Source organism: Pteropus medius, unplaced genomic scaffold, assembly GCF_902729225.1.
Source record: "Pteropus medius unplaced genomic scaffold, Ma_sr-lr_union100, whole genome shotgun sequence".
NCBI classification, from domain to species: Eukaryota; Metazoa; Chordata; class Mammalia; order Chiroptera; family Pteropodidae; genus Pteropus; species Pteropus medius.
The window spans coordinates 1115308-1257406 of record NW_024344561.1 but is presented as its reverse complement, the minus strand read 5'-3'; the positions used below and the strand labels follow the sequence as shown (position 1 = coordinate 1257406).

Here is a 142099-nt window from a genome sequence, read left to right as displayed (position 1 = left end):
TCCTGGACTTATATGTCTGTTTCCTTCACTAAGTTAAGGAAGTTTTCAGTCATTATTTCTTGAAGTAGGTTTTCAATTCCTTGCTCTCTCTCTTCTCCTTCTGGTACCCCTGTGATACTATCCTAGAGAGATCCCTTAAACTTTTCTTTTTTGGGAAGGGGGGGGATTCTTTTTTCTTTATGCTGTTCTGATAGGGTGCTTTCCACTACTTTGTCTTCCAAATAGCTGATTCAGTCCTCTGCTTCATCTAATCTGCTATTGATTCCATCTAATGTATTCTTCATTTCAGTTATCACTTTCCTCATTTATGACTGGCCCTTTTTTTTTCTATCTCCATTTTTATGTTTCCTATTTCTTTGTTGAAGTTCTGAGTTCATCCATTGTTCCCTTAAGTTCATTGAACATCCATATAACCAGTGATTTGAACTCTGCATCTGGTAAATTGTTGGCCCCATTTTGTTTAATTATTTTTTTCTGAAGTTTTGTCCTGCTCTTTCATTTGGAATGTGTTTGTCTCATTTTGGCTGTCCCCGTGTGTCTTTTTTCTATATATTAAGTAGATCTGCTATGTCTCCCATTCTTGACAGAGTGGCCTTCTGTAGTAGGTGTCCTGTGGGTCCCAGTGGCACAGTTTCCCCTTTCACCTGTGTGGTTGTGTGTGCTCTCCTATTGTAGTTGAGCCTTGATTTATGTTGACTCATCAGTGGGTGAGATTGTCTCTCAGGCTGACTGGCTATGAGGACTGGCCATGACTCCAGTGGACAAGCTGTTGTGAGGGGCTGACCCCACAGAGCAGGATTCACTTTAGCACAGCTCTAGTGCCTGCCAAATTCACATTTTAGGTGTGTTGTTGGTAATGCTACTTGGCTGGTGCTCTAGTGTAGTCTGAGGCCAGCCATCAAGAGTCTTGATTCTGGGGCCTCTTGGGAAGGGCTCTGATGCAGGCCAAGGTCAGCCGCTGCCTGTGTCTAGCCTGGAGCCACCTGGGAGAAGCTACAAAGTGATCTGTGGTTTGTAGCTGCCTGCACTGGGCTTGGAGACACCTGGGAGTGGTCATGCTGTGAACCGAGGCCAGCTGACACCAGTGCTGGGCCTGGGACCACTTAGAAAGAGGTAGAAAGCACATTGAGGCCAGACGCTACTTGTTTGAGGTTGTGGACCTTTGAGAGATTTTAGGAAAGTCCATAGTGTGGGCCTGCCACTTGTGTGGATTAGCCTCTGAAAGAGATTCAAGCCAGGCACACGAATTGGGTAAGGTGGGTCTCAGAGAATCCCCAGGGTGGAGCAAGAGAAGTGTTATCCAGGTTGATTGAGACTCAGGTTTGGTGCCCAACTGTGCCAGCAGGCTGTGTGTGGGGAGAGCTCAACAAAGGAACAGTGGTGCCTGCCAGCACTTTACTCTTGGAGAAAGCTGACTCTCCAGCCCTCGCCCTGAAGCCAGACAATTCGGTCCCTTCCCATATGTTCTTGGTGCTTTTTGAGCTGGTGTCCCTTTCCTGGAGCTTAGGGCAAATGTTTGTGAGCGAGTGAGTCTGGGAATGGGCCCTTTAAGAGGATGCCTGGGTCTACAGCAGCCCTCTGTCTCACCTGAACTGAGTCCTTGCTGAATTTCACAGCCAGCTATTGTGAGGACTCCTCTCCCTGGCACTGGTGCCCTGGGCTGAGGGGCTGGATGTGGGGCTGGGACCCCTCACTCCTTAGGGACCTCTGCAGACAAGACATCCCTCCCCATTCTTAACCGTCACAGTTATTTCATGTCCCTGTCACTCCCACCAACTTCGATGTAGCTTCTTCTTTATATCCTTAGTTATAGGAATTCTGTTTAGCTAGTCTTCAGGTGGTTCTCAAGGGTGATTGTTCTATAATTTATTTATAATTTTGATGTGGTTATGGGAGGAGGTGAGCACAGTTTACCTACTCCACCATCTTGACCTAAAGTTTCAGATGTCTACGTTTTAAATGCTGAGCCCACAGGATTTGAGGGACCAGATGTGGGTAGAAGGGAGAGAGTTGAAGATGACTTCAACTTTTGGGGCCTGAGTGATGGAGTGAGTGGATAAGTGGTGGTGCCATTAACTGAGATGGAGAGGCTGGAGAAGGAGCCAGGGAAAGTGGGGGAGGAGCAGCTTTGGCAGGGGCGGAAGTGATGGAAATCAAGAGTCCAGCCTGAAGGCATGTTCAATTCATGATGTTTGTGACCACACCCAAGGGGAAATGTCAAGTCGGCAGCTGGGGAGAGGAGAGAGGGATATGCATTTGGGTGCTGTCAGCAGACAGATGGGATTAAAAGTCATGGGAATGGATGAAAGAGGACCAGCAACCAAGCCAGCAACCACCACCGAGGTTTTATATTTTATTTGACACTTGTAGAACTCACTCTTTGCTACTGACTGAATGTTTCTGTCCTCCCAAAAGTCACATATTGAAACCTAACTCCCAATGTGAGGTATTTGGATGTGGGATTCGTGCCATTCTAAGAGACCCCAGAGATCTCCCTTGCCACGTGAGGACACAGTTAAGCCCCCCCTTAAATGATCCTCTGGCATTTAAGTACCCTCCCCCACATACACAGAGTCCTGCGACAGTCAGATATGACAGTTCTATGCAAAGGAAGGTCCTTCAGCATCATAAAAATGGTGGCAATCATCATCATCATCATCACCATCATCATCATCAATAACAGCTCACATTTATGGAGCACATTCTATGAACCAGGCCCAATTCTGGTGCTTTGCAGTTCATTTCTCACCAATCTTCAGAAGAACCTACAAGGCTAAACCATAATCAGTGTCAAAAGCCCGGATATGCCACTTCCTCTTTGTGAGTTCTGAAGCAGATCTCTTTGCCTCCATTATTTATAAAATGGAGATCAAAACTCTCCCCTAACCTTCCCCCTGGGTCTCCATGCACACACACGCTTGAGAGTAAGCTGCCTCACAGCTGAATTTTCATTCCCTTTCCCTCCCCTGCCTTACTCCACAGGCTTGGGAACTAAATTTCCCACACTCTTTGCCCTCTGGCTTCCAATGGGAGGCATTCACGGGAGATCGGGGAGCAGGTGTGTCCCTCCCTTTCTCTGCTAGGATGCTCTGCAGTGGCTGCATCTCTTCTGTGGCTTCAACTCCCACCGGTGGTCACACTCCAGTTTATACCACCCAAAGCCTCCGGAAGCGTGAGAAATCAATGTTTGCCTCCGTTTATACCACCTCTTCTATCTGACCCCCAGTTCTAGGGGGATAGAGGCTCTCCGCTATTGCTAATCTCAGAATTTCACCTCTATCCTCTGTTCAGTTTCTTGTCTCTTCCATTACCTTTGTGACCAATTCTTTGAATTAAAATCTCTGAAAGGCCTAGAAGAGATCTTTCTTTTTCTCTAGTCAGCTCCTGAAGGGGTATAGTAGCTGCTCAATAAATACCTGTGCATGAACATGCAGTTGTAGAGTTTAACAGCTGAGGCTGCTTGAGTTCAAATTCCGATCTTCTCCTTCCTGTGTGACCTTGGGCAAGTAGCTTAACTCCTCTGTGCCTTTCTTAACCTCTCCTCTGCCTCATCTGGAAATTGGGATCATAATGGCTGGGTTTTACATGATTGTCAGGATGATGACTAGTATGCCAGTCACAGTGCCTGGCACTTAGCGTCCAGGGGCTAGCGACTTTATATCAACTCACAGAACCAGTGCCATTCTAGAATTATTCCATGTCCCCCACTGACTTTCTTTACAGAAACTTTTTATTTTGGAATAATTTTACATTTACAGAAAAGTTATGTAGAGAGGACAGAGGCCTCCCATGTGCCCCTCACCCCCTTTTCCCTATTGTTAACATCTTACACATCCATGGTACGTTTATCACAACTAAGAACCCAACTTGTTGCAGCACTATCACTGGATTTCCCCAGCTTTTCCACTCATGGCTTATTTTTTCTGAATCACATGCAGCATTCCACATGGCATTGAGTCATCACATCTCCTTAACCTCATCTGGTCTGTGACCGTTTCTCAGTCTTTCCTTGTTTTTCATGACCTTGGCTGTTTTGAGGACTAGCTGTCGGGTATTTTGTAGAATGCCCCGCTGGCTTGTAAGGGCAGGAACTGGGTTCTAATCTGTCCCTGTGGTTTCCGCAGCTCACGGCCCCATGCCTGGCACGCAGTAGCTGCTTCACAGACACTTCCTGAATGAATACATGAATGGCAGTCGCTTATTTCTTTATCCTCCCACACTCCGTGTCCTGTAGACATCCCTGCCAGAGGCTAGATCTAGAAAAGTTCACAGCGAAATAAAAGTTCTTCTCCTCTCAGAAAGGTTCGGTTTTGATCTTTTTTTTTTTTTTTTGTAGACATCAAGGATTCATTTCTTTAATATGTACCAAAGAGAAATGGCTACATTTGCATCAGACGTTTCCTTTTTCAAGGCAAGCGAGAGATCTTTCCAGCAAGACGTTTCATTTTTCAAGGCAAGCGAGAGATCTTTCCTTCACAGAGCTGTCACTTGATTTCTCCGCTTCTCCTTCCACCACCTTTGGGCCACTGGCAGGGGGTGGAGTCGGGCTGAAGGGCTCTGGAAATATCCACACTTTGATGTTCTCTCTGCTACAACCCAAGGAAGCTTAATTAGAACCTTGCAAAGTTGCCGAGACGGAGTCGGGCCTCAGGAGCCCGTGCAGGAGCCTGGGAATGAATTAGAAGCTTTACTTCCAATCCCTCCGATGGCTCAATATTTGCCACAGGGACCAAGAGGCCTGCCTTTGGGTACACAGAGTGTGCCCTTTTTCTAACATTAGCTGGTCAGAAATGGGAATTCTCTTTAACCACGAGGCCCGCGGGTCTGGCTGCCGTTGATTTCTCAGCCCTGGGTGGCCAAACTGCATGTGGAGAATATAAGGAAAATACCCTCAGTGAAGTCATCTCTCCACCACCACAGTCCCTGCTGCTAGAAGACACTGGCTCAGGTTTAATCTCTCGACTAAAGTTTGTCAGAAGTAAAAATGAGCCTGGGTGAGCTTTTCAGACACTTCCCTCGACTTACAGGAATTCAATTTCTGGCATGGGCATAAATCTGCAGCCATCAGCGCCAGTGGTGGGGGCTGGGGCTGGGCAGACCGGCTGGGGATGGATTTCTGAAATCAATCCGTCAGCGCGTGGAAAAGGTCGTCGTGGGGTAAATTCATCTTCCGTGGCTGGCAGAGGCATTTCATGCCAAGAGTGGGGGCCGCTGCTGCACAAAATGGAGGTGTCTGCCGCAGGGCTCCCAGGTAGGGGCTAGACTGAGGACCAACCAGCCTGCTAATAACTCACAGGAAAAGCCATGTGCCAGCACCGCCTGAAAACCCACTTCCGTGGGCTCTGTATATGCCCCCCGGGGTGGCAAGTTAATTTGGATCCAAACCTTTATCATGTGGCTGCACCTTGACGCACATTCTAGGGTTTCAAAAAAATGATTTTCAAAGGCATTCAGTTCCCCCAGCCAAGGCAAGACAAGGGAGCATGCCATTTAGGGAGCCAGGTTGCCAGAGTTCAAATCCCAGCTCTACTGTGTGACCTTGGGCTACTGACTTAACCACTCTGGGCCTCCAGTTCCCCAGTTGTAATATGGGGCTAAGAATAATACTGATGTCATTGAGGTGGTTGTTAGTATATTCAAATGGCTAAACATAGGCGAAGCAACATAAGAGTGAGTGCGATAAAATTGATTACAGACTAAAGATCAGCAAATGGGCGCTGACGGGGAGCACAGAAAGGCAGCCTAGTGGCTGGGGGCCAGACGGTCTGCATCTGAATCCTGGCTCTGTGCTACCTTGGGCAGCTCACCTGCCTCTCTGCACGTTTCCTCATCTCTCAAAGGGGAGAAGGGTGATGACATGTTGGTGTTTCGAGGGTTAAGTGAGCCAATATATTTGAAAGACAAGAGGTGGTTGTAAAGTGGTGTGACATGGTGCTATGAAGCAGGCAGCGTGTGGCGTTCGGAGGACGGAACCGGGTGGTGAGGCTGCAGGGACAGCCTCCCGGGAGAGGCGGCAGCTAAACAGACTGGATGGACGAGCAGGAGCCAGCAGGCGGAGGAGAGGGTTCCAGGCAGAGAGAACTGCATGGGCAAAGGCCTGGAGGGGAGAGAGCATCGGTGCAGCTCACGAATATTTACTGAGCACCTACTATGTGCCAGGCACTGCTCTAGGTGCTGGAGACGCAGTAGCCAAAGAGACAAAGATCCCTGCCCTCGTGAAGTTTCCACTCTCGTAGGAGGAGGCACGATGCACCTGGAAAGCATCCAGTGAGGAGCTGAAGTTCAAATTGGGGCCCTTCCAGACCCTCTGCCCCCACTTCTCCATCTGCTTGGTGCTCTGGGCAACTGACCCCTGCAGCCTACACATCCCAGGGTCTCCTGCCCTCCAGCTTCCTTCGAACTTTGGCCAATGAGAGCAGCCACAGGAGACGGGGGCAGAGGAGAGAGTCTGGGGTATTTACTCCTCTCGTTCCCTTCCCGCCAAGCAGCAGTCCCATGGTGGACGTGTTCTCCTCCTGAAGCTGGCAGCTCCTCCCAGCTTCCTCCCTGTTAAGGGCTGAGTTGTGTCCCCCACAAGTTCACATGTTGAAGTGCTCTCCCCTAGGACCTCAGAATGTGACTGTATTTGGAGAGAGGGCTTTTAAAGAGGTAACTAAACAGGGCCATTAGGATGGGCTTTGATCCAATATGGCTGCTATTCTTATAAAGAGATCAGGACCCAGACATGCGGAGGGCAGACACGAGGAGAAGGTGGGCACCTCTCAGACAAGGAGAGAGGTCTCAGAAGGTGCTGACACCTTGTTCTTAGACTTCTGGACTCCAGAATGATGAGAAGTTAAATTTCTGTTGTTTAAGCGCCCAGCCTGTGGTATTTTGTTACGCAGCGCAAGCAGACTAATTAATACACTCTCCTCCAGCCACGGCTCTCTCTGAGGCCTGAGGGTGGCAACAGCTCCCCTCAGCTGCTGACCCCAGGGGTCTTCAACACCCCCTTGCTGGTTCTTCTAACACTGCCCACCCCTCTGAAAAGCAGCCATTTTGTCGAAGTCTCTTCACTCATCCCTTTCGAGGGAGCCATGCTTCCCACCAGGACCCTGACAGACACAGTCAGGTTGAGCCTGGTCACACAGGGTCTTGAATGATGAACCCAGAGTTCACCCCGAGGGGGTGGGAAGCCATGAAGGGCATGTGTATTGGTTTGCTGGAGCCACCATAACAAAATCCCCTAGACAGGGAGGGGGGTGGGTGGTGGGAGGAGCTTAAACAACAGAAATGTAATTTCTCACCATTCTGGAGGCCAGAAGTCCAAGATGAAGGTGTCACCAGGGTTGGTGTCTCCTGAGGCCTCTCTCCTTGGCTTGTGGATGGCTGTCTCCTCCCTGTCTTCACTGGGTCTTCTCTCTGTGCGTGTCTGTGTCCTAATCCTCTCTTCTTATAAAGACATCAGTCATATTGGATCAGGGCCCAGCCCCAATGACCTCATTTTAACCTCATTACCTCTTCCAAGGTCCTCTCTCCACATACAGTCACATCCTGAGGTCCTGGGGGTGAGGACTTCAACATATGAATTTGGGGCGGGGGGACACAACTCAGCCACAATGGTGTGTGAGCAGGGGAAGGATTTAGTCGGATAATCATGGAGGGTGGACTGGCCCAGGCAGCACAGAAGCAGAGACACCCACCAGCAAGCTCCAGGTGAGTGCATGAGGGTGGGGGTGGGCAGGCTGACTCGGCCCATCCTAGGAGTTTTCCAGAGCTGTCAAAGAAATGAATCTTGTAGACAGAAAACAGCTCCAGTTGGCTTCAAGGCACGTTCTCTGCTCAGAGGGGAGGGGGCAGTGATGGCCACCTGGGTCACTGGAGCCCTTTGTTAGTGAAAATGGGCCAGTTGAAAGGAAATCGATTCTGGCTAAGCGTTGAGCAGCTGCTCCCAGCCAAAGCTGCTAGTGAGGGGCCCTTTGCCCCTCTCCTCCAGGGCTGGGACAGGAGCCAGCAGGAGTCTGTGGATTGTTCTTCCAGGTGGCAGATCCCTGAAGGGCCTTCAATCAGTGTGCATTGTGGCCGCCAGTGCCTGCATCCATGTGAGGTGGAGTTTCACCTCCATCCTGGGCACTCACCAGGGACCAGCTCCACATGTAATGATTATCATTATCCCCAGCCTTGCCAAGTGGCGCCCATATGCCAGGCGCCTTACATGCTCAATGTGTTCACGAGGAACCTCCTAGTGCCACCTCCTAGCCATGTGACTTTGAGCAAGTGACTCAAACTGCACTGTGACTCAGTTTCCCCGTAAAACAGACCTCGCCTCTTGATGTTGGTCTGGAGGATAAATGGTTGCCTGCGCAGTCTCAAACCATACAAATAAAAACCGTGTAAGATCAGCTACTGATAGTATTGTCCCCATGCAAGTCACGACAGCTCCAAGACGTCCGGGTGTTACAAACTGAAGGTCAGGGAGGAAAAGTCAAGTGGCACGTGTCATCAGTCTGTCAAGGGAACAGAGGCCATACTTAACGTTCCATGGAGGGAATTTAATACGGGGAAAATGATGCTAAGGAGCCAGAAGGGCTGAAAGAGGGCAGTGGAGAAGGTAACATTATCCAACGAATAGCAACTGCAAGGAGCTGTAGGGCCGGCAGGGCAATGCAAGGAGGGTGTGACCAGAGCCCAAAAACGGGGTCACCAAGCAGGGGTCATGGCTTCCTGAGTGGATGCCAGGTGGCAGCTGGACCCAGGGAGGAGACAGGCCACTGCCTGCAGCAAAGAAACGGGGAGAAATCCCCTGCCTTGTCTTTCTCCCACCTCCAAACTCTCACTGCGGCCTCCCATTGGCTGAACCTGACAGAAAGCCAGTGAATAAGGGAACCTGGGAAATGTAGTTTTTAGGGGTCAACTCCCCTGAGATACAGAGAACAAGGAAAAGGCGAGGAATGGATCTGAGGGACTCCAGGTAGATGACCAGCTAACATGACTCTCTCTGAAGTTGTCTTAACTACCAAACTACACACTCAAGGAGCATTTGCTTATGTCAACTGCCCTGTTTCGTCCCCAACAATAAGCCTTTGAAGGAACACTGATAATGCCAGATCTTTCTTGTCCATAGTTAAGAACAAAGTTGAAAAGTAACCCCCTCAGGGAAGCCTTCTGTGACTGCCTCCTTAAAGAAGCCCTTCTCAGTCCTCATCTTCCTGCCTGGCATTTGTCATGGCAGAAACCATACTGTATATATTTGTTGGCTGGTGTGATATGTGATCCACGAGGAGAGACATGCACAAGGACCTCATGTCTTAGAAACTACCATGTTCCCAATGCCTAGAAAATCACTTGGCACATAATAGGTACTCAATAAATATTTGTACAGTTTTCTTAAAACCTTGAGGTGATGCTGCTTGCTCTATATATTAAGTGGTAAAGCTAGAACTACAAACCCAGGTCTGTGGGGTTGTACGGATGCTGGTGTTTCTTCTCTGCTGCCTCCTGCCAGCTACCTCAGGACTCTCCAAACTCCATGCATCCTTCAGGGCTCAGAATAAACATCGCCACCTCCAAGAAGCCTTCCCCACCCCTACAGACAGGTCCCCCACCTCTGGTGTGTGTCTCCACAGTTCCCTACCCCTTCCTTCTCACAAGTTTTCTTAGATTGTATTCTCTTTGTTGCTTGGGTGAGAATGTGTGTGTCTTATAAAACTGCGAGATCTAAAAGGGCAGGGCTGAGGTCTTCCTTCTTTCCCACTGTGGCCCCAATACCAGCACATGCTGGACAGAGTAGGCGGGCATCTTTAGGACATGAATGAATGAATACCTCTTGTACACTCCAACTCCTCCATTTCACCTCTTGCCCCCCAGTTTCCACACACCTGTTCCACTCTCTCAGGTCCACTTCTTTTCCTTCTCTCCCTCCCAGGGTGGATGCAGGGGCTCTGGGTTTTGAAGGAGTCATGGGTCTAAGGCAGTTGAGTGTAGCTCTTAAGCTCTGCACACACCAGAGCCTAGTGACTTGAGTTCAAATTCTGGCTCCTCCACATTTCAGCTGTGTGACCTTGGGCAAGTGATTTAACTTCTCTGTGCATCCGTTTGCGCATCTGCAAAGTGGGGATAATAGCAGTGCCTTCCTACAGGGCCATGGAGAATTAAATGAGCCATTCTGACCTGTTTCAGGACAGCATCTCTTCCTCTCAGCTCCCTCTGTAATTTCCAGGCAAGTTTGGAAAGCAGAGGGCTGAGGTTCCGGCAGTTAATGAATCCGGAAAGGATCTCAGCTGTGTCAGGGGAGCCCCGGTGCCAAGCTGGCCCGATTTTCATCCCGAGAGAGCTGAGAACAGGCTCTGGTGTCAGACATCCACATTGTGATTGGCACAAATGCCTGGTGCTCCTGTGACCCTCTTCGGTGGAGCCTGGGGCTCTCTGCCCAGATCTCCTTAGTGACTGGGCACACTCGCCCCACAGCTGCTGGGAGTGGAGGCTCACAGCCAGCACCTGTGACCTTCTCCAGAGTCCTGCCCTTGGCTTATGGGAATCAGCATACCTAGGAGACTTGTGAGAGGGGTCCCCCACCCCCAGGAGCAGAATGACTGATCGGTGCAAGGGCGCAAAAGCCCACCCCCTCTGCGATACCATTTACCTTCCGAATTGGCCCATGCCCTGTGGATCAGGCCAAGCCTGGATCTTACCTGAGACTTCACCCTCAATCAACCCCTTACCCCGCTGAGGCCTGCTTCCCTTAGCCTCCACTCCCAGCTAATCCTGCACTCCAAGTCCCCATCTCAGGTTCTGCTTCTCAGGAACCTAACCTAAGATTGGGGGGGCACAATGAACGTTCAATGTAAAGGAGTATTCATGTGGGTGTCCCTTCCAAGCTCAAATTCACACCCAGGCACCACGTTCTGTGCTTTCCACCTACATGTCCAATTTGTCAGCCAAACCTGAGAGAAGCTCCCACTTCAGAACACATCCTGAATTCTCCCCTGTCCACCCAGTCTACACATGTAGCCCATGACTCTCCAAGGCTCTCAGCTGCATTTTTCTGCAAAAAAAAACTCCCTACCCCTTGACCCTAGGTTAAAATTTATCTTGATTCTTGCCTGTCTCCCCAAGGGCAGGATGATTATCACTCTGTTCCCAAATCAGAACAGCTCCTGGCACATAGTCAGTCCTCAATAAACACGTCTAGAACTAAAGAATGAATCCCTGAAACGCACTCATTTGGAGGTGGCTTTAATTGTCTCTGTCTCATATAGCTTTACAATCAGAATCTACTCATGTCTTTCCCTCTCAGCGGCTATCTCCCCAGTTCAGTCCCTTCTGCCCTGGTCTCCACCCTCTAACCCCACAGTCTGTTCCCACCAGGGCAGCCAGAGGGCGCCTGTGAGCACCTACGGCGGTCACATTCTTCCTCTTCTCAGAACTCTCCATGGCTCCCACCTTTCTGGGGGTCAAAAACCAAAGTCTTCCCACGAGGCCAGCAAGATCGGTCCGAGCACCTCCCTGCCATCGCCTCCTCCATGCTTCCCTTCGCTCACTGCGCTCCAGCCACACGGGCCTCCCCGCCGTTTCTGCAACAGCCGGAGCATGCTTCTTTTACGTCGAGTCTTTGCATGCGCTATTCCCTCTGCCCGCATGTCCTTCCACCTCCTTCGAGTCTTTACTTAAATGTCATTGTTTCAGGAGGATTTCCCTGACCTCCCCCTCTCCCAGTCAGAACTACAAGTGTCTCAGCACTAATCATTCCCCCCACACACACATTATCAGCTTCCAACACACTACATCGTTTGAGCATTAATTTTGCATATTATCTTTCTTCCCCTCCAGAATGTCAGGCCGGGATTTTTTTTTTTTTTACCTGTTTTTGTTCACTGCTGTGCACAACAGGAACTTGGTATCCATTTGTTATTCTTAAAAATCTGCATGGCTGCCCTATGAGGTAGGGGACCTCGGCACCCCCCTTACACAGACGAGGAACACAAGGCCCGGAGTGCGGAAGTGCTGCCCTCGGGCTGTGGGTCGGGGAGTGGGCCCCTTGAGCTGGCGCTGCGGGCCTCTCCATGGCGTGCGCGCGCGCACCTGTGTGCGTGCATGAATGTGTGTGCGTGGGGATGTGTGCGTCTTGATGCGCAAGGCCAATGCGTGTGCACATGCATGTGTGTGATAGCGTCGTCGTGTGTGTGTGTGTGTGTGTGTGTGTGTGTGTGTGTGTGTGTAGGGGTAGCTCCGCACGGCTTGGATGGGGCTTGAGCTACAGCTGAAGGAATGTGGTGGGTGAGGGAAGAACCCCATCAGCCACAGGCCTGTTATTTATAGACGTATCCTGGTTCATAAATTCCAATTTTTTTATCTCCCTCACTGCCAGGGCACTATAAATATTCATGAGTTTCCTGCCTTGGAATATTTAAGTAGCTGGAGTGAGGAGTGGGACAGGCCTTGGGAGGAGGATAAGGTCCCAGGTGGTGTCGGGGACGTGCCGTGTGAAAGGCAGGGGTCTCTCGGGATTTGCCTTCTTCCCTCTGGGCTCCCCTTCCAAGCTACAGCTGGCAAGATGGGGCAGGTTCTCAGCCAATACAGAGATATCCCAATGCCTATTATGATTCTTCCCCAGTGTCTGTGGAAAAATACCACCCCCTCCAGGGGTAGAGAAGGTGTCTGCGCCGTTTTCTCAGCTCTGGCTCTGGCTCTGGCTTGGAAACTCATTATCCTGGGACCCCCAGCTCAGGAGGGAGGGGAAGACCCCTCAGATGTGCCACAAGGCAAAGGCGCTCTGCAGGCAAACCAGGCAGAGGGCGTGTGTGGCCTCCTGCCTTGACCCACAGAGGGGAACAGGTCATAAAGACTAGTCCATATGGGACGGAATAAAGTGTCCATGTGTGGACTGCATATATGAGTATGTAATTCTCTGAATGTGTAAGAGACTGTGGCAGTCAATAGAACTGTTCACAAATTTTCCAGTTCTCTCTTGGGCAGAATAGGGCCTCATAACTTCTTTTGGCCAATGCCATGTGAGCTGAAGTGACTTCTAGGTGACAGCTTTAAGAGAGCCATATTCTTGCCTCAGCAGTTGTGGAGGTGTGTGCTGATGAGAAGCCTCCTTTGACTGGGGTCTCCGAGTCACTACACTGGGCAGAGACCCCTGCCAACCTGCATGTAGCATGAGCAATAGCTCATTTGGTTGCACTAATCCACTGAGACTTGGGGGAATATGTGTTATGCAGCACACCCTCGCCTACACTGGCTAGCACAGAGCTTGTGAGTGTATGAGATGGCTGTGTGGCAGGTCTGTTTGTGCAGCCAAGAACACACATGAGTGTGTAGCCATTTATAAACCTACGTGTGTGAGCATCAGCAAGTGTATAAAACTACACATGTGAGTGTATAATACCAGAAATGAGTAAGAGTGTGCAAGACTATGTATGTGGGTGAGAAGAAGTGAATGTGAAAGGTAGGGTGCTACATCGCACAACCCCAGGGGGCACTATTCTCAGAGAACACCGTGGCCCCTAGAGTCAGGCCACTATTATAGACGTGGAAGTGTCGTGGTGTGGGAGGCTATGTCTGAATGTGCTGGCTGGCCGAGCTCGCGTGAGATGGTAATGTGCTCTGTGCATGTGTGTGCAAGGATTTGTCTGGCTGCTGGGTCAATGTGCATGTTGTGTGCAAAGCATGTTGCTGTGTGTTTGAGGTATGCACATGGATTATGGTGCTGTGTCAGTGTATCAGCCATGGTGTGAATATGTGAGCCCCTGTGTGTGGTGAGCTTGTGTGGAGTATGGGCATCACTCTAGTCTGTATCAGAGTGGGCACAGCCAACATGGATGAAGGCATGGCCATGCTGGGCATTCCCAAGCTGTCAGCTCTGCTGAGCATGTTTCCAGGTTCAGGGGCCTGAGCTAGCTCAAACTTGGGTTCTAGGATGACCTGGCACTGGAAAGTAAAATTCACTTCCCCCTGTTAGTCCTGGGATAGTCCACATCATTTGTAAGGGAAATTAATCCTAGAGGTACTCAATAGTTTGAGCAAACTTGCTCAACAAGCAGGGAGACCCCCACAAGGCAAACCAATTCTGCCCCACTTTCCTCAAGATCAGTCAATTTTCTGATTCTATCCTCATGAGCTTCACTCTGGTCCATCTCAAGACTCAGGTTCAACTCTGGTCTATCCTAGGACCTGAGTCTGGCCTAGACTATCTCAAGCTTGTATTATGATCCTGCTTTACCCAGGACTTGTATTTGGTCCTGGTCTCCTAGGTCTCCTGGGACCATGTTTATCTTTGGTCTATCCCTAGGTCCAAATACAGCCTTTGTCTATCCAGGATTTGGGCTTGACCTTAGTCTGTCAGAGTCAACCATGGAGTATCTCAAGACCTCAGGGGTATATCCCGGTTCTGTCCCAGGACTTGAATTAATCCCCAGTCTCGGGACCTGAGCTGATCCCAGTCTATCTCAGAACCCAGTTTCCCCAGGTCTGTCTCAGTATGAGTCCACCTTGCCTAATCTCAACTTTCACAATCAGGGGAGAAACCCATAGCTAGAGTTTCTTTTTCCTAAGCATCTCCCCCTCATGGAGCCCTTCCCCGCAAGTGCTCAGGACTCTTGGATGAATGTCCACTGCAAATGATTGGTGTGACTTGGGATTAATGAGGGTAAGGGGATTTTATTTTTCCAATGTCATTATTTAAAATTCATTAAAGCAGATTTTATGGGTCTTTTTCAAGGATGATTACAAGGCTTTCTTGATGGGCTATTACAAATGGCATTAATATTAAGAGCTGGGAACCTTTACAAGAACTCATCGTGAATACTGGAGCTGAACATCTCCCATTTGAGCCCTCTCTAGGCCCAGAAACCAAACCTTAGGCCAGGAATTCAGGAGGGGGCTTTGAAGAGGGCTTTCTTCATGGGTGTGTGCCATGGGGAAGGCCAGCACACTGCCGTGGGGCAATTTGAGCTGAACAGGAAGACTCAAAACATTCTCCATTCTCCTCCATGCTTCCCCGACCTCCCAGAGAAAATAAAAGCCATAAGATGAAATCCTTCTTCTCCCCGTCATAATTTACAAACTTTCGCCCTGTCCTGGCCCCGCCCTCCCGTTACAGTGGAGGCGGGGCCCTTCATCTTGGGGTGCCCGCCCTCCCGTTACAGTGGAGGCGGGGCCCTTCATCTTGGGGTGCCCGCCCTCCCGTTACAGTGGAGGCGGGGCCCTTCATCTTGGGGCGCCTGCAGCTGTTCTTGCTTTCATCCTCTTCTACCTTCTTGGGAATCTCAAACAAGCAATATCCTGTCCTTTTCTTGTGTGTTCAACCTCTCGCTCGCAAGCGGAACTTTCTCACTGGTTTTCAAATGAACTCGAGTCTCTCCTACTAAAAAACAAGACACCATACCTGACTCCCCCTTCCAGCTGTTTCCCATTTCTCTTCTCCTCTTCTTAGTTGCCTACGCCAACTGCCTCCATTTCCTCGCTTCCTGAGCTTGCTCCTCCATCATTCCTATCTGGTATCTGACCCCATTGTTCCACCAACACAGCCCTTGCAAAGTCCACCGATGGCCTCCGTGTGTCAGAATCCAACGGATGCCTTTCGGCCTGCCATCTTTCTTGACCTCTCGGCAGGATCTGACTCTGCTGGCTGCTCTTTCTTGATACATTTCCTTCCCTTGGCCACCACCACGCATACTTGCATGATTCCCTCCCACTTCAATGCATCTCCTTTGCAGATTCATCTTCCTCCACCTAGTTATTAAATGTTACTCTAGACCCAGGTTTCTCAACCTGAGCAATATTTTGGCTGGATATTCACCTGCATTCCTGGCTTTTTCCTCCTGGACACCCATTGTGCCCTCTCTCGGTTGCAACAAAATATCTCCAGACATTGCCAAATGTCCCCTGGGTGCAAAATCACCTCCTGGCTGAGAACCACTGCTCTGGACTCAGCCTTAGGCTCTCTCTTTACCTCGATCTTTCTCTAAAGGTTCTCAAACTTGTCAAGTCTCCCATCACCATTTGCATCCATACATGTCCTCAGAACTCCAAATCCATACATACAGCTGACCCTTGACCCCCACCCTTGGATGTCTCAAAAGCATCTCAATCATAACATGCTCAGAATAAAATGCAACTGTTGAACCTAGTTCTCATTCAGTACTCCACAGGTCCCCATCCCTATTCCCCAGGTCTGTGGTTCAGAGGCCCAGGCATTATCCTCACCCTCATTTCCACTCCTTCACCTAGTCTGACCTTAACTCCTAGATAGTTTTACAATTCATGCATGGTTCTCCATCTTTATCACCACTCAATAGTCCAAACCGCCCTCACAAAGTCTTTCTGGTCTGCCTTGATCTACTCTTTATCTTGCCAGTCCACTCTACACATGGGAGCCTCAGGGAACTTTTATGATGCACATCTGATCATATCCTCCTTCCAACCAAAGCCTCACTGGTAAATTCCTTTATTCTTAGGATACAGATAAAACTCCTTAATGCAGCCCCAAGGCCCTGTGGGTCTGCCCTTTACTTACCTCTCTATTTTCATTCCCCTCCAAGGCCTTCTTTAGTCTGTCACACTGACCACACTTTCTCTCACCCCAGGGCTTTTGCCTAAGCAGTTCTCTCTGCCTGGAAGACCTGTGCTCTCTGCTTCAGCTCTTACTTCCTCTGAGATCAAATCCCCTTATTAGAAGCTCCTATAACCCCAAGGATCTTTTCCTCAAGCTGTTATCACAGCTGCCATTTATACCTATTTGTGAACATTTGATCATATCTGTCTCTCATTTTGAAGGCGGCTTCATGCACTCCTGTGTTCTGGGCTCACCATCTTATCTCTTGTGATGGGCACGTAATAGGTCCTCAAAAGTACTTGTTGACTAAATACATGGATAGGTAAGTGGCCCCCACTGCTTTCAGGATCAAGTTCAAGTGACTTGCCCTGGCATCCGAGGCTCTCTATCACCTCCTCTGTAGGATGTGCACTGTAGAGTGTAGGTCTAAGCTCTCAGTGCAGATAAAGATCACAGCAGAGACAGAAGGGCAACAGATGCCAAACGGGGAGTAATAATCAGCAGAAGCAGAAAGTTGGAGGCAGACATGACCAAGAGAATATGGCCCCCCAGGGAGGGGGGAAATCTTGGGGAAACACTGGCCTTCCATGGAGCATGGAAGGGGTTCAGGCCATTATTTCTTCTTGGCTATTAAGAGGCAGGGTGACCCAGCTGACACTTGGTCTGCTCTAGTCATCCCTCCAGGGGTATTTTAGAAAACCTCCCTTGGCCTTCGTGCTTCTTTCTAGCTACCACTCCATTTCTCTGTTCTTTTCCTTCTCTCGCTCCTCACATCTAATCCATCAGCAAGTCCTGATGGCTCTACTACAAAGACATGAGCCAGATCTGCCCATTGCTCACCATTCCAGGTGCTGCTATCCAGGCTCAACCACCACTGGCTTTTGCTTGGACTATTGCAGTCACCTCCTTCTTGATCTCCCTGCTTCCACCCTCTCTCCCTGGAATCCGTTCCCCATCACAGAACTTAGAGAGATCTTCAAACAATGGGAACGAGATCACGGCGCTCCTCCCCACCGCAACACATCCAGCGGCTTCTCACTGCGTTTAGAAGAAAAACCAACAACTCATTCTGGCCTGTGAGGCCCCTGCCAGCCTGTACAACCTCATGCCCTCCTCCTTTCCAGCCACCCAGGTCCTCTCTTTCCAGATGGCACTGAGCTCATTTCTGCATCAGGGACATTTGCATTTGCAGTCTCCTCTCCCAGAATGTCCCTCTCCTGTCCTTTCCATAGCCGACTCCTCATCTGTCAGGTCTCTGCTCACATGTCACCTCCCCAAACAGTTATAAGATGAGTAAGTTCTGGGGATGTAATGTACAGCATGGTGACTACAGTTAAAAATATTGTACTATATACTGGGAAGATGCTAAGAGAGTAGATCTGAAATGTCCTCCCTCCTCCCACAGAGGTAACTATGTGAGGAGATGGAGGTGCTAACTAACCCTAATGTGGTCATCATTCTGCAGTACGCACATGTACCAAATCGTTTCATTGCACACCTTACACTTACTCAATGTTATACGTCTATTATATCTCAAAAAAGCTAGGGAATAAGCCACCTCTCCAGAGGGTGTACCCCAATGTCCCAACAAAAGGTTTCCCAGTCACTTTCTTTCACGTCTTCTTGTTATTTTCTTTACAGCACTTATCTTTCCAAAACAAGCGTGTTTATTTATTTGCTTACATGTTTATTGTGTCTCCAGTATGAATACACAACACAAAATGGAGGTAGAACCCATCATATTCACAGCTGTGTCTCAGCATCTATGACAGTGCTTGAGACTCTAGGCATTCAACCAGTTTGTCAAGTGACTGGATGAATTAGTAAGTGAGGACGTCTGTCGTTGCCTCTCCTCCCTGTGCCCCTTCCAAGAGAATGCTCCTACCCGTAAATCCCTCCCGAGAGTGAAACCTCCATAACCACGTTCTCAGGTACCAAAGGTGTCCAGTCTCAGTGAAATGGACAAGTGGATTCCCGACACAGGATGACAGAGGCACATTCTCCAGTCCAGGGAGATGGAACTGGAACGTGGGGCTATGGAGCTGAAGGTGTGTGGGGGACCAGTGCTGCAGAAACCCAGAGTCACAGGCAGGCTGGAGTGAGGGGTGCAGAGACAATGGGCCCTCAGAGTGGGGGAGACAGGAAAGTGGAGACCTGCTCCTAAATCCAAAGCAGCCCCACCTCCACCACTATCCATTGCCCTGGTTTAGCTCTTTGCACAGTGTTATTACTGGACGATAATTTCTCACTTGTTTGTTGGTTACTGGTATCTGCCCACTAAAATGTCAGCTGCATGAGAGCAAGCATCTTGCCTATCTCATCTACATGGTGTATAGTAGGTACATGATAAATATTTGCTAAATGAATTGAGAAACGAGTGAATGGTGGCTTTCCAAGTGCCCGGAGCCTCAGCTGTTGGGTTTTGTGAGATTCCCTGCATTCATGGCATGAAGCTCCTATTTCACTGGGTCACTGTAGGGGTCTTTCTATTCCAAACAGACTCTCCGACACCCCCTCCCCACCCCCAGGCAGACAGACCGGAACTGTGATGCTTGGACGCAAATGAGAATGAACAGAGATGTCAGGAAAGAGCCCCCTGGTGAGAGAGGAAACCAAGGCTGTCAAAGACTGACTCTCAAGTGAGAGTAGCAGAGAAACAGATGAAGCTGGAAGGCTGAAGAGACACCAGGGTGGACACCAGGACAGGCAGGGGGATGAGAGGAAAGGCTGGAAAACTAGACACAAAGGACCAGGATCTCTCTGCATCTCAAGAACATTCACAACGGTAATAACGATTCTACTAGACGATAACAATAGTCCCTACCAGGCACTGGGCTTTTCCCTGTGCTGGGGACCATGCTAAGCCATTTCTGAGAACTGGCTGCCACAGTTAGCTCTGATGGGAGGGAGGCTTCAACAGAGGACAATCTCAGCTAAGACAACCTGGTGAGTGAGGCTGGGCTCAGAGCTCTGTATTCCCAGATGGCATTACTGGGTCACCCAGGCACCCATGGGACTCTTTACTTCCCCTCCATGGTTCTCCAAAAAGGGCCTGGGCAGTTCTGAGGCCACTCTTGCTGGTTTTGAAATCTCACTTTGCCAAGAACCCAGGGAATATGAGGGGATTTGGTCACTTATGTCCTAAAATAGTGGCATGTAGGTATTGGAGCACTGGGGTTCTGTGACTATCTGTGGACTTCCATGTTTATCCACAGGCATCTGTAAGCACCCTTCTGGACACATATGGAACATGTGGACACATCTGTGACTAGCCACACACATAGATGCATGTTCACGTAAACCTAGATGTATGCATCAGGAAAAGTGCAAGAATATGTGCCTCTTGCACGGTCGCCCGTGGCCATGAATATTCCCTTCATTTAGACATGTTCACAGCATTCTATTCCCATATACTCTATATACAATTCACGAGCCCACAAGTCAGTCTTGATACATGCACGATGACGTATCTGTGTCGATTTGCCTCTCTCCTTGAGCATTCATGTCCATGTGCCGCCCTATAGCCATGTATGTAAATGCACATTGCCTATAACCACAAACAACTCTGCCAGAGATACACAGAGATCCATTACACAGATGAACATCTCCCTGTAAATACTCATGGCCCTCTCTGTGCTATTCTGGACAGCCATACACACATGTACATGTCTATATAGAAGCCACAGACATGTTATACATCAGAGTCCATTCAAAAACCCCCACGCCCTTCCATGTATAATTCTCCAAGTCTATGGGTGTCCACCAGCTATATCTGCAAACATTCCTACACTCTTAACAGAAAGTGACATCTGTGTACATTCCGTCAGCTGCCCTCTGAGGTCTCCTCAACTAACTCATTAGTATTGCAGTCAGTCCTGAAATATTCCTGCAGAATTTATGCTTTACTAATAAGCCTGGTGTCCTGCTGAGGTCACATGGCACTTACAAGGGCTAATGAACCCAGCCTTGCTCAGCAGGCGTAGGGAGTCCTGGCCTCTTGGACTAGCCAGAGAATGCACTCACCAGAATGAGCAAATTCCCCTTCTTTCTCACTGCACCAAATGTCCCAGCCAGTGCCTGTCCACAGAACCAAAGTCACATTTTGAGATATGTTTATGGCCCCAACACTACCCTGGCATCATACTAAGGGCTGCGTCACCAGATTTGTCATTATACTGACATCTGCATCACCTTGGTGGACATTACACCGAGAGTTGCATCATCAAACCTGTCTTTATGTGAAGACTTAATCACCCTTTTGTCAGACTACTGAGGGCTCCAGGCTGAGCATTATACTGAGGGTTTCATAAACTAGAAAGTATAATTTGAGAAGCAATGTCTTCCCTCAGCACTGATAACTCCTCTGTGTGGGGTGCAAAGGGGCAGGCAGAGGTGAGGCTGAGAAGTAATCCTAAGGGACCTGGTAAGACTATAGCAAGGGGAAACTGGGACCCTGAAGCTGTGCACTGGGGAGGGATGCTACCCAGGACGGAGGAGTGCATAGTGCACCAAGAGCTGAAACTCAACCCTCCTGATCCACCAGTGCTGGAGGGGCTGGGGAGATTCAGAGTGTGCAGCGGGAGGTGGCAGCGGGGACGGGAAATGGGAGATAGGGGATGTGACCAGTTCCTCCTGGAAGCTGCAGATATTATCATACCTCCACTGTCCTGGCCAGGGGACCTGCAAGACATACCTTCCATGCTCTTGAGGAGAGATGCTCCCATCAAGCGTTCCAGGCTCAGACATTCCCTCCACGAGAGACACACCCTGACCTGCTCCAACATGTCCATGGGCTCAGATGTGCCCAGTGGCCACCAGACTCTCCTTACACAAAGGAGCATGCTTGCTACAGAGACATCCCGTGACATGATCAAACATGCTACGACCTGCCCTGACACGCAGGGCAGGCTCCAACATATACACACATACCCTAGCATGCTCGGGGGGGACAGGGGGAGCAGGCTTCCAGTCCCTGCCCCTTCCAGATGGATTGACGGGGCTTGGAGAGAAGGTTGTTATAAATTAAACATTGAGACACGGTCTGAGCACCAGACTGCCATCCACCCATTGGCTGGTTCTCTCCCAGGAGGCTGTGGGACCACAGGGTGGGGAAGAGGGCAGGGGAAGAGCAGCTCGCTTAATTAATTAGTCCTAATTGAGATATCTTTGTAAATATACCTTTCCTGAAGGACATGATCTCATCATTTCCTGGGATTTGACTTCTCTGTCTCCAGCCCGATTATCGCAGAAATGATAAGAAAAAGACAAAGCCATTCAAAAGGCTGCTTGAACCTTAGCTATGCTTCTGATGATGGCAGCACCAAGGAACAAGCGCGGAGGCTCAGAGATGCACAGAGATCCAGGCAGAGAGATGGAGGAAACTGAAACACAGGGCAGGAGGCAGGACAGCAGGCAACAGGGAGACCGAGCGCCACAGGCAGAGTCAGAAATACAGGGAGAGGGAGACACAGGCGGAGAAACTTCACGACAAGGGAGACCAGAAGTGGGGACAGATGGACCCAAGGCTGGGCAGACAGACCTCTCTCTGCCTTTTCTTGCCTCGCCTGGTCTCCCATCTCCTGGGCAAACCACCCACTGCGGCAGCGGCAACAATCAAGCCTGATTCTTTTTGGCCCTTGCCACCCTCCCCTTTGCTCTCCCTCCTCCAATCACTCCTGCAATCATTTCCCTTGTTCAAAATGAGCTTCTGCAGCTGCAGCCCAGACAGCTGTTCCATCTTGGATCTGGTGCTGGGACCGGTGGCTGGGTCCTAGAGGGACACCCTCCTGGGCTGCAGGGGGGCGTGAGAATGGGGGTGGTGGGGAGGGAGTCACCTGGAGCTTGGGGACCCGCCCACCCCTCATCCTGGGCTCCCATCAAAGCTCCTCCACAACATCCCCAGGGATCCAGACACCCTGCACCCTCTCTGCAGCCTTCGAAAGCTTGTGCTGGTCTGGCTCATCCCACCACTCACTGAATCTCGCCAGCACCCAACACGGCTCCTGGCTCTGTCCTATCTCAAGAGCCCTCTTAAGTTTGGGAATCCTAGTCTCTCCCCCACCCTGTCAGGGTCCTAGACTGTGATGTAGCAACTCTGACAATATGGAAACAGAATCTCAGGGAGACAGACAGATGTACTGAGAGACAGAGATGAAAGAGATAGAGACACCAAAAGACAGAAATGACAGAGTCAGAGTCGAGAGAGACACATAGACGGAGAAAGTGGCAAAGACACACAACAGAGACAATAAAATAGACTCAAAGACACAGAGACAAGACATAGAGAGAAGATGGACAGTATGACAGAGACAAAGAGAGGCAGATGGAGAGAGAATCATCAATATTCACTCAGCAAACATTTATTGAATGTCTACTATGTGTTGTGGGTACACAGTTAAGACAAAGAAAAGGAAAAAAGATAATGAAACAAAGATAAGAGAGAGGGGGTGAGGAGAGGGGTGGAGAGAGAGACAGAGAGAGAGAGAGACAGAGAGAGACTGACTGACTCTTAAAAGACAAGAGTTTAAAAATAGAGGTGTCAAGGCTGAGACAGAGACAAGGACTGGGAACCAGCTTGGCCCCCTGGGTGTCCTGGTGGCAGACTCTTCACTCCCACACACAAACACATCCAACCCCACATCAAGCTCTCAAAGCGCCCGGGCCTCCCCCAGATGGCTGCTTTTCTCCCACGCCCAGCTTCAGCAGCTGCTCCCCACTGGAGCTTCACAAAGAGGCATCAGCCGCCTAGGGCCAGAGGTGAGCAGGATGCTGGGGGCATTAAAGGCACCAAGAGGCAGAAACGAGGGCTTTCTTCTGGAAGAGGAGGAAGCCAGTTTTAGCCACACTCAAGCAGTCCAGACCATCTTGCCTTGACCGCTGTCTGTGGTTCTGACTGGTTGGAGCAAAGGCTACACCTCAAGCCATTTCTATATGTTGGCATCAAACTTGGGGCAGCCCAGGTCCAGGGAGGTGCTCAGCAACCCCCAGTGGGCTAAGGCTCCTTCCTACCTCACCAGATCCTCAAACACATCACCTGCCGACCCACCCCAACACGTTCACACACTCTCTCCCGGCCTCTCTCCCTCCACTTTACCAGCTCTGCCTTTGCCCAACCTTACTCACCCTTCATGTCTCAGGGCAAATGTCATCTCCTCAGGGAAGGCTTCATGGACCACCCCTTCCCCACGGCACGTCCTCCGGGCTGCACATCTTCTCTGTTGTCCTTACCACTGTAATTATACAGCCATCTGCACCATCCCACACTCACTACATCTCTCTATGAAGCTTCATGAGGAGAGAGACTGAGTCTCTCTTGTTCACTGCTGAATCCTCAGCCCCCAGCACAGAGCTTGGCACATAGAGGAGCTCAGCCATCGCTAGTTAGGGATGACTGTTCTGCTCTTTGTGGCAAGACCACTCCATACCTTTTTGTGGAATCGAAGTTGGCAATGTGCGCATTTTCCGGATGTCCATTCAAACAGAGAAGCATTGAGAAACAAGAACACGAAAATAATGCTTTAAGAAACAGATGCTTCCGAGCCATGGCAGAAGACTCAGGGGTCACAGAAAAACTCATCAAGGCTCAGAGGTGTCGCTGGGAGGAAGAAAGGGCAGTGGTCTCGTGGGGCAGAACTGAGACCATTCAGAAAATCCCTACTGCTTGAAGTGAGACGATCCCAGTAATAAACTACAGGGACAACGTTTTTGCTCACATAACACTTCCATTCTGTTGGTAATAAACAAACAATTACCAAGATGATTTCAGATAATTATGAGTACCAGGCAGAAGACAGAACAGGTTCAAATCATAGAGCAGGGGCATGTTAGCTGAGGTGGTCAGGGCAGGTCTCTGACATCTGAACTGGAACCTGAGGAGGAGCTGGCTAGAGGAAAAACTGGGGGAAGCGTGTTCCCTGAGGATGGCACAGCAAGTGCAAGTTCCAGAGGCAGGAACAAGAAGAGCAGTGAGTGGCAGATGAATGGTCCAAGAGCTGAGAGTCAGGCGGGTGGGGCTTTGTAACGATAATGGTGATAACAACAATAGCTGACCTTTACAGGCACCTTCCAGCTGTCAGGCACACCGCTAACCACAACGCTATAAGGTACATCCCGCTATGATCCCTACTTTATAAATGAACAAACTGAGGCTCAACGAGTTGGGCCAGGGTAAGGAGTTCAGATTTGGTGCAAGCAAGGTGGGCAAAAGTTTAAAGGGGACAGATTTCACTCTCGAAACCTAGAAGGATTTTCTAACACAGGTCTATTGAAAAATGCAGAGCAGCCTCTTATTCCTTTCCTGCTCCAAACCCCTCCAAGTCCCCAACCTTTGACAATCAGAATGAAGTATAGGCACCTCAAGCCAAATCCCTTCATCACATGGACCCTCAGGCCACTTCCACACTCCTCCCAACCTGGCATGTAAGTCTCCAGCAACTCTTGAATTGCTTGCAGTCTCTCTGCCCACCGGGGTGCTCCTCGCCTGAGCCTTTGTCTATGCTATTCCTTCCTTCTGGAGGGTCCTTGCTCTGTCTTCGTCCGGCCCATTCCTTCTCGACTTTAAGACACAGTTCGGGCATCACCATCTCCAAGAAACCCTGTGGCATCCCAGCTTGTTTCAGTGCCCTTCCTCCGTGCCCCCATAACACTCCAGAAACATCCCTATCATCACGCGTACCACGTCTTGTCACAAGTACTGTTGATGAGACTGCGCTCTGATTGGAGTTGGGGGCATTATTCATCTTTCTATTCCACAGTCTAGGACCCTTCCTCATAAAGTAGGTACCTGATAAATATTTCCTCACACTTTAAGGTATTTGAGCAGAAGCTGTAAGTCCACAATTGGGAGCAGGTGAATATGGCAGGTGTGGTCAAATCCACAACAGACCTACTCTTCACCTCCTTGGCCCCCACCCTGGTCCAGCCCCCATAATCACTCACCTGGACCAGTGCCGTCTCCTCCTCTCTGGTCTCCTAGCTCCTGCCCTCACTTCCTCCAGTCTGCCCTTCCCATGGGGGCCAGAGGGAAAATGAACGCCTGAGTCAAGTCCCGCACCTCCTCTGCTCAGAACCCTCCTTAACACCCCATTTATTCACTTAACAAGTATGTATTGGACACTTACTGTGTGCTAGGCCCTGGGCTAGGCACTGGAGCTTCAACAGTCAACAAAAATTGATTTTTAAAAAATCCCTGTCCTCATGGAGCTGACATTATAATGAGGAGAATCAGACAACAAGATAAATAAGTCAACTGAACAGAGTATATTAGAAGTTAAAAGTGCAATCGAGAAAAGAAAGCTCGAAAGGAGGACAGGGAATGCAGGAGGAGCTACTAGTTAGATCTAAAATTCCTACGCGGTCCCCTCCATCCCGAACGCGATGTGGCTCCCACCACCTCCCCACCCTCGCCCCCTCTTGCTCTCCCCCCATGCTCACCCTGCTGCAGCCACACTGGTTTCCTGTTTCTCCAACATTCTTCCAAGCATATTGCCACCTCAGGGCCTTTTCTCCCCATCCCTGCCCTAGAATGTCAGCTCCATGAGGACAAGGATATCTATTTTGCTCACTGTTATATCCTTGATTCATAGAGTAGTGCCTGGCACATAGTAGGCGAATCGATGACTGGAGATATCCTCTAAGAGAGTTTGTGTCACTTAGGATAAAAGGAGGAGGGATCAGTAGGGTGGGGCAGTGTTTAGGGCTGTTCTCACATACCTGACCACGCCTCTCCATCCGGGTCATGGTAGGACCACACTTCTCACCCTCTTTGAGGTTAGGCATGCCATGTGACTTCCGTTGACCAATGAAATATGAGCAAACGTAACATGTGTCACCTCCAGGGCAAGGCTTTAGGAGCTGGGGGCGGGGGAGGAGGGTTTGCTGTACCCTCCTTTTCCTGTCTGAAAGATCATGTCACCAAAGAGCCTCTATCGTTCTGGATCCCTAAGTAACCACCATGGACAGAGCTCCCCAGCCAACTATGGACACAGTGCTGTGTTAAACGACTGAGAGAGGGGCTGCTCGTTACCCGGCATAACTCCGCCTCTCTTTACTGATACGAAGTATCTGAGGCCTTTTCCCCTAGAAAACTGTCAAGAAAAGACATGGATTCTACGCACTGGTTCTTCACAGGAAAGTCTTCAAAGAGCCTTTTGCTGATAGCTGCTCAGCCCCTCCCATTACTCCCGAGGGGAAGAGGGTCCTCCACGAACAGAATACCCCTCCTCCACTTCCCCTTTCTTCTCTCCAGCCCTTAAGGATGAGGGGGTGAGCAAAGACAACATATAAGAGGCAGGTAACTCACTTCAGGCCCCTTAATGACGGCAGCTGCTAGCAATGGGGCTGACAGCTTTTAGTCTGGTTCTGGATTTATGACCCCCAGGTGAGGAGCCATTCCATCCCACAGAGATGTTTTATGGCTGGGAGTTGGCCAAAGGTAGGAGCGGTGGCGGCTTCCTCCCCACTCCTTTCCAGGGATGGTCTGTAACACCATCTCCTAGAATCTCTTAGAATGCTACACTGCTCCTCTGCATCAGAGCAGGGAGGAGGAGCCAGAGACAAGAATGGCCAGATGGTCTGGGCTCAGCAGCCCCCACACCTCACCACTGAGGTCCTTTATTAAGCCAAACACCAGCACCCAACCTTCTGCCTCGTGACTGGGAATTCTCGCTACTGGGTTCCTGAACCTGTCAGCTAACCCACGTTGGCATTCTACACCTTCTTACAACGCCTCCTTACTGAGCACCTTCCGTGTGTCTGGTCACTTCCATTTGTTCTTCCCAATCTTTAGGGAGGTGGATTATTGATTTAGATACTTGACAAATATTTATTCCAGGCCTCCAAGCGGCTACAATGGCAAGCAAAGTAACTCTCCTTACTGAGCACGTACTATGTACTCAGCCATTTGTTTTCATTTGAAGGTGGAAATCATGGTCTTGTGAAGATGTGATTGTTGATTCAGTCACTTGACAAATATTTGTAATCAGGCCTTAGGGTTCAGTAGTGAGCAAAACACAGATGTCCTTGTGGATCCTACACTAATCAGGACTCTAAATTCTCCTTGAATAATGAGGATATTGAAGCTTGGAGAGATTAAATAATTTCCCCAAGGTCATAATGTTAGCAAATTGCAAGGCCAGAATTCAAACCAGATATGTGTGACTCAGAGTGCTATCACTAACTGAGCATCTATTATGTGTGGCACTGAGCCGGGGCTTTCAAGCATATACATGCTTGACATAGAGGAGGCACTCAATAGTTTTGTTGACTAAATAAGATGTATTGAAAGATGAATGGATAGAGATGGATGGATGGAAAAATGAATATATAGAGGATAGAGGAAAGATGGCTGGATGATAGATAATGGATGAATGCAGGGATATGTGGATGCATGGATAGAGATGGGTGGAAGGACAGATGAATGGAAGGATAGATAGAGAGACAAATGATGGATAATAGCTGGATAGGAAGATAGATGGAGAGGTGGATAGTGAGATGGGTAGAGAGATGGACAGAAGGATAAAGAGATGGGTGGATGGGTGGATGGAAGGATAGGTGGATGGGGAGCTGGACAGTAGATCTCTGTTACCCACATCAGTTCTGTGAGGTAGGAATTATCATGCCCATTTTCTAGATGAAGAAACTGCAGTTCAGTGATGAAGACACTGGCCCAGAGTTAAGAGCAAGTCATAGGGCAAGTGTGGGGAACGTCTGGATTCCTCCTGGGTCAGTCAGACTCCCAAAACCCTTCTAGAATACCCACATGTCACATCCCCTTCCAGGTCTCAGTCTGAGTCCCTTGGCATATCACTCCATAGAGACCTTCTGGCAAGGCTTAGTTAGACTGAGGGATGCCAGGGCTCTTAGCTTTCAGCGAGCCATTTCATGGACGCGTTGGTCAAGGCACTGTTAGCTACAGATGGGCCGGAGTGGAGACCAGGCCTGTTTGGGTACTCACACACACACACACACACACACACACCTCAAACTTACAGAAAACACATGGTACACACACGGAATCCACCCACATGCATATAATACAAGGCAGGCACACACATCATTCACAGATACATGCTTCCACATATATGCACATGCTTTTAAAGACATACATGTCTATACTTTTATGCACACAATACACTCACACGTATATGTATATATTTGCACAGATAACAGGCATACACAAAAACATAACTGAGAGACATACTCTTACACACTTATGTATACATTCCTCAGACACACCATGTGCTCTCATTTACACACCATATGCTGCACATAATACATACACACATTTACACAAACTCACACTCCTTAGGTGGTGGGGGAGGGGAATCTGGCTTCTGATTTCAGTGAGACATCTTTCTTGCCCCTCGGAAGGCAGCAGCAAGACGGATGTCTCAGACTCGTACGAACAAACGCATGTGCGTACGCACTGTCACATAACACAAACCCATAGTCAGGGACATACAACTGCAGATACATACTTCGATGCACCCACATTCAGACACGCTCACTCAGGCACAAACTCACAGTCGGAAGACACACTTGGACCCTCATGCTGGCAAAGCACATAAACTTCTCATACCCCACTCTCACATACTCCCACAGCACACGGAAACTCGTGCACAGACAGACACATCCGACATACTCTTAGACACACAGAAAGACACTTTCACACATTGGCTTCAAGTCTAAGAATCCGGACTGAAAGCCCTCACCTGTGCCAAGCCCAGCGCCATTTCTCCCTGGGGGCTGGCCGGGCAATGCCTGGCACAGTGCGTCGCACCCTTTCTCCACTTGCCTGCAATCCCTAGGAGTAGATACCCCTTTCCTTCAGCGAGGTGAGGGAAGGAAGCGGTGTGGTGGACACCGGGGGCTGAACAGGGGAGCTGGCCAAGTTGGGGAAACATCCAGCAGGAGAGGGAGCCCACGTATCCCAGCTCCAAGGGGGAGGAGTCTCGCAAACAGACTGAAGAGGGGACGGGTGGGCGGGGCATATCTGGAGGAGGTTGAGGGAAGCTGGCTATGGAAGATGCCTCCTTCCCTCTCCTCAGGACTCCAGGACCGTCACTAGTAACCCCCCCGACTGCATTCCTCTCCCTCCAACTCCTCAGATCTGTGGCAGGAAAGCTGGAGGATGATGATAGATGGGATGGCATGGGGGAGGGGACAATACTGGAGCTTCAGGGGGCAGCGTCGGCCCCTGCCCCAGCCCGAGACCCTTCTAACTCCTAGAGAGGGCAAGTTATAGGAATAAATATTCAGCACATGGTGAGGCAGGTAATGAGGAGGAAGACGCTGGGGGAGGAGGGCGGAGAGAAAAAGAGAGACAGACAAAAAGAGATACAAAGTCAGAGACAGCAACAGAGAGAAAGAGAGACCGAGAGAGACAGAACTAGAGAAGCAAACCAGAGGAAAAGGAACAGGCAGAGGGACAGAGAGACAGACAGGCAGACGCGGGACTAACTCAGAGACCCGGAGACACAAATAGGAGTGGAAACGCTCGAAGACCCCATTCAGAGGTAGGGTCCCTCCCAGCCGCCCGAATCTACCCTACCGCTCTGCCCCACTCATCCCGGACCCTCGCCGTCTCCTCGCTGGGCGGGAGCGAGCCTAGTACATTCTTGCCACTCGGACCCTGCCCACTAATAATAAGAAATAAGAATAATAACAATAATGAACCGCGCGGAGGTGGCTGAGGGTCCCGGGGCTCCTTCGCTTCCACGTCCAGCCCTCAGCCCCCAGCCCCCGGTGGGCGCCCCGGGGCCAGGAGACTGTGGGGCGGGGGCCCCCGGGGGCTGCAGCGGCGGCGCTCGGGCACCACGCCCCCCGGGAGCGCCCCCTGCGCAGCGGCCACTCACGATTTTCTCGGAGGCGCCGGCGCGGGATACGGTGCCGTTGAGCCCCACGAGCGAGGGCAGCGTCTGCGACATCCAGTTGGTGACCATGGCCATGGTGCTCAGCACGGCCCCGATCTTGAGCAGCGGCACCGACATCGCGCCCCCGCCTCATGCCCCGCGGCCGCCCGCCGAGCGTCCCTTCTCCCGCCCGCCGCCTGGCGCTCGGTCCCTCGCCGCCCAGCCGCCCCCGGGGCGCGAGCGCGAACTGGGGGCCGGGGCCGGGCCAGCCGGGGGGCTCGGGGACGCGGGCTGCGGCTCCGCGCGCTAGGCGGGCTCCTCTTATAAAGCACCGGCTCGGCCCCCGCCCCCTCCCGCGCCTCCGCGCCGGGCACTTCCAGCCGCCGTGACGTCACGGCTCCGGCCAGGAGCCCGGCGGGGGGCGGGGGGCGCCCGCACTGCCCCACACCCCTGCCCAGCTCTCTGTGACCCCTGCCCAGGACCGCCCCACCGGGAGAGGGACCACCCCCGGGTGGCATCCCCAGCGGCTCCGGCCCCACCCCCACCGCCGCGGCATTCCCAGCCCGCCCCCAGGCGTTCCGCCCCGAGGGTGTTCCCGGGCCACCCCCGGCGCTCAGCCTACCGCGACCACCCAAAGCCGGCAGAGGACCGAAGTCGCAAGTCCCCACCCACCTCCTGTTAGGACACCGACCCCGACTCTCTGAAACCCGCGAGCGCAGGTATGGGGGGGGCTATGGGGAGCGAAACTCTGGTGCGCTCCCGTGAATCGGGCAGCCTAGGGTCTTCTTTTCCTTAGGGAAAGGGCTCTGCCTGGACCAGAATCACTCTAGAGACCCCCGGGTTGTTTTCGGAACGAGGGAAGCCCAGAGCCGCGAGGTCCGGAGCCAGCAGCCGCGGTGACTTAAATGCAGGTGCGGTTTAGGGGGTCGCTCGAGCAGCGGGAGGATGCCCCAGTACACCAGGGGCGGCATTATGATCGGGGACGGCGGAGACAGGAGCTAGCCTTTGGCAGACAAGTCCCAAGCGGCTCTCCACTCACAAATTGAACTTGGGGTGGGGGCGGGGACGTGACACTTGGGACCATCCTTCAGGCCCCAGGGCTTCGGGGCCCGTGCCTTCCGAGAGGGTGGTGCAGAGGCCCTGCACGTCCCACCCACGCACCAGCCGGCGGCGGGGGCGGCGGGGCTGGCGGGAGCCGCGCGCCTGGCGGGTTTCATTTCCTCTGTTTTCCCCGCACTCACGCCCCCTCCTGGCGCCCCCGCATCACCTCGCGCCGCCGCCGCCGCCGCCCTCAGCCCGCGGCCGCCGCCGTCTGGAGGCGGCGATGACTCAGGCCTTTCACAGGGCTCGCTCGCCTGGGGAGAAGCCCTGAACATGGGGGTGCGGGTCTTGAACTGTCCTTTATTATGAGCTTTTTTCAGAACCGAGAGGCAGGTTCTGCCCCTGTGTAACCTCCAGCAGAGACTTCTCTCCGCTTCGGTTTCCTCATCTGCAAAGTGGGTGGATGTGAGGACTATGGGCCTAATATGTGTAAAGGCCTGGGGTGTCTTGAGAATAAAGTGAAAGATTTATTGAGCAGCTACTGCGTCCCAGGCACTGTGAAAACAGACAAAACGACTGCCGTTGTGAAGCCAAACATTCTGTGGGGCGAATCATACAAGAAATGGAGGGGAGGGCGGAGTAAAATATCAGGACTTGGGAGGGGCGTAGGAATAAACAGGGGAGTAAACTTTAAACGGGGTGGTTGGGGAAAGTGACATTTGAGCAGAGAGACCTGAAGAACGTGAGGGAGGGAGCCATTTGGATATCTGAGGGAAGAGTTTCAGGCAATGGGGACCGCAAGTGCAAAGGCCCTGGGGCAGGAGCATGAGTGTTCAAGAAGGGGGCCAGGGTGGTTGGAGCAGAGTGAGCCGAGGGAGAGTAGGGCGGGATGGTGCTTATTAAGCATTCTGCAGGGTGTCTGGGACATGGTAAACGTTCCACAAATAGTAGCTGCTGTTCTTAATTATTTGCAACTGATAATGAGCTTTTAAAAATGAGATGTGTCCTTGCCTACTTGTGTGCTTGCATTTATGAATGCTGGACACATTTCAAATGTGCTTGCTGAGCAGTTGTTGCAAACTCCCATGAAAACTACAGTGACATCCTTATTTACAGGTGAGGAAACTGGGCTCAGAGAGGGGAGAGGACCACTTCAAGGTGACCCAGCAGGTAAATGGGGGCCTAGAATTTGAACCCAGGTCTGTCTGATGTCAGGTGCCAAAACCACTGGGCTCCAAGGCCTCCTGGCTTAGAGAATTTGGAACCTAATGATACTCTCTCATGCACTCCCTACTGGTGCTGTGGGAAACTGCCCTATCTCCTTAGAGCCAAGCTTCTCCAAGGAGCGGTCTCCATCACATTTGCCTTTGTCCTAGGTGCCCAGCCCCTCTCACTCTGGCACATAGCAGGCGCCCAAGAAACTGTTTCTTGACTGACTAACTGTTTCTTGACTGACTACAGCTAAGGCCTCCCAGAGGTATATCCACAGCCCAGATCTCCAACCCCTATGCCCATCTGCTTCTTGGACTCCTCCATGTGTGTGTGTCACAGGACTAACAGCATATGCACCCAACCAGAACGACCTCAACCAGAAAGGCAGTATCAAGGATTAGTGATGATGTGAAGAAACTGAGCCGGGTGCTAGTGGGAATATAAAATGTTGTAACCACTTTGAGAAACAATTTAGCAGTTTCTTTAAACGTTAAACAGAAACTTACCATAAGACCCAACAATTCCATCTACCCAAGAGAAATAAAAGCATACGTTTGTGGAAAGACTTGTATAAATATTCATAGCAGCATTTTTCATAATGGAGAAAACAATCCAAATGCCCATCAACTGGTGAACTGTGGTCCATCCATACAATGGAATGCCATTCAGCCACCAAAACGAACAGCCTACTGACACACGCTACAACATGGGTAAACCCCAAAAATATTCAGCTAAGTGGAAGAAGCCAGAAACAAAAGGCCACATTGTGTATGATTCCATTTATACAGAATGTCCAGAAAAGGCAAACCTATAGAGACAGAAAGTAGATTAGTGGGTAGAACTGGGGTTGAGTGTGGGGATGGGCTACAAATGGGCACAAGGGCTCTTTTGGGGGTGACAGAAATCCTAAAACTGGATTGGGGTGATGTTTGCCCAATTCTGTAACAGGTGGGTTTTATGGTATGTAAATTATTCCTAAATAAAACTGTTAAAAGAGGATTATTCTTAAATTTTCCCTGCCAACCTCTACCCCTGAGGGACCCTGTGCTTGCACGGACATAAGAATGAGTTCTTCCTTAAATTTTGCACCCTAGCTTCCTTGCTTCCAAAGAACCTGGGTCAGATGTACCTTAGAAACTACAGATTTTGCTCCCTCCCCGCCCCCTTGATCTCCCTTCCTGCTCCTCCATCCAAGCCAACCCCGATGCTAATTTTCATACAGAATATTCTCCAGAAAGTATCTCCTCCTCTCCATCGCCATCATCACTCTAAGCATGGTTTGGGAGTGCTGAAGATTAAATGTTGTGTCCTCCCAAAATGTATATGTCGATGCTCTAACTCCCAGGGTGATGGTATTAGGAGGTGGGGTGTTCAGGAAGTGATTAGGTTATGAGTGTGGAGCCCTCATGAATGGGGTCAGTAAGCAAGAGACCCCAGAGAGCTCCCTCACCATGGGAGGACACAGCATGCAGACACCATCTATGAACCAGGGAGTGGGTTCCCACCAGGCACCAGGTCCGCAGCACCTTGATCTTGGACTTCCCAGCCTCCAGAGCTGTGTCTTTTATAAACCCCCCAGTCTGCGGTATTGTTATAGCCTCCTGAATGCATTAAGACTAGGAGCCATGGAAATTAATGTGTTTTTCCCCTGAAAATTCCCAAGAGGAAAAAAGTTCATAGCTGTCAGAAACAATAACAATAATTGCTAAGGTTTATTGAAACTTATCATGTGCTAGGCACCATTTGCAGTGATGTACATGTAATAACTCATTTAACCCTCAGAACACTACCATGAAGTAGACAGAATTACAATTCTCATTTTTTAAATGAGGAAACAGAGGCACAGATATGCTAAAAAACTTTCCCACAGGATTTCTCATTTTTTAAATGAGGAAACAGAGGCACAGATATGCTAAAAAACTTTCCCACAGGATTTCCCAGGATTCCATCCCAGACAGACAGGATACATGACACTGGGTCAATTGGATCTATTCATAGGGGAAAGAATAAATGTTGATCCCTACCTCACATCTCAAACAAAAAACAATTCCATGTTGATTGTACCTCTAAAGGTGAAAGGTAAACAATAAAGCTTTTAGAAAAAAAAGTATAGAAGAGTATCTTCATTACTCTGGGGTAGGCAAAGATCACTTAAAACACGACAGTAAGCACTAACCTTGAAGGAAAAAATTATTTAAACTACATTAAAATTTAAAATTTGTATTGATCAAAGACACCATTAAGAGAATGAAAAGACAAGCCACAGAGTAAGACACTTGCAATCCTTATGTCCAATAATGAACTCATCCTGATTTTATATTTACGTAAAAGAGTATAGATGATGGATAGATGGAAGGATGGATAGATGGAAGGATGGATGGATGGATGGATGGATGGATGGATGGATGGATGGACATTTAAAATCTGGATATATGTGCACACATATTCCTACAAATCAATAAGAAAAATGCACACAACCTAATAGAAAAATGGGCAAAAGACTCAAACAGGCATTTCACAAATGAAAATGCCTGAGTGGTTAATAAACATCATCAAGAAATGTAAATTAAACTCATAATGTAATAAGTACACACCTATTATTGGAATGTCTAAAATAGATCACACCAGGTGTTGATGACGATATGGAGCAACTGGAACTCTCAGACTGCTGGTGGAAGAGTAAATTGGTAAACTCTGAGGAGTCTTTGGAACTTTGGGAGGCTTGACATATCCCTCTCTCCACAGCCCAGTAATTCAGCTCCTAGGTATATACAGTTGAGTCTCACTATTCGCATATTCAATATTGGCAAGTCACCTACTCATTACAATTTATTTGTAATCCCCAAATCAATACTTGCAGGGCTTTTGTGGTCATTCATGGATATGTGCAGAGTGGCAAAAATTTTGGTCACCCACACCCAGGTTCCCAACCAAGGTCCAACATGGCCATGATCTGCCTTCTTGTTTCAGCTGTCCTAATTGTAAACGTGTCTCTTTCAGTCTAGTGCCAAATTTTCCATATGTTTGCACTTTTGTTTAGTGATTTCTCTATTTCGAGTGGCCCCCATGCATGGCGTTGAAGTGCTGTCTAGTGTTTCTAAGTACCAGAAGGCTGTGATGTGCCTGCGGGAAGAAAATATTTGTGGTCGATACATCTCATTACAGTGCCTTTGGCTGTGAGTTTGGTGTTAATGAACCAACAATACATATTAAACAAGGTGTTTTTAAACAGAAACACATTTAAAACAAAGCTGCATACTGTTTGGTCCACAAAAATGTTGTGACCAGAGGCTTGCAGGAATCTAACCGTGATGATTCAGTATTTGCTAATTGAGTGTCTGTGAGGTCATAACTGCTGTGAATAAAGAGAATCTACCGAACGTATGTACCCAGCAGAAATGCAAACAGACATTCTCTACAGACATGTGTCGGAGTGTCTATACCAGCATTTAGTGTCAACCACAAACTTCACCAGCCCAGAAAAAACAGAACAGATATGGTGCTGGTAACACTATATCCAAGACAAAAAGAGGATAGATGACAGATAGATAGATGATAGATAGATAGATAGACAGACAGACAGATAGATAGATAATAGACAGACAGACAATTTATCGAGCTGCATGTTTTTGATCTGTGTACATCTCTGTAGCTAGATTTTATGTTGAGAAGAAAATTTACTCAAAAATATGAATTAAGGTAGCAAGCATAAAACGTAAGTTCCATCCCTGTTTAATGGGCAGCAGGTAAAAACGATAGAACTCTCCAGTAGAAAAGCTAGAAAACACAAACAAGCCAAGCAAAACTAAGTGTCCTTTGCAGTAAGCCAAGTGGCCTCTGTCAGTTGGGCCATCTCAGCCCCCCTAGTATTTCATTCGCACACAAGAAAGGCATGAATTCACATCCACACATACACAGCATTGCATCCCTAAGAATACAAATGGTGAGAGCCTTCTAGTCTGTGGCTTATTTTAGTTTTTCTTCTTGGTTACAGCAAGTTGTGGGAAATGGTGTTGAAATGCATCTTTTTCCCCTTGGGAGAGCTGTATTTTCTCTCCTCTCACTGCAGGCTTTCTCCTGTCATCTCCGCTTTCCCGCCTGATGCAGAATTCCAAGAGGAGGTTGGGAAGGAGACAGTGGGATGTGTTAAGCACTTCAGACGCCAGGCAGTGGGAGATACCCTCCCTCTGCCCCCCGCATGTCGTCTTGCTATGCCTCTGGCTGCTGCTCATTAGGACTTGTCAGCTCCTGAAATAATTCTGTCTTCATCCTTTACTCTACCCAGTCCAGTCTGTTTTCGATGTTATATAGCCAGAAGATCTGTCCCTCACACAAATCCAACCATGTCTCATTCCTGGCTTTAGAACCTCTTTAAACAACAACAACAACAAACAAAACAAACAAACAAACAACCCAATTCAAAACTGGACAAAGGACTTGACTAGACATTTTTCCAAAGAAGATATACAAAGGACCAATAAACACATGAAAAGATGCTCTACATCACTAACCCTTAGTGAAATGCAAATCAAAGCCACTATGAGAGATCACCTCATACCCATGAGGATGGGCTAGAATCAAAAGTCAGATAATAACAAATGTTAGAGAGGATGTGGAGAAATTGGAACCCTGTGTACCTTCGGTGGGAATGGAAAATGGTGCAGCCACTATAGAAAATAGTATGGAAGTTTCTGAAAAAATTAAGAATAGAGCTCTGGATGGATGAGGCTGTGAGGTAGACCATGCTTCCACTCTGGGGACAAAGTCTCCTGCTCCTGTCACAACTCCCTTCTCCCTGGCACAACCAGACTCAGTGTCAGAGAAGTTAAATCTTCCATCCCACCCATCAAGAGCTCAAATGGTCACCCAGCCCTGAGTGTCTGGTATAAGGCTCAAAACACAGAAGGCTCCCACTGAGTGCTTCCTAAATGAACACACGAAGGCATGAGTAAGTAAAAACAGTGCCCCCTAAGCACTGACATGAATTCTGGGGACACAATTCTGCTCACACCAGCTGCTGGGTTCACACAGGCCCACATGGTCACCCATCCACAGACATGATTATAGTACATGCGTGTCTCTGTGTCCAGCTTGGCCAATGCCGAGTACACGATCCCTAAATATACACACACCCATAGACACTACAGACACACTCCTACAGGGCCAGGGTTACAGTGAGGGGAGTGATGTGAGTTGTGCAAGTGCAGAGTTGGATCCTGTCTTTACTTAAAATTACGTTGTTCATTATAAATTTTTGGAATTAATTTTGACTTTCTTAAAATATTCCATTAAGATATTTATTTTTGTTTTGAGCTTTTTTTTTTTTTGGCATCCCCTTCACTTGCACCTGAGGAACCCTGGATGGGGCCATGACATACATACATGGACATCCACCCACATGCCTTCGCCATAGTCATACACACACACACACACACACACACACACACACACACACACACACACACACACACACACACACACACACACACACACACACACACACACACACACACACACACACACACACACACAGTCTCCATAACCCTCATTTCGCCACTAGGTGTCGCCCCAGCTCCTTCATTGGGACCCAAACCCAACCCCGCTCTTCCGTAGGAAGTAAAAAAACATCCAATTCACTTATTAACTGGGAGTCCTTAAGATTTCCCTCTACCTCCCTCCAGCTGGGACACTTATATTTTCTAAAGGAGCCCAGGAGAACAGCGACTTAACCCTGAATAACAGTGCCCTATAATGTGGAATTTTAGGCACAGATGAGGAAGGGTTTTCCTGATACTTCATATCCACGAGCCGTGGTTGACTTGAAATGGGTATGGGATGGTGAAAGGCGAGAGTTGTTTCCTCCAACCCTTCCTTGGCACAACAGTCTGACGGTTTGAGAAAGAAAAGACTCTATGGAGGAGGGATCAATCCATTCATTCATTCAACAAATATTTGTTGAGCACCTATGAATGAATAAACGAACCTTGGAAAGGTAGTGATGGAGGCTATGAAGAAAACTAACAGAGAGCAAGAGCTCAGGGATTGGCAGTGGGAAGGCTATTTTAGATGGATGTTCAAAGTGGGCCTCTTGGAGGAGGTGACATTTAAGCAAAAGGAGAGGGGGTCAAGTAGCTACCTGGGGGAACAGCGTCCCAGGCAGAGGGAATGGCAAGTGCAGAGGCTCTGAGGCATGCAACACAAACTGAACTACTACTACCCCACCTGTGGGGACTCCAGGAAAGAGGTGGCCCCAAACTCAGTGCCGAAGATGGCTAGACCTTAGGGAAGACTAGCCACAGTGGTAGAGAAGGGGGCATCTCTCCCACAGGGAAAGCTCTCTGGTAGCTTCAGGGCATTCACAGGCCACAGCCAGAACATCCGGGACAGACCCTGGATGGATGGACGACTCCTCTGACAGGAGCTACTCCCCTGCTCTCAGGGTCAAATCCAGAGGCCTGCCCACAGCCCACAGGTTCCCATCCGATCTGGCCCCTCCCAACTTCCCCGGTCTCATCTCCCCACAACTCCCTCTCACTCTCCTCTCCAGCTATACCAGCCTCCTTGCTGCTTCTCAAACTCACCAAGCTGGTTCCCCCCTCAGGACCTTTGCACTTGCTATTCTCCCGGCCTTGAATTCTCTTCCCCTGTATACCCAGAAGGCTCCTCTCACCTTTTTCAGCTGTCCCCTCAAATACTACTCCCTTGGAGACACCGTTCCTGACCACACTTGCTAAGTAGACCCCACCCCATCACCATCACCCGATCCCCTTTTCCCTATTTGTTCTTCATAACACTTGCACTGTATGATACATTTTGTTGTTGCCATTGTATTATGCATTTATTCTGGTCTTTGTCTGTCTCTCCTGCTAGAAGGTCAGCTGCAGGTGGGCAGGGATTTGATGACTTGGTTCACGGCTGCATCCCAGTGCTGAACCATATCTGTTGATTGAATGGATGAATGAGTGCGCTCTAGAAAGGACCTCTGGTGGAGCCCAGGGCCCAGCAGGGATAGAGGAGGAGGGTCTGGGGAGCGATGGAGGGAGCGGAGAGGGGAGAGAGCATCCATTTTTCAGACCCCTTCCTTCCCTAGGGTACCGGGCTGGTGGGCAAGCTGGGGGCTGAGGTTGGTTTAGGACACTGCAGTGACAATCCCCTGGTAGGATTTCACCAGCCTCGCCCCAACTGATTACCCCAATTTAGCTCCGCCTTATCCACCGTTTAGCCCCGCCTCCACTGACACCAGTTTAGCCCCGCCCCCAAGCAACTCCCTCTCCGCCCTGGGGTCTGTAGGACATACAGCACTCTCCCGCACCCCTAGACAATCTTGGCTGGAGGACAGGAAAACTGGAGTTCCCTGAAGGCTAGCAGGAGTTGGGAGAATCCCCAGGTGGTGGTTCCAAGGATCCTTCTTGGAAAAACCAAATTCAACTTCACTCCTGATTCTTTTTTTTTTTTTTTCAACAGATTCTCAAGTATATACCTCTTTCGGTCTCAACTTTTTCACATTCGGCTGTCACTCTTTACTTCTCTCTGGCTCACATGTCAATTGAGCACCTACTGTGTGCAGCCTGATGCTAGATGCTGAGCACTAGTCCTATCCTACCCAGTATGTGGGTCCTGAGATGGGGAAACGGAGAAGTAAAGACAGCGACCCCACTACCTCGCCTTGTGGCCTGGAAATCCTTCCATCTAGAGCCTGACCTCCATCCCTCCCAAAACCCCCTTCAGGTTGGATCCAAGGGCCTGACTCCTTTCTTCTCTTGACCAAGAAAGGGGAGGTGCCAGAGCTGTTAATCCTTGGAGCTTCTACCTAAAAACTGCTCCTAGTGTCTACACAGGCACTGTCCACCCTCGCAGAGTGGATTATTTTACAAAAGAGGTTAAACATCTGGGCTCAGAAACCAGACTGCTTCTGTTGAATCCTAGCTCTCCCACTCCCAAGCAGTCTGAGCTTGAGCAAGTGACTTCACTTTTCGGTGCCTCAGTTTCTCCATCTGTTAGGTGAGGGTAACCAATAGCATCTACCAGTGGGGTGCTGAGAGGATTAAAGGCCTCACTTCATGCTATGCGCTTGAAACAGTGCCCAGCGCATAATCACGTCACAAAGGTTAGCTGTGATTACCATTATTTTATTTTTTTCGATTTTAGCTTTCCTCTGAGCTCCTACAGATCTGAGAATGTGAGGGTGCTCCCAGCCCCAAGACAGAGGAGGAAAGAGATTTCCCAGTAGCTGAAGAAAGCTTGGAACTCAACATTTTGCAAGGTGCCCCAAGCCTGCCCAAAAGATGGGGTAACACGGAGAGGGAGACCTTTTTCTGTGAAAGCATGAATGGAGTGTCCAAGGCACCACACACACACACACACACACACGCACACGCACACACGCGCGCGTGCGGATGGATATACATGTTTGCACACACAGCCCTCACCCTTCACATCCCCTTTTAAGGAATTTACTCAAAGGCACAGAACAGCACACTGTCACCCCACTCACACAGCCACACACCTGGTCACACACATTTTGTTTAACACCCAAGCAAATGGACAGAGTCATGGGGACACTGTCACATACAGTCCTTTACACATAGCTATGGCTGCCCAAATACCGCCAGGATTAACAGTCCTCACTTGCTGTCACATCACCAGACACACACAGACACACAACTCCCAGTCACAGGCTCACAAGCCTCACACTGTCACACCAACCCTTCAGTCACAGCCTCTGGCTGCCACGCACACTCTCTCTCACATACAAACAGCCTCCCGGATCACACCCAACTCACGCACAGTGGGACACACACAAGCGCAGCCACACACACAAACTCTCAGACACACCCAGCCATGACACAAAGACACGTTTACCCAGCACCCCTCTGCACCTCACACATGTCCCCGTCAGTCACTCACACGTGAGTCCCGCCCCCTTGCCCACGCTGGGGGTGCAGGCGAGGACTGGGGGGCTTCAGAGGCTGGGCACCTCCAGCCATGATGGGGGGAGTGAAGGGTAAGATACACCCCAAAGCCCCCTGAAGTTCCCCCCAACCCCACTCAGCTCCAGTGAGATGGCGGGTGTGGTGGGCTCTGGGTCACCGAGGAGTTGAGAACCCCGAAGCTGGGGTCAGAGTGTCCCCCAAACCATCCCAGCTTGACGCTAGATTTGAAGCCCTCCTTTTCCCCAAAGCCAGAGTGGACGTTTCAGCCCCTCCCCCGTTGCGACCTCCGCCCCTCGCAGCCCCGGGGGGGCTCATGGAGCCCCAAACCCCGTTTCTGCAGGAATCCTCTCAGTCCCCCTCACCTCCTGGAGCCCCCTGCGCCCGCACCTGCCGGTCGGGCCCCTACCTGTCCGGCGAGGCCTGAGCACAGCAGCAGCAGCAGCGGCGGGACCATTAGCGGCCACATGACGCGCCCCCGGCCCAGCGTCCGATCCCCCCGCCCGCCCTAGCCGAGCCTCGGCGCGGGGACCGCCACCTGGCGCGACCCCGCCCGCCCGGCCGGGCGACCCTGCGCCGCCACCTCCCCCGCCTCGCCGGAGGCAGGGATTCCGCCCCGCCCCCGCCCCCCTCTCCAGCTCCGAGTCTTTGTTACGGGCTCCGCCCCCCAGCCCCGCCCCCAAGCTTGTCTTCGGGAGCAAACCAAGCGGGGTCTGGGGGCGGGGAAGTGGGGGAGCCAGCCCTGGGGAGGGTAGCAAGGGACAAGACCTGGCAGCCCCCTAAGCCATTATGGACCCGGGTCACGGAGATGGGGGAGGGATTTCATCACGTGTTAGTAAATTTCACCCTCCCTGGACATTTCCCCCTTTGAAAATGGGGGTTGGAGGGGGAATCAAAGGGCAGAGGGGAGTAGGAGGAAGGCCTGGTACGAAGAGAAATCGAGAGGCCCCCTCCTTAAAGAACTCAAGAATCATGAGAGAAACTGAGGCAGAGCCTGTGAAATTGGACGTCGGGGGAAAGGAGTCACTGCTGGGACAAGAGGCGTGGGGCAGAGAAGGGAGTGAGAGGCAAAACAGGGGCGGGAGACAGACGAGAGGCCAAAGTGGATGGCCAGCCGGGAGGGCCTGGCCCCCAAAGGGGGCATCTCGTCTTCACTCTCTCCACCCCACTCCCCATCCTCCGCGAGCCCTCCAGCTCAAAGTATTCCCTCCCCGGGCACACCTAGGCAGCCGCTTGCTCTCCTTTCAATGGCCCGAGATGAGAGACCAGATCCTAAGAGAATCAAAATATTAATACCGCCTCCACGTGAATAATTTGCATACGAAGGGCGTCCTTGTCCTGCCTCCAGCCTTTCTTTCCTCCTCATAGCCCCTAATGATTTTTTTAGGGGACAGCAAGCAAGTCAGGTTACAGAGGAATCAGCTATAAAATATGGGGGAGGTCTGGCATTTTTTTGACCCTACTGTGCGCCAGGCAGATAACACATTATGGATGGTTCTGTCAAAGCAAGGAGGAAGAGCTTGGTGTCCAATAGAACCATGGGTTCAACCCCGGTTCTGTCACTTCTTGGACATGTGACCTTACGCAAAGAGATTCCTTCTTTCAGGGGACCTGTTTTCTCAGAGTTGTTGGGAGACATCTGTGACTCATGAGTAAACTGAGCACCTAGCCAGTACTCAATCCCCAGAGGGCATAACTACAAAGAAGCATGGGGTGAAGGACAGTGGTCATGGGGTTGTGGACAGTGGCCATGGGGTATAGTACAGAAAACAGAATATGAGCCAGGAAATGCATCTCATCCATCTCTGTCCACTCTTCCTAAACGGGTGCCAGTCTTTTGCTGCAGTAGGTGTGGGGTAGGAAAGGAATGCTGTTTGGTGCAACCAGCAAGCTCTTGACCAAGAGTGGGCTGTGGTCAACAATGGGGTGCAGGAGGGTCCTGTTTGTTCCCCTACAGAGTGGTGTCCTTGTTAGTGCTGTGTTTCAGGACCATGAACAATGTCCTCCTTGGTCACTGAGATAGATGGTCATCGTCATGGTCAAATTATGGCCTGTTTTGTATGGTTGGCATTGGTCAGTATGCCCTTAAGTGCATTCCCCACCTGCTTTCTCTATATTCGGGGAGAAAACTACACTTCTCAGGCTCCCTCAACCCCCTACAAACCACACTTCCCAGACTCCCTTCCATCTGGGTAGGCTCAGCCAGTAGGAGGCCAGGAGAGAGATTGGCAGGCTGGCGGGGGCGGGGGTGGAGAGAGCCAAAATATTTCTCCCTCTCTCCACTTCAGGTGTCTCTAGTAGTGGCCGTTTGGTCTCCTCTGTGCTCTCAAACCCACTAAGCAGTCTCCACCATGGGTCAGCTCCTGGTGGGTGGCCGCAGCCCCTGGACTTTTGTAACCACCTCCTCCCTTTACTACTTTGGCCCTTGGGAAGATGGCAGCTTACTACTCTAGAGTATGTTCATCTACTCCCATTTTGTTCTTAAAGTTTAACTAACATTTCTGAGATTAAGTCCCCATATTAAATTTCTGCTATCGAAGTACCTGGTATGAGCCTTGTTCCTCTAACTAGACATAGCCAGTACATTCAGTGCTGTGGTTGTGACCACACTGTGGTCAGTGGCAATCTCAGTGTCCTGATCATTCTGTGGTCAGTGTCCTTTTGAACTGTGATCTGTGCTGCCGTCAACATCTTGGTTCTACTAGAATCAGCCTTGTGGTCAGTATTGTGGTCTCCACCTGTCATTCTTGGTTGTGTTGTGGTCAGCGTGGGAATCAGTTTCTTGGCTGCATTGTGCTCAGATCACAATCACTGTCCTGGTCATCCTGTGGATATTGTTCTGACATTGCTTTAGACAGTGGCCTGGCCATTCTAGCAGTGATCAGGTCATACTTGGTCAGGGTCATACCCAGTGCCCTGGTTGTACGGTTGTCCACTTCAAGGTCAGCACCATGGTCAGTGCTATGATGAGCGTGGTGTCTACCTTCTTCTGTGATTAATGTAGAAGTCAGAATTGTGAACCGTCATGGAAGAGAGATCAGCTTCTGAAGGACCTTGTGCAGCAAAACTGATGGACCAGTGGCTCTGGGTCTGGCACTGGGCAAAGTCTGCTTTTCACAATGTGCAGGAGGTAGGGAAGAGTGGCACTAGATTCCCACCAATTCTTGCCACCTGACTTAGATTTCCATAGTTGGCACTTGGGCAGCCATTGCCTACACTCTCCTGTGACCCCTTCATGTGACCCCTTCATGTGTCCAGCCAGAGACAGACATGGTCTAGGCCTTTTCCTTTTCCCATACTCTGCAGCAGGCCTGACACAGAAAAGATGATCAAGAAGAATTGAATGAGTGAATGAATCTACATGATCTACACAGGCCTTTGCTCTTGCTGATCTCTCTATATATTATTCAGGGCTTCTTTGGTAGCAAGTGGCAGAAAGGCAACTTGAACTGTCTTAAGCAAAGAAGAGCATGTATCGGCAAACATGAAAAATGAAATTCAAGCAAAGTTGGATCCAGGAGTTCTGTTATATCATCAGGATTCTGCATCTCTCCATTTATCATCTCTGCTATTCTCTACAAAGGATTCCCTTTAAGCCAAGAGGGGACAAAGGTGGTCCCCCCCCCTGAAACTTACATCTTCCAAGGTCAACATCTTCAGTAGAAAGATAGAGCTTTCAAAATAATGACTCTCATTGGTTCATCCCAAGTCATGTGCCCATCCCTGAGCCATTCATGAGTGCAGAGCAATGAACTATATGGCTTGGCCAGACCTCACTTGTAGATTAGCCCCCTGGAGCCAGAGAGTGGAGTTAGCTTCATCTAAACTACATTGAATAGAAAATAAAGGAAGGAGGGGTAGATACAGAACTTTTGCCATTGAAAGACAGAAAGAATGCTGTGAAAACAAAACCAGAAGATGGCAGGTGCTGAGCCACCATCTCAACATCCTAGTGTGCAGGCCTATACTGCAGAGGCTGCAAAAATAAAAACTATGTTTTCCGGACTCCCTTGCAGCTAGAATTCTGTATGCTAATTAGGTTCTATCAAGTGGGTGGAGCTCATCTTTCTGCTGCATTGCAGTGGCATCTGACAAGCACATTGTGGAGACTATGGGTTTTCCTGCAGGGATGTTACAATCTCCAGTCACCAGTGTCACCAGCTTTTGTTGAGAGGCAGTTGCAAGTGACAACAGTATTAACTTCCAAATCTCTAAATTGCAACTATGGTGATGTATTGTGTTTTTTTTAATGGTTTTATTGAGACGTAATTCACATGCCATACAATTTACCCTTTAAAGTGGTTCCTTGGTTTTTGGTATCTTATGTTATTATTTTTTTAAGTCCTAGTAAAATATATATAACACAAAATTTGCCATTTTAATCATTTTATGTGTCCAATTCAGTGGTATTAATTACTTCTGCAGTGTTGTGCAACCATCAACACTATCTATTTCCAGACTTTCTCACCTTCTCAAACAGAATTCCACAATTATTAAGCAATAACTCCCCATTCTTCTCATCCTCACTAGCCCCTAGAACCTCTAATCTACTTTCTGTCTCTATGAATTCACCTATTCTAAATATTTCACATTAGTGGAATAATATAATATTTGTCCTTTTGTGTCTGGCTTCTTTCACTTAACATAATGTTTTCAAAATTCATCCATGGTGTAGCATGTGTCAGAATTTCCTTCCGTTTTGTGGCTGAATAATATTCCACTGTATGGATAGACCACATTTTGCTATCATGCTGATGCATTCTTGAAGTCAGTAGTTCCCAGTGGGTGGTTCCCCACCTTCCTGTGAATAATAGAGGCAGAAGGTCCTGGGCGGGCCAATTCAGAGGTGATGTTCTGTAGCAAGGCATCCTATAGGCTTAACCTGGAGCCTCATCCTCCAGCCTTCCTACAGTTTTCTAAGCACCAAGTTCCCTGATTTGGGTCCTTGATTCCTGATTGATATGTGCTTGGAATTTTCATTCCCCTTACTTGTGTGAAGAGAACCTCGTCATTCACAAAGCCCTAACATCCCAGGCTATGGGTGATGACCTACTCAGTGCTACATATCTTTAATGACAACCATCCCCACTCATTGAGCTCTTGTTAAGAACTCCACAGCAAGCTAAGTCCTCTCCATGCAGTATTTCCTTAAGTTATTACAATAAACTTACAAGGTAGGAATTGTTATCTCCAACTTAAGTTCGAGGCTCAGAGAGGCTAGGGAACTTGACCGAGGTCACCCAGCCATAAGCAGCAGACACAGGATTCAAACTCAGCTCTGTCTGACTCAAAGCCAACCCATTGACCTCCATAGTATTATACTGTGTTATTCATTGGGCATATTTCCTGTCTCATCAAATCCATGAGGGTCAATCCTCTCCCCTGGGAGAGATGGTTAAACCTACGCCTCAGATTCGTCCTACATGAAGGTGACGGAGGTCAGTGTCTATTCCCCAAGTCCTGTGTGTCACCAGGGGAGGGCTGCTCCAAGGGCATCAGCTCCTCAGCATTCCTGTGAGCTAAGGCAGCCCTGAGGCTGGAAGAACAGTGCCCGGGAACATGTGAGGACTGAAGGGATGCAGTCAGCGCACCAACATCACCTGCCTGGGTCCCATTTTTCAGTTGGAAAAATCGAGGCTCAGAGAACATAAGACACTTACCCGAGGCCACAGAGAAGGTGTACAGAAGAGCTTAGACCACAGTTTGGTTCGTGTCTAACTCCAGACGTGAGGCTCATTATGCTGTTGTCGCAGAGGGATACTTGGGCCAGACCCTCTGGTTTTTACAAGGCATCGAGAAGGCCTGGCCCTGCCCAAGTGAGCTGGGATCCCCTTCAGCTCTCCCCAGTCCCCGACAAAGTTCATTCCAGTGCCTTTCAGGTTCAGGCCTCTGGATTCTACCCTCCAAGTGCTCACAAGGAATGCAGCACAGCCCCCTTTTCACATCCAGGAAAAGGCTTCTGAAGCGGCCTTGGTTCAACCCTCAATTCTTGGAGTTTCCCACATACCGTCCCCACCTTTCAGCCCCGTTCTTTCCTTCTCGGGCATTTCTCACTGAGGAACTGCTGCCACTTGGACTTCCTCCCCTCCAGGCATCCTCTCTCTCTCTCTCTCTCACGGGCGCGCGCACACACACACACACACACGCACACACACACACATGCCGAATGACCCAGCTGTGGGGATGGGAACTTGTCCCCCAGTTGCCCAAATTGTGAACTGACACTCAAACATTCAACATGGAGACACTATACCTGGATACATGGTCCAGGCACAACGTCACACCCACCCAAAACCAACACACACAACCACATGCAACATACAGCCAGATACACATCTCAGGCACAGGGGGCCCACAGAAACACGCACCCACCATCAGATGGTGGAAGAATATCAGAGATAAACCAGCCACGGTTAAGCAAGAACCAGCGCTCACATGTCCAGTGACCCAACACACACACAGAACCCCTCGACACAAAAAATACACAAACTTCACAATTCAGGCACATGGCTCGCACACAGAGATTCCTCAGTATAGACATGTAGTTCACACATCAGTGTACCCATAGATTCACAATATAATCACACAAACTCACACACAACACAAGCACACACTTCACATACATGGAGAGTCACAAAACAGACATGTAGTTAACACATTAATATGTACGCAGACCCATAGATAGTCACACAAAACAGACAGGCAGTTCATATGCAAACACACACAGACACACAGCAGAGGCACATAGTTTGTACAAAACACACACAGACCTGCAATTCAGACACAATCACACACATAAACACACAGTACAGATAGTTCAGACACACACGCAGAGACCCACAGGAACCCATGCATGACACGACACAGACACGGACACCCTCTGACACGTGAACCCCAGGCCAAGGCAGCGTGGGAATGAGGCTGTGAGAGGGGGGAGGCAAACGGGATGACTCAGGGGGCCTCTCTAGGGGAGGAGGAGGGAAGGAGGGAGGCTGGGCAGATGTCCAGCACATGTGGTTCCCATTACAGGCCTGGGAATTGAGGGATGAGCTGGCGGGACAAGGAGACCCAGCACTGCTTCCCAGACCCGCCAAACCAGGAAGGAGCAAGGCCCAAGTCCGAGGTTACAGGGCCGGAACTTGGCTCAGAACCACAGTAGCTCCTACCAGAAGTGATCTGCCCTTCGCCAGGCCTGGATGGAGCTCATTTTAACCCCCTCAACAGCTCTGCGAAGGGTTTCACAGGAGAGGAAAGTGTGAGATTCAGAGAGGTTAAGCCACTTGCAGGAGGCCACACAGCCAGGAAGGGGAGGCCTGGACTGGGAGCCCAAGTCTTTGTGTAGCCTATGACACAGCCCCAAGGTAGACACAAGGACTCCTCCACTCATCCACAGTAGAGACCAGGTGCTCACTCCAGGCCTAGCCTGTGCTGGATTTGTGGAGATGAACAAGGCAGCCTCCATCCTCAAGTGATTGAAAGTTTGGAGTATAGTACACGCACAGGTGGGCAGGATTTTCTGATCGATTAGGACACCTGATCTAGCCTGGGGAGGGAGGTCAGGGCCAGAGAGTGACACCAGAGCTGAAACCTGAGGGACGAATGGAAGCTGGCAAGGGTAGGGTGGACAGAGAGAAGAGGCAAAGGCCCCAAGACCACAATGTGCAGGTGGCTAGGTTTCCTGGTGAGGTAGAGTGACAAATGAGGCCAGATAGAGGAGCTAGACTTTCTCTTGGGACCAAAAGGGAGGCTCAGGAGAGTGATGAGAGGAAAAGGGCATAATGAGGTTTGGGCAGCCAGCACGAAGATCCCACGCAGGACAGCTGAAGTCCCACCTTCCCCATGACACAGGATTTCCATTCTTATATGTCATGCATGCCAGAGATATTCTTCCATGTGCACAAAACACATGCTGGGATGTGTGGAAAGGAGCAAAATGGGAAACACCTAAAAGTGCATGAGTGGAAGAATGGGTAGCTATGCTGAAGTAAGCATTTAAAACGCAGTTAAGTAAGCAATTAAAAACACAGGACTGGAAATACTCATGTCTACATGGAGAAGATACAGAACTCCCCAGTTGAGTAACAGAGCAAGTTGCAAAAGAACACTTTCAATATTGCACCAGTTATAGTTCAAAAACTTGCCAAATCATGCTGTGTATCCTCCATGGATACAGTCCCCTGTATGCTGTAAACATGGAGAAATCTTCTGAGCACAAAAGTTCCCACACTCAAGGGAAGGAGAAAAATAGTTAGTGTTAATGGGGACCAGAGTTTCAGTTGGGGATGATTAAAAAGTTCTGGAGACGTTTGGTGGGGATGGCTGCACAACAGTGTGACTGTACTTAATGCCTTTGAACTGGACACTTAAAAATGGTTCAATGGTAAACTTTATCTTATGTATATTTTACCGCAATTTTAAAAAATTTTTTTTAAATTCTCCACACTCATCTACCTTTGATGGGGAAAGGAGAGGGATGCAATAGCAAAAATGTATACAGAGGGCATTAACTTGTGTAGGATGCTTTCCTTCTTAGGCTCGGTGGTGGGCACACGAGTGTTCATTATAAAGTTCTCTCTATATGTTTTTTTTTAATAATAGCAACACTTTGATAGCATTTGCCACGTGGCAGACATTATTCTAAGTGTTTGATCTATCTTAACTAAATATTTTAACTAATTTAACCCTCACACAACCTGATGCTATAGATGATATCATTCATCCCACTTTATAGCTGTGGAGACTGAGGCTCAAAGAGTTGAAGGTCACACCTGTCATCATGGAGGGCTGAACCTTGGACCAGTTGGCTTGGTTCTAACCACTACACCGTCCTAACTCTATATTTCATTAATCGGTTTGTCACACTAAAAACGTATCCAAGAAGAGCTTGTGTCTTGGAGGGAGCGTGGGAAGGGCATAAGGAATTTTCTGGGGTGTGGAAACAGTCTACTTCTTGTTTAGGATGTGTAGAACGTTGTCGAAACTCATCTAACAGAACACTTAAGATCAATGTATTTTATTGTATATTGTACTCCTCAATGAAAACAAGTTTTTAAGAAGAAATATGCCCAATCCAGCAATTCTACTTCTGGACACGTATCCGAAAGAATTAAAAGTAGGATCTTGAAGAGATATTTGCACACCCACATTCATAGCAGCGTGGTTCACAGTAGCCAAGGGCTGGGAACAATCCAAGTGTCCATCGATAGAGGTCTGGATAAACAAATATGGGAGATATATACAATGTGACAGTGGGAGTCTCCATGCAGGTGTGGCTCCATCTCTGAGTGTGAGTTTGTGAACACAGTTGTTTGTGTATGTGTGAGGGGGAGCTCTGTGTGTGTCCAGGGTATGTGCAACTGGGTGTGTGGCCTACTATGCATGTCAATGTGTTTGGATCTGGCTGAGGATGTAGGGGTGTATATAACATGGGTTCACCCCCTGAGAATCTGCCCGTGGGTCCAGGATGGGATCTGCAGCTTTGGCAGAGGGGAAGAAGGGGATGACAAGATGGTTTGATTCTGTGAGCTCTTGGTCTATGTATGTCACTGTTTGTGGATATCTCTCACAGCATGAGCGTGTGTGTGTGTGTGTGTGTGTGTGTGTAGAATCACCTACTCCACCCGCCCCCCCCAACCATGTCTGTATAAAGCCAACAGATGCCCACACTGGCTACCCCGCCCATCCCCCAGATCAGAACAGTGGGTGTAATTGCTCGGGAAGCACAAGCAGTGATTAATTATGGCCACTGAATATGCAAATCAGCTGGGGGCTTTTCCAGCAGCCGCCTGGGTACTGGCAATGATGCTGAGTAAATACACAGAGCTGAGCCTGCAAGACCCAGAATTCCCTCCTCACACCTTTGTCAATTACCCTTTAATTTAGCAGGGCCCAGTTTCTAATTCTTTAATGAGCTTTTAGCTCATTAAAGAGTCCTCATTACACTGTTTAGTTGTTTCTCCCCTCCAAAATACCTGCACCAGGGTGGGATTGGAGTTGCAAAAGCTGATGCCAGCTGATCTGCATTCAAACCCTGGGCTGTGTATGGGATGTAATTTTTTAAAACAATGGAGGAAAATTCCACTAAAGGAGACGCTGGCTTTTTATTTAGCAAAATATCTAGCTCTAGATGCTGAGCAAGCCACTCTGCACCTCTGTTCCTCAGTCCCCTTACATACAAAATGGGGATTGTAATGGAACTTTCCTCAATGGTTGTGATGAGGAATAAATAAATTCATCCAGGGAAAACATTTGATGAACAGTGTTTGACATGTAGACACTCGGTTGATGGTCATGCATCATGTGGGCATGAAGATATGTTCTGTAAGAACAACTGAGTGAATGGTTCTTCATAAGAAAGTGAGACAGCCTTAGAGGAAGCGGGTGTAGAGGGTGGACAAAGAGAAATGCCAGGGAGGGAGAGATGGGAGAGGGCAGCAGAACTGTAGGAGATCCGGACTTGGCAAATTCACAGTAGTGGGGAATTTTGAGGATAAGGATATTCAAAATTAAAATTTAACTTGTTGATTTTCCTACAGTGAGACACACTTACATGCCGACCTTCAGTAAAAGTTAGATCCATTCACTGTATTAGTCAGGATAATTAATGATAGCTGCTGTAACAAGCAACCCTTAAAATTCTCAAGAGTTTAAAACAATTGAGTTATTTCTTGGTCATATCTGATGGAGATCTCCTTGGTAGCACTTCTCCTAGCAGTAACTTGGGGAATAAGGCCCTTTTCTAGTTCTGTAAATGACACCACCGTCTTACACATGTGATCTCCAAGGTCACCATGGAATGTGGAGAAGGATCACGGAGAACTACGTCGGAGGTTTAATGGCTACTCACATCCCATTCACATGGCCCCAACCTAAACTGCAAGAAGAGCTGGGAAACGTGTTCTCAATTAGATGTGCCCAGGAAGAGGAAAATAACACACAGCACTGGTGTTACCATGTGCGTTCTTGAGTTAAAGATGTTTGGGAGAAGAACTGAAAAGAATGCAGGCCCAGCTCTACATTTGGGTTGACAGAAGAAAACACAGGATTTAAAAAATCAGCAAAAGCAACAAATCAGTAGAAGAGGTGACCAAGAGCAACACCATCCCCTCAAGAGCCCTCATTGGTGTTTGAAGGTTTCTGAGTTCTTCACTGTGTGTGGAATACTTTCTAAAGACTCCACATGGCTTCTTCCCTCCCATTCTTCAGGTCTCTGATCAAACGTCACTGCCTCAGCGAAACCTCTACTAATCACTCTATTTCAAATTCCTGAGTCCATCACTCTTTATCCATGTAACTTATTTAATTTTCCTTCACAATAATCACTACTACCTGAAATCATATTTATGTAGCATTATCATTTTCCTCAGGAGTAAGATTCTGAGGGCAGGCACATCTCTCTTCTATCCCCAGCATCTGGAACAGTGCCTGGCACTGAATAATCACTCAATAGAATGAAAGAAATGAATAAGTTCATGAATGAGTGAAGCAACTTCTGGGCACCAACATCCTTCATGGAGTTAAGACCTTTAGTAATGTTTATTGAATAAGAGAATCCAAGACAAGTATTCAGGTGATGTTAGGGGGGCTGGTGGCAGTAGTAGTAGTAGGGTAAGTTCTAGGTTTTAGGGAAGCATTTACCTCAACCCCCAAGCTCTACCCACCCAACCCCACCTGACCCAACTCAACTCGCACACACCCTCTATCACTTCTAACTCACCTCAACAGTGTCAATCAACTGATGATTGGGTAAACAAAACGTGGTCTATACAGACAATGAAATATTATTCAACAATAAAAGGAATGAAGTATCAATGCATGAAACTATTACGCTAAATGAAAGAAGCCAGACACAAAGGGCCACATATTGTATAAAATGTCCAGAAGAGGCAAATCTATAGAAACAGAAAGATTAGTGGTTGCCTCCTGCTGAGAGGTTTGGAGGAAGTGGAGAGTGGTTGTTAATGGATATGTGGGTTTTTTGAGGTGATGAAAATGTTCTAAATCGGTTGTGGTGATGGTTGCACAAGTCTGTGAATGTACTAAAAACCATTTAATTGTATATTTTAAATGGGTGAATTATATGGTATGTGAATTATATCTCAGTAAATCTGTTTAAAGAAAAAAAACCTCAACCCAACAGCCAACCCCCAATTCAAGCTACCGCAAACCCAATTCTCATCTTAACTGATCCAATCATTTTGGGGGGGGAGGGGTGAGGATTTTTTTTTTCATTCTTTAATTTATTTATTTATTTTTTGTTTGTTTGTTTATTTATTTATGGTGACATTGGTTAATGAAATCTAATAAGTTTCAGCTGTATTAACTGATCCAATCTTAACTGACCAAACTGCCAATTCTCACCCCTATTCATAGCAAACACTACTTACCTCTACTCAATTCATCTTATGTCTCAAATCAACTCTCATTCAATTCAACCCGACATCCAATCCCAAACCTGTACCTCAATCCAACTCCCAACTCAACAGATCCCATCATTAATTCACAACCCCACACTCCACTCACTTCAAACCTACTTCCAGCTGAATGCATCTTCAACTCATTTTCAATGAAACTCATCCAAGCTCTAACACTCAACCCTCAACTCACTTCAAGGCTTCACTCCTAACTCAATTCTCTTCACCCCCAACTCATCCCCCAATTTACCACCCAGACCTTTGACATCTAGTCATCTCCTCTCAAACTAAAACCACATCCATGTCATCTCTTGATACATCCCCTAAGCTCAGTCGGTGGCTAATCAAGATCAACATGGAAATCTGGCTGTTTCTTTTTTTCCTTCCTTCCCTCCCCCCCTCTTTTCCTTTTTTTAAAATTTGATATCTTCCTAATGGGTTCATAATTTTTCCAGCTTTACTGAGATATAATTGACATATATATAAAACATATGTAAGTCTAAGTGTACAATGTGTTGATTTGATCCACTTATCTATTGCAAAATTAGCTAACACCTGTATCACATAATGTAATTATCATTGTGTGTGTGTGTGTGTGTGTGTGTTCGTGTGTGTGGTAAGAACAGTTAAGATCTACTCTCTTAGAGATCCGGCTATTTTTAACTTTTCCTCTAGGGGCCTGAGTTAATAAACAGGTCCATCACCTCTAGCGAGTCCCCTTATAATTGAGTTCCCCCACCCCCTTAAAGCCATCTAAGAGACACAATTAAGATAGGTGGTGGCAGATACCTCAGGTGAGACAAGAGCCAGGCCCTAAAAAAGATATAGCCAGCACCAAATGAAAGACACAGTCAGGGACACAGTTTACTGGTTTATTCTCAGACTTGAGATGCCAATTATGCCCTATGGCTCGGGGGGTGGGGGAGGATCATGCTAGAATCTCTCTTATCATGTCCCAGTCTTCCCTAAGGAGGAAGCAGATTAAATATACAACAGAGGGGATTTTCCCTTTTAATACAGACCCAGGTATAAATAGGGCAGCACCATTAGGATCCTGATTTACCCCCTACATCTTGGTCCCCAAACCATCTGGCATGGCAAGGTGCATTTGGGGAGACATGAGGGGGTCAGTATTCAGAGCTGGGCCGAGGCAGCAAAAAGAGCTCTCAGCTCAGTCCAGGGAAGTCTGACTTCCCTCTGTAGTCTGACTTCTATTCCTTCACTCTGAACCCACCTAAAATAGGAATGAGCGAAGGGGTCCCAGCCTGGGATCAGGAGATGTCCAGTGCTTAACTATTGGGAAGGGTAGCACCAAAGGGTGTCTGGGGCACTGACTGAGGAGGGGAAGGAGGGCATGTGGGGGCATTCGTCAGCTGAGTTAGAAGTTCATGGCAAGGGGGAGAAGGGGTGGGAGCTGGGAGTTGAGTGGGCATGGAGGGGAAAAAGAGCCAGACTACAGTAATTCCAGCAGGGCTGCGGTGGGGGAGGCTGGACTCTTGGGCCAGGAAAGTCCAGCCCTCAGCGCCCTGGAATGGAGAAGGAATATTGTTGGACCATGACGACCAGACTCTCCCCTGGCTCCACAGTCACAGGAGACGATAAATATGGCGGCTTCAAAGCCTCAGCACCAAATGTGCCCTCTCTGGGGCTCTGTCATTGTCCCTCCCACCCCCGAGACTCTCAGCTGCTAAAGCACACAGGGCCCAGTTCAAACCCAAACTTCTGGTTCGTCTGGCCAAAGTCAGTGGCCGCCACATCCAACAGGGGCAGAAACCCTACTTGGGAAGAGCTGAACTCCAAGAGGGTCTTCGTCTGTCCCTTCCGGAGCTGACAACAGGAAGTAACAGATAGTGAGTTGGGCATTCGAGGCCTCCCCTCCCGGCTCCAGTCAGACCCTGCCCCTCGCCCTTACCCGGCAGCCATCGTAGGGAACGGTGACGGTGGCTGCAGCTGTCTGGTTGAAGGACAGCTCCTCCCCATTGGCCCCAAGGAAACGAAGGGAGCGGCCATAGTCGCCTGCCGCTTCGTCCAGCCAGGCGGCCGAGTTCTGGCAGGAGTAGATGAAGCTCTGGCGAGCTGTGGCGCTCAGCAACTTCAGGAAGGTCAGCTGGACCACGTTCACCGGGGACCCGTCAGCATCCACGTAGGAGAACTGAGGGTGGGACAAAGCAGGAGGCGGGGGGTGCCTCATTCACCCAGCCTCCCACCGTTCTCTCGTGAGCCATGGGCACGTGTGGTTACTGAGCACTTCAAGTGTGGCCAACGAGACTGAGAAACTTTTTTTAAAGCTTGGTTTCATTTTAGTTTTGTATTTAATTGTTTAATTTAAATTTTTTACTTTCATTCATAACTCATAATTTAGCCTCCATCTAGTTATCAGAATACTTAGGTTTGGAACAAAGTGAGTATGCAAATCTACTTTTCCAGCTGCAGGTTTTATAAAATCTAAGTATAGATCAAGTATTTGCAATGAAATTTAGCATCCAGATTACCATGTCCTGTAAGTGTAAAATATATACAAGGCTCTGAAGAATTTGTATGAAAAAAAAATGCAAAATGCCTCTATAATCTTTACACTGACGTGCCAAAATTTTGGATATATTGGGCTAATAAAATATATTATTAACACATCGCTGGCTTGAGACAATGTACTTGGTCATGCGTCCTTTTGGCTCCCTTCTCTTCCCTGTCTCGTTTCCACATTACCCACCTGATGTTTTCTGGGATCGCCTCCCAAATAAACTACTTGCAATTGAATCTTTGCCTCAGGGTCTGTTTGGGGGGACTCCAAATCAAGATACCTCCTCACATTATATTATAGCTTTATTTGTTTCCTTGGTCTGTCTGTTTCCTTGGTTACATTCCCAGTAGAATATTAATGTCATGAAGTCAGGAACTGTGTTTAATTGGCTGCTATATTCCAAGTGCTTAGCATATACATATATGTTACATAAATCAGTCCTGAACTGAATCCAAGACACTTCCACCCCTTAAACCTGCTCTTCTTGTCATTTACATGTCTCAGAATCTCACCAAACACCAGTCCCCCAAGCCGAGAACCTGGGCATCATCCCCGTCTCCTCCCTCGTCTCAGTCTCATCAATTACTAGGTCCTATTGATTTGTCCTCTTTGATATTGTTCTAAGTCACACTCTCCTCTCCATCTCCATATCACCAACTCCAGCCTGAACCACCTCCTCACTCTCCTTGATCGACACATCTGTCTGTCTCTGGTCTCCCAGCCCCCAGTCTCACCACTACCACCACCAGCCCCAGAGGCATTTTTCTAACACAGAGATTTGATTTGGGTCCCTCTCTCACTTAAACACACTTCATGGTTCCCTACTGCTCACAGGTCTTCAAGAGGAGATGGGCCTAGCCCTCACCTACCTCCCTAGCCTCTTCTCCAACCACATTCCCCCTCACACTCTCTAAAGCAGAGCAAGTGGCTTTTTCTTCTTTAAATTCACCAGACTCTCTCTTGACTCTGGGCCTTTGCACATGCTGCTCCCTCTGCCTGCAACGCTTTTCCTTGTCCTCCCGAACTTGCTAATCCATCTCATTCTTGAGGCCTCAGCTGAACTTCCTCCATCACACACTGGATACTGCCCCACTCATTCTCTCTTCCCCAACCTGCGATCACCAGGAAGGCAGAGGCAAGTCTGTCCTGTTCCTCTCACCCCTCAGACCCCCTCTCCCAACTCCTCATGCTGGTTCCCACAACTTTTCACACTATCCACCACTTCAGCCTTTGGCAACTCACCTTCTTCCCTCGACGGAATGTGCTGTACCAGCTTCCTGGCTTCTCCCTGGACCAGGAGGCCAGTTTTACCTGGGGGAAGAAGGGAGGATCAGTGGGAGGTGCCCTGAGTGTCCACCATGTCCTTTTCACAATTACCTCCCCACACGGAAGGCTGCAAACTGTGAATATTCGGGATTCTCAGGCTGTTGTCTGGCCATGGGAGTGGGCTTGGCAGGTGCACAGAGCAGGCCCAAGGGGAGGGGCCCCACTGTCTGAGACAGCCTTCAACCAATAACTGACAAGAGTTGGTGGATAAATGCCCCAGCTCCCTCTCCGCCAGTGGGACAACTTCTAGGTGGTCGCTCCACACTGTCTTCCGGAAGTCCTCCACGGAACCAAGCCTTGGGTGCCCAATGGTGACATTTTAACGACACTGACTGCCTCCCCCAACCCCTCTCACATCCCCCTCTCCCTTCCTGGTGCCTCCCGAGATCACCTAAATTAATGACTTGCCCTCAGATCCTTGTCTCAGGGTCTGTGTCTGGGGAACCCAAACCTAGAATGTTCCTCACTTCTCTTGGAGGAGGAAGGTGAGCTGGTGCGAGATCAACAACCATTCAGAGATCAAGTGCTGCACTCCAGCCCCTGTATGTCGGGGATCTGAGCATCCACTAAACCAGCACTCTGATGAGTCAAAAATATCGATACCTCAGGAAAACATGACTGTGCACGTTTGCAGGCCCTGGGCTGGCCACGTGTTTGACCTGCAATAGCAGTATTAGCACACAGTCAGTGCCTAATTGGTGTTTCCTGACAGGTGCGCTGGTACCATGAATGCACAGCCACCCTATGGGGCCGATACCCACCCCATTCTACAGGTGAAAACACTGAGGCGGCAGACCCGGATTCCAATCCAGGTGGTCCAGAGCTGGTGCCCCTCATCCGCTGCCCTCCGCCGCCAAACCTGGTGCTTGGTGTAAGGGGCGGTTAGGCTCGGAGCTCCCTGATGGAGAGCCCCAGGATTTCTGGAGGATCAGGTGGTCTCGCCTCCCCGCCCAAAGCCTGGAGGGCAGTGATCCCGCAGGCCTACAGCTTAGCAGATCAAGGGGCAATGGAGTCATGTGGTTAAGGCCTGGGACTCCGGAGCCAGACGGCCATAGGTAATCTTGTCACCTCTCTGCGCCTCAGTTTCTCTGTCTGGGGGATGACGACAGAACTACCACATCAGATGATTACAGCTCAGTAAGTTACTGCATCTAAGTGCTTAGAACAAGCGTGGCACACATAAGCACATTTAAAGATTCTCCACCATTTGAAATTTCTTTACTAGCTTTTCTTGTTTGTCTTCCTCATAGAAGGTGAACTGCATAAAAGCAGAGATTTTTTTTTTCTTTAGATTTTCTGCGGTAGCCCCAGCACTTGGCATACACTAGGTGCTCAATAAATGTTGGTTGAAGGAAGGATAAGGTCCTCGACACAGCCTGGTATGGGGACAGCCTTTCCTGCGGCGGTGGGAGAATGGAACAGGGTCCAGAGCTCCGTTCCTCCGTCCACCAACGTCCGCGCCCCCAGTGGCACTCACGGTCTCGAACTTCTTGTCAGGGTAGAGGCAGGTCTCTCCTCCGGCCGTGAAGTTGCAGAAAACCCTGAGGGCGTCCTGAGGGCAGCCCTGGTTGGGGTCAATCCAGTATTCCCCTGCCGCAGAGTCATGGGGGCAGGTGAGCAGGGACGAGACCCCACAGCTCCCCACCCACCCGGGGAGCGACTGGATCTCACCATCTGGCAGGTCGGGGTGGTTGCGGTGTAGCTCGCCGCACATGAGGCCGGGGCGCTGGGCAGTGCCGGGAGGGCGCCGCAGCTGCTCCAGCTCGAAGCTCAGCGATGTGAGAGAGGCCAGTACCTCCTCCAGGCCGCCCTCCAGCGACCCCGGGCCCGGTACCGAGCGCCGGCGCCGGCGCAACCCATGTAGCTCCGCAGAGGGACCCTGAGCAGTGTTGGGGATGGAGAACAGAGACCAGGGAGGAAGAGACAGAGAGACAGGCAGAGGTGAGAGACATGGGAGGCAAAGAGACAGGGGTGGGGTGGATGAGAAAGGCAAGGAAGAGATACAAACAAGGTCAGGGACAGGGGAAAACAGAGAGAGACACACAGGAAGGAGAGAGATAGAAAGACTCAAAGATAGGAAGACATAGGAGTAGAAAGACAATAAAAGAGAGAGAATTACAGGGTCAGGCAAAGAACAGGAGAGAGGGAGAGAAAGACAGACAGACAGACACAGAGACACAGAGAGACAGAGATGGAGACAGAGACAGAGGCAGCAAGCAGGAAATGAGAACAGACAATGAAATAGCAGAACAAGTGTTTGAGAGACAGAGAAAGGCCAGGAGAGGTGGAAGAGATGGAGAGAGAGAGACAGGGACAGAGAGGGAGAGACGGGGTGAGGGAGATGCGGTGGAGACAAAGCTCCGTCAGCACCCCCATGGGTGTCCCCCTAACCCCCACCCTCACACACACAGAGTCCAGATTCCTCTTCCGCTTTCAAAGCCCCTCCCTCCCCACCTGTGTCTCCTGAACATCTGGTTCTTGGCCCTGGGGATCCAACCTAGTCCCTGGGGAACTTACTGGAGGACCTGGGGGGCCTGGAGGTCCAGCGTCTCCACGGGGGCCGAGGGATCCCTGTAGGGAGAAGTCACTTGAGAGTGAACTCTGTCTATGGAGACCCCCTTCCTGCCAACACATGCACACATGCACACACATGCAGAGCCCCGGGGGAAGGACATGCAATTTCCTGCACCAAGCATAAATACATTTCCTTCCACATTTTAATATCTCTGAAATCAGCATCTTAACATCTTTGGCAAGTCATAGTTTACTTGGCAGAATTGTTTTTTTTCATAGCAATTTATAAAATAATGGTGCATCTTACAATAGATGGCATCTTAGATTTGATAAAGTACAATAGTAAGTGTCGAATAAAATCTGTTGAATACGTGATTGATGACTAAATAAATGAACGAATGCAAATACGTTAAGGGTTCTGGTACAGTGGAGGGGAGCAGGGAGCTGAAATGTGGGAGCCCAGGGGAGCCGGAAGTACTCACCGGGGACCCCTTTGAGCCCTTTGGTCCCAGAGGGCCCTGTGGTACAGAGACAGAGAGAGCTAGAGTCCTGGCTGGCCCACCACAGTGACCCCCACCCAACAGACCCCTCCTACTCACCGCCACACCTGGGGACCCTGGGTGGCCCAGAGAGCCAATGGGACCAGGGGGACCCTGGAGAAAAGAGATCAGGATCATCATTGATGAGGTTCATCCATATTGTCCAGACAAACCTCCAGCCCTTTCAAGACCCCAAACCTCCAGACAGAACCTCCAACCTGCAAGTCCCCAGATAGAGTGCCCATTTCCCCAGACACAACCCCTGTCATTCCAGACCCAGGCTTCCCTAACCCCCACAGTCTCCGAACACGCCCATCTCTGCCTCCCCACCCCACCCCTTCCTTTGAACACATTTTTCCCACTTGGGGCAAGACACACACTCACAGGTTCTCCCTGGGGGCCAGGAGGGCCCTGCACGCCTGGCAAGCCCTGATCCCCTTTCTCACCAGCCTCCCCAGGGGGGCCAATGAGGCCGATCAATCCAATGTGGCCCTGGGGGACAAAAGCGGTATGTGTAGGGAAAGCAGGGAGGGCTGCTGGGAGTTTTTCTCCTAGAGCTTGGGGGTAAGGAGTTTGGGAGCAGAGGAGACCCCAATTTCCAAGCCCTCTGGCCAGGGAGGAGATAGAGGCCAGTGTGGGAGGGAAATGATGGAAGGAAATACCCTTACCTTTTCCCCCTTGAGGCCAGCATCTCCCTTCAGCCCTGGAAGGCCAGAGGGCCCCTGGAAAGAGAGGCTGCATCAGTCAGTGAGTCTCACACAGGAAATCTCAAGGTCTACATGGGTGATGGAGGGATCACCCAGATTTAGAAGGGGATTACCAGGAATGCGATCATGGAGACTGTCAGGAGAGAGGAAGGATGACAAAGGACAGTGAAGGGGTTGGCATGAGATTGGGTCAAGATCTGAATGGGTAGTCAGCGTAGACTATCAAGATCGACGGTCAGTTGGCTTATGATAGAGGGTCACTATGGTTACACAATCAAGATGGAGGGTCAGCATAGACCATCAAGATGAGTGGTCAGAATAGATGGTTGGTATACATGGTCAGGGTGGACCATCAGACAGTCAGCGAGGGGTCAGCCTGACCATCAGCACCCATAGTCACTAGACAGCCACTGGGTGCCCAGTGTGGTTCTTAGTGCCAGGACCTCAGGGAAAAAGAAGTCTCTTACCAGGGGGCCAGGAGGGCCCATCTGTCCAGGAGGTCCCAGGAGGCCTGGTTCACCCTGGGGTGAAACAGAACATGGGGGGATTGCACCCCACCAGAACCCAGTGTGGATGCCCCTACCCCCCCACCAGGGTTAGCCCCTCCCCCTCATGATGAGAAGCTCTAAGGCAAGGGCTTGATCCATCCCTGTTCCTGCCCCACTCACCGCAGGGCCGGGGACCCCTCGAAGACCCTCAGGCCCAACATGCCCAGGAGGCCCTCGTGCCCCCACTGGGCCTGTCCTCCCTGGGGGCCCGTCAGGACCTGGCTCGCCCTAAAATGGACAGGGGCAAGGGAGGAGGCAGAGAAGGTCAGGGGGTACCTGCTTCCTGACCCCCTAGCCAAGAACCATCAGGGACAGGGAGGGAATTGAGGCATCTGTGATGGTCACAGGCCTCCTCCCCATTCTGATGACCCAACTGTTGGCTAAAGGATCAGGGCAGGGACCCCTCCCTGGGCAGGGGCACTCACCTTGGCACCTTTTTCCCCTTCTCTGCCTTCTCGACCCATGTGGCCGGAAGGACCCTGAGTAAGGAGAGAGAGTTAGAGGAAGTCTGTAGGGGTGATGGGTGCCTTTGGGGGTGAGTGGGACAAGGCTGGAGCCAGGACAGCCAGGAGGCAGGTCATCACTCACCCTCTTGCCAGGGGGCCCAGGGGGGCCGGGTTCCCCAGAAGCGCCAGGCGGACCCTGTGGAGATTATAACAGGTTGGTGGAGCGTGACGGTTTCAGGATGCCTTTGAACCAAAGACTTCCTCCCCCGAACAGTGCTCCAGCACGGGCCATCTCCCACCTCCCCCCCTTAAGCTTCTCTTGCTCAGGGTGAGGCCCCAGAGAGGCAAAGCAGGCACACGTACAGGGACCCTGGGTACCTCATTAAGCCACTTTTCTGCCGCCCCCCAATTCACCCGCACATCCTCTGTTTCCCCACTCACCGGTCCCCCAACATCACCAGGGGCTCCTTTCTCCCCTGGGGAACCATCTAGACCCTGCAGGGAGGGGTGGACAGAGTTGGGAGAGGTCATGAGGTCACATGGGAATTTGAGAGTGAAGCTTAAAGGATAATGAGGGTTATTTGCTCCCAAAACCTTGACCAGGTCTATGAGGGGTAGGAAGATGGGAACAGAATTAGGGCACATGCTGGGCTTGGTGGGGGAAGGAGGTTTATACCCACCGAAACACCAGGATCTCCAGGGGGTCCTAGATCTCCTGGAAGCCCCGTGGGGCCCTGAAATACAGAACGATGAATAATCACATCTCAGAATTTTTGAGCATTCATTAATTCATTTAACAAATGAATGATGTCCAGGCACAGCTCTGATCGCTGAGGATACATGATGAATAAAACACAAAATCTCCACCCTGGTAGAGAGGACATCTAGTGTTTAATGCCTGCAGGCACTAAGCTAAGAACGTTACACGCATCATCTCACTTCATCCTCCCGGCAGCCTCCCAGCTTGGGACTCACAGACTCACAGATAGGACTGACCCTCAGAGAGGGACACAGCAGGTGGTGGGGTGGAGAGGTCCAAATCAAGGCCCCAGAGACTCTGGAGCTCCTCACTGCACCCCTCAACCCCAAGCCCCGTCGCTGTGCTAGGAAGGGCTCAGCCTCCGCCTGATGGCAAATCCCATATCAGCACCATTCTCCACCTTGGCCTTCCCATCATGTTAGAGTTATTCCATGTGGAAGCAGGTTTTACGCCCTACGATGATGTGTAACCACTGTATGTTCATGTTGATTGACTCATTCAATCAATCAATCAACCAGTCAGCTATTCATTCATTCAGCCATGTTCTGGGTCATTCACAGAGTCAGCACACTAGAAGACAGGACCCCTGACTGGAAGCTGGAGAGCAGGTGTGAGTGGGCATGAGCGCCCCTCCTCACCTCTGCCTCCGCCTTCCCCAGGACTCACCACGTTCCCTTTGGCTCCATCTTCTCCAGGAGGGCCCTTCTTGCCTGGGGGTCCAGCAGCCCCAGATGGGCCAGTGTCTCCCTTTTCACCAATTTCCCCCTTGGGCCCCTTTGTAGAAAGAGAGGTCAGAAGTCAGAAGAGCCTGGACTCTCTAGGGGTCAAGGTTAGCACGACTAGACTTAGGAATCTGGGTAATCTGGGACTTTACTGGGGTCAGGGGCCAGGGTAGCCTAGAGTGCCCAAGGGTTAGAAGTCAAAGGGATCTAGGGCTTATAGGATCAGGGATCAGGATGGTCATGGGCAAGGTTGGTCTAGTCCATGTGGCACCCTTGAGTGAATTAGTAAAAGGGACCCCTGTGGGCAGCTCATCCCAAGCCAGGATTCATGTTGGATCTGAGCCCCCATTACTCCCTTGGTCCCACACTCTTGTGCAGTGCATGACCTGGAGAACTATGTAGCAGCCCTGACACCTTCTAAGGTTATGTCATCAAGATAACCCAGGAAGTGCATAGGTGCTGGGTCAGTGGGTGACCTAGGACTGCCCAGAGGTCACGGTGGCCCGAGGTGCCAAGGAGTCAGGGGTTCCCTGGGATGGGTGCAGGGGCACAGGACACAGTTACTCACAGGGATGCCTGGGGCTCCTGAGGGTCCTGGGTCTCCAGCCTCCCCTGGTTCACCCTGCAGGAGACAAAGCGAGGGTAAGAAGAGGTCCCATCCTGTCAGACGAGGAGAGGATCCCCAGAACAGCCACCCCCGATTGGGACTTGTGCCTCCCGCACCCCGCGCAGTCCCCTGCCCTCCTCCTCTCACCTTCTCACCCACAGCACCTGGCTGACCGACTCCTCCGGGCAGCCCTGGAGGGCCCTGGAGAGACAGAAAGGGATGGAATGGGGACTATGGGATCCCATCCTCCCCTTCTTGGGAAATGGATTCCTCACCTCTGAAGCATCCGGGGTGACCCCCCACCACCAGAGTCCTCACCTCTGATCCGCTGGGGCCATGGGGACCTCGAGGACCTGGAGCTCCATGGGGGCCCTGTGGGACAGTTAGAATGGCATCCAGTGACCCCCATGCTCCCCAAAGGCTCCAGTAACCACAAACATCACCCTTGACGCTGGTGACCTACATAATCCTTAAAATGACAATGTGCCCTGTGACACCCCTCATCAATCTTATGCATTTCCCCCACCTGTCCTTACCTCCCCCCACCGTGCCCCTCGTTGTCCATACCATGGAGCCCACATCTCCAACTTCCCCCTTTTCTCCAGGAGGGCCTGGCAGTCCCTGTAGAACAAAGAACCAAGATTGGGGCACAGAGTGGGGGGAACCAGAGGTCGTACCCCCAAACTCAAACACCCACCTGCAGGCCAGGGGGGCCAATCACCCCCACGAAGCCTCTCACTCCATCATCACCTTTCTGCCCAAAGAGGCCCGGGGGTCCCCGGCGTCCCTGAGCCCCATCTGCTCCCTGGGAGAAAGAATAGGGTAGGGCATAGTTAGGGTCCAGATCAATGGTTAGGAGTAGGCTCAGGGTCAAAGCCAGGTCTGAGGTTAATAGTTGGAGTCAGGGTTGGGATTAAGTTTGGGGAGAGTCAGGGTTGGGTTTGGAGTTGGGAGTATGGGTTAAGAGTCAGAGTTGGGGAATGAAGTCAAGGGTTCTGTCAAAGTTTTGAAATGGGCATTGGGTGATGAGTCAGGTTCAGGTTGAGGTCAAGGTCATGAGTAGGGTTACATGGGGTCAAGATGGAATTTAGGATTGAGTTTGAGCTCGGGGCCAACGTCAGATTCAGAGTCTGAGCTCAGGTTTGGGGTCAGCATTGGAGGGTGGATCAGGGCTGGGGTTAAGGGTAGGACTGGGTCAGGGTTCGGCAAATGTGGAATTTGAAGATAAGATTTGAGTTGGAATTGAAGTTAAGGTCACAAACAGGGTTAAGATTAGGGCTGAATTGGGGTTCAGGGTTGAGGCTGAGGTTGGGATTGAGTCAGATTCTGGGATGAGTTCATACTGGGTGTCAGTGTGGAGGAGTAATCAAGGTTGGAATTGAGTTTGGGCCTGAGGCCAGGTTAGGACACTGTCCCTTCCCATCAGGGATCCAGGGGTTGGTCACAAAGCCGGGAGCACCTACCGGGGAGCCTGGGTGTCCCGCAGGACCCCGTATCCCTGTTGGTCCAGGTGGGCCCTGGGGAGGAAATAGAGTTGAAAAATCCCTCAAGTTCAAGACTGGGGGCGGCGTGGCACTAGAGATGTCAATCACTGCCAACTGTTCACTCCCCACACCAGGAAGCGACAATTGCACGCACAACCCCCAACCCTGGTTCCTAGCCACCAGCTGATGGAATCAGACACAGACATCTGTCCTAAGCTTGGCCCATCAGGATTTTTCTCCAGACATCTCACAAGCACCCATGGACTGAGCTAGCTCGCTGATGCCAGGAGAAGAGAAGCTGGGGATGCAATGCCTCAGAGCCATGCAGAGTCACAGCCAGAGAGAATGATGTGCCACCAAGGGAAAGGAGAGCAGAATAACCACCTCACCACCCTCCCCATTCTCCTGGGGCCCTAGCGACTCTGTTGGCCCCTTCGTTCCAGGTAGCTTGAGTGGCTTCTGTTACTCACAGGTGTTAAGATGGGACTCGGGAAGGTAGAAAGCTCCATGACCTCTCCTCCCCTCCTCCACCTCCCTCTCTCCTCCCTGAGGACCACTCCCTTACTGGGCTCCGCCCACTCACCGCATCTCCCTTATCGCCCTTGCTCCCCTTGTGACCAGGGGCTCCCACTTCCCCCTGCAGAGGAAACAGGATGAGGAAGGACCCAGGCTCCCCACCCCCAGCCTTCCCCAGCCCCTCTCCATGAACTCTCACCTTGTCCCCTTCCTCGCCAGAAGGTCCTACAGCTCCCGGGGGCCCTGGAGGCCCCAGGGGTCCTGGGATCCCATCTTGGCCAGTAGGGCCAGGGGAGCCACGTTCACCCTGATGAGGGAGTGGAAGGGGGTTCATCAGGGGCCAGGGCAGGAGTGGAGTCCTGGGATGTGGAGGGCAGGGTCCTGATGATGCCTGAAGAGTGGGGTGGGCGGAGTACTTACCGGGGCCCCCTTCTCACCCGCAGGGCCCACAGGGCCTTGGCCTCCACTTTGGCCAGGAAGCCCAATGCCTCCTGCTGGGCCCAGAGGGCCACGCTCCCCAGGGGAGCCCTGAAAACAGGGGTGAGGGGTCAGGAAAAAAATAGGAATAGTAGTAGTTCTCATATCTGGAGGGTTTTCAAGCCTCCAGGCACCGAGGTTGAGTGATTCCCTGCACGAATCCTATCTTCCCCACACAGCAGGCAGAAGGCGCTGTGGACACCTGAGTAAGGGCAGTGCCTCCTCCGCCCACAGCCCTCCTGGACTCCCTCCTCACTCCAAGACAAAGAGAAGGCCTCCTGGCAGCCCTCTGGGTCCTGCGTGACCTGCCCCCCACCCCTCCTTGCCCTCCAGCCACATGGGTCTCCTCGCTGTTTCCTCCAACGCACCAGGCCCTCAGGTCCAGCCTCAGGGCCTTTGCACATGCTGTTCCCTCTGCCTGGAATGCTGTTCCCTGAGACAACCACATGGCTCCTCCCTCACCAACTCAGGTCTCAGCTCAAATGCCACTTTCTCAGGAGGCCTCCCTTGACCAGTCTATTTCTACTGCTCTTCTCTGTCCCCACTCTCTGCTCCTTTGTTTTGAGGCATTCATCACCCCTGGTTTCTTGTCTCCCTGACCAGAACGTAAACTCTAGGAAAAAGGTTTTTCTATGTTTATGTGTGACACAGAAGTAAGCATGTGTCAGACAGATCATCTCATCAAGATATTTAATAATTTATGAGATGGGCTGTGTTACAGAAGAGGAAACTGAGGCTCACAGAGTGACATGACTGCCCAGCCAGTGAGTGGCAGAGCTGGATGCGACCCAGGCCTATCCAACTCCCAGAATAGTGACCTGACAATGCCCAGCTTCCCAGATATCCAAGGTCCCTCCACCATGCCCCCCACCCAGCAGATGGGGTTGCACTTACATTGGCCCCGATGGAGCCTGGAGGGCCCTTGTCCCCCTTCAAACCAGTAGGTCCCTGAAGGAGGAAATGATTCACAGTCAAGAGACCCCTATGGGTGCCCCCAGGTCTTTAACCTGGGGGGCTCACAGTTCCCACCTCCTTCCTGGCACTTAGGTTCAGGGTCAGTCTCCTCCAGCCCCTCCTGCCGCCATTCCTTACTTTCATGGCATCCCCAACAAGGATGCCATTGCCATGTCCCTGCCCTGAGCTCCCCATTTCCTTCTCTGCTTCGCCGCCCAGCCAGACACACACACGAGGGGCTCCAAAGGATACTCACAGGTTCCCCAGGGGCTCCTTGGGGACCAGGGAAGCCCCTGGGTCCGGGTGGCCCTTCCTTCCCGAGGGGTCCCAGTGGCCCCAGCTCCCCCTGCAGGAGGTGCAGAGGAGGAAGGTCAGGCTCCAGAGAAGGGATGTCTCCCTCCAATCCATGAGTCTGGGCCCCCTCCATGTGGAGCTAGTTCTGAGCCTTCAGCTGGCATGGGGGTAGTTGAGGGACATTTGGGGCCACTCCACTGAGATCTCCCACAGGGCAGTATCTCACCTTGGCCCCCTCTCTGCCTTCCAGGCCTGGAAGACCTTGTTCACCAGGAGGCCCAGGGGGGCCTGGGGGCCCCCTCTCACCCAGAGGTCCTGCTTCTCCTGTCTTTCCCTGGAGAGGAAAAAGGCTCATCTTGAATGGAGGTGGTCTGAGATGGGGATCTGTCTGAGATCTACTTCCCCCCAAATATCTCACAACTGGTACAAAACTGGAGGGACCTGTGGGGTTCATTCTAACCTGAGGACCCACTACACCAACTGGTCCAGGGGGGCCTGTCTGACCTTGAAAGCCCTGGGGAGAAAAATTAAAATGAGGTGTCACATGAGGAGAAGAAATGGAGAGATAACAGGGCTATAGGCTAAGGGGCCACTCACCAGTTCTCCTCTCTGTCCAGGGTGCCCAGATCGCCCGTCTTTCCCCTGGGGACCCTGGGGGACAAGGCGGGAGAGAGTTTAGGCATAGATAAGGAGCCTCTCTGCTCCCAACTTCTCTCTCACCAGCCCCCCCACCCCGAATCAGGGTGAGCTCACTTACGGGTGGGCCTTTTGGCCCAGAGAATCCAGGGGGTCCTTGCAGGCCTGGGTGGCCCTGAAATGGAACCAAAAGTCTTTTCTCATTCCTCCTTCCTGGCCCTCCTGAGCCCCACACAATAACAAGAACTAGCACATATTGAGCACCTTCTGCATGCTAGGCACGGGGCCAAGCACTCTACACTCAGGAAGTCATTTCATTCGCCATTGCAGCCCTTGGGTGGGGACTGTGGTTATTCGCATCTTATAAGGGGAAAACTGAGGGCCAGAGAGGTTACATGATTTGTCCAAGGTCATACAGCCAGTAGGTGGACACGGTAGGATTTGAATTCATGGCTCTCTGACTTCAGAGGCTGTGCTCTTTCCACTGTTATAATGTCTCCCTACCTCCTGGGTTTGACTATTACCCAGAAACACACACACACACACACACACACACACACACACACACACTCACCTTTTCTCCAGGGATCCCAGGGGCCCCGTCCTGGCCCACATCCCCCTAAGACAGAGTAAATGAGATTCAGGCCACAGAACAAACTCAACCGGGAGAGACTGGGAAGGACTTGGTGAGCCTGGCACAGAGGGCCTGCCTAGAGGGAGGCCAGCCCCATACCTTGGGGCCTGGTTGCCCCGTGGCACCTGGTTGTCCCCTTTCTCCACGAGAGCCCTGAATAGAAAAGAAATAAAGATTAGAAGTGACAGGGTAGGAAGCCTGGGAGGTGAGATCAAGTCCCCCTCTTGCTCCACCAGGTACACTGAAATAACCTAAACCCTCTTCCTTGGCCACTCATGATTTCCCTACCATCTTTCTTCTCACAGCCCCGCTTCCAGCCCTGCCCCCTAAAGGCCCTGTGAGGTTGGGGGAGCTCTTTATGTTCTTACTGGTGGTCCTCGCTCTCCTTCCAGACCTGGCTGCCCTGCCTTCCCCTGGAAAATAAATCAGGTGAGGGAGAAGCAGAAGAGAGTTATAGTGTAAACACATGACATGAACACACAAATGCACCCAGTCATAGACCTAGAAAGATGTCTGTCACCATCTATTAATTGGCCTTTCTTTCATACACACACAACCACACGAAGATCACAGACACCTAATTACATGCATGATTGCACCTATAGGATCCACACTACAAGTGTGTTCACCCACACGGACACCTATTTATCAGAGCTGCAAAGTATGCACACATGACCGCATGCCATGGCAGCATGCACTGGGAGATCATGGAGTTCATCATGTCCCTTGAACATGTGTACACTCGATGTAAACACATGCATGCATGGATTCATCTGAGGACACAGTCCTGATAAACACAGTATATATACACACTCACATGTATATACACAATGTCCATTTACAGGGCAAAGTAATGCATGCATGTATATACAGTCACTCTGTGTACACAGAAATACACAGACGTGGGCATATCATATCCTTTCACACACGTGTACCTGTCCCTCACACACATGTATGTCCACAGTCACACAGTGTACATGCCCTGTTCACTCAGTTGCAGGCCCACAGGCTGCAGCACACAGACCCCATCTAATCGGCACATGGGACATACATGCAAACATGTACATGTGCTGTAATGCCAGGCAGGGTCACCTGCATGTGTCCTGCATTGCACATGGGAGATATGTCCTTCCAGGCATAGACACAGATGCTCAGGGGCCCACCTCATGCACAGCAGCAAATGCTCCTCCCCCAGGTAAGCCCGTCTCTCCCTGCCCCCTTCAATCACAACTCACCCGCTTCCCTTTCTCTCCCAATGGTCCCAGGGGACCGGGAAGGCCAATAGACCCCTGAGTAGAGAGAATGAAAGAGACGAGATGGGGGTGAGGAATGGCTGGTGGGCAACATTGGCCCCTCACCCCATTCAACCACCCCGTCCTTTCAGACCTTTCCAGGCCACCGATTCCAGAGCTTCTTTGGTCCCTCCAGCCCCAGCCTCCTCCAGGGCAGCCCTCCGCCCTCCTCTCTCCTACTCTTCCCCCTTGCTCATTCCATTCCAGCCACCCCAGCCTCCTCAACGCTGCTCAGGGGACACGAGCGCTCTCCTGCCCCAAGGCCTTTGCATAGCTGCATCCTCTGCCTAAAATGCTCTTCTTTCGGGTCTCCACAGAGCCAGCTACCAGGCAGATGTCACCTCCTGGCTTTCCGACACCATCCTGACACCACTTCCTCCAAGTCACCTTCTGTCTAGCACATCGTCCTACTTTGTTTTCCCCGTAATATTTGTATCGAAACAACCTTATTCACTTGCTTACTTAGTCAACATCTGTTTTCCCCACTAGAATGTACTGTTCTTATTCTCCACTGCCTGGCACATAGTGGATGCTTCTGCAATGTTTGTTAACTAACCTACTCTAGTCCGCCCTGTCCTGTCCATCTTGGTGTCATCCTCCCTCCACCTGGAGGAAGGCATCACAGGCTCTGATGTCCCCTCCCACCCCTCACTGTGTTTTAAATCCCAGATCCATCACTGGATTAGTTGTGTGGCCTCAGACAAATGGCTAAACCCTCTGAGCATCAGTCTCCTTGTTTGTATCCTGAGGTTACTAACAATATTTCCCTCACAAGGTTTTGGTGAGGCTTAAATAGTATAATGTGTGCAAAGTGTTTTACACATTACTTGGTACCTAGTAAATGCTCAAGAAATGTTAGCTAAAGGCGTTATTATTTATAATTATTCTACCTGCTATGGACTGAATGTATACCCCTCAAAATTCACATGCTGAAGCCCTAATCTCCAGTGTGATGGTATCTAGAGGTGAGGTCTTCAGGAGGTAATTAAGTCACAATAGTGGAGGCTTCATGAATGAGATCATTGCCTTTAAAAGAAGAGGAGGAGATTAGATCTCTCTCTCTGTCTCTGTCTCTCTCTCTCTCTCTCTCTCTCTCTCTCTCTCATTTCCTCTCATTCCACCATGTGAGGACACAGAGAGAAGATGGTCGTCTACAAATCAGAAAGAGAGCCTTCACTAGAACCCAACCATGCTGGCATTCTGAACTCAGACTTCTGCCTTCCAGAACTGTGAGAAATAAATTTCTATTGTTTAAGCCACCCAGTCTAAGGTATATTTGTGATAGCAGCCCAAGCTGACTAAGACACTGACTTCAACTTAACTGACACACCATGCCTCCTATAATGCATTGCTTAATGCCCAAGATACACTGACCAATCTTGGCTAGGTGGCTTTGCTCCAACTTCCATGAACTTCTCCCACAGGCTGAGTTCAGTTCTTAGCTGTGGTGCCTCGAGTTTATTCCCAAACCTACTTATGTCAGTTGCCCTTGTTATTGGAGTCATGTGACTTAATGAAAGTTTACAAAAATTGATAAAATGCAGAAAGGAAAAGAAAGATATCTATCAAGTCGAAATTAAATGAAGCAGACCCAATATAAAGGGAAGTCACTAAAAAAAAAATGCTTTCAAATTAAGCATGGGCAAGGTAACTGTGCCAGATTGAGAAGGCAAAATCATGAAACTCTGGGAGGATTTTCACTAAGATTTCTTCCCAAGTGTCTTTAAGTTTCTGCTCCACTTTATATAAACAAAAACTATAAATCATCAGTGATGTAATATGGGTGTAGCTTTGGCAGAAAGACATGCCTAATCAGTAGCCTCATCCATCAAAACATTGGCAAACAATGTACATTTTTATATAAGTACATTTTATTGCCAGTTATAACTAATTCAAGACCTGTAAGACGTATTTTTATGATTCTCACTCTTACTGACTTTGAATCGATTTCAATAATGCCAAATAAGAAGGATCTTATAATTTTATTATCATAAAATTCATCATTATTAGAATCAAATGGATGAAATAGATACTGCTGGTATCTCCATTGTGCAACTGAAAAAAATGGGCTCAAATGACTTGCCCAGAGTCACATAGCAGCTAAGGGATGAGTATTTGAGCTCAAGTATGTCTGTTACCAAAGCCCATATCTTATGCTGTTTATCAATGACCCATGGGGTGGATAGATCACCCCCCAGACCACAATCCTGATCACCAGATGTTAATCAGTCTCTGAACCCTGCCCTTGCCCGTGTTTGGCCCCCTCGCTTCTTACCTTAGGGCCTGGACGTCCTGGGTAACCTGGGAGACCTGGCACCCCAAGCTTGCCCTGTAGAAAGATTATGGAACAAAGATCAGAAGATCAGAAATGGCAACCTGGAGATCAGAGAGGCAAGGGCAGGACGGCTGGGACATAGTGGAAGAGGCAACGGGGTGAGATTCAGGCAAATATGGCTCCTGCCTGCTAAGGGCCTGTCTTTGGGCAGCTCATTCAAAAAAGCCAAATCTCAGTTTCCATATCTGTAAAATGGAGGGTTAAATGCTTGTTGTATGTGACAGTTATGGGGATAAAAATCAGATAATCTGCATGGAATTGCTCTTTAATGTTGGGATGAGGAATTAAAGGAGACGACATGCAGGATAAGCAGCCTTCAGAGGTTGGAGATAAAAGAGCAGAGGGCAGAAGGCAAAGAGTAGGGGAACACCTTGACCACAGGATAAGAAGCTAGAGGGTAGACTAGAGGGGGCAACCAAGGACCATTCACCTTCTCTCCAGCTGAGCCTGGGGGCCCCTCCTCGCCAGCCAGCCCCTCCTGCCCTTTCAGCCCTTCAGGACCATCCTCTCCCCGGGGACCTGGAGGTCCGGGGTGCCCCTGGAATAGAAAGGAGAGGCCCTGATATCAGTTCCTTTGTCACTCCCGTCTTAGCCCTAGCTCACCCCCTCCCTGTCTTCCTCAAGTCCCCCGGACCCACCAGACCCCTCAGCTGGAGATCCTCTTACCCGATCACCTTTAAGCCCCCCATCACCCTTGAAGCCTGGGAAGCCATCCTCTCCCTGAATGGAAGAGAGTACACAGGCCAGAGGTCAGGGTTTCATGGAAGAGACACAGGCAGAACCCCATATTTGGGCTTCCCCCAACCAAGGAATCCTCTCCCTTCTCACCTTCTCGCCTTTCTCCCCCTGAAGACCCCGGTTGCCAGAGGTACCCTGAAAAATAGTAAAAGCTCTCAGTTCCCTCCCCAGCTTAAGAAGGGCCCCAAACTCGGTCCTCTGCCCCCAAACAGACAGAACTGTCCCAAGAGGACGTTAAACTGGAGCAGGTTGGAGGCAGCCTCAGAGGAAATTATCTTTCCCCAAAGCCTGCTAATTTCATGTGCAAGAAGCTGCCTTTCCCCTGTTCCTTCTTCACTGGCAGCCTCCCAAGGTCATCTGTATGAGGATGTGCAAGGAAGGCCAAATTTCCAAGTAATTAATTCCCATCTCCCGGGACACTGTGTCCACAGTTCCTTCTGGCAGGAGAAGAGGAATGAACATTCCAGGCCCCAGCCTTACTCTAAAGGCAAAGGAATGTTCCTCATTGTGCTGGCTACAATGTGACTCTGTGCCTGGCAACAAAGCCAGTCTGTGCTTGGCTATAGCAAGATTGCTCAGTGCAAGCCCAGATGCTGCTCATACCAAACTCCGGGCTTAGGCCCCAAAAATAGCTGCACTTGGCTACAATGTAACTGAGCTCAAAAACTACAGTTACACTGGGATACTATCTAACTATGTATTTTGACAATAGCATGACAATTCACTTGACCACAATGTAACTGACCTGGGCAACAATTATTTTCTGGCACTGGCTACTCTGTAACTAGACTCAGCTATAACAAAGGCTTCAATTATATAACGGTGCCTGGCTACAATGTAACTCTGAGTTAGGTCACCCCCAGGACTCTGGCCAGCTGCAATGTAGCCTTCTCCCTGGTTACAGTATAACTGAGCTTGCCTACAAAACACAAAAATGTGAAGAGTTGGCTCTTGGCTACAACCAAATTCTGTTCTTAGGTCACAGGTAATGTGTACTATTTGGCTACAGTGTACCTGGACTCAGCTACCACATAGATGTGAATTCCGACGTCCCTACCATGGGTCAACAGCACACCACTATTTAGCCACAGTGTGGCTCTCAGCTTGTCTCCACATTGCTGTGCTTAGAGATCGTGTGGCTCTAGGCTTGAACATAACTATGTTCATTGTAGTCTGCTAACTACAATGTGATGACCTGGACTTGGATGTGGCATATGTGCTTCCAGTGAAATGGGTTCAGCCTCAAATGGGCTTAACTGTTTCCAACTACAAGGCAATGACTCCACTGTAATGCTGTCCTTTGGCTGTTCAGCTCCCAAGTAACACACACATATATTGCCACTCGGACCCAATCCCTGCTCCCACTACACCTTGCCTGGCAGACTGATTCCTCTCATCATTCATGCAGACATTTCTGACGGAGCTGGTTCCCCTCAGCCAATGCTGACGATTCACCCCCACTTGCAAGCCCCAAGTATTACCTACCTTCACGCCCCGAGGTCCAGGATAGCCCAGAGGGCCTGCTGACCCTGGTGGACCCTGAGATGAAGATAAGGTTAGTGCCATACTGTCCTTTTCCCTTCTGTGTTCTCAGTGCCCTCATCTCTCTCCCCATTAGTCTCAGACTCCTGGCCTTGCCTATCAACCCTCATCCTCTACCCAGCCTCTCTCCAGATCACTCACCTGGGCCCCTTTCTCTCCTGTGGGGCCCTCATGGCCTGGGTGACCCTGGGGGAAAAACATTCTAAGTTGTCAGAGACCTACATTTACCATCCAAATTCCCGAGCCTCCCTGTTCTTTTTCCTCCCCCTTCCAGCTCCCAGTTCTCACCAGAGGGCCATCAGCTCCTGTGAGGCCTGGAATTCCTGGCTTTCCAGGAGGACCCTGAAACATAATGAACGGGAGAAGGAGATGGAGGGTCTCAGAGCCTGGCATTCCACCGGGAACAGCCCTATTCAGATGTGCAGCAACATCACAGTTACAGAACAAGCAAATCCCATGAGCTAGGAAATCTTTCCTTAAGCCTGCCCGGACTTGCTGTGTGACCCTGGCCAAACCCCCTCCCCTCTCTGAGCCTCAGAAACCCTCCGCCTCTGGGAGGATTGAGAAAAGGAATGTAAAGACAGTGTGAGAGACGTGTTGGGGTGAGGGCTCCCCAGCCACAGTCCTTTCTTTAAAAGTACCTCCCACCCACAGTTTCATCTGAAGAAGGATGGGCTTTGGCGGGCATGAGGCTATGTCCTGCAAAGAGTTTGCAGGTCCAGAGGCAGGCCCCACTGACCCAGTCAGATTCTCTCGTGAAAATTGCCTGATAAAAACTATGATCAGATGGATTTGGGTAAAGAAACTATAAGGTCATGAGGAACTGGGGCTGAAATGGTGACAAAGCAGCACAAGATCATGTGGAAATGAAAGTTCGGGTAAGGACAGACTAAGATATGTGCAGAAGGAAGCCTGTCTGCCAGGGGAGATGAAAACATGCAGCAGAACAAAGCTGACACTATAGGACCCCAGAGAAAAGGCTTTCCCTGACCCACGGGTCTTGGTAATACTTTCTATGACTGGCTTCTGAGGATTGCTCTGTATCCTGACAATATCCCCTGATGTGATCTAGCTTTGGTGGCTTTCAATTTCTCCCAACCTACCTCCCCCAACAATGACACTTTGTAACACTGAGGTTATTTAGGGAATGTTGTGATTTATCATTTGTTATCCAGGGCTAACAAAAGGGAAGGGAAGCTTTTCCTGCAGAGAGAATTGAAAGCAACAAGAAGACATTGGGGAGTGGGCACATAGAACTGTCACTCACCTTCTCCCCAGGAGTGCCAATGGGTCCCTGGGGGCCAGGGAGTCCCTGGGGACAAAAAAAAAGGCATGAGAAAGGGGTGGTGGGGTGGTGAGTGCTGTGGCTGGGGACAGTGGGAGTGGTCTCTGGCTTAGGCTGACCATCACCGCCCCACGTTATTGGGAAAGAGAGCTCAAACCTGGGACCCAGGATTTCCCTGCTGTCCTGGAGGGCCTGGTTCTCCTGGAGGACCCTGGGGAGAAAGTGGGGTTCCCATGAAGCTGGAGGGGACCATGGTTTCAAAGTGTCAGTGAAGCTGAAATGGGGTGTCATGGGAGTAGACAAGGGTAGGGACAGTCATGGGTTCAGAGGGTCAGAAAGCATGAGGGGTCAGAGGGCAGAACACATACCACATTTCCTTTGGCACCTGGAGCACCATCAATTCCAACTACGCCCTGGGAAAGGAGAGGCTGTGAGACGGGGGCAGACACATTCACAGGAGCCTGCGTCTGAGACACTGCAAGGTACAGGTGGAAAGGCAAGTGGGCAGAGGAGAAACCAGGCAACGGGAGTGGACATGCAGAGGCGAAAGGCGAGAAGACAGGCAGCGAGGCGGAGAGACAGCGACATTCTCACCGGGAGGCCCAGGGGGCCGGGGGAGCCTCTAGGGCCTATCAGTCCTCGCGGACCCTGCGAGGAAGTAGGGGCGTTATTCCGGCATCCCTCTCTAAGGCCCCATGAGTCCTGGCTTCTGGCCCCTGCACCAGTGAAGGGGTCCAGGTGTTCCTGATACTCACCGGCTCCCCAGCCTGGCCAGTGGGCCCTGGAGGTCCCTCTGCTCCCTGTGGGAAAGCGTCATCATTGGGGAGGAGGGAGGTATGACCTTCAGAGAACCACCTTCTCTCATCTGGCAGCCCCTTCCAGGGGATCCCAGAGTCAGAGAATGGGGCAGGGTCAAGCCGACTGAGCACAAGTGATTCAATTCAGGCCCCTGACCCCAAACCTGCCATCCCAAGTCTCACATCCTATCACCTGTACTAGCTCCCAGCTCCCAGTCTGTCTCTTGGAGCCTCACTGGGGCCTCCTGGCCCTCCAGTACAGAGCCTCACCCCTCATCTGCCCCTCGAATGCTCTGCTCCCCCCTGACTCTCATTCTGGCTTTCTAGCTTCTAAACCATCTCATCTCCTAACTCTCTTCCAAACCTACCTTCTCACCATCTTCTCCTGGAGGACCAGGTTGTCCCACATGGCCAAAGTCACCCTGGAGTAGGAAACAGAGGGAGTCCAGAGTGGAAAGATTGGTGTGGAGACCAGCCCCCACCCCCGCTACTCCCACCCCCGGAAAGGACACGGGGCTTAAAGGGTGAGGGAGGACTCAGACACAGGGAAGGAGGCTCGAACACTGGGATTGCGGGGGGAGTCATGAATATCACGCGGTGGGGAGGCATCACACACTCACCCTTTGGCCCTTCTCACCAGGCAACCCCGGCAGGCCATCGAAGCCCCGATCGCCCTGCACAAAGAGACACCAGCTGAGCCTTGAGTCCTTGACCCTCACTGGTCCCTCCAAATCCCAGTCCTGGTCACATCACCTACCTTGGGTCCTGTGTCCCCTGGGAGGCCCCGAGCCCCATCCGCTCCAGAGCGGCCCTGTGGGGGAAGCGACATCTTCAAGATACCTACTACCTTTTATTGAGCATCTTCTTCGTGCAGAGCCTTGTGCTAGGGGCTTCTTTGTGTGTTAATTTAACCTTCCAAATATATCTCAAACCTACCCATTCTTTTTTAGAACCATTGCCCTTTCTCTAGTCCAAGTTACCATCATCACAAAAAATTAAGAACCCCCTTCTTCAGTCTCCATTAACTGCCCTGCTGTATGTTTCTCTCAGCACTTAAAACCATCCAGAACTCTCTTCTTCGTCATTTCTCCCACGTGTCAGACTTCTCTTTTGCACATACTATTCCTTCCTCTTGGAATGTTCTTCCTCTCCTGTTTACCTGGTTCTACCTTGGATCTCAGTTCAAACCTCATTCCCTCTGGCAAGTTCCCCTTGACTCTGTGCCCTGGCCAGACTCTTTTGTCACACGCTCAGTGGAGCTGCCATTCTCTGTCCTCTGCTCCTGTCCCACCAATGACAGCAGCAGACTCTGGAGTCACAAAGCCAGGTTCATGTTGGGTGTTGAACAACGGATAAAGGATGACCTGAGGACCTAGGAGTCACTCACCATCTTGCCCTCTCGGCCAGGGGGCCCAAGAGGTCCCTGAAGGCCTCGGGGACCCTAAAAGAGAATGGAAAGGGGGAAGAACTTGTTTTAAATCATTCTCTAAGAAGGGCAATAAGTGCCAACACACCCCCAGCCCCTTCGTCATTTTCCCTGGAGAAAGACCCTTCATGCAATCCTGTCCTAATCCCGCCAGTCTCACCTGTGGCCCCATTTCTCCCATCTCTCCTTTCAGACCTGGATACCCAGGGAGACCCTTGGAAGAAGAGAAGAGGTAATGCGATTAGAGTATGTTCCCCCTCCACTGATGTATCTCCCTCCTCCATGCAGCCTCCTTACTCACCACAGGGCCTGGGCGTCCAGTGAGCCCCACTGGGCCAGGGGGACCTTTCATAGAGAGCTGGAAAGACAGAAGGAAACAGAGCCTCAGGTCTCCAGCAAGACCCCCCCACACTCCCTACCAAGGGCATCTTCAGAAGAGAAAGGTTTACCTGTCTCCCGACTAACCCTCTATTATCCCCCATCTCTGCCATTCTCTCGGTCCTCCCACCACCCGCTGTTAGTCCCTGATCGTTGTCCACACACCTGAGCCTGCTGCAGTATCGCCTGGGCCTGGGCCTGTTGGAAGGAGACTGCAGGTCCTTTGAGTGAGCTGCCTGCAAACTGGAACTAGGGAGCAACTGGTAGTAAGGGGAGCCCCAAGGAGAGGCTCCACCCCCCAAGGCTGTGCCGCCCTGTCTGCCTCTTACCGGCATCATGATCACAGTGCCTGGCAGGCCCCGGATCCCATCTATGCCAGGGATTCCTGGGAGGCCAGCAGGGCCCTGGGAGTGGGAGAGACACAGAGAGGCAAGAGGGGACAGAGAGAGACAGAGGAAGAAAGGGGAGAGAAACAGAGAGGGGTGGAGGCAGAGAAATGGAGAGAGGGAGGCAGGGAGAGACAAAGAGGAGAGAGAGACAGACAGACGGAAAGATGGAGGAGGGGGAGAGACAGAAAGACAGAGCGCAGACAAGAGAAAGACAGAGAGAGCGGGGAGGGAGGATCATAAAACGTGGCAGAGACAGACAGAAAAGAGACAAAGAAACAGAGACACAGAGACATAGGGAGAAAAACAGGGATGAACAACACTCAGAGACAGAGACAGACAGAGGGAGAAAAGCAGGAGACAGGACCCCGGAGACAGAAGAGGAGCGAGAGTGACAATTCACAGATGAGGAGAGAGGGGAACGGCAGGATTCAGTGCTGGCTCCAGCATGGTGTCCACAGTCCCAGCCTCTCGGACCCATGTTCAAACATTCACGCCCTCAGCCTCAGCTCCACAGCCTGAAACCTCACTCCCCCAGAAGGATATACCCTGGGGAAGTCTCTTACCCGTAGACCAGGGTCCCCAGGGAATCCTGGGGGTCCAGGAGGGCCTGAGGGGCCAACTATCCCCTGTTGAGGACAGAGGAACAGAGGTCATGAGAAATGCAAAGTTTGAACCAGGCTGACTCCCGACCCATTACCTGACCCCGACCCCATGCCGACCTCCCTACCCCACCATTGAGCCATTCCTGGCCTAATAATATACTAATATACTATATTATTATTCCTAATAATATACTAACCCACATCTACCCCCTTTATACCCCAATCCCTATTTTGATTTATCCTCTGAGCCTCGAATGTCCAATAGTCTTCAAATGACCTGGCAATATTACATCTCAACTCCTCACCCCAGGGGCTCAAATACTCCAACTGGAGAGAAAGAGGAAGTGGAGAATGCAGATGTGACTCACTCGAGGTCCTGGGGCTCCAGGAGGTCCCTCAAATTGCTGTCCCTGAGGGAGAAATGAGTGTGACCCCATTCTAGCCCAGGTTCCACCACTTCCTCCCAATCCCAGGCCCCTCACCTGTTCAATCACCGCAGGTTCTCCTTTTGCTCCCTTTTCTCCAGAGCCCTAGCATGGGGGTGGAGAGAAAACAGATGTGAGCCCTGAAACTCAGACACGGCACTCCTGGGGAGCCGACCTCTCTCTCTGTCTCTCTCTCTGTCTCTCTGTTCTCTCTCTCTGTCTCTCCTTCTCTCTCTTTCTGACCTCTCCTCTTAAGTTCCCCTCTGTCTCTGTCTCTCTGTCTCTCTCTCTCTTCTCTCTTCTCACACACACACACACACACACACACACACGATGCAATGACATTAAGAATCCACCCTCTGAGCTGCCTCTGCTGTCCTTTCTTCAATGAATATTTCTGAGCAACTCAGCTTCCAGTTGCAGCCTGGCCATGATGAATGGGGTCCTAATCCTGGGGCTGCCTCTCACTAGCTGAGCGATGTTGGACAACTTATTCAACTTCTATAGCTTTCCCTGCAAAGTCGATGGGTGAATAATGATTGTACAAATCCCATGATAATAAGAATAAGTTAAAATAATGCTTGGCACATAACAGACATTCAGGGTAAGTTAGAGCTCTTCACCTCCTCCCCGGCCCAACACCAAGGCTAGAACCTGGACCCCCTTTTCTGTCTACATTATTTTCCTAGGCAATTTCATATAATTCCTTGGCTAAAGATAGCATCTTTCCATTGGTGAGTCCCAAGTCTTCATCTCCTGCCTAAACCTCCCTTGAACTCCAGAATTTTCTAACCAATCAACCACTTGACATCTCCATTTGGATGCCAACCGGGGGTTGCCAATTCAACACATCCAAAATGAGATCCTTGACATTTTCCACCTGCTCCTCCCTCAGGCTTCCCCATCTTACTGGATGGTCCCATCATGCATCTACCCAGTCATCCTTGCATCTTTCTCCACCTCCAGAAGCAAGACTAAAATGTAGCATGGCCCAAATCTGTCCACTTTTCTCTATCCCCACCTCCACTGCCCTCCTCCTGGTCACCACCCTCTGTTGCAGAGACTACCAGTTTCCCTGCTGCCCCTCTGGCTCCCCCTACAGCCCATACGCTGTTCAGCAGCCAAAAAGAGTAGAAAACTCCAAATCAGATCCTGTTCCATCTCCAGTGGCATCTCATCATGCTTAGACTAAAAGTTGAATGAATCACCCTACCCACAGAGTCTTCTGTTAGCACAATGCCTGTCACATTAGCACAGTGCCTGTCAATAAATATTTGTTAACTGCACTGGGGTGGTGGGAAGGCATTCCAGGCAGGGTACAAAGAAGGCAAGAGAGAGTGTAGCTGCGTGTGGCTCCTGGCAGAAGTCCTGCCCCCTACACCTAACCCAGCCACCCAGACTCACAGGAAAGATCTGGAACTTAGCCCGCGATGACTGTTCTGCTGCCCGGAAGCCAGGGCCCATGGTGGGGCCACCTCCTTCCTCATTCTCTCCAGCTAACTCAGTCTCCAGGGTCCCCAGTTCAGTTCCATTGCCAGGATCCAGCTTCCCCTGAGGACATCAAGACAGGTTGAAGTTCGCCCCTGACCTTTTCATTGTCTGCCTCCACCCCTGCCCAGGGACCTTCCCTTCCAGCCCCATCCACTTCCTACTGACCTCTAGGATGGTGACATTGTGGGCCACAGTCACAGTGGTGGCGATGACCAAGGATGTGGGAGTCGGAGGCAGAGTTGGAGCTGGTGTCTCTGCCTTGGGGATGTCAGTGGAAGTCTGGAGAAGGGACAAGGGAATATCAGGCCTAGGGTCAGGCCAATCAAGAAGAAAGGGAGGCAAAGGAGGAGAGGAGATAGCCCTGCCCAGCCCCCGGCACCCAGTCTGAGGAAGGGGACATAGGAAGACTCCCAAAAAACATCAGAAGGCTCTTTAATTCAATTTTCAGAAGTCATCATATCCCTGGCATTTCAGTAAGTCCATTTTAATTAATATCTTTATGTCCCTTTAAATATCATTTTCCTTTTTATATGCCTGCTTAAATTGAGGCAGTGTAAAGTCTATTATAAGAGTCCCTCTTCTGGGATTTCCAAAAGTCAAACACTCTCTTTTATGTAGAGCATTCTTATGGATGTTAGAAAACTATATTTTGTCTCTTATGATCAGCTTTCAAATTAGTCTCATCGGAGAACTTTAATTCTTATCTGCTATAAGGCTAAAAATGTGGTACCCCGTGTAAAAATGCGTTAAGCGACGTGTGATGACAGCAGGTGTCCTTAAGCCTGGGACGCAGTCCTAGGAGACGAAACGGGGGCAGTGGTGGCAGTGGCAGTGGCGGTGCTGGTGACAGGGAAGCGGGGAGGGGAGAGGGGGCTGGCCCTGGAGGCAAAGGTGTGCTAACTGGACCAAGACCCCCAGCAGGGGGAGCCCTCACGTGGAGCGGGAGTGGGGTGCTGGGCCAGGTCTGGGAGGCCTAGAAGGCAAAGTGGGGCTGGTTCCAGAGCCCAGCGGTCAGGTTCACGGCCCAGCACTTAGGGCCAGACTCCCGGAAGCCTATCCCACATGTCCTCTCCAAAGCAGAACTCAGTGGGCAGCCAGCCAAGCCACAGTAAGAGAGGGAGTGGTAGCTCCTCCTGGCCTGGATAGCTGCAGAGGAACTGGGTCAAGAGCATGGCAAGGCAGTGGGTGTCCAGGTGAGGAGCTGAGGCTGAGGAAGGGGCTGGGAGGGTTAGGCTCCTCCTGATGTCTCTGCTCTGGGCCTGAAATAACAAGCTCAGAAAGAGCTGATACTGACAGCAGATATAGGGCAACCGTGACCCACCAACCAATGATCCCCATCAACGACCCCTGACTAATGACCTCTGCTAAGAAACCTAACCACTGACCCCCAACAAATAACCCACATCACTGGCCCGCCCACCGATTACTCCTATAACCAGTGACCCATCAGTGGTCCCCCAATTAATTCCCCCTGTCAGTGACTCCAACCAGTTACTCTCCTATCCAGTGACTTCCCCAACCAACAGCTCCAACCAGTGATACCCCCACAATAAGCACTAACTAGTGACCCTCCCAACTAATAAGTTTCATCATTGACCCCTAATCAGTTATTCCTCCCAATCAGTGATCCTCCAACAATGAATACCCATAAGTGAACCCAACTTGTCCTCCCCAAACAATGACCCCCCCCATTACCACACAGTGATTCCACTAACAAATGACCCATCAATGACTTCCCAAATAATAACCCATGGGGACTCCCAAACCAATGATCTCATCCATGAGCCCCCAAAAGTCACTCCTCCAACTAGTGCCTCCAATCAATGATCCGCCGAGAATGACCTCCTTGAGTAATGACTCCCCTTCATTAACCCTAAACTAGTGACACCAATAACACCAACAGTGGCCTCCATCAATGTTCTCAGACAATGACCCCCAAGTAGGAAGCCCCCAAATATTGAGGTCAATCAATATCTCCCTACAGCGACTCCCCAAATAGCAATCTGTTTCAGGGAGGCCAAATAGTGCCCCCAGTTCCCATTAATGACTCCCCAATAAATAATCCTCAGCAATGACCCCAACCAGTCAACTCCGACCAATGACCCACTAACTAATGAGCCCATCATTCACCCTGCTGCCCTTAGTCACTCTCATCAAGAGCCCTCTAATAATAAGGTTCTCACGTGGGTGTGCCCCCTCCCTCCAGCCCCCCAGAACTAGAGGTTAGAGGAAAGAGACAGAAGAGCTCATAAGACAGGACCAGACTCCCTCCCCATGCCCCAGTCATCAGTCAGCTAAGGGAAGTCCAAGGTTAGGGATTGAATACTGTTAGCAGAGCCCTTGGACGAGGTGCCAGTGGTCAGTGGGGATCAGAGGCCAGAAGTCAGGCAGTCAAAGAGCACAGGTGAGAGCCCACAGGTCCCTTACCTGGTTCTCCAGGGAGCCAAAGATGGAACTAGGGTTGAAGTCTCCTTCTTCTTCTTCTTCCTGCCCTTCCCCTTACGGCCTCGCCCTTTTTTCTTCCCTTTTCCCTTCCCCTTCCGTCGAGGGGGAGGGGTTTCGGGCTCAACCTGGGGGACCTGGGAAGAGGAGCTCAATCAAGTCCAGAGCCCCTCAGTGGAGGCCCCATCACTCATGTCACCTGGGACCAAGCTGGCACATGGTCCATTGGTCCCGAGTTTTAAAGCCAGGGCTCACTCAGCCTCATGACCCTCAGTCAAGGTCAATTACATGATCTGGGGACAAGGGTCATTCAGTTATGTGACCTAAGATTGAGGTCATTCATGTATATAATCTGTCTAAGGGCAGAGGTCACTCAGCCCTACGTATGAGAGTCAGAATTCACTTATTCCTGAGACTTAGAGCTAGGGATGACTCAGCCTGTGACCTCAGGACAAGCCTCTCACTCACCGCTGTGGCTGTAGGTTCCAGGTGGTCACAGCCAGGAAGATACTGCTCACAGGCCCGGAAGGCAGCTTGAGGATCTGGGCTTATCAGCAGCTCCTGAACATCTCCCTGGAGAGAGGGTGGGGGTCAGGGAAAGGGGCCACAGGCTGACTCCCACCCGCATTCCAAGCACCGAGGCTTGGTGCTTCTCCACCCAGAACACCAGTGATCCTTGTGCCCCTTAAAACTGAGAAAAAGAAGATTCTATCAGGGTCACAGTAAATCATAACTACAAACCACACACCACAACATGTTCCTTTGCTCTCAGGCACATGGTGACACTTACTATATGTAGGTGTCCTTCAAAGTACTGGGGAGAAGGGGGACAAGGTGGATGAGGTCTCTGGCCCTCTGAAGGTAACACACATCACAATCACACACAGCACAGTCACAACACTGAAAACACACAGCCACACCAGACCATGCCTTGTTGACACCCAACATCACAACCACCCCACACACAATCACATACCATGACAACAGGTGCAACCTCACCCTCCAACCACAAACCAAGATACGCCATCACAAATTATTCTGTGGCTCTACAATCTCACAGTCACACACCACAAAGATGCACAATGATGCATGGGGCTCCCTTCTCTCAGCTTCTTGGTGTTAGGTAGAAGCTGGACATCTCCCTTTTCCAATCTGTTCTCCAGATTAGGCTGTGGATAAAACTTGCCCCTGCCCTCTGCCTCAGTTCCCCCTATCACTGAACCCCTACCTCAAAAGTCTCCTCCCCAAGGTCCTGTGTTCCCAGCACAGTGAATCCAGCTGTGCTGATGAATCGAGGTCCCTGGCCCAAAATGGGAGGCTGAGGTTCGCAATCAGCCACCAGGGTCACCATGCTGCCATCCACACTGACTGCCACACGGTGCCACCTGCGGGGAGACGGTCTCAGTGGGGGTGCTTCTCACCCAGCCTTCCTTAGACCAACACCCTCCCTGTACTTACCTGCCATCCATGAGGTTGACCTGTTGGGGGAGGGGACTGAACGAGCCACCTAGGAGGCCCAGAGCTGGCCCTAGGGCCAGACCCAGCTGCCGCGCTCCACTCTCGTCATAAATGGATAAAAGGACAGACTGGTTGGCTGGCTGGCCCCTCAGAGTGATCAGCACAGAGAAGTTCTCAGGAAAGTGTCCATCTGATGGGGGTCACAGGGAAAGGGGCAGCTCAGAAGGCCTGGCAGTACCCCTGCTCCCAGAACGAGCCCCAGCCCCTCCTGCGCTGACTCACCTGGAAAGAGCTCCCATGTGGGGACACCTAGCGTGCTGGCCTTGCCCACCCTGAATGCCCGGTCGCCTTCTGGGGACCTCCGGGGGCAGAGGCCAGGCCCCTCAGGGACCCCAGCCTGGCCCCCCCGTACGCCCAGCACCTTCAGCACATCCACAGGGTCTGCTGCAGAAAGAAGCGGAGGTGCAGGGCAGTTACGACAAGTCAGGACTCTGTGTGAGTGGCTCACGTTTGGGGATCCAGCCCCCACACTGTGTTCGTGGGTCAGGGAGAGGGAGCGGGTCTGGGGCCTGCACCCCCTCACTACCCCACAGCTGTTTCAGCCTTATTAGCCTGTTGACTCCTGTGTTGTTGTGGGTTTTTCCCCCCTTGGTTCTGGTGAGAGAAAAAAAAGAAAAACGCTGACCTAGTTCTGGGATGAATCAAAGCTTCCTGGCCTGAGCCCCAGAGCCAGACTGTCCCCCTCTCGACACTCCCCCGCACCAGCTCCCTGGGGTTGCTTCCCAGGCCTGAGGTCCCCTTGCCAGGGGAAACCCAGTTGGAGAGGAGGGGCTCCTTGTGTGTTCTTCCCCGCCTCCTCTCTCTGACGTCCTGCTTGACCACCGTCACCCACGACCCCCTCCTCTGACCACTACCTCTCCCGACCTCGACCTCCTCGTTCTGACCACCTCTCCTGACTTCTTCCTTCTGACTCTCCTTGACCAACATCACCCATGACCTCCGCCTTTTGACTGCTGCGACTTCAGAGCTCCTCCCTCCGACTACGCTTTCTCTGACCATCCCCACTGACTTCCCTGGCCATCCTCTCTGACCTCCTCCTTCTGCCTATCCGTCTCTTCCTTCTGACCTGTGACCTCTTCATTTTATCTCCCTCTCTGACCTCCTCCTCATGACCACCTCTTTTTGCTAACCTCCTGCCTTCTTCCCTCTGACCCCCTCCCTCCTATCTTAGCAAAGGAAGAGACTGGTCTGGTCCAATGAAATCTTAATCCAGGCCTTCCTACCAGCCCCACCCCACACAGCCTGGCCAGGGCTAAGTGGAACCACATGGCTTGGGTAGGGGTGGGTGGCGGCTACCTCTGGGCCCAAAGCCCCTGCCTGATCTCCCCTCTCCAGTAGACTGCCCCACTGACCCCCTGACCCGAACCTCTTGGCAGGAGCCAGATTCTGCCGAATCTGCCCATGACCTCACCCTGGGGGTGGTTCTGCTGACTTCACCATTGGGACCCAGAGTAGGGGGCCAGACTTGGGGGAAATGGAGGTTTGGATGAGGGACCCCCAACCCAGCTCCTCCTGGGTCAGACTTCTCATTCTCTAGACTCTACAGAATCCTGTTCTAGACTCAGCTTCCTCTTGCTCCCAACTTCCTTCTGCCCTTTCTTTCTGCTCTCCCCTCGCCCCACTCCCCGCCCTCTCTCTGTCCCACTTTCTGTCTCAGTCTTTCCAGGTCTCTCTCTGTGTCCCAGCTCTGAATCCAGCCTGTCCCTCTCCGTCTCTCTCTCTCTCTCTCTCTCTCTCTCTCTCTCTCTCTCCTGCTCTCTCTCTCTCTCTCATTTGCTCTCCCATCCTTCTCTCTGCATGTCTCTATCTCACTGCCTCTCTCTCTGTATTTCTGTGTGTGGACTACTCTCCCCATCTCTCTCCCTATCTGCACACCCCTCCCCAAACCCTGTCACCATCACCGGCTCCATCTCTAATTGCCTGTTTTGTGGCTGAACTATCATTAAGAGGTATTTGGGTTACAACCCCTTGGGGTTAAGATCTGGGTTCCCAGGATCTGCTGACCACAAGGGTCACTCCCCCATGGAATGACCATCCCAGCTGATCCCTCTCCAGGCTAGGGCCCAGGGGAGGGCTGAGATCCATGACCCCATCCAGCATGGCTCTCCCAAGCTCTCCCCTCACCCAGACCCCAGTCTCTATGCAATAGGAAAAGCCCTCTCCTCGACCAACTGCTCATTAACATTTAAAGAGTCCTTCCCAGCATCTAACCCAAATGTCTCTTGCTTCAATCTTGTGTGCCTTCTGTAATGACCTTTCAGAAACTGATTGCCTTTTCTTTTCATGGCTGGCTTCTTGACAAACAGACACACAAGAGGCATTGAGTCCTGCCTGCAGGGTCAGGGGATGGGGGTCTGTCTAAGACCTTCCCCCACAGACTCTCCCCATGGTGGTCAGGGCCCCAGGGAGACATTGGGTGGGGTCTATGATGTGGAGGCAGGCCGTCAGGGACCAGGCTGGGACATAGCTGAGATGCTCTCAGAGTGTAGGAGAGCATACGTATGAGTGTCTATGCAAATGTGTATACGTGTTATTGTGCACATACATGAGATTGTGCATGTGTGTGATTATATATGGACAAGGGAATGATTGCGATGTGTCAATGTGTGTGAGTATTTGGTCTGTGATGGAAAGATTAGGTTCAGCTCTTTGACTTGTGGCTGTGTGTCCATGTGAGTCCGGTCCTGGTGGTGAGGTCATGCAGGTGAGTCTCTGATTATAACAGTTCAGATTCGAGATGGGGAGTGTGATTATATGTCAGAGAGTGGGTGACTGGCTGTGAATGTTGACCGTGTTGCATGGATGCCAGTAGAAGCATGTGTGAGAGGTTGAAAGCGTAGGAGGGTGACAAAAGCCATGACCGTGTGGCGGGTGGCTGATGGGGCTGCCTGGGCGTGGGTACCGGTGTTTAACATTCCTGGTGTCCCGGGGGCCTTGTATTCTGAATGATTGCCTGAGATTGCACGACTGTGTAAATGTGTGAACGTGGGAATAAGGCATAGGCTAATCTGGGATTATTCACGTGAGCGGGCACCTCCCTGGACTTCAGAGAAAGTGAGAAAGTGGTGTGTGTGTGTGTGTGTGTGTATGTGTGCGTGTGCGCGCGTGGGTGCGTGCTGGAGGTTGAGTTCACCTTAGCGAGGGATATCCAAGAGGTCCTAGCCTGGCCTCTCAGACCATAACTCTCTTGATCCTCCCAAACCCTGAGCGCCCCGCACCCGGAATCCTGCGGGGCGGGGCGCGGAGTCCAGCCAGATGCGCGCAGCTGGGCGTGCGTCAGCGCTGACTCACCCGTCCCGCGGCCCCCGGGACCCCTGGGGGGGGCTCCTGAGAAATTCCTCGGGAAAAACACCAGCGACTGGCTCAGCTTGGGGAGCAACTTCTACTTCTGCCCCCGCCCGCGCTCCGCCCCGCCCCGCCCCGGGCCCCGCCCCGCCTCGCCCCTCACCGCGGCCCTCGGGAGGCCCTGTCCATGGTGCTGATCGCGGCTCTGGGGAGCGAGGGGTGGGGAGTGGGCGGGGGATAGGGCAGAGGAAGTGGGCACGCGCCAATTGGGGACAGAGGAAGAAGAGGGAGAGTAGGGCGAAGCCATCTGGGAGACGCAAAAGGAAGTCTGAATTCCCGATTAGCCACCTCCCACCTCGCCCCACTCACCATCACCTTAAGTCATCCCCTCGCATCCTCACAGGCAATAATTTGCCCCCCCGTCACCACCGGTCCCTCATTGGGTCACCCCAGATACACACAAGTATAATGTATAACACATCATTATTCCCAAAATCCTCCCCCCTCCCCCACGCACACACACAGACACAACTGAAAATCACACACTCACCCAGGGACCACCCGTCACCCGTGTATATACGATCATCATCGACTCTCACACTCAACCACATACACGATTTCACTTCAAATGGTCAGACGCATTGCTACACATACACACCTATAAATTGCATTCACTCCCATGCGCCCACGAATAAAACACAGTCACACGTCTCTCTGCTCCGCCAGCTGTCACACCCACAAATCGCCCAGAGTCAGACACTCGCATACAGTAGCCACGCACAACGCTCACGCCCCCCACGCACGCCTCCTCCTTCCCGACTCCACCCCGTCTTTTGCGGCCTCGTTGGATCCTGCACTCCGGGTCCTATCTCCTCCCTCCCGGCTCACCAGCCTGTGTCCAGGGCAGAAACTGCAGCGAGGCTAGGAGCAGGCAGAGGCCCGCCCGCAACTGGCCTAGGCTCCTGCGGCTCCTCATCCTGGCGGGGTCCACACACAAGGTGGAGGACCCGCCGCAGCGGCTGCCGGGCGCGGCGACTCCACGGGCTCCGTGCACGCACTCGCGACGGCCGGCTGCGCTCAGGATCCACAGGAGACTGCACGAGACCCCGCCCTGGCCTCGCCCTGCGCTCCAGCGCCTGGCCAGGCTTGACTTGCTGGAAGGGGGGTGGCTGACAGCTGGTGGGGGGAGTTGGGAAAGTTTGTGCTGAGCGCTGATTGGCCAGCTAGGGGTGGAGCCCTAGGCTGGGCGCTGGGCCCTTCCTGCCCCACCTCACCCTAGAAGAGGAGGGTCACGCCCACCCAGCCTTAGAATTTGGAGTCCCAAGCTTATCCCGAAACTTTTCCTCAAACAGGCCCCCTCAAAGGAAGTCTTAGCCTCATTCAAACCTTCAGCCTCTATCCGGGCCCTGTACCTAGGGGATACAGCTTTAATACAAGTTCCTTCTGTGTCACCGCGGGCCCCCAAATGGGATCCCAGCTTCACACCAAACTCTCTCCCGCCTGTTTCCTAATCCCATATAAGAGGTACCAGCCTCACCCCAGCACCTTTCCTTCAGGTCCCTAAATAAGGGGTCCTCTTACCACCTCAAACTTCATGCCAAATTCCAAAATAGGTTTCCCAGACCTGCCCCAAACCTACATTTCTCCACCCAAATTACAGAATTGAATGTCCTGGCCCCATCCCCAAACCCTCACCACAGATTCTCAAACACCGTTTTTTATTTCTTCCAAGCTCTTAATCTTTAAATAAAAGGTTCCACTTCCATCAGGCTCCAAATGGATGCCCCATCCCCAATCCCAAATCCTCACACATGACCCCATTAAATGAGACAGTCTGGCGCTACCCCAAAGCAAGGCACTGCTGCAGGGCACTGCCATTCCTGGGCTGAGGCAAAGCCTCCCTCACCCCACTGGGACCCCCTAGTGTGAAGAGGACCCCCACTAAGGAATCAGGTGGAGCTGTCTGTGCAACTGAACAAGCACAGACCTGGCAGATCTGAGGGCTTCCACAGAGAGGAACCCCAGGGGCGTATCCTGGGCCATGAACTGCCCCCCCATCCCGAAGAGGGAGAAGCCAGCGGTGCCTCCCTCTCAGCCTCTGGCTCCTCAGACAAAGAGTCTCTGTGTCCCTGGAGAGGAGGGGGTGGGGCCCCCTCTGGCCTGATGGGGAGAAGGAGGCCCCTTGGGTGGAGGAGCAGAGAGACTCTCCCCAAGCTGCTCCTCCTCCCTCCCCAGGGACATCTGAGGCTAAGGCTTCTCCAGCTAAAAGACTCCGTAAAGTTCATGCTCTGCCTTGCTGGGAAGTTCTCGCTATATCTAACCCCATCATCTGACATTTCTGTGCACTTTTGAAAGGGCCCTTCTAGGAAGCTCTCTGTCACCTTCTCTCCCTCTCTCCTTCAAATTGGAGATTCTTTGCCCAGCAAGAGAATGCCCCTGCTACCTGAAACTCCTCCCGGCCCTGAATAATTTATAATCATAATAAAAAGCCCCCAGTTATGGGTGTAGCTGTGAGGAGAAGAAATTTTTGACAGATAAAGGAAAAGGGGTGTACTGAAGCTAAGGAATTCCCCCCAGCTACCTGCCCGGGGTCAGTTCAGAATTGGGGGCTCATGGGACCCCTTCATCCTGCAGGGGGGAATCAGTTAAATGGTGTTTAGGAAGCTGGGTGGCGGGAGTCAGGTGCTGGCCAGCAGAGGTCACACGTCCAGGGAGGAATCAACATGGCCGACTTTGCCCGGACTGTACTGATCTCAGGCTGCTCGTCAGGAATTGGCCTGGAGCTCGCAGTGCAGCTGGCTCATGACTCCAGGCAGCGCTACCAAGGTAAGGGGCCAAGGGCAGGGTTGAGGGAGCAGGGATGGGCACAGCTTCCAGGACCCCCAGCCTTACTGACACTATTTCCACTAGCCCTTCCCTTCCAACTGCATTTGTGGACTTGGGGGGAAACCAGGACACGTGGAAGCCCCCTTCCCACCTCTCCTCACGAATCATCCCCTCAGCCAACGAATATTTCTTGAGCACCTACTGGGTTCCAGGCACTGTTCTAGGTGCTGGAAATGCAGCTGTGAACAAAATAGACCAAAATCTCTGTCTTGATTAGTGGTGTCGTGGGAGAGGGTAGAGAGGACAGACAATAAACAGACGAAATTTTTTTATAATATGTCTAGTGCTAATAAGTGCTAGGAGGCAACATAAAGTGAGGGGGGACATGGTAAGTGTGGGGGTGGTGATAGTTTTAGAAGGGCTGGTCAGGGGGGTTTCACTTAGGCATTCCCTAGGACTCTCCTCCCCTACCCTTCCCCAGATTACTGCTCCAAGATAAGCCTCTTAAATGAATTTGACCTTGGGAGTTCAAGGGGGAGCCTCTAGGCCTAGGGATTTATCCTCCTGCAATTTGAGAGTCAATTGCCTCAATCTGCACCCCACCCACAGAGACCTCTGACCCAGAGCAGGCTGGAGTGGAAGTGGGCAAAGGGCTGCTACTTAAGAGGAGGCGGCAGGGACTGAGGGCAATGTCCCAGCTGGCAGAGCTGCTTCTCCCAGTGTCCTGCCCTCTGTCTTAGAGACATGCATAGCTTTGAGTATGACAGTCTGAGTGCCAATGTGCAGGGAAGTTCTTTGTGTGTGTCCCTGTGGCAGGCAGATGAGTGTGTAAAACTGCTAAAGGATGACATTTATTGAGTGCTTACAATGTGCCAGACTAAGTGTTTTGCATCTAGTAAGATATTTAGTCCCCACATCACCCCTATGGTGTGGTCACTGTCATTTTCCCCATCTGAGAAATGAGAAAACTGAGGCGAGCCTGCCAAAAGTTCTTGCCCAAGGTTGCCCAGCCAGAAAGTGACAGAGCCTGGATTTGAACCCAGGCCACCCAGCCCCTGGGCCTGCACTTGTCACTATACTACTTGTAGATGTATGCGGCCCCATTCATCCGTGCAGCACCCGCGAATCACACAGAAAACATGCAGATACCCCCAGGAGAGTGCACCCAGAGAGGTTACAAACATGTATGCAGGTGTGTGAGATGTGAGCTCAGTACTCTGACAAACCCAGTTCAGATCTCGGTTCTAACTCTTGCTAGGGGTGGTACAGGCAGGGAATGTCAATTTGCTAACCCTTAGTTTGTTAATCTGTATAATGGGGATAACTTTACCTGCCTGCTCTGATTACTATTGCTAAATAACAAATCACCCCCAAAATTTATTGTGTAAAACAACTATAATCATATCTCTCACAGTTTACAAAGGTCATGAATTTGAAAGGGCTCAGCTAGGTGGTTCTGAGCCAGGGTCAAAGGCTACAACAAGAACAGAAGAGACTGGAACATGTCAGGGCTTGGGCAGGCATCTCTCTCCTTTCCAGTAATTTCCACGTGGTCTGTCTATCTGGGCTAGCTTGGGCTTTATCCCAGCATGGTGGTCTCAGGGCAGCTGGGTTGCTACAGGATGGCTGAAAGCTTCAAGAGTGAGTGTGCCAGTCTACGGCCATGCCACCCTGAACAAACTCGATCTCGTCCAATCCCAGAAGCTAAGCAGGGTCAGGCCTGGTTAGTACTTGGGTGGAAGACCATCTAGGAAGACCAGGTGCTGTAGGTGGTAAAAATAAAAAAATAAAAAAGAGTGAGTGTGCCAGCAAACAAGGCAGAAGTCACACAATGTCATTTTCACCATAGTCTGTTGGTTCCCGGGTAGTAATATTCAAGGAGAGGGGAATGAGGTTTTATGCCTTGTTAGGGGAGCAACAAGATTCTAGAAGAGCATATGTGATGAAAGATGTGGTTGTCTTTGGAAAATAAGTCAGTGACCTAATCATACAGTTCTTGTGAAGATTAGAGATAGAGCATATAACAGTGTTTAGCACTGTCTGGCACATAGTATATATTCAATAAATTGGAACTTATATTGATGGTATAAATGTGTCTATTCATACTTGTATGTGCACATAGGCACATATGTTTACTCTAGATGTATATGCATTTCATTTCTCAAGGCAATCTGTTCTATATTTATTTTATTGTCTAACTACTGGACTGTGAATTCCACGAAGGCAGGGACTTTATCTTTTTTCATGGAATAACCTCAGCACCTAGAATAGGATATGGTATTTAGTAGATGCTCAAAAAATAAATGTGTTGGATGGATGGATAGGTGGATAAACGTGTAAGGAAGTGTACACAAGTGTGCATTTGTGGATGTGTGGTGAATATAGTTGTGTAAACCTATCCTTCTGTGACTGCTCATGCAAGATCACAGAAACGTGCAAGTCCCATACATAAGGAAAAGGAGCCAATGCCTGCCCCAACTCTGCTCTCTGTCCCCAGTGGTGGCCACCATGAGAGATCTGGGGAAGAAGGGGATGCTGGAGGCAGCTGCTGGGGAAGCTCTGGGTCAGACCCTCACCGTGGCCCAGCTGGATGTGTGCAGCGACGAGTCAGTGGCCCAATGTCTCAGCTGTATCCAGGGAGGGGAAGTGGACGTGTTGGGTGAGACTGAGCAACCCCTGAGGTCACTTGCCCCCTCCCTGGCCTAAACACAGATCCTCATCACAAAGTCCTCCAGTGTCTGGACACCAGCTCTCTTGCTTCACCAGCATCCTCTGACCTTGGACAGAAGGGGTAGACCAGTTGGCCAAAAGCCTGAGGTGCCAATCAGTTTATTTTTTGTTTATTAGGGATATAAGAAATAAACTGAGACCTGGAGTCAGGTGGGTTTTATTGAAGAGAACTTCTCACATATGGAGAAAACCATATGTGGTTGGGGAAATGACTTTAATGAGTCATTTGGGGAAGGGAGCAATTCATAACGAAGAAGCAACTCATGGTCTCTTAATGGCCCTCTGAGGAGGGTGAGTGTAGCTGTTTTGATGCAGTTTGGGGTCAGAGCTGATTGCTCATGCATTAAAGGGGAGACTGTTCCCAGCAGCCCTTCACCCCAGACAGGGATCAGGGTGCCCTAAAACAAATGTTGAATTATATGTAAAGGTCATCGAGGCTCCACATTTGTCCACCCAACATACCCTCGACTGGCCCTGGATCTGGAGTGGGGTAATTCAGGGAGTGTCCCTGGAAAAGTGACACTAGAAGGGTTGGAGGAACCTCAGAGTAACCCTCAGTACCTCCCCCTTAGTGAATAATGCTGGAGTGGGCCTGGTGGGGCCCCTGGAGGGGCTTGACCTAGCTACCATGCAGAACGTCTTCGATACCAACTTCTTCGGAGCCATTCGTCTGGTCAAAGCTGTGCTTCCTGGCATGAAGAGAAGGCGACAGGGCCACATTGTGGTGGTCAGCAGTGTCATGGGGCTGCAGGGTAAGCCTTGAGGACCCACCCTGGGAATCCCTGAGCCTCTTGGGCATGTGATCGCCACGGTCCCTTCTAGTATCAACCCCAACACCTACCAAAATCTCTCCCGATCATCCCCCCAACCTAAGGAACCATCAGAACCCCTCCTCCTGAGACCCCTCCTTGACGAGCACCCCACCACCACCAGGCCCCAGAGATGTCTAGGTTTGGGATTCTGAGGTTCCACAGAAAAGAGAGCAGTAATTGAATAGTGATGTCTGCCATGAGCCTACTCTGAAAACCACCTACTTGCCATCTATGCTTCTGGGTCTCTCCTCCTTGAACCCCTCTAAACCCCTTTTCTCTCCCTGGACATTTCCTCAGATCTTCTCCACTCCCTGCAGAAGCCCTCTGAGGAATCCACCCTAGTTATTATCTTGTCATGGAGAAGCTGCACCTACTCAGCCCATACCTTTGGCCCCTTATCCATCTGCTCCCCCTGACCTCAGGGGCCACACTCACTGCTCAATAGGACTGGCAATGACTCAGATGAATGAGACTTGCCCTCAGGGACCATGGTGATCATATGCCCAAGAGGCTCAGGGGTTTAGAAGATGGAAGGAAATAAGGAAGTTTCCTGGGCTGAGGGCAGATGGACTACTGCTGGGAAGAGGAGGCACCTGGCTCCCCAGACAAACCTCATCCTGACCCCATATGCTCCCATCACACAATACCATACTCCCACCACCCTGGCTCCTGATAACCCCTCCTTCTCATCCTTAAACCCTCTTTCTCAGTCTCCCAAAGACCCCATTCCTCTGGGCCCACAAAGCCCATCACCCGCACCCCCAAACAGTCCGCCTTCCTCTAATTTTCTCAGGTGTCGTCTTCAATGACATCTATGCAGCCTCTAAATTTGCCCTGGAAGGATTCTTCGAGAGTCTGGCCATCCAGCTGCTCCAGTTCAATATCTTGTGAGGAGGGCACTTGGGCCGTGAAGGGAAAATGGAGACTGAGGGGGAAAGGGAGGCAGTGATGGGCGGACAAGAAAATGGGAGTAATGGAGGAGATGGGGGAACAGGGAGAGATGAAATAAAATGGCAGAAACTGGAGGATGAAAAGGAAAGAGAGACAGTAGTGGGCAAAATTTGGCCGTGAATGTGTTGGGGCACCAGACCCCACCTACCCCTGTTCCTGTTTCCAGCATCTCCCTGGTAGAACCAGGCCCGGTGGCCACCGAATTTGAAGGAAAACTCCTGGAGCGGGTTTCCACGGCCGAGTTTCCAGGCACTGACCCTGACACCCTGCGCTACTTCCAGGATCTCTACCTCCCAGCTTCCAGGGAGCTCTTTCACTCCGTGGGGCAGAGCCCACAAGATGTAGCCCAGGTGAGTGGGGCGCCAAGAGTCCCAAGACATGGCTCAGGTATGTACGGAGCTCCTCCCTACAGAACTGCTATCCCCGAGTCCCTGAGCTCAGAGGTCCACCCCACAGGTTATTGTCAAGGTCATCAGCTCGGCCAGACCACCACTGCGCCTGCAGACAAACACCCGCTACTCTCCGCTGACTGCGCTCAAAGCCGCTGACCCCTCCGGCAGCCTGTACGTGCGAATCTCTCACCGGCTGCTCTTCCGCTGGCCACGCCTCCTCAACTTTGGCCTCCGATGCCTGGCCTGCTGCTGCCTCCACACTCGGGTGTGGCCCCGGTGAGGCTCGCCCAACTCTCCAACCCCGAACAGCCAGACCTTTTCAGTCCACATCCACCTTAGAGGCCATACAGACTCTTCGTTCATTCATTCATACATTCATTCAGCAAACTGCCTGACCTGCTCTGTGACTGGGCATTGCTCAGCCAGCCTCCAGGCACAAACCCTTCTGTGGTCAGGGCTGAGGCTGAGGGAAGGAACCTAGGACCCTGGGCTGAGGAGTCCAGAGCAGATTGCTGGTACTGGGAAGGCAAGGGAGGCTTCCTGGAGGAAGGGGCATTGTCCACGGACATTGAAAGGTGAGACAGACTGTCTCGTTCAACCTCAGGACTTCATTATCTTGGGCCTGGGAATACAGGAATGATCCAAACATCCCCATCCCCCACCCTCTCACCCAAGCATAGAGCTGGGTTGACTAAGGAGTCTCCGGACTTTTCTGGTCACACGCTCCATCAGTAAAATGTGTTTGTGCACACACCAGCAATGCACATATATTTTTTCATAAAATGTAGATCTGTAACCACTAACATTCGCTATATTAACTATTTAATAAAGCTCACTTTCTTATGTCGAAATTGAAAAGGAATAGGGTCCACCTCACACCCGTTAGAATGGCTACTATCAATAACAACAAATAACAAGTGTTGGCAAGGATGTAAAGAAATTGGAACCCTTGTGCGTTGTTACTGGGAATATAAAATCATGTTGCCTCTGTGGAAACCAGTATGTCGGTTCCTTGAAAAACGAAACAGAATTATGACAAAAGAATTGAAAACAGGGTCACAAAGAGATATTTACACACCCATGTTCATAGCAGCATGGTTCAAAATAGCCAAAAGGTGGAAGCAACTCAAGTGTCCATCAATGGGTGACTGGACAAACAAAACGCGGCCCATCCACACAATGGAATGTTATTGCACTGTAACATTGTATTGTAACTTCCAGACTGAAAAAGAAAGGAAGTCGTGACATGCTACATCATGGTGAATCCTGAGGACATTACGCTAAGTGAAATAAACCAGTCACCAACAAATAGTATTGATTCTATTTATGATTCTATTTATATGAGGTCCCTAGAGTAGGCAAATTTGTAAAGACACAGAGTAGAATGGTGGGTGCCAGGGGCTGAGGGAAGGGAGGAATGGGAAGTTAGTGCTTAACAAAGATAGAATTTCAATTTTGTCCAAGGAAGAGTTCTGGAGATGAATGGTGGTGACAGTTACATGACAATGTGAATGTACTTAACACTAATGAACGGTACACTTTTAAATGCTTAAGATGTAAATTTTGTGTTATGTACACTTTTATCCCAATTAAAATTATTTAAAAATAGGGGGTCCCACCTGAGCCTCCAAGATAGTGTCTCTAAGTTTCTTGGCCCTACTCTGGAAAATTCAGAAGCAAATGGACTCGGGTATAGACGCTGGCTCTGTCTATTGCTCACTGGGTGGCTATGGGCAGGCGACTCCCCTGGTCTCATCTTCTATAAAGTAGGGCCAGCAATGATAATGCCGAAACAACAGGAAAAGTTCCCTGCACTGTTCTGCTTCACTTGGAGTTTTTGTTGTGGTTCAGGTTCAACTACCACCGTAGAGTGCCAGGCTCCAGGTGAAATTATTTTATAAGTGTTTGCTCTGCAGCCTCATGAGATGGAGACACTAAGAGCCTCCCCGGTTCATAAATGAAGAAACCAAGGTTGTCAAGGCACAGGGGAGGGACAGAACTCGAGTCCAGGGCTGTCCGACTCAGTCTATGCTGGTCTTCGGGGATCTCTGGTGATCTAGGAAAAGAGGAACTGAGTCCAGGGCCCTAGGAAGAGGTCTCCGTGAGAGATAACGGGGGCTACTTATCATGTTTTGTCAAATCGACTGCTCTCTTCCCCTCTCCCATATTGGAGTTTGAAGCAATATTGGAATACCTGCAAAAGAACATATGAAATTAGATAGTGGTGAGGGCTGCACAAACTTGTGAATATACCAAAACCCACTGAGTCATGCACTTTAGAATGGCAAAATTTATGATATGTGAATTATATCGCCATTGAAAAATTAAATTAATTTTTAAAAAGAATATGTGAAGCATACACATGCAGGAGGTCACCCAAAGATTACGTAGACCAGATTCCTCCGCCTTTGGCTTCTGCTCGTGTTGGGTTCTGCCAATGGGAGGCAGCAGTGGAGACCAAAGGGTGGGAGGAGGAAGGTCAGAGTATTTATCCTCCAAGCACCTCTATCCAGGGTCTCTTTGGATTCGCAGAATCTCTCCATACGAGGCCCAGCTCCAGTTTCTGAGAACCACTCCCTCCCTTTGCCCCTTTCAGCTAAAGATGGTGACGGGATCTCACGGTTGCCAGCAGGATGGCACTGCACTATCCTCCACAGGACCCCCTGCCCCAGCCCTTCCCTTCGCGCTCATCCCTGTCTTCGTCACTCCGCAGTTATCCACTTTGAGTGAGCTACCTCCTTCCATCCAGGACACTGACTGATGTGCTGCATGTTACGTTACATGGCAGAGGAACAGGGCATGCGCACTCACCACCCCTGACTCCACCAGAACATTATCAATATCTGCCGCCTGCCTTACCCGAAAGGTCTCCAACTGTCTTAGATTTTATGTCCAAAATTCTCTTGCTTTTGCAAAAACTCTTAACTAAATTATTTTAAAAGACAAATTTATCTCCTTCCCGAGAAGGAAAAGCCATTGTAGTCGCCGTAAGTGAAACAGCACTTGATGTTTATTTGCGGGCGCGGCGTACAGCATTCCATACCCCAAACTCAGTAAAACACCAGACCCTCTCGCCTAGCTTCCCTTGCAGCTAGAGTGAAAGCATGTGACCCCGATTCCATCCAGCAGATGCACAGGATTTGGAATTGAGAGCCAGCCATGCAGAGAAGAAAGGCTCAGCAGGGAGAGGTGGCAGGAGGGACAGGAGTGCTGCATGACCAGGGTTGGCAGCAAGAACTGGAGCTGCTGGCTGTTTTTCAGGGGGTATGATTTAAGCTGTAACCTTAGCTGCTGCCCTGCACCCCCACTTTGTTCCTTTTCATCTTCCAAGGCTGGTGGTTGCATGAACCCCCAGTGTCCATCTACTACATTCGTTTGCTTAAATCCCCCTGAGTCAGTTTCTGATGAATTTAAGGAAGAATCATCACCAATCCGGATAGCAGCTATAAAACTAAATGCATTGGGGGGGGGGCTGTTATGAAATCTAGCTGAATGCTATTGCTATTTTATTTTTTACCACGAAGGCCAACAGAGATTGGCAGAAAGCAAAACCCCCAACGGATTGAGAAAATGCTCCAGAGAATAGCAGTTTTGCAACTTATTTTATATATTAGAATCAAAGCAAGAGACTTAAGGAAAGTTACATAAAATCCATTGGTGGTAGATGAAGGAGGCTGGAAAAAGCAAAGCTTTCTTTTACATTGGTGGGTACAGGATAGTTAATAATATTTACAGCACATAGAGATGGTCTTCAGGGAACAAGAGAACAATGAGGGGTTCCGTGGTCTCGTGCTCTGATGCAGTGGGCTGTGCCCTGATGGCTCTGGAAAAAGGGGACGACTCTGACATTTGAAAGGTATGTTATCTTAGATGCAAAAAGGCAATAGACAGTCTCACTTAAGGAAAAGACAGACCTTTTGTCAAGGAAGCTACAGGCCCAGGGTGTGACTACCTGCCCTGACCTGCTTTTAATTAGGAATTTTTATGTTCAGACCATTCTCTGTGTTACTTTAGGTCTCTGAGTTTGTAGGGCACGTCATGCTGGCCTCCGCTGAGCTTGTCAGGTTTGGTACTTGTTCCCTTTTTCATCCACAAAGACGTGCTAACCTTTGGCTCTTGAGTTCTGCACTCACACCTGGCCCCTGTCTTCCCTCTCTTAGCAAACAAAGATAAGTCCATTCTTCTAGTTACTCAGGCCAAAAATGTTGGGAGTCATCTCTAGTTCTTCTCTGTCACATCTCACAGCCAATCTATCAGAAGATTTTGTTCACTCAACCTGCAAAACATATTCAGAACCAACCACTCCACAGCACCTTCTTGGCCCCCCACCCTAGGCCAGCCACCAGCATTTCTCACCTGGACTATTGTACCAGCCTCCTCCCCTCCCACCTTCTGCATCTGGCCCCAACATAACAGCCCAGAGGCTTCTTAAAAGATGTCTTTTCATTAAGTAAAATATTCATTATGACTTTTTTTATAATTAAAGGATATTTTTTAAAAAATTCTGCTTAATTCTTGATTCCCCACCCCTGCCTGTTATAACTTGCTTAAGTAATATATCCAGATTTTTTTTCTGATTATACAAGAAAAAAAAACTGATGGATGGATAAACAAACTGTGGCATATACATACATGCAAATAAGTATTGTTCAGACTTAAAAGGAAAGAAATTCTGACACCTGCTACAACACGGATGAAACTTGCTTGAGGACATTTTGCTCAGTGAAACAAGCCAAATACGAAAGGACAAATGCTGTGTCATCCCAGTTATATGAGGTCCCTAGAGGAGTCACATCCAAAGAAACAGGAAGTAGATGGTGGGTGCTCAGGGCTGGGGGAGTTAGTGTTCAATGGGGACAGAGTGTCAATTGGAGAAGATGAAAACATTTTGGAGACGGGTGGTGGTGATGGCTGCACAACAATGTGAATGCATTTAATATCACTGAACTGTACACTCAAGAATAGTTAAAATGGGAAATTTTATGTTGTGTCTATTTTACCATAATTTAAAAAAAATAAAATAAATATGGAGTATTTCAATGGGGGAAAAAACCGAATTTATACTTTTTAATTTACTTTTTCACAAAAAAACAACATACTATACACATAAGTGGAGCTTTAGTTCTTTCTTTAAATACTATGTCTTGGAAGTTTTACCATATCAGCCCCAGCGGGCATCCTCATTCTTCTGCAAAGCTGCAAGATATTCCATTGTGTAGATGGACAATAATTTATGCAACCAGTCCTATAATCACGAATTTGGGGGCTCTCTCCAATTTGTTGCTATTATATAAATGGCTGCAGTGAATAACCTTATATGCATACATCATTTCACACAAGTGTAAGTGTTTCTGTCATGGGATTATTTGGCCAAAGATACTATGTATTTGTAATTTTTATGAGCATTATCAAATACATCTATCTTTACTGGAGGAAGACCAATGACCGCATGCTAGCATGGACACTTTCCTGAAGTCTCACCATGCTGTGCATTATCAGTGTTCAAAATTTTTGCCAATTTAATGGGTAAAAATTGGGAGCTCACTTTGTCTTATTTTGATTTCATTTCTTTTATTACAAGTGAGGCTGGGCATCTTTTCATATGTTAAAGAACTTTTTGTGTTTCATTTTTTGTGGGCATCCTAACCATACCTTTCGCTCAATTTTTTCTACTTTGTTGTTTATATTTTTATTATTATTTATTCCTAGAAACTCTTTACATATTATGGTGATTAGGGAGTATATAATATGAAATGTGAACACTTTTTACCAGTTCTTTTTTTTTCTAATGGTGTTATTTGGTCTTATTTTTATGTTGTAAAATTATTCATTTGGGAGGGCGCTTTTCGATTTCAAGTCATGGTGACAAAGGACATACCCAAAACAATTCTATTAAAACAGCAAGATAATATCACTCCTCTTTTCAAAAATTCTTCAGTGGTTTTCCCTCTTACTTGGATTCAAACCCACAACTATGAGGCCTCCTACATGATCTCGTCCCCGAATATCTGTCTCAAATTATCTCCCACTCTCTCCCCTTCATCTACTTCATTCTAAGAACGCTGACCTCCATGCTGTTTTCTAAACATGCCATGCGCACTCCCACCTCAGGGCCTTTGCACTTGCTGTTCCCTCTGTCTAGAAAGCTTATCCCAGGTATCCACATGGCTCCCTCCTTCATCTCCTTTAGGTGTTCAATGTCGCCTTCTCAGAGAGGCCCTCCCTGATCACCACAAGATAGCACCCTGCCACTCTATCCCTTTAACCTGCTCACCACCGACATGTACTACAGTTATAAACTGCAGTTTGTTCCTTGCCTGTCTCAACCCACTAGAATGTCAACTTCACCGGGAGGAGATTGTCTGCTCAACCGCATCTCAGCACCCATAACAGTGTTTGGCATGTGGAAAACACCCAAATATCTGATAAATGAATGAATGAGTGAGTAAATTAATGCATCATAATGAGACTCTCCTTGGCCTAAGGATTTAAAGATCTTTTTCCGCCACCCTGCTCCATCTCCTTTCCAGGTCTTTGCACAGGCTGTTCACTCCCCCAGAAACAAACGCATCTTCTCTCTCCCACCTAACCCTTCGCCTGGTTACTCTTACTTAACCTAGACTTTCGGGTCTCAGCCTAAATATCGCTTCCTCTGGGAAGCCTTCCTTGACTCCCCAGGCTATTTGGGTTAGGAGGCTCCTCTGGGCCCTCGCAGCTGCTTATTTATGGGTGACCAGGCTGTGAGCTCTGTGGGGACAGATATCACTGTCATTCCGCAGTGCTTTCAGACTCCGTAATAAATCCTGAGAGTGACTGCTGAATTAGTCTTCCTCTTAGCTTAGCAATAAGCTTCTCCTGAAAATTCTTACTGCCAGCCAAGATCTCCTTGGACCAGGAGGGAAGGCACTTGTGGCCATTAGGGGTCAGGGAAACTCTGGGGAAATAAGTAGGGGGATCAGAAGCCCTCAGGAACCAAGAAATGACCTGAGGAGCCTAAACTGGGACTGGAAGTGACTAAGCTGAGCAGTTCCTGGACGCACCGTCCAAGCTAAGAAGCTCCTGACACCTTCTACCTGAGTAAGAAACAGCAAGTCGCTGAGCCTGTTTCCTCTTCTGTTTAAATGGAAGAGTCACTGGAGAGAAAGTCCCTCCCGAGTGCCAGAACTTAGTAGCTCTCTCAGAAATGACGGCCATTCATTGCGATGTTGATATGGGAATTATTTCTCGCCTCCTGGGTCCAGCCCCGCCTTTCCCGGGAAGCCTCGGCTGGAGGTCCTGGAGGAGAGGACGAGGGTGAAAAGAAGGCCACACATCCCTGCGAGGCCGCTCCTCCCGCCCGGCCCCCTCGCCGCAAACCCGGGGTTCCAGGGAAAGGAAGGAGGGCGGAATCTGAGCAGCGGCAGCAGCTGCTGCTGCTGCTGCTGCTGCTGCTCCGGGCTTGCGGCCAACCTCCCCGCCCTCTGCCACCGGCATTCCTGCGGGGGGAGGTCCAGCGCCGCTCCGCGACTGTCCGGAGGCTCGCTGGCGCTCTCTCGTGGCCAAGTGCGAGAGGCTGGACTTGACCATTAACGGCTGGAGCGGACCTGGGTGGAGCCCACAGCTACCCTCCCACTTTCTAACTTCCCCCCTGTTAAACTTGGGTTCAGGAGCTTAGCTCCATTATTTAACTACTGTGACCCTGGGAAAGTCATTCAGCCTCCCTGTGCTTCAGTTTTCTAGCTGCAAAATTTGGGCAAGACACTGCACCTTCCAGTGCCTCCGTTTTTTCATCTGAAAAATGGGTCCGTGTATTAAGCGGCTGAGCGGATTAAAAGAAGCAGTCCAGGTGAACATGACTACAGTAAATATCCACCGCACAAGGCCAAGGCCAAGGGTTTCTGTCCTGTTCAGTGCTGTGTTCCCAGCGCCTACAACAAGGCTAGGTACACAATACACAGTAATTGAAGAAATGCTTATTTTTCTTCTTTTGCGGGACCTGGGGTTGAGGTGGATAACCCCTGGGGTTGAGGGGACAGATGTGTGAGATGTGAGTTCCTGCTATCATTTATTCACCCAGCATCCACTTTTGCCTCCATCCATTTGTTTATCTGACGGCAAGGCTATATCCCAAAAGACAACACCCCCAGCCCCCACTCCTCACCTCCCCCCACCTCCTCTGCTGCTCATGCACCCAAGGGCAGGTTTTTCCTTCCTGAGACCACCTCCAAGTCAAACAAACTCAAAGGAGCGGCAGGCCTGAGCCTTCTTCAAAAGGCTCCTCCCCACCCCCATACATGCCTACCTGGCAAGGGCTCTCACTGGGAAGACAGACGCTGGCACTGCTGGAGGGGCCCAGCCTGGAGGGAAAGGTGGGAGGGACTGAGGATAGAGACCCGGCTGCCCCTAGCCTTTGGACAACCCCCTGTCCTGGGCACCGGGGAGCCCCCAGAATGGGGCTAGGGGGACATGGACCCCTGGTGTGGGGATGCAGGTGTGAAGGGGAAAGCTCATCCAGGCCAAGGGTTCTATTCCACTGAACAGAACTGGTGGAGATTCCCTGAAAGCTTGAGACAGCGGTGGAACACGCCACCCCAAATGAACGCCAATGTTCTAGAACCTTCTAAATTAGGTCTCACCTGTTTGCCAGTCCAGGCCTTAATTTATTTATTCCTCAGGCATTCTTGTTTTCATAAGAGATTGTTTACCATAGATTTAAGATCATTACTGGTCCTCACAGCTCACCTGCCTTAAACAGAACAAGGGGCTCACCCTCCTGGTGCCTCAGTTTCATCTGTATAGTGGGTGCTAATTCTCACTTCAGTGTGACTGTGAGACTTCTGTGAGTGTGCACAGAGCACGTAAAGCAGCGTCTGGCACATGGTAGGTGCTCAAAAATGCCTGAGGAATAAAAGACTAGATTCCACCTGCCCCCTTTGCTTCTAACACACTTGGTTTTTCAGCGTTCTACAAAAATAGTTTGGAAAATGGGCACTCGTCGAGCCTAATTCACAGGATTCCGGGAGGTTTAAGGAGAAAGGATACCTTAGACCCTTAGCAAGTAAGTTCTCAGTCAATGTGCACTCCACACAGCCAGGGGTTCTGTCTACTGTGGTCACTCCTGTGTCTCCAGCGTGCTAAATAAGGCTGGGCTCCTAGTAAATACTTTACGACTCTTTATTGGACAAATGTATATTATCATTGTTTTAGGAAACCTGGGCCCTCCAATAGGCAAGACACCCCCAAGCTAGTGGTATTGACTTCACTAAAGAAGGAAAAACCAGACAAACTTATCTGCAACCCTGCCTGCTTCTAAGAGACAAACACCACAAAGCAGGCTCAACATCTTTAATAGGCACCGTAATCAGCCAGTGAGAATAATTTTGGGACAGAGAAAGCTTTCTTCTAGGAATGCCTCAAGCATGATGTGTTTTTGTCCCTGGTTTAATATGTATAATTTGCCTTCTGGAAAAGGAAGCCAGAGAGCTTGGCATGATTTAGGGACTGTGGACAATGGTCACAGTTTACCAAGCATAATTGTCTCCTGCAAGGAAGAAGAAAACCATACAGTGTGTGCTGGGTGCAGAAAGACCCAGGAGCAAGAGGATTTGACCCATGCGGTTCTTAGAAGGTGCCATTATGGTGGATCCTGGGGCCAGACGGCTAAATGCCATATGGCTTCTCAGGCCTGTGATTGAGAAATGAGCACATAATGCCTACACTACTCCCATTTGAGTGAGGCTCCCAGAAACATTCACTGATTTCGCAAGGGCGAAGGAGGGGACAATCCTGTTTCCTCCTGTGCCTTGCCGGAAATCTCTACCAAGCCCTGAGTCAAGTTCCTCTTTCTAAGTGGCCTAGTTTCTTTGCTAGGAGAGAGGAGGGCTTCAGCATAGAACCCCCTGGCTCATGAAAAGGACACCCCCTACCACCCTGGCTCCCAAGTGGGGAGCTGGAGCATTTCTCAATGCAACTGTCCCCAACCCTCCAATAGAGGTTTACCTAAGAAGGGAGGAGCAGCCCCTTTTGCTCCCATTGGAACTCTCCATGTCTGTTTAATATTAACTCAGCCAGGACAGGTCAAAGCAAACAGACCAGAGCTGGGGTTTACAAGAAGACAGGCATCTGTGGCCAGCGGTCCCACATCACTCTCTCACTGACATGGATGTACCCTGGCCCCTGGGATGGATTCTGCTGCTCTTGAGAATCTCCCTCGCCCATGCTGAGCCATTGTGAGTCTGGGAAACCGAAGGGACTTGGCTGGCTGCCTGCACATCTGTTGTCTTCATAACTCCCTGCATAGGACTCCATGTGTTTCTGCGGATGCCTCCCCCAGTAGAGACCCCCATGCCTCTGTGTTGGTCTACTGGCAGGTACATCCTGGTGGCCCCCCGAGTCCTGCGGGTCGGCACCCCTGAGAACATCCATGTGCAGGCTCACTCGGACTCCAGGCAGCCCCTCACTGGGACGCTCGAAGTGAACCTCACCGTATGGGACTTTCCCATGAAGAGGACAATGTTGGCTAGAAGCCAGCTCCTTCTCTCAACAGAAAACCATTTTATGAAGCAGGCATCCGTGATGGTAGGTGACAGGCCATGATGGGTGGCCACAAAGGGAGGCTCTGGGCCAGCAGCAAAGGTGGATAGGGGCAGACTGTAGAGGGACTTCCCACAAGAGACACTGGGGAGGAGGCAGGGCTTGGCTATACCTACTGCTCCTCTCACGTCCTGCTCATTTGGAAACCCAAATTCCCCTAAATCTGGGCTCTAAGAAGGGCTATGATTAGCCCATATGATGCCTCAATGTGAATTAATAAAAGGTGTTCTCTGCTGGCAGCTCAGGAAACTGAGCTTGGACTGGATTGCATCCCCACACCCCTTAGCTGGATGTCCTAGTGCAAGAGAAAACTTCACAGCCGCACAGTGACCTTGCTTCCAAAGGCAGAGCCAGAGGCCCCCATTCAATTGCTTCTCCCAAAACCTGGTCCAGGGTTTCGTCACCAGAGATGGAAACCCCGGCAGGACCTGAGGACTATGGCATCTCTTCCTAGATCCCCGAGAGCCTGGTGTACCCCGCACAACCGGGGCAGCAATATGTCACCATCAAGGCAACCTGGGCACCCACCTCCGTCTCCTCGTTCATGGAGAAGGTGGTGCTGGTGGCTCCCCATGCTGGCTACATCTTCATCCAGACAGACAAGACCATCTACACCCCTGAGCACTTGGGTATATCCTCTGGGCTCCTGGCCTGGGGCAGGCTCTGACTCTCACCCCCAGCCCCCCAATGCCTGACATGTTCCACCTTCCAATGTCTCCCTCTTGCCCAAGACCCTAATGACTACACCCCTTCTCCAAATTCTATCCAATGCTCAGAGTCTTTCCTCCTCCTCCAGTTCAATACAGGATATTCACTGTGAACCACAAGATGGATCCTGTGACCAGGACATTCACTCTGGACATCAAGGTGGCCTCTCCTGATGGGAGGGTGGATCATGTACTGAAGACATGAGGGCATGAACCACCCACCCTCTGTCCTCACAGAACCCAGAAGGCATCACTGTGATCAGCCAGGATCTGCTGGCCGAAGGAGGTTTCTTCATGAGCTCCTTCTATCTCCCAGAGCTCATCAGGTGCCCTGCTGGGAGCCCTGGGGGCGGAGGGAGGGAGGGTCTCCTCAGTCTCCATTTCTCCTAACTTTCTGTGCCTCAGTTTTGGGACCTGGAGCATCGAAGCCAGTTACCAAAGTGCAGCCAAGCAGAAGTTCAAGGCAGCCTTTGATGTAAAGGAGTATGGTGAGCAGGGTGTGACAGGGAGGGCGAGGCGGGACACACCAGAAACAGGGCTGGAAATGGAAAGGAAATCTCACGGGTCCGAGCAGGACTGCATTTTCCAGCCCTTGGGGGTTTCCAGGGTCGCAGGGGAAGGAGTGGGACAGGGAGGACATGGCGGGGGGTGGGGGGGATGGCAAAATGCTGAGGGTATCCACCGCTTTTACTCCACCCAGTGCTCCCATCTTTTGAAGTCCGCCTAATCCCAAATAAGACCTTCTTCTACCTCAGCGACGAAGCCGTGGGTGTGAACATCAAGGCCTCGTGAGTCCCCTTACCCCAACCTGGTCAGAGAACCAAGGACGCCAACAAACTGAAGCAGGCCACTTCCGTAGCACTTAGGGCATAGTAGAGGCACTCTTTGCCACTTACCAGATGTTCTTGGCCACCTACATTGTCCCATGAGGCTGCACAGACCACGTGTGCCATTTGTAAGGGTGTATAGACCATGTCTGCCATCCGTGAGGTGGTGCAGACCATCCCTTCAGCTTTTGGGGATTGTACAGGCCACCTTGTTTACCTAATGGAGTTGTACCACATCTCATATTTTGGACCACCACTGAGGATCCACAAGGTTGCACAGACACCTTTGGTATCTTGTTAGGTTATCCAAACAAGATTGCAGTTGCAGTTCTATGAAATTGCAAATGCCACATTGGCTGCCTTGTGAGATTTATAGACCATCTCCACAGCTCTACGAGTTTGTACAGGCCCAGTTATCCACCTAAGGTTGTAAGGACCATATCTTTCACTTCCTAACATTATACAGACCATTCCTGCAGCTTTACAGGTGAATAAGCTGCACGGGACACCTTTGGCACCCCATGGGTTGTGCAGACTTCTATGTGGTTCCATAAGGCTGTATAAACTACCTCTACCATCTCATGAGGTTGCTTAGACCATATCTACAACCTCACAAGGCTTTATGCAACATATTTGTCATTTCCCAGGGTTTTGTGGGTCAGCAATGAAACAATCTGAGTTGTCAGGGGTCACCTCTTCCCCCTCCCAAAGTTTCGCAGCCATTGTTGCAGCCCTGTGAGGTCATATAGGCCATCTCTGCAGCTACATGAGGTTGTGTGGGTGCTTCAGAGCCAGTGTAATGGCCCTTTATTCCCCAGGTATATATTCAACAAGCCTGTGGATGGACATGCCCTGGCCATCTTCGGAGTGAAACTGGATTCCCGCCGGATCCCCATTCAAAGCTCCCTGCAGAGGGTGGAGGTGACCAAGCCCAGACCACTCCCCAGCTTCCCCTCCCTCAACCCTCCTCCACTTCCCAAGAAACCATCTCTCCTCTCCTCTCTCCTGTCCCAAGAGCAGATATCAAAAGGCCAGGGTCACGTCTCCCTCCAAAAGGACACACTGATGGCCGCATTCCAAGGCCCAGAAGAAGACTTCATTGGGGCCTCAATCTTTGTCAACGTCACCGTGTTCTCCTCAGGTGCCACCCTCAAGTCCCTGGCTGAGGTCAAGACACTGTGTCCTTCCCCAGCCCAGACATTTTGCCCATGTGACCGTGGGCCACCTCCTGCCTGAGTTTTCTCATCAGAGAAATGGAAAAATGCCAGAAGGGCTAGCAGGGGCTGAAATTATATTATTGTCTTTCTCTGTCTTCACCAAGATGGGCCTCCCATACCAGCAGCCCACCACTCCCCCAGGAAACTGAACCTCCTCCACAAACATCATGGTCCCCATGTCTCTCTACAGGGGGTGAGATGGTCCAGGCCGAAATCTCAGGGGTGAAGATCGTCCGGAGCCCATACAACATCAAGTTCATCAAGACACCCCAGTATTTCAAGCCGGGGATGCCCTTCCATTTTAGGGTCAGGGTTCACTCCACCCAGAGACTCAGGGCCCCCACCCCCAAACAGCGGCCCCCCTCACACAGGAAATAAAAACCCACACTGAACTCATCCTGCCCCTCTGACCAATCCCAAGGTTCCCTCAAGTCTTAACCCAGGTCTCTCCAAAGTACAGTGGTGACTCCAGAATTTCTCTATGGGGGTTTAGGAGTCACAGTCGGGCTGGAATGTGGTGCTTAGGGGTTTATCTTGAGGGTATATTTGCACAGCAAGCTTACTGTTTTCTCATACATTCATTTGGGTGACTTCGAGACATCTGATGGGCATAAAGAAAACAAGAGCCATCTTTTAGTTACAGTCCTATTCTGAGTTATCCTCAAGCTCTCCATGTCTCCTCCTACCTTCTCCGCCCCTAATTCCACCCTACCCTCATCCCATGGGCACACCAGCACCCAGGGCCACCACATATGGTTGTACACTGCAAAACTCTAGGGAGTGCCATTCGTAAAGACACTAATATAAATGGTATCCCTGGTGTTGTTCAGTGCACAACTTGCACAACTGTACCAGGCAGTCCTATCCAGATGGCATTCCCAGTTCTCACCTCCCACACCAGGCCATCCCCATGCCTGTCCTTCATCTCACCACACATTTCACCCCAGGTCTTCGTCTCAAATCCTGATGGGTCACCAGCCTACAAAGTCCTCATCCGCTGCCAAACCCACAAAGCCTATACCTCGGTCGATGGGGTGGCCACTCTGACCATAAACACAGATGCAGATCTGGAGCAGCTCCCTATACTGGTACCAACCTGACAGGGCAGGGATGGTGGGGTCGTATGAGCTGGAAGGGTTGGGAGTTACTTACCCATCGCTCTCCCCAGGTGGAAACTGATGAAGCTCTCCGACCAGAGGAGCAGGCATCAGCCAGGATGACAGCTTGGCCTTACTCAACTCAGAATGGGTCAGGGAACTTCCTGCACATCGATGTGAAGACATTAGGCACAGAAATTAACAGAAACGTCCAGCTGAGCCTCAACACAAGGCATCAGAACCCTGAAGCCAAGGAGCAAATCACTTACTTCACCATCCTGGTGAGGGACTAGGACCAAAACTTGAGTTAAGGAATTGTTTCCCTGGCACGATCTTGGTTAGCTGGGTTGGAGGGACTATGAACAATGGCATAAACGTGGGAACCATCTGGGGTGGGATCAGGTCAAGGGGCTGAAGCAAAGGGACTGTGGACCTCCTTTGTAGGCTGGCCCTACCCTTCTCATCCTTGGCCTCCCTTGTCTCCAAGGTCCTGAGTAAGGGTCAGATCGTGTCTGCCAAACATCAGTTAAAAAGTCATGGGAGTGTCTACACGTCAGCCATTATTGATGTGACTTCAGAGATGCTGCCTTCCTTCCGCATCCTGGCCTTTTATTTACTGCCCCGGGGAACAGGCCAAGACCCTGAACTGGTGGCTGATTCTATATGGATCGATGTGAATGACAGATGCATGGGAACGGTGAGCCAAACTCCTTGAAATTGTACATCACCATCATAAAGTTTGGGAGAGGGCCTGTCCACGTCCAAGGGCCCCCCATACAGGGGCAGGTGAGTATAAGAGGAAGAGATGTGTCCTTAAAAGCTCAACCTAGGGGCTATAGAAGATGCAAGTAAATGTGTGGAGTTGGGATTGGCCTGGTGACATTCATTCCCTAATGCTCCATCAGAACCATAAGAAACTAAAAGTGGACTTGGGGAAGCCCCTTGGTAATGTATGAGCCCCTTTTTCTGACATCTCTCTTTTTTCATGCTCAGCTGAAAGTTGGCTTAAAGAATAAAGACCTCTTTGATTCTTTGGAGCCCAACAACCAGGTGGAAATACAGGTGACAGGTGATGCAGAGGCCACAGTGGGGCTGGTGGCAGTGGACAAGGCTGTCTATGTCTTGAACAGCAAACACAAGCTCACACAGAAGAAGGTGAGATCATGTGGATTTTGGGTCAAAAAGTTGCCTGAACATTGTAGCTGGAGCTTCACCTTCAGCTGTAAAATGGGCAACATTGATGGTTACAAGGATTCAAGGAGTTAGTGCACAGCAAAGAGATTGTAAGGTGGTAAGGGCTCAATAAATGGGAAATGGTGTGAGAATTATTGATGGTGAGCCAGCAATTACTGTGCACTATTACACCTTCCCTGGAGGGGTCATATAAGCTCCAAATCCAGGTTGACCACCAGGTCTCTTGACCCCCAGATCTGGGATGTGGTGGAGGAGCATGACATTGGCTGCACAGCAGGCAGTGGAAAAGACAGACTTGCTGTGTTCAAGGACGCTGGACTAGACCTGAAAATGAGTACAGGGATGGGCACCCTGGCAAGCTCAGGTACAGAAAGGGGGTGGGAGGTGGGCAGGAGGAAATAAGGGATAAAGGCAATGGTCTAGTGGTTAAGAACATGGGGTTTGGCATCAAAAAAAAAGAATTAAAATCCAGGACTCTGACACTTACCATGGGCCAGTCACATTTCCTTTCTGAGTCTCAGTTTCCCTGTCCATAAAATGGGGATAAGAGCACAAGTAACTCACTGTGTGTTGATTAAGATATAGTTTTGTCCATGTGTATCAAAGATACAGATTAACATTAGCTTAAAAAAGAGAGTTTATTTCTCAGTCAATACCAGTCCAGAGGTCATTCTGGGACTCAGGATCTTTCTGGCTTATTGTTCTGCCATATTTCAAGATGGCACCTCAAGAGAACCTCAATCCAGGCAGCAGGATGAAAGGAAGGGAGAAGACCCCACCTAGGTGCAAGGGAAGCTGGGAAATGTACTCTTCATTCTGAGTGATACGTAAAGACAGAGGTTTAGTTGCCACAAATGTGGGGAGGAGAAAGGATATTAGGGCCAATCAGGAGTGTGTTCTTTCAATGACAAATAGTGATATTAATAACAGTTTCTATTTACTGCAAGCTAGACCCTGTGCTAAGCACTTCTATATACATGATCTCATTGATACAACTATGACTATACTCATTTTACATAAATGAGGAAAATGACACCCAGAGGTTAAGTGACTCGCTGAAGACCTCATAGCTTTTAAGTGGTGAATTCTGAATATGAGGAGGCCATGGAATTTTTCAGTCTTGTTGAGCATTTTGCTCTTTGAGCAAAAATGATGTGATGTATATAAAGCACTGGGCATACAGTAAGCACCCAATAGATATCATCAAGGATGTTTTCAATGATCTTAACAATTGTCCTCACTGTTCCCTCTGACCCCCAGACTGGCGCTGCCCCCAGAGCCCACCTCCCAGCCGCCGCCGCCGCTCCCTAAAGAGACTGGAGACCAAGAGGAACGCAGGTCAGTGTTAAAGCTGGATGTGCCCCTCTCGGCCCTCTAACCTACTGTGTTCGTCAGGGCTTAGGACAGAAAACTGAAACCATTAAAGGTACTGCAAGCAGAAAGGGAGGAATTTAATTGTAGGAGTTCGGTGCTTCCAAAATCATTTGACAGGCTACAGGAGTGGAAGGCTACTTGGTGGGACTCAAGATCGCCCCACTGCAGTTCTTGCAATGTGTGAAATCTCAGGAAACATCTCTCATGAGGTTCGTGAGTAGATAGTGGACTGTGGAATTTTTCCCCTTAGAAAAACACACATAGACAGAGGCTCACCCACAAGCTACTACTGCTTCAGGGAAAATGGTCTCTGCTTCTCTTCCACCTTTTAAATCTCACTGGCAGAATCTCATTTCATCCAACTCTAGCAGGAAGAGAGTCTGGGAAATGTAGTTTTTAGATGTCAAGCCTCTGTGATATAGGAGAAAACTTAGACAGAAGGAGAAATGGGTGCCAAGTGCCAGTGGATAATAGCTAGCTCTAATCCTGGATCTCAAGGAAGATGGGAATGTGGTGTTGTCAGCATGCATTGTATGAATATCAGATTTTTCAGTCTCTTTGAGCAATGTTAATGACTTGATGGACTCTAAATAAAGGGAAAATAAGTGCAATCTAATACAAATTGAGGTAAAACCCGAACTCTCATTACGGTATCAAAAATCATGTAACACTCTGGGGAACATTTACAATATATACTTATGGTAATGATTAGTTATGTTATTTAACTATGCATATTCTAATTGTGTTATATGGTGGACAATAAGATTTTTAAATTGCTATAATTTTTATTTAAGTACATCCATTCAGTTTGCTAATTTAGAAGCATTCAAGTTGACATCGTGCCTTGAAGCAAGTTCTACATTTTCATTTCTTAAAAATACATAATAAAATTGGGAGTCAAAATGGCATATTTTATAAATAAACGTGGCATTACCAAACTCTACTGAAGAGAAGAAGGAGAGTGAGGAGGAGGCGGGGGAGTGAGGGGAGGGGAACAATAGTAGCACGGATTCTAGTCCCAGCTCTGCCACTTGTGAGCTGTGTGACCCTGGCCAATAAATTGACCTCTCTATTGCTCAGCTTCTTCGTCAGAACTCACCATATGGGTTCAATATGAGGTTTCAGGAGGAAGACACAGGCAAAGTGCTAGGACCAGCATCTGCCAGAGCTATAACTAAATAGGGCCCAAGAATACCTGGCACTGTTGGATGGCGTCCAGCTTCCTCAGGTCCTGCTCAGTCTTTACTTGTCCCTCTAACCTTGGCCCACAGTGAACAAGTTCAAGACAGAGCAGGAGCGAAAGTGCTGTGAGGCTGGGCTCCGGGAGAGCCCAATAGGGCTGTCGTGTGACGAGAGGACCCGGCACGTCCGCCATGGACCAACCTGTGTAGCTGCTTTCCTGAGCTGCTGCCATCTGTCTGAAGCCCTGACTCGGGAGGCCCGGGAGGAGCAGCTGATTCTGGGAACAAGTGAGGGGGCCACAGCAGGAGGCACAGGGTTGGGGGGTTGGGGTGCGAAGGGAGCTATGCGACAGGTCAAGGGATGGTATGGTCCATGGGAAGTGTGGGAGGACCTCTCTGAGGAGTCTGCTGGGCCAGCCAAGGAAGAGATGCGAAGAAGACCCCACGCCACGCCTGCTCTCTGCAGTGGATGAAGACGACGACTTTGAAGACATCTTCCTGGAGGATCTGCCTATCCGGACCTTGTTCCCTGAAAGTTGGCTCTGGAGGAAATTTACTCTCCCAAAAAGTGACTCAGGGTAGGAGCCTCCCCCGCCCCTTTGCCAGCATCTGGTCCCTAACCCTTCCACACATTAGTGGGCGTCCATCATGGCCAAAGCCCCCAGTGGTGACACTGAGCTCTCAGCATAGTCCCATGATAGGAACCTCCCTGGATGGGAATACAGATCCCAGTGGTTCCCCCAAAATAATGACCCTCTAGAGACAATGCCCCTCATAGGATGACCGACTGACCCCTGCATAGTGATCATAACCTCTGGACAGAGGTGACAGAGGCTCTGTCCACACAGCACCAACTCAATGATGCCCCCACCCCCCCTTGCCACTTCCAGGAGCATCTCCCACTACAACATTCTTGCGAACGTGCCAGATTCCATGACCACGTGGCAGTTTGTGGCTGTCAGCCTCAAGGCTGGACAAGGTGACCCCACAAGCCCAATGCCAAGAGGATGGGAAAACATCTAGCCCCAGGACAGTGGCCCTCTGCTTAACTCCAGCATGATCTCCTGGTTCTAGGTCTCTGCGTCTCGGATCCCTTTGAGCTGGTGGTTAGGAAATTGTTCTTTGTGGATATTAAGCTGCCCTTCTCCGTGCTCAGGAACGAGCAAGTGCAGATCCAAGCCGTGCTGTACAATTTCGGGAACCGCCAGGTCAAGGTGAAGCCTCCAGCCTTCCCCTTCCCAACAAAACATCTATCAGTATGTTTTAGAAAGTGGTTGGAGTGTGACATTATTTGAAAGGGCCAGTAAAGTGCTGACTCCTTTGGAAAAATTCTGAGATGTTTTCTATTTTAAACCTCACAATAACCCCAGCATATGGGTACCATTATTCTTCTTCAGAGATGAGACAGCTGAGGCACAGAGAGGTTAAATGGCTTTCCTGAAATCACACAGCACATAAGTGGAAGACGGGGTTTGAACCCAGGCAAGGTCTTTGCTATCAACCGCTGTGCTGTGCTGTCACCTACTCAGGATTCTCAGGGTGGGGGCAGGAGGGGACTGTGTCTCTAGGGTCCTGGGCCACTCCATCAATCAAGACCCCCCAATTGCCCACCCTACCCCAGGTCCGCGTGGAGTTCCCTCATAAGGATCCGCTGTGCAGCGCATCAAAGCCAGGAGCCCCCTCCCGCCAGATGGTGGTCGTGCCCCCCAACTCCTCCAAGATGGTGCCCTTTGTGCTTCTCCCACTTGAGACAGGCAAAGTGGATGTGGAGGTCAAGGTTGTGGGCTATGGAGTCCAGGATCACGTAAAGAAGACACTCTCAGTCCAGGTAATGGACTCCCCAAGCTTTATGAGTATGGGAGGGTCAGGTGGGCCCAGGATCAACAAACATTCCTCCCAGGTGGGAGTGGGGCGAGAGAATAGAATTGTAAGTTCAGTCACAGAGCTCCCACTTTGCAACTTTGGAGTCAGGCTTGGGTTCAAATCTTGTCTGGGCTGTGTGACCTTGGGGAACGCACTTAACTTCTCCGAGCCTCCATTTCCTCAGTTGCAGACTGGGAATCATCATCATCTCCACAAATAATCAGAGAGCTGTGAAAATTGCACACAACTCATGCATGACCCATCAATAATTCTACATTTTTCTTAACAAACACATGTTTAGCTCTTACAATGCAGCACCTTAAGAATATTAACTCACTGAGCCCTCAGAACAACCTTAGGAGGTAAGATTGTTCTCCCTTTCACAGATGAGAAAACTGAGGCACAGAAAGGTGAAGCAATTTGCCCAAGGTCACACAGCTAGGAAGCAGACAAACTGGTATTTAAACCCACATATTAGGGCTCCAGAGTCTGTGCTCTTACTAGCTAAGCGATGCTCCCTCTTACTGCCATTGTGAGTGTCATTATTATTGTCATTTTGTTTTGTTTTTAACTTGCTTTCTCATTGCATCCCACAGGAAGCGGGGCAGCTAGAACAAATATCCTATAGCATCCTCTTGAACCCCCAAGGTTTGTGGGCTCTGCAGGAGGCATGTGGGATCCTGGGGACATGCCAGGGCAGAGGGAGGGGCTAAAATGAGGGGGTCTGGCCAGGTGGGCGGTCTGAGTTCCTCTTGGGCTCTGTACCCGCTAACTTCCCCAGCCCCTGAACCTGATTGTCACAGAAGGTTGTGCCTGTTCAGGTCAGACCCAGGTGGAGCTGTTGCAAAGATGGGACTTTTTGAACAAGATACCCAATACAGAGGCAGAAGTGTTTGTCAGCGTCCAAGGTGCTTAGGGCACAGCTCGCTCCTGGGGGAATGGGGACGGGGAGAGGAGAGCTAGCTCCTCCAGGGCCTGCCTGGGCACAGAGGCAGGAGGGGCTGGGAGTGCCCATGTGGGGCGATTGGGAGGCCATGGTGGCTTAGGCCATTCCGAAGGTGACCTTGCCCACCTGACAGGTGACATCCTTGGTGAGACAATCCTGGGCAGCCTGACACCCAGAGAAAAGCACGAGCTGCTGAGAATCCCGACTGGCTGCCCCGAGCAGACGCTGAGCAGCCTGACACCCGTGATCATCCTGACCCGCTATTTGGACACCACGGGCCAGTGGGGCAAGGTTGGGGTGGAGCACAGGGACCAGGTGATGAAGAACATTGTCAGCGGTGAGTGTGGGTCCCCTCCTGGGACCTCGATGAGTGTGTCTGGGACTCTCTGGGATGGTGACTGGGGTACTCTCAGGGTTGGGGGAGGTCCCCAGGGACCCTCCCAGACAGTAACACCCAAGCTGATACAAACTCCCCAGATGACCCCTCAAGAGTGACCCCAAAGAGTCATCTCAAAGTGATCCCTAGATTACTCCTGAACTCTGACTCCTCTTCCACATGACGACTTGATAGCAGGTTCCCCCAGATGACCCTAACAGTGATCCTCTGGTTACTCCTTCACCCAGACGCCCCAGACGCCCCTCCCAAGCCACAATCTGACAACGGACACCCTGGTTTACTCCAAAGAAGCAACCCCCAGGTTATATTATCTTGAGACACTGTCCCAGTTTACACCCAATCACTGCCAAGTCCTGGGTTACCCCCAGGAAAATCCCAGGCAGAAAACTCCAGGTTAATCTCAGCTGATGGCCTCCCTCCCAATTACAGGCTGACACCTCCCCAGGTTACATTCAACCCTCCAGGTAATAACCAGAGATGAAAGCCTCCGGTTACACCCAGACAGAAACCCTCAAGTTAACTTGAACACTGACCCACCTCTTCCCAGTTACTTTCAGATACCAACTCTCCACCCAGGTGCTCTCAACAGACACCCTAGGTGACACCCAGACACTGTCAGCCCCAATGTTACACCCAAACAATAAACACCCAGACAACCTTCAGATAACACCCAAATAAAATGCTCAGAATATGCCTGAGAGCTGTCCCCCCAGGCCACACCCAGGAGTAACCTCCTCGAGGCTACACAGGAACACTGACACCCCACTTTGCAGCCAAAAAGGTCCCCCAAGAAAATCCCTAGGTAGTGGCCCTTCAACGTTCCCCCTTTCCTGGGTTTCACCTTCCATGAGACCAGATGGGGTGGTTTCCCAGGTTCCTCCTGGATGCAACTGCACACTGGCTCCCACGGTCATGCCTGGCCATGACCTTCATTTACACCTGTGCCCTGCATCTCCCTCTTTGTACACCTGGACATGTCCCCACCTCCAGATTGCTCCTAGATGGCATGCACCCCAAGTCACACCCGCATCCTGCCCCCCAGATTATGCCTGATAACTGACCCCCCTTCCCAACCACACCCCAATAGCAAGTCTCCCTGCAAGACCTCCTCCCCCTGTCCCCCAGGATACACCCAGATGCTGACCCACCGGAGCGCAGACGGCACCCCACGTCCACAAGGGAAACCCCGGAAGCACCTGGTGAGGACAAGGACACTGGCCTGGAGGAAGTTCCAGGGGCCAGCCTGGGGTTTGATGACCCCGGGAGCATCCATGCTGCAGGGCCTTGGGGCTGGCAGCCTGTGGGCCAGTGGCATTCCACAAAAATGAGGGGTCATTCTGGAGCAGTGTGGCCCATGGTGTAGACGTCTGCAGAGTGTAGACACCCCTATCGTAGAACCCTTTTGGCTGCCACTCCCAGTAATCATCGCCCCGTTGCCCTCCAAACAGGCTTACGAGCTACGTGTTCCGAGTTTTCTCTATGGCCTACCTCACCATGACCATCAGTGTGATCGACCTGTACTCTCTCTGTGCTGTTGCCAAGTGGATCATCACCCAGAGGCAGGCGGAGGACGGGCACTTCTTGGAGGAGGGCCCCGTGATCATGGCGTCAATGCAGGTGCCCATGGCCCCCCTGTTTAGGACATTCAAACAAAAGCCAGGGTTCTGTGCCATGATAGGGGAACGGACTCCTGCCCTGTTCTCAGGTAGAATGAAAAAAAGAAAGAGCTGAAGCCCAGTGCCCAGCATCACCTCCCCCTGCTCTGGACCACCCTACAGTCCATTACAATATGGGAGAAGCGGGGTACATCTGGGACCCCATATCTCCCTCACCCTCACCTCAAGCAGCTGTCCATCCTGGCCTTCCTCCCACTGGGCCTGAGTTCTCCCCACCCCTCAGCCAAAATACCCATTCCTACCCAGTGTTCCTCCATACCAGCCTCTGAAAACAGCTATCCAAAAGCCTGGGCGGTTTCTCCTGCTCGAACACCTTCTGTGGCTCACAGTTATCTACAACAATATCTCTCTACTATATCCCTCTCTTCTGTACCTCCTCCCAAGCCTTAGCCCTCACTACTCTCTGCTCACAGGTTCCTCCAACTCACCTCTATGTCTCTGCTTATGCTGGCCTCTCTGCATGGAGTAACCACACTCCATCCCTTTTATTTTTCTTTACCCACCCAAGTTATCTTTTCTCTTTAGATTTAGCTCGGACACCACTTCCTCTAGGAAGTCTCCCCTGAATACCAGCCCATTGCCTGTTTCCATCATTGCATCTATCACATTATTCATTCATTCATTCATTCATTCAACAATTCATCAAACATTTATTCAACAATCGTTGTGTATCAGGCCTTGTGCTAGGCAGAGGGGAGACACAAGACATTTACAGCCCCTACCTTGTAGAACTCACAAGCTGGGGGGAGAGCAGAAGTTCAACAAATAATTATAGTTAGTGATTTTTAAATCACAATTGGCTGTGTTCCATGAGAGAGAAATACCAGGAAAGATTATTTAATAGGGGTCATGCCTGGACCTGGAGATGTTAGGGGAAGTCTGCAAAAGGAAATGACAATAAAGTAGCAACGTAAAGAAGGAATAGGAGTTTGTGGTGGGAAGAATGGAAAGAAAGCTCCAGGTAAAGTGAACAGCGTGTGCAAAGGGCCTGAAGCTCTGGCATGTTTGTGGAGAGAGAAAAGAGACCAGTGTCACCAGAACCCAAAGATGAGGGAGAGAGTGGTCTGTCTTAAGGTGTGAGAGGAAGGAAAGATGTCAGATCCTGAAGACTGCAGGGCTTTGGAGGCCTCAATAGGATCTGAAATTGTCTATTCAGTGTTCACTTTTTCTACACTGCTTCCAGGGAGAGAAGCAGGCCTAGTTCATTGTAGTTGGCAAATGTTTGCTGAATAAAACTCTGGATGAATGAATAAACCCAACAAAGACAGATTGCACCCTCAAAGGAAAGGAAGCTAAAGGATTCAGAAGGATAGTGTGAGCAAGAGTCTGACATGGTACAGGAAGGTCACAAACACAGGCTTCCCGAGCTCAAGCTCACAGATCTGAGTTTTATGCCACCAATAAACATTTAATAGGCACCTACAATGTGCCAGGCACTCCTTTAAGTGCTGGGGACCCGGACTAAGAAAAAGATGAAAATCCTTGTCCTCCTGGGATGGGCATTTTAGTGAGGGGCAGACAGGCAATAAGCATAATGTAGACATAAATGACATGGAGTTTTAGAGGTGACATGGGACAAGGTGTAGGAAAAGAGAAATCAAGGTGATAGGGTTTAATTTTGGAAAGCTTCATGAGGAGATATTTATACAAAAAACTGAGGGGGCGAGGGAGCAAATCATGTGACTAACTAGGGAAATAGTCTTCCAGGCACAGGGAACAGCACGTGCAAAGGCCCTGAGACTGGACTGTGACAGTACATTTGAGGAACAGTAAGGAGGTCAATGTGGCTGGAACCGAGTGAGCAGGGGGAGGAGGTGAAGACAAGGAGGTGTTGGAAGAGATTGTGCGGGGCCTTGTGGGCTGCAGGAAGAACTTGAGCCTTTCCTCTGAGTGAGGAAAGTTCTGAGCAGAGGAAGGACACGACCTGATTCAAGAGTTCATAGGCTTCATTGGCCACTGCGAGAAAAAGAGACTGTGGAGGGTGCATGAGTTTCCTAGGGCTGCTTCAACGAAGTACCACAAACCAGGTGGCATAAAACAACAGAAATGTATTTATTCTCTCACAGTTCTGGAGGCTAGAAGTCCAAAATCAAGGTGTCAGCAGAGCCATGCACCTTCTGAAGTCTCTAGGGAAGAACCCTTCCTGGCCTCTTCTAGCTTGGTAGCTCCTGGAAATCCTCAGCATTACTTGGCTTGTAGCTGCATCACTCCAATCTCTGTCTCCATCTTCACATGCCCTTCTTCCTTCTGGGTGTCTGCATGGCCTTCTTACAAGAACACTAGTCTTTAGGGATAGGATCCACCCTAATTCGGTATGACCTCTTCTTAACTAATTATATCTGCAAAGATGCTGTTTCAAAATAAGAGCACATTCTTCTAGAGTTTTGGGTAGACATGAATTTTGGGGGGACACCATTCAACTCACCACAGGGTTTGAGAGCAGAAGCTAGGAATCTAAAGAGGAGTTTGAACCCTAAGTCATTAATTTACTGGCAATGGGGAGACTTCGCCTCTGTGACCCTCAGTTGCCTCAGTTTCCTTAGCTCCAGTAAAATGGAGCTGCAGCAGGAATGCTGAGATAGCCTAGAGATCTCAGCACAGCACCCACCCTCCAGGGCTGTTAGCTCTTGTTAGTAAATCAGACCCCACATCATGAGGCAAATCTCATGATGGTGCCTCCTCTCTCTCTCTCTTCATCCTGCTTCAATGTCATTCAGCTCAGAGCTGAGCACTTGGGAGCTTTTCAAGGTCAGGAAGAAGAGGTTGGGGAAGTTGTCTCCAAAATGTTAAGGAGATCATTGATCTGGCTCTACATCCACAGGGTGGCTATCAAGGCTCCGAGGCAGACGAATCCCTCACAGCTCTTGTTCTGATCTCTCTGAACGAGGGGAAGGAGTTATGCAGCCAGGAGATACCGGTAAAACCCAAAGAGGAGGGCAGGATCTGCGGGGTGCATTATCCCTGCACCCAGGGATCTCCCCCACCCCTGTGTCCCTCTCAGTGTAGCCCTCTCTTCTAACCCCCAGACCCCTTTGCTCTGATCATTTCCCTCTAACCGCCTCTCTCTGACTCTCCAGAGTTTGATTGACAGCATGGAGAATGCCCGTGGCTTCCTGGAGAGACGCCTCTCTGACATTCAGACAACATTTGCCGTAGCCATAGTCTCCTATGCTCTGGCCCTCACCAAGAGCCCTCGGGCCAATGACCGCCTGGACAGCTTTGCCAGCCACAGTGGGTGTGGGGCCACTACTTAAGCAACTCTGTGTTAACCACAGTCATGGGGGCGAGGGGAGGGAGGTTGCACGATCTCAAATCCAGTAATACATGACTCATCACTCAGCATTTACTGAGCACTTACGGTGTGCCAATCCTGAGCTCAGACCCTGAGAACAAGACTGATATGGTCAGACCCTGAGAACAAGACTGATAAGGTGAACAAGACTGATATGGTCCCTGCCCTCAAAGCTTCCACCGTCCCTGGGGGAGGCAGGCAGAAGACAAACAAATCAATAGAGAATTACAAATTGAGATAAGTGCTGAGATGAAACATATAAAGTCAGTGAGAGAGATGACAAGGGGAGAGGAGTATGGATCAAAGGGCCAGGATAGCCTCTGTGAAAAGGGGACCCCTCAGCTGAAATGAAAGATGAGAAGGCCCACCTCTGTGAAAGGCCAAAGACATTCCAAGCCAAGAGAGTGGTGTGTGCAAATGCCTTGAAGTGGGAAAGTGCTCGGTGTGGTCAAGGATGGGAATAAGGTCATTAAACGTGGGTAACTGAGAGGCATCTGCCTCTCATGGCCCACCCTGTCTCATCTCCAAGAGGCCTCATCCCATCCTCTCCATTCCCCAAGTAAAGAGAAGTGGAGTCAGGAGAACTAGCTTTCAGTGAGACTAGAGGGACCTGAAGGAGCTTCTTTGAGACTTAGCTTTCCCATTCGAAATAGTCTGTCTCTTAGAGTGGTTCTGAAAATACAATATCCATCTGCACGCTCAAAGAGTTTCACATAAGTGCTCAATAAAATAGCAGATGAGAAAAATTGGGTCAGATGACACAAGGAGAGGGCAGGTTTAGGTCTGAGTGACAAGGTGGGCATGCATCTTCTAGACAAAAACCACTGGCCAGTAAACACCAAAGACAAGCACTCGCTGTACACCATTGAGGCCACGGCCTACGCGCTGATGCAGAAGCTGGAGCTGGGTCGATATAATGAGACACACGCCATCGCCAAGTGGCTACTGCAGAAGCGAGAGCTGGGAGGAGGCTTCAAGTCCACCCAGGTGACCAGGGCCTTGGAAAATGGAGCCTGTTTGCGGGCGCGGGGTGGGGCGGGGGGAGGTGGAGAGGGGAGCTAGCCGAGGTGCTGCTACGGACGGCCCACCGGAAGAATCTGTCCGTGGTGCTGACACACCGCCCCGGTGGGGTCCTGGGGCGCTGTCTGTGGTGCTGATCCGAGGTCCCCATCCCAACACCCAGACCACGGCGGTGGCCATCGAGGCCCTCACCCGCTTCCGCGAAGCTGTCCCCTTAGAGGGTGTCCAGGATCTACACGTCCAGGTCAGCGCCCCGAAGAGAGAGTTGAACGTAGAGTGGTTCATCAATCCGAAAAACGCTTACCATCAGCGGTCAGCAAAGGTAAGGCACTGAGGAGCAGACGGAAAATCTACAAAGAGGTGACATTGGGGATGAGGCCAAGAGTCCTGCTAATCTCCTTCTCCAAGATTATCTCACACTAGTGGCTATACTTTCAATGTATTGATTCATTAGTTTCACAAACATTTCCTGAGCACCTACTGTGTGCCAATCATTCTCCTGGGTATTGGGGACACATTATGAAAGGTCTGTGTCTCCTGCCCTCATGGAGCTTACAATCTAGAAAGAAAGTAAAACAATACATGGGGATGTAAAGTAAAACATAGAAAATCTAGTCAATAACATAATAACTATGTATAGTGCCAGGTGAGTACTAGACTAGTCAGAGGGGTCGTTTTGTAAATTATATAAATGTCTAACAACTCTGCTGTACATGTGAAACTAATATGAAATAATATTGAATGTCAACTGTAATTGAAACTTTTTAAAAGGGGACAACATGAAGGAATATAAGAGGTTCAAATTTTCAGGTATAAAACAAGTCATGGGGATGTAATGTACAGCATAAGGAATATAGTCAATAATGTAGCGATAGCATTGAACGGTGTAAGGTGGTTGCTGGACTTATCATAGTAATCACCTTTTTAGGTATTTAAATGTCGAATAACTATGAGGTACGCCTGAAACTAATGTAATATTGTATGTTAGATTTATTTTAATAAAATTTTTTTAAATTTTTTAAAAGAAAGTAAGACAACAAATACATTCTATATTAGGCTTTTTGAACACGGGGGAAAGAAATAAGTGAATAAAGAGGAAAATAACCTGGGTGTGGAGAGTAAGGTAATCTCCATGACCTTACTCCACAGGGGAGGTAATATTTACCTCCAATCACTCGATGCATCTTTATTGAGCACTTACTGTGTGCCAGGCACTGTTCTAGGTGCTGAGACTATGGCCATGAACAAGAGAGAAAAAAATCCCCTGTCCTTGTAGAATTTTATATTTTGGCGAGAAGACAGACAGTAAAGAGATGTGAATGAGTAGAACATGTAGTGTGTTAAATGGTGGCAGGTGCTATGGAAAAAAAAATTAAGCAGGAAGGAGGGTGGGAACATCAAAGAGTTGCAATTTTAGATAGGATGGACAGAGAAAGTCTCACCAAGAATATGACATTTGAGCAAAGATGTTAATGAAAGAAAAGAGCAAGGCTTGTGGGTATCTAGGCAGAGGAAGCAGCAGGTACAAATGCCCTGAGGCAGGAGTGTTCCAAGTATAGCAATGAGGGTTAAGCAAGGGTGATGTGATTGAATGTGAATTTGTAAAATTTGGCTCTGGCTCATGAAGGAACAATACAAGAGGGGAATGAGGGTAGATATAGAGATGCCCAGGAGAAGGGTCTTGTGGGGGCTCCAAGCACAGGGAACTTTGGAAACACTGCAGAGTGGACAGATTGGAGAGATGTCTAGCCTGAGTCAGCAGCTGTAGTTGATTTGTGATAGAGCAGACACTGCACATATTCTATCAAGAAGAAAAAGTAAAACCATATTGCCTCCCCACCCACTTGCACTTGAGCATGTTTTGGTGCTTCCTCCGCCTTCAAATTCTCCTTTCCCTTACCTTTAGTTTTCTGCTCAAGACGACCTAGAGATCAAAGCCAGCGGCAGTGGAAGAGGCACCATCTCGGTAGGTTGGGTGTCCCATCCTTAAGATCCTTAGCTGGAGCCCAGGGTCCCCGTAGAGGCAAGTCTAGACTCCAAGACAAGATTGAAATCAGCAAAACATTTAGTTTCCATTTAGGGCACTACTATATGCTATGAATCAAACTAAAGACACTTAAAAAAAAAAAAAACCCTGGGAAATTGGTAAAAATATGGACCCCATGCAACAGATGGAAAAATAGAGATGCAGAAAGGTTTTCACTTGATGAGTCAAGAGACAGAAAAGGTAGAAGCCAGAGGTTATTGGATCCTTCTGCCCCTCCCATGCCCAGTCCCTGAAGGGTGTCTCCTTCCTTGTCTCCCCAAAGGAATATTCTCCCTCCAGGGTGCCTTCCAATCCCCAGAGGCTAATTCCAATCTTCCCCCAATATCTGAACCAGCGGCTCCATTACATCTTCCGGCTCCATTACATCTTCCAGCCCCATGCCCTGTGGCTCAGGAGAACAGCCCTCTTCTTCACCGAATGTAAAGCATCCTGTTCTCATGGTTCCAGCAATGGAGTCATGGTTGAATTCCCGCCATTGTTTTGTGACCTTGGACATATCACAGTCCTCCCTGAGCCTCGGTTAAATTTAAATTCATCGAAACTAAATAAAATTTAAAATTCAGTTCCTCAGTGGCACTAGCCACATTTCTAATGCTCAATAGCCACATGTGGCTAGTGGCTACTGCATGGTCAGAGCAGATCGAGACCATTGCTATCATTGTAGAAGGTTTATTACATAGAGCTAGTCTAGATTTTATAGGGTTTTCTGGCTACTGCACTCAAGGATTGAGGGGAGCAAACTTTGCTGTGAATTCCCCACAGAGGCAGAAACTTGGACAGGCAAGGACTGGACCAAGGAGTAAAGGGAATGGGTACGGATAGGCTCTGACACCTTCCCTGCCTTGGCAGATCCTGACCATATACCACAGGCCCACAGAGTCCTGGGAGGGCATCTGCAACATGTATCACCTGAATGCTACTCTCCACAGTGCCCCGGAAGGTGAGCTTGAACCCAGAAATGCCCAATCCTTTTTTATTCTTTTGTTTTAGCTATGGTTCAATAAGCACATTTATTGCTTTAGTCAGCCATTCAACAAATATTTATTGAGCATGTACTATGTGTCATGCCCTGTTTCCTGGCCCTGAGAACATAGACATAAACAAGAAAAATATCCCCTCTTCTACTAGAGCTCACATTCTAGTAGAGAGAGACAAGTCATAAGCAATAATACAATAATAATATATTACACTTTACTGTTATTTATTTATTTATAACACAAATGAATCTACATTATAAAAAATAAATATATAGCATAATAGCAGATGATGATAAGTACCATACAAAATAAAGTAGGAAAAAAATAATACAGACTTGGAGGAGTTCTCTGAGGAGGTGGCATTTAGGCTGAAATATGAAAAAAAATGAGAAAGTGAGCTATGAAGGATCTGAGGGAAAAGCATTCCAGGCAGGTAGAACAGCAGGTACAAAGGCCCTGAGGCAAGAATGAGCTCACCTGGAACAGCAAGGAGATCAGTTTGGCCACAGAGAAACAAGGGTAGAGTTATAGGATAAAGAGTTGAGAGAAGATGGAAGCAGACGGTGCAGCGACTTGAGGGCCATAGTGAGGACCTCAGTTTTGCTCGGAGTGAAACGGGAGCCACAGAGAGTTCTGAGCAAGGGAGGCATGTGACCTAGCACGGATTCGCACAGGCTTTCTCTGATGGGCGTAAGGGAAACAGACTGTAGAGGGCAAGGGCAGGAGCAGGGAGACCAAGGAGGAGGCAACTGCACTGGTCCAACAGGAGATGATGGGGGCTGGACCAGAATGAAGGCTAGACATGGTGAGAAATAGAATTCTAGAGTTCGCGGTCTGGGGGACCAAGAAGGAGGAGAGAGGATAACGCCATTAGGAGCTCCCTGTGAGGGGAGGGGAAACAAGCCTCACCAGTCCCAGGACCTTTAGGAACTAAAAGTTACCAAGGCTTTGGTTCTGGCCCCATTTCTTAATGTATGATGGTGATGATGATGATGATGATGATGATAGTAACTGACAGGTATAAAGCACTGGTCAGGTGCTATGTTAAGTGCTTACCTTGTATTAACTCACTTAATCATTACAACAACCCTGCTGGGTTGAGAATATTATGATCCCTATTTACATATTAGGCAACCAAAGCACAGAGAGATTAAGCAACTTGCCCAAAGTCACACAGCACAGTCAAGATTTGAACCCAGGAAACTAGCTCCAGAGGCTATATTACCAAGCCTCTAAACTCCTGCCTTCTCTCTGCAGACAATAAAAAGGGGGAAGAGACCTTCCAACTCCGGATGGAAACAAGGTCAGGATACCAGGATTTGGGGCTGGGCAGAAGGAAGGCCTCACTTCCTGATATCTAAACTCCTTAGCAGCTCTGCCTGTGCACTGAGTGAAGGGTCGGAACCAGCTAAGCCTTCCTCTCTATGCCTGGCCCCTCATCCTACCTCCCATTCTACCCTCTCCTGTCTGTCCCCCATTCTGCTGGCTACCCTGCCCTCTCATGCTTATCTACCATTCTGACCCCATCCTGCTATGTCCCATGATGACGGGCCCTACCATGACGAACAGGTACCCAGACTGGCTTCAAGCCCTGTGGCTCTCCCCAATCCTCGTAATCTCCAGACACCGCAGCCCCCAACCCAGTCCTGTTCTGTCTCTCAATGCCATCTCCCAGATTGGCTCCAGATAAAAACATGTATTAAGTGCCTGCTGGGTGTCAGGCTGTTCTAGGAGCTGGTGGCACAGCTGTGAGCAAGGCAGCCCCTTCCTACTGATGGAGTTCATAGCTGATCAGGGAAGACAGAAAATAACCAAATAATCACCCAGAATCAATGTAAAGTGACAACTGTAATTAAATGTGGCAAGAGAGAGGTCCGTGAGGCTACAGGAGGGCAAATTAGAGAATGACGTGGTGTGTGGACCGGAAATGGCTTACCAGAGGGAGTGATGCATCGGCTGAGATTAAAGGATGTTTTGGGGTAAAAAGGGAGGAGTATTCCAGGCTGAGAGAAGAGCATGTGCAAAGGTCCCGTGGCAGGAAAGAGACTGATACTTAAGAGCACTCAAATGGAGGCTGATGTGGGAAGAGGTCAAGTGGAAGGGTGAGAGATAAGGCATTTGGGAAATGCCAGGAGGTGACCTATCAGATTCCTATCTGTTAAAGCTGTATTCTGTTGGGGGCAGAGGAGTGATGGGAGACCCAGGAGGAGGCTACCGCACTCCTCCAGGCAAAAAGTGATTGCAGCGGGAGCGTGGGGGGAGAGGCATGGGAGAGAGACTGGAGCTGTGAGATTCCCAGATTCCAGGGTGACCGAGACGCCACAATGACCATCATGGAGATTTCCCTGCTCACTGGCTTCTACCCTAACCAGGATGACCTCAAACAGGTAAAGTAGGACCCACCCGCCCGCTGCTGAACAAGGTGAGGTGCCCTGGCAACATTCCATACTCCCAGTTCGGGCACAAGCATCTACCCTTTGTCAGTGCCCAATGGTCAGTAGCCATGGTCACTTCTGGTCATCTCCCTGCTGGACCTTAGCCAAATCCTTGCCCTGATTGTACCTCAGTTTCCCCAACACTGGACAAGGGCTGGGAGTTCTGAGAGTTACTTCACACTGGTTGGATCTCCTAGAGTTGTGGGCCTTGGGGGGGGGTCTCTGCTGACCCGCAGCCCTCACCCTGTGCCGCAGCTCACAAGCGAGGTGGAGATGTACGCTTTTCAATACGAGACCAAGACGAGTTCCAGTGACAGCACTGTGGTCCTCTACCTGGAGAAGGTCAGGAAGGCCGAGTGTCCACTAGAAGCCTGTGAGTTGCCCAGTGGGCAGAGAACCCAGTGGCCCTGATCAACTCAGACAGGACTCTCTCTCTCTCAGCTCTCCCACAAGGAAGACACGGTGCTGGGCTTCCGGGTCCACAAGATGCTGCAGGCGGAGTTCCTGCAGGCCGCCCAGGTCACGATATATGACTACTATGAGCCTTGTGAGCAGGGGCCCTTGAGGGTGGAAGGGTATCACGCGAGGGGAAGAGACCTGCCAAGGACAGGGCCAGGAGGGCGAGGCAGGGAAGGAGAAATAGGGCGTGGCTGAGAGGGGGCTGGGAGTGGGGGAGCAAGAGGGTGCTGGAAAAAACCTAAAGGGGTGTGGTAACAGGGGGCGTGGACTTCCTGGGTAGGCAAAGTGGTGGGGATGGGCCTGGAAAAGGTTGGGCGGAGCTGAGAAAGGGTGTGGGCAAGAAGGGGCGTGGTCTTCGAAGGGGAGGGGCCTATTAAGGGTGGCTGGGCAGGGCCAGGTGGGCAGGACCTGTGGGGCGAGGCCTGTGTGGGCCTAAAGTGCTGAGGACCGAGCCTGGGGGCACCCGGCCCCCAAGAACGCTGTCCCAAGCCAAATCCAGGCACACGCCTCCTCTCGCAGCCCGGAGGTGCAGCTCCTTCTACAACCTGCCCGCAGAGCGATCTGACCTGCGGAAGATCTGCCACAAAGACGTCTGCAGATGTGCGGAGGGTGAGGTCACCGGCACACGAGGGCTGGGGCTGCCAGGCTGGAGGTCCAGGAGCCATATGAGCCCTCCTGAGTGCCGTCTGGGCTGCGTGTAGGCAGAAAGAGAAACAGCGAGATAGGAGGATAGAGACAAAAAGAAACAGAGGAAAGGAGACCCAGAGACAGGGACTGACACACATACATCAGGCGCTGCCAAAAACCGCTTCTCCCAAGTTCATGCTGGCTTCCCTCTCTAGAGAGGGACTCCAGCCCCAGGGATCTGGGGCTGGGTGGGGGTCCGACAGGAGGAAGCCCCCTCCCCCAGTGCAGCCAGAGCAGCTGCCGCCCTCACCCTCCAGAATTGTGCCCCACCCCGAAGAAGGGCAGCAACCAGCTGAAGCAGGAGGAGCTCCAGGCCGTAGCCTGCGAGTCGGGCATGGACTTCGGTGAGTGTCGGTGTGGCGGGAGGCAGGAGGGAGGCTGCCGGCAGGCCAGGCGCCAATAGAGTGCCCTCTGGCCTCCCCTTTCCCAGTGTACAAGGCCAGGCTGGAGACCGTGGAAGCCTCTGCCTCCAGCCCCTACATCTACTACCACATGCAGCTCCAAGTCGTCATCAAGAGTGGTATGTCCCAGGTGGCAGAGGAGGCGCTGGGGGCCCTGCGCTGGGGGGCCCAACGTGGGAGAAGACCAGGCCTGTGTATGCTCATACTCTGGGCCTCCTCTCCTCCAGGCACCGACTCTGTCACGCCGCTCACCATGAAGAAATTCATCTCTCACGCCACCTGCCATAACTCCCTGGACCTGCAAGAGCAGGAGATGTACCTCATCATGGGCCAGATATCGGACCTGTGGAAAGTCAAATCTGAGTGCGTGGGAGCCTCCTGCTGTCCCTGGGGACTTGGGCCTGGGCCCCCTTCTGTACCCCAGCCCAGTCCTTAGTGTCAAAATCTCTACTGCATCTGTCAGCGAGATTCTTGGGTTTCAAGGCTGCTCTGTATGGAGATGCAGGCTACGGCTCTGCGCAACTTCAGGGATCATATTCACGTGGACATTGTAGATGTAGATCTGGTTCTCCAACATAGGGCAGTACAGAGTCCGAGGAAGGGGAGCCTTTTATAGTTCCCAGATGAATGGGACCCAAAATGGCTCTCTGGAGTGGACACTATAGGCTGAGGCTCTGTAGAGGCTGCCAAGCAGGACAGAGGGCCAGGGCGGGGGGTCCCCAGGCCTCTGGGGAGCAGGCTCTCCTCACCTTCCTCGCCATCTTTTCCCCCACAGTTACACCTATGTCTTGGGCAAGGAGACGTTCCTCATGCATTGGCCGGCGGATGGGGACATGGGAAAGAAGGAATTGCGAGGCCAGCTGGAGGGATTTTCAGAATACCTGAGCACCCATGGCTGCAAGTCCTGAGACCCTGAGACCTCTGTCACTCTTGGGGTTATTTCCAAGCAGTCCCCGGCCACTGGGCTTAACCCCAAACGAAGAGCATGGAACGTCACAGCCGGGCTGTGGATGTTTGTTCCTGGTCCAGCGTTCACCGGGCTCTGCTCAGCCTGCCCCCGCATTGCCTGCACTTGCCGCCTCCCTCTCTTCCTCCTCCATTCCAGTCACACTGGCCTCCTTTGTGTCCTTTTGACACCCAGGTTGACTCCCTCCTCAGGGCCTTTTCCCTCACTGTGCCCTCTACCAGGTATGCCCTTCCTCCAGGCATCGGCATGGCTTGAACCCTCTCCTTATTCGGAGGAGGTGTTTAAATGTCACCTCCTCAAAAATACTTGCTTTAATAACAAACCTAAAATAGGCTCTCTCCTGTCAGTCTCTCTCCCTTTACTCTGCTTTATTCCTTCAATAACACTTACACATATATTGCATACGCTATCTATTGGTTTGATTGGTTAATCAAACATTTTCCCTGCCCCATGATGTCAGCTCCTTAAGACCAATGCCATGTCTGTCTTGCTCACTGCGGTATTCCCAGTTCCTACAGCAGGGACTAGTATACAGTAGGTGCTCAAAAAATAATTGTGAATAAATAAATTGATGAATGAATTTGATACCCATCCTGCACCTGGCCCTGATGGAAGCTTTGACAGGGAAGGCAAGACAAAGGGCAGGGGAGAATGAATGAGTTTTATCAACGTGGGCTGGGGTAGGTGTGGGAGACCTGCCGAGCCAAGGCAGCAGCCCGTGTGGGTCCAGGGACACTCCCTCCCACTCAGGAACACCAGAGGGACTGCAAGGCATCCAGATGGCTTGAAATTGAGGTGTGAAGAAGGGACTGGAGGTGAGAGGGAGGAAGGAAAAGATGGAGCTGGGAAGGCTGCCAGGTGGACTGACTTCATAAAGGTGGGCTCTGAATACCAGGCTTGTTCATTATCAAAGGCAATGGGAAGCCATGGAAGGTGTTTGAGCAGGAGAGGAACTGACCAGCCACGAGGTGGAAGGCCTGGCTGGGTGATGAGCAGAAGCTGGGTTGATGCAGGAGACCAGAGGAGAAGGCTGGATACCCTGCGGGGCCACAGGATAGCATGGCAGAAGTTGCCTGAGTTCAAATTCTGCCTCCACCTCTTCCTGGCTGTATGACTTTAGCCTGGCTACTCACCTCTCTGTACTTTGGTTTCCTCATCTCTAACACAACTTCCCTCAGAGAGTTGTGAGTGCCCAGCACATAGTGAGGGTCCAATAATTATTCACTAGCCTTAGTAGTAATGAGCCAGACAAAAGGCCATGGGGAAGGAGTGGAATTGCTAGAATGCATACAACAGTCTGAGAAGAAAATCAGGTCACAGCAGCCCCTGCTCAAAACCCTCCCAGGCTCCCATTGCTCTGACTACAGCACTCAAAGCCCTGCACTGTGGCCCCATCACCTCCCTGGCCCCATGTCCCCTCACTCTCCACTCCAGCCACAACGGCCTCCTCCACGGTCCCCAGAAACTCCAAGCTCTTCCTTGCCTCTGGTCCTTTGCACACCTATTCTTTCTGCCCGGAACACTTTCCCCATGACTGCTTTCTCCTCGTCCTTCAAATCTCTGCTCAGAAAGGCCTCCTTCAGCCATCCCGGCTAGATGAACTTGGACCCTTCCTCAGAAGTTATTTCTCCCTGCAACCTGCTTGTTTCCTTCAGAGTAAATGCCACAGTGCATACTGATATGCTAGATCCTTGACATACACCTTTGCTGTCGGTCTGGACCGGGAGCCCCGGGAGAGCAAGGAGGCTGTCTGCCTTAGTCACAGACATAATCGCAGCAGCTCACTCAGGGCCTGGCACATAGTAAGTGCTCCTTTTGCTGAATGAATGACTCGATAAATAAAAGAGTGAAAGAGAGAGAAGGAAGGGAGACGGGATTTGAAAAAGGAGAGGTAAATAAAAGGAAAGAGAGGGATAGAGGGAAGAAGGAAGGAAGAAAAGAGGGAGGAAGGGAGCAAAGGAGGGAGCAGGGGAGGGAGGGAGACTCATAACCTGTTTTCGTACAGCCCTCAAGCTAAGAATGTTTAAAGATTAAAAAAAAAAAAAGAAAGTGCAGCAAAGACTGTATGTGACCTGAAAAGCCTAAAATATTTATTATCTGGCCCTTTAGGGATAAAATGTGCCTATCTCTTAGTTAATGCATTAGTTTATATTGCTATAAAACAAATTACCCTAAAACTTAGAGGCTTAAAGTAATATTTATTATCTTTCACAGTTTCTGTGGGTTGGGAATCCACAGGGAGCAGCTTTGCTGCACAGTTTGGGCTCAGGGGACTTTCATAAGGTGGCAATCAAGACGTCTGCTGGAACTGCTGTCATCTGAAGACTTGACTAGGGCTGAAGGAAGAACCACTTCCGAGGTGGCTCACTCACGTGGCTGGCAAGTTGGTGGTGGTTGTCAGGGGGAGGACTCAGTTCCTGTCCATGCAAATCTCTGCACAGTGCCACTTGAATGTCCTTGTAATATGGCAGCTGGCTTTTCCCAGAGCAAGTGATCCAAGAGAACGAGCAAGAAGGAAGCCAAAGTGTCTTTGACAACCTAGCATCAGAAATCACCCGCCATTTCCACAACACTCTGTTGGTCACACAAGCCAGCACTGTCCACTGTGGGCAAAGACTTCACGGGCATGACTATCAGGAAGCTATCTTGGAGGCTGCCAATCACGGATAGTAAGTGACAGCTTGGATTTGAACCCAAGCAATCTGGCTCCAGAGTCCATGCACTCACCACCCTATACAGATGTCCCTCAATGGCAAAGGGTTGGTACACTTTTTAAATACTTCATTTTCATATAAGTTTTAGATTTACAGAAAAAATTGAGATGATAGTATAGAGTTCTCATATACCCCTGCAAATTTTCCCTATTGTTAACATCTTACATTAGTATAATACATTTGTTATAATTAGTAAGCCAATATTGATACATTATTATTACCTGAAGTCCACAGTTTTGATTTCTTTAGTTTTCACCTAATGTCCTTTTCCCAAGATTTCATCCAGAATACCATATTACATTTAGTTGTCCTGTCTCCTTAGGTTCCTCTTGGCTGTGACAATTTCTCAGACTTCTCTTTGTTTTTGATGTCCTTGACAGTTTTGAGAAACGCTGTTCAGGAATATTGTAGGATGACCCTTTACTGGGATTTATCTGACCTTTTTTCATGATTAGACTTACAAGGTTATGAGTTTGGGGGAGGAATATCACAGAAGTAAAGTGCCATTTTCATCATATCATACCCAGGTTGTATACGATCAACATGATTTATGACAACCGATGTTGACCTTAGTCAGCTGACTGAAGTAGTGTTTGTCAGGTTTCTCTGCTGAGAAGTTACTAGTCCTGCTCCCTTTTCTATAACATGCTCTTTAGAAAAGAGTTTCTCAGTGCAGTCCATTTTAAGGGGTGGGGAGCTATGTTCCTCTTCCTTCAGGGTGGACTATCAATTATTTAAAATTCTCCTGCATGAGAGATTAGTCTCTTCTCCCCTGTTTATTAATTAATTTAATTCTTTATTTATATCAGTAAGGATGCATGGACACTTACTTAGTACTTTCGGTTATAACACAATAATTTTTGTTGCTGACATCATTCCAATTTGGGCACTGAGAACTCTTTCAGCTGGCTCTTAGTGAGTAAATTTAAACTTTCACATATATTCCTAAATTAGATTCTAATACTTTTGGCAGTTCATATTTCTATCCACCATAGATTGAAGTTTTTGTTTTTAATAACGTGAAATTCACATAAAACAATTAACCATTTTAAAGGGTACAATTCAGTGGCACTTGGTATATTTACAATATTGTGCAATTACCACCTCTCTCTGGTTTAAAAACCTTTTTATCACCCCAGAAAAACACACTGTACCTATTAAGTAATCACTCCCCACTTATCCCTACCTCTCATCTCCTTGTGACCACTAATCTGCTTCCTGTCTCTATAGATTTGCCTATTCTAGATATATCATATAAAAGGAATGATGTACTATGTGACCTTTTACGTCTGACTTCTTTCACTTTGTATAATATATTTAAGATTTATCAAAGTTATAGCTTGTGTCAGTTCCTTATTCCTTTAAATGGCTGAATATTATTCCATTGTATTTATATACCACATTTTGTTTATCCCTTCATCTGTCGATAGACATGTGAGTCTTCCACATTTTGGCTATTGTAAATAATGCTGCTGTGAAAAGTGGTGTACGCAGGATGGGCTAAATAATAGAATGGAGGTAGTAGAGGAAAGAGTCAATGAACTTGAAGATAGAGCAATAGAAATTACCCAATCTCAACAACAGAGCTGTGGGACTAAAAGGTCCAATATTCTTATCATCAGAGAGTCCCAGAAAGACAGGAGAAAAAGATGTAATGTAGAAAAAAATTTTTGAAGAAATAATGGCTGAAAACTCCCCCAAATGGCAAAAGACACAAGCCTACAGATTCCAGAAGCTCAGCAAACCCCAAGCAGAATAAACTTAAAGAAATCCATGCCCAGACACATCGTAATCAAACTGCTGAAAACTAAAGACAGAAAAACTCCAGAAAGCAGCCAGAGAGGGTAACCCATTGTGTACAGAGAAACAACTGTTTCAATGACTGCAGATTTCTCATCAGAAAACATGAGGATGGAGGCAGTGGAACAATATTTTTCCAGTGCTTAAAGAAAAGAACTGTCAACCTGAAATTCTATATGCCGTGAAAATGTCTTTCAGGAATGAAGGTGAAAGAAGGACATTCTCAAACAAAGAATAACTAAGACAACTGGTTGCCAGCAAACCCGATCTAAAAAATGGTTAAAGGAAGTTCTTCGAACAGAAAGAAAAGAATACCTCCGCTCCCCGCAAAAAAAGGTTAAAACTTTAGGAACAAAGACCTACAGAAATGGTCAATCTCCAGGTAAATGTAATAGACTATTTCTCTCCTCTTAAGTTCTTTAAAATAAATTTTTTAATGCCTACAGCACCTGGTATTCCTAGGTGGTCTCCCATCCGAGTACTAACCAGGCCTGACCCTGCTTAGCTTCTGAGATCAGACGGGATCGGGCACGTTCAGGGCAGCATGGCCATAGACTTCTTTGAAATATTTGATGGCCAAAAGCAAAAAGTAAACCAATGACTGATGAGACATTATAGTTATAATACACGTGACAACCCCCACATAAAGAGGGGAGGAGAGAGGGGACTAAACAAAGTTCTAAATTTCACTTGAAAGAGAAGAATAAAAAGCAAAGGAGATGAGCAGAAAATAAATAATAAAATGGTAGACCTAAATTCCACCATATCTGTCAAGGCTTGAGACGATGGCAGTCCCAGCCAACACCGTGATTGCCACCTCATGAGAAATGCAGAGGCACTTAGCTAAACTGTACGCGGATTCCTGGTCCACGCGAACCAAGAGGAAACAAAGGTTTGCTGTTTTTGGCCATTAAATTTTGGGATAACTTGTTACAGAGCAGTGGATAACTAATATAGTGGCCATCAGAGTCTGCCACCACCTGGGTCCTGTCCAGCATCTCTGTGTTGTTAGAGATCTCTCAGTGAAACTGTCTTAGTCTCCACCCTCACAGGAGACCCAGTTTCTCTGCCCTACTCAAGCATGGCAAAGTTACACCGGTCACAGAATAGTGAGTTGTTGGAAGAGGGAGGATTTGAACCCAGGACTGTCTCACCCCAGATCTTGACTGTTCGATCATATCGGCAGCCACTATCAATAAATCTTCCCATTACTCTCTCCTCCAATAGATTGTCAGCTCTTTGAGGGAAGGGATTTTTGTCTGTTTTCCTCACTCCCAGAGTGATTGTGGAGGAGACACTGTTCCATGACCTGACCGCTGCCAAACCTTCCTTGCTAGATCCAGTTAGATCTGGGCCAGAACAGAGATCACTTCCTGTAAATTCTCTCAGAGACTGTCTGACATGCTGGTTCCTGGAACAGGCCCTAGCCCTGCCTGGGCAAGTATGTAAGGCATTTTCCTCTTGTGTTTCCCCTTATCTGGGGCGGGTCACGTCCCAGCAGCCCCCATCCACCCTGCCCTGTCCTACATAACCCGTTAGCATCTGCTGCATGGGGCGGAGGATTTCCATGTCATCTTACCGCCAGCCAAGATGCTCCTCGTATGTAAGTTTCCTTAATAAACACTCGATGTAATGATGGAATCATTAGCCTCTTTCTTTGGTTTCTTGGCCTCGAGAAATTTTGCGTAACATCAATGCCTGGCACTTATTGAATAGATAAGACCCCATGTCATGTGGGAGCAAGCGGCTTCTCACTGCCTCAGCATCTGCAATAGGTCTGGGGCGGGCACTGGAAAGTTGTCTTTTAACAAGCCCCCAGTGAGGGCCTGATGCTCTGGAAAGTTTGAGAACTCTTGGTTCAGCTCTTCCTCCTTCTCCCACTCCAACTGCATACCTATAGATTACCGCATCTCACATGCCACCTCCTTCTAGAGTACTGCCCAGATACTCCCTCCTCCCCCAACCAGGACATCCATACGGAGCATCGTGATTCTTATTGATGCCCCTGGGACCCCTTTAAGGCAGAGTGGGTATCTCTTGTGTGTCTCCTTCTCTCATGTAATCCTACAGTAGGTACAAGTACTATGACCCCGTTTTATGGATGAGCAAACAAAGTGCTTCAGTAGGTTCAGTCATGGGCTCAGGGTTGTAAATGGCAGAGAGGCATCCTGGACTCTCGTCTGAACCCAAGTCTTGTAACGAGAGTCAAAACAAACATTTTTTGAGCACCTATTACGTGCAGGCTCCAGTCTAAGCACTTCACACACGTTAATGTCTTTTCTCCTCCCAGCAACTCCGTCAGATGGCAGCTGGTATCTTTCTGCTTTATAAATGAGAAGACAGAGGCACTTAAAGGGTGTGTATCTCCCTGACACACTGGAGTGCCCAGTAACTGAGTTCCTCTTTTGATTCCAGATTTGTTTGTTTGGAAATCTGGACATACTTTAAAGCTATTGTTTTTCTTTGAACATATTGTCAGATAGAAAAGCAAGTAGTTCAAAGGAAAATGCATCAGATTGGAAGAATATGCATCAGATTGAATTGGGCTTATCTCAGGGGCAAGGACAATGAGGAGTTATGCCCCTTCTATTATTTTATTATTATTATTATTTATTTATTTATTTGTTATTTAAGGATACATAAAGACATTCTAGCAAAAGAATTTCCCAAAAGGCAGACAGATAGGAAAGAAAATGTGGTGCTCTTCCCCCGAGGACTCCGCCCTCCACCCCACCTCAGTGACTAGAGCTGTCCACCACTTGCTTGCATGTCCCTTTTCCTCCACATTTATGGCCACCCCAATGGCCCCAGGCAAAACTACAACATAAGGTTTTCCTTTCCTGGTACACAGACTTCCTCTTTCTAAATCAAACATTTCTTAATGCTGAACTTTCTTTTTTTCTTTTTTTCAGAATAAGCATGATTTACTTTTACAATCGGAAAAGAAAAAGAGAAGAGGGTCCTGGTTTAGGATGAGGAGTTAGCCACAAATTCGAATTTTCAAAATTAAAATATAAAGAGATGAAATCACCTGGCCATCCCAGCTCCCAGAGCTAAGGGTCTGGTGTGGGCACCTCAGGCACTTTTCCAATACTTTCTCAGAGAGCTTTCTGGAATGTAGGGTCAATGATTAACTATGGATGTTTCTGCTGCCAGGAGCTGAGACAGCAGACATTTACGGAGCCCCCAGGCCCAGGGCTTGAGCAGAGGACTGTTTCCCACAGGCCACGCCTGAGCGAAAGCAATGTAAACCACGGTGGTGTGGTAATAAAAACAGCCACGTGCTTTTTGGAGGGTCGCTCTTTCCTTGGTATCCTCTAATTCAGCAAGTTCCCCTAAAAATATAAAGCAAACCACTTATGTAATATTAAATCTTCTAGTAGTCATGTTAAAATGTAAAAAGGAACCAGTGAAATTAATTATAGAATTTTATTTAGCCCAATATATTTAAAATATTATCACTTCGACATGTAACCAGTATAAAAAGTCACAGATGCGTTATCTTACTTAAGTCTCCCAAATCAAGCATGACACTGGCAGCACATCTGAATTATGACCTGCTTCATTTCAAGGGCTCAAATGCCAGTGGTTACCTTGTCAGACAGTGCAGGTCTGAATGGTTCATCAATATCAACTCATGGAACCCTCACAACAACTCTACTCCCATTTCAGAGATGGCGAAACTGAGACCCAGAAAGATTAAGAAATTGTCAAAGAGCTAGCAATTGACTCAAACCCAGACTGTCTCGTTCCAAAGTGCACCCCTTGACCTCTATACTTCTTGTCTTCAATTACGGCTTAAAGGAGCGTTGAGGTCAGCTGGCCTGTGTTCAAGTTCAGGCTACGTCACTTATAAGCCGGGTGTCCTGCATGATTTGCTTAATCACTCTGAAACTCAGAGTCTGCATCTGAAAAAGGGACAGTGACACCTAAGACAGAAGGCTAAGGGGTGACTTGATAGCCCTGAACCCAGAGATCATGGTGCCCAGCGAGCCTTGGATATACACTCAGTGTATTCAAAGCCACTGAGATTTCCCCCCTCATCGACTTCATCTGAGCAGAGCCTCAGACAAGTTATTTAACTTCTTCACATATGCATTCCTGGAAATGCGTTTGAAGCTGATTTCGCAAAACTCAAACAACAGATTATTGTGTTGTAAAGGACATTCTATTCACTGAAGATTACGCAAATTATGAAATCCCAGATTACTTCTCACCAGTTAGGTGCCGTTGTCAAAGATATATTTCCAGGATTTCATGCACATTAATTGAAAAAATAATTGGATTTATCTTACTATATATATTTTGGTTCTGATTATGAAAGCGATGCCAATTTTTTTTTCCCAATTGTTAGAGAAATACTAATGTGGAAAGTACAGGTGGGGAAGGGATCCACATGCACAAATGCCCACAAAGTGTTTGTGTATGCCCAGGGAGGGGCAGTGCCCCCAAGGTCGGCAAGGCCCTACATGTCAAAGCATCAGAATACAGAAAATGAAAGAAATGGTTAATTCAGCATGGTTAGTACTTTACTTTTGCCAAGTTGCCCTCTCCGAAGGTTCTACCAAGAGACGCCCTCTCCAACAGTTTAAAGATTTCCCATTTCCCCAAACCTCCAACTCTGGGAATTCTCGAAGTTCTTCATTTGGTTAAACTGAGAGGGAAATTGACTGGATGGTGAAAAGCACACACATGCTCCAGTCGTATCCAATTCCTCCAAAGTTAAACATACGATCACTAGCTTAAGCCTCAAAGAGTCCAGCTAAAGGTCAAGATTTGCTGCTTTTGGCACAAGCTTCACCTCCCGCCACTCCCCCACCCTTCTCACTAAGCTCCAGCCACACTGACCTTCAGCTTCCTTCAATAGACCAAGCCCCTTTCCACCTCAGGGCCTTTGCACATGACACTCCCTCTGCCCTGCACTT

The 142099-nt window shown here is 49.9% G+C and overlaps 4 protein-coding genes, 1 long non-coding RNA gene, 1 other non-coding gene and 1 pseudogene across 7 annotated transcripts in view; 4 read left to right on the top strand and 3 right to left on the bottom strand.

Moving 5' to 3' along the window:
* OLFM2 (olfactomedin 2) overlaps positions 1-42107 on the bottom strand; it is a 55736-nt gene extending 13629 nt beyond the window's left edge. The window contains exon 1 of one of the 2 annotated variants that reach the window (XM_039873262.1): positions 41980-42107. In XM_039873262.1, the coding sequence (XP_039729196.1) occupies positions 41980-42039 (60 nt within the window). In that variant the 5' untranslated portion in view covers positions 42040-42107. Of the gene's footprint in view, positions 1-30390; positions 30526-41979 lie in introns of those variants that run through there. The other variant, XM_039873261.1, reaches the window with a different exon arrangement.
* On the top strand, positions 30988-33203 carry LOC120610898 (uncharacterized). Its single transcript, XR_005655024.1, has 3 exons — positions 30988-31106; positions 31184-32598; positions 32890-33203. It is a non-coding gene; the product is annotated as an uncharacterized LOC120610898 (long non-coding RNA).
* Positions 42108-54841: 12734 nt separating the features above from the next.
* On the bottom strand, positions 54842-91344 carry COL5A3 (collagen type V alpha 3 chain). The gene is given in 68 exon segments (XM_039873260.1): positions 54842-55810; positions 55896-56135; positions 57747-57815; positions 59308-59420; positions 59502-59709; positions 60348-60401; positions 60827-60862; positions 60944-60997; positions 61268-61375; positions 61552-61605; positions 62058-62111; positions 62259-62366; positions 62564-62617; positions 62727-62780; positions 63026-63079; positions 63265-63318; positions 64011-64118; positions 64635-64688; positions 64821-64874; positions 64992-65045; positions 65241-65294; positions 65371-65478; positions 66137-66190; positions 66741-66794; positions 66873-66980; positions 67094-67201; positions 68045-68098; positions 68361-68450; positions 68625-68732; positions 68859-68912; positions 68996-69049; positions 69156-69209; positions 69609-69653; positions 69768-69821; positions 70037-70081; positions 70904-70957; positions 73236-73289; positions 73726-73833; positions 73962-74015; positions 74124-74168; positions 75519-75572; positions 75717-75761; positions 75864-75917; positions 76843-76887; positions 77018-77071; positions 77229-77273; positions 77455-77508; positions 77616-77660; positions 78026-78079; positions 78278-78331; positions 78415-78468; positions 79045-79098; positions 79244-79297; positions 79385-79441; positions 79627-79710; positions 79791-79865; positions 80414-80476; positions 80821-80862; positions 80935-80982; positions 82282-82428; positions 82534-82647; positions 84796-84815; positions 84818-84947; positions 85279-85383; positions 86039-86195; positions 86269-86458; positions 86551-86712; positions 90502-91344. Coding segments are annotated over 68 exon segments (5238 nt in total). The 5' UTR covers positions 90590-91344; the 3' UTR covers positions 54842-55663.
* Positions 91345-92279: 935 nt separating this feature from the next.
* On the top strand, positions 92280-97604 carry RDH8 (retinol dehydrogenase 8). The gene is made up of 6 exons (XM_039873285.1): positions 92280-92439; positions 94937-95098; positions 95742-95921; positions 96775-96868; positions 97099-97282; positions 97389-97604. The coding sequence occupies exons 1-6, from the start codon at positions 92337-92339 to the stop codon at positions 97602-97604; spliced, it is 939 nt and encodes a 312-aa protein (XP_039729219.1). The 5' UTR covers positions 92280-92336.
* Positions 94093-94211, top strand: LOC120610931 (uncharacterized; annotated as a pseudogene).
* A 9769-nt stretch (positions 97605-107373) lies between the features above and the next one.
* Positions 107374-133286, top strand: LOC120610894 (complement C3-like). Its single transcript, XM_039873259.1, is given in 42 exon segments — positions 107374-107532; positions 107674-107881; positions 108351-108525; positions 108693-108763; positions 108841-108929; positions 109009-109091; positions 109304-109391; positions 110249-110351; positions 110451-110571; positions 110838-110953; positions 111595-111735; positions 111816-112025; positions 112232-112441; positions 112738-112899; positions 113173-113302; positions 114199-114276; positions 115584-115781; positions 115960-116071; positions 116384-116472; positions 116568-116707; positions 117115-117321; positions 117953-118004; positions 118178-118264; positions 118436-118639; positions 119825-119864; positions 119866-119898; positions 120148-120316; positions 123197-123292; positions 123453-123606; positions 124482-124654; positions 124851-125009; positions 126594-126653; positions 127584-127674; positions 128969-129014; positions 130011-130098; positions 130402-130488; positions 130588-130693; positions 131125-131214; positions 131550-131636; positions 131723-131812; positions 131921-132056; positions 132469-133286. Coding segments are annotated over 42 exon segments (4983 nt in total). The 5' UTR covers positions 107374-107461; the 3' UTR covers positions 132602-133286.
* A 4325-nt stretch (positions 133287-137611) lies between these two features.
* LOC120610922 (5S ribosomal RNA) lies at positions 137612-137730 on the bottom strand. Its single transcript, XR_005655026.1, has one exon. It is a non-coding gene; the product is annotated as a 5S ribosomal RNA (ribosomal RNA).
* Between the last annotated feature and the right edge of the window lie 4369 nt (positions 137731-142099).

Bases quoted from the DNA above. Each gene is read 5' to 3' on its own strand.
- RDH8 (XM_039873285.1), top strand. From the start codon at position 92,337: ATGGCCGACTTTGCCCGGACTGTACTGATCTCAGGCTGCTCGTCAGGA. The intron at 95,099-95,741 runs GTGAGACTGAGC...CCTCCCCCTTAG, and splicing joins AGGGGAAGTGGACGTGTTGG to TGAATAATGCTGGAGTGGGC. The intron at 95,922-96,774 runs GTAAGCCTTGAG...TAATTTTCTCAG, and splicing joins CAGTGTCATGGGGCTGCAGG to GTGTCGTCTTCAATGACATC.